Below are 127863 nucleotides of genomic sequence, written 5' to 3' on the forward strand. Positions count from 1 at the left end.
GACAGGGAGCTCTGGTGCGGGCTGGTCCATGAAGTCACGAAGAGTCAGAAGCGACTCAATGAATAAACAACAACCACTTACTACACCCTGTGAAGTATTAAGCTCTGGGTTGTAGAAGATATGCACTCTGATGAAATTTCATATCTTTTCTTATTTCAGATAAAACTGCAAAAGTTTTAAAGTTTACTTATAGTTTACTGATTCTGTAATATTATCTACCCTTTTGTAAAAACAAAACAAACACAAACCCACCACTTGGAATTGTTTTCCTGAAATGACTGTGATATGTCCAACAATGCATGCAGGAATGCTAGCTGACAGAATTAGTCTATGCCACTCCTTGTTAACTGCAAAGCCAAGACAGATCATGCAAAAATATGCTCTCATGTTCAAGCTACAGGTCTATGACTCTGCTAAACCTGCAAATGAAAGAAAAAAGTGTTTACGTTTCATCTTTGTCTATCAGCTCCCATTTAAAGTCCAGATGAATGCAATGTAAAGGGGGATATTTAAGTACCAATAGCATTTCTTATAAAATCATAGAATTGGAAGGGATCCTGAGGGCCATCCAGTCCAACCCCGACATGCAGGACCACACAATCAAAGATCTCCCACAAGATGGCCATCCTGCTTCTTACGCTTTGCACATTTGGGTTGGAACTGGAAAAAAATGCAAGTACAGTACAACCTCATAACCGCAAGGAATAATTTCGGAGACACACATGAATGTCAGAAATTGGATAAAAGTGAACCTTATATTTTAGCTATACAGTTCTTGGGCCAGAAGCACACAGGAGAATCTAGAGAGCCCCAAAAATACTTCTGTGAGGGTGGAGGAAAGGGTTTTTTGGATCATTAAATTCATGGATAAGGAAGGCATACTATAGTACCGGAACATTTCTCCAAAAAGAAAAGTAGCATCCTAGTTGATTATAGAAGCACAGAAGACCAGGCATTTTGATTCTTAGAACAAAACAGCAGAAAATAAACCACACCAGACAGTATTTCAGAATATATGCATCAAGACAGGGGCACACATCACATGGCAGAACAAAGGTGTTTCAGAAAGGAAATTGCATATGTATTATTCAGTCAAGTATAGAAATGTATCTAGAACAGTGACTCACTGTCATCATACTTGTGATTTTAAAAAGCCCATAATATGAAATTATCCCAGATTCCAATTATCCCATCAATTTTGCAGGGCACTGCCATGTACTCCCTAATTAAGATTTTTATTGCTAAGAATCTTAAAAAACAAAATCGATTATAAGATAAACATTGAATAGGAATTGGCACCAATCAAGGGGGAATTCCCCAGTGAAATTATAGCTCTGCTGATATCCCTGGAACTACATAAATTCTGCTGAGTTCCGCCACAAAATTCAAGCATGTCAATGCAATGTCCACAGGGGGACCGCAATAGGAGTTCACACTCTAAATATAAATACAATTGGAGCACAGTAATATTAATGCACACTTTTTATTATATTAAAATCAGGCAATGGTCTGATACAATAAAAAGGCTGCTTATGGAATACTGTTATGTTAAATTTTTAATTACAGAGGATGTTAAATCCTTACAACTAATATTCTCCTCAAAAGAGTTAATGGAAACATCAATTGTTCATTGACTTGATAGCTTCTGCTTTTAAATGTGACATTTCTCTTGTCTTTCTTTTTTTTTTTACACAAACACTGAATTTTTATTCATAAAACTGAAAAGGAGGACACTAGATTGTTTGCATTTAAGCTTGCATCCAAGGTTCAGCAGTCAGTGGTCCGAAACAAGAAGTCCGAAAAGGAAGTGATTTGCCAGGAAGCCTTGCCGATCAGTCCCTAAGCCAAAAAGCATGGCCTTGCCGTCCCATTCTTTAGGAAAGAGTCCTCCTCTCTGCAAAGCATCGGAACAACATCTCCTCCCTCGTCTCTACGTTGGCAGGCTCATATACATGGCGCTCAAACAGAGGTAGTGACCTTCAGCTCAGAGAGCTGGAGTGTTTGTTTCAAATGTCTATATAGGGAGTCTTTCCACAATGTTTGGCCATCCTGAATAGGGCTTAAGCGATCCTGGTAAATTACTGCTCTTTTCACCACATCAAAAGCCTATCTAATAACATCAGCCATGGCCAGCTTGGAGGTGTGGAAGCAATGCTAGCGAGCAAAGACAGACAGACACTCTTGTTTTCTCAGCCGGTGAAGACTAAATTTATAGTCCCCCCTTTTCCCCCCAACAAAAAGGTGACAAGCATGAAGCAAAAATAATAATAACAACAATAATAATAACAACAACATCAGGCAGTTTGCCAGCCACTTACCTTTTTTTTTTTTTTTTTTTTTTGGCCAGGAGGAAAGGAAAGGATCATAGGAGGGGCAATAAAGAAAGCAGCACCCCAACTATGACAAAGAGGAAACAGGAAAGATTGAAAGACTCCCCTCCCCAGATCTATTGTCCCAAAGCCTGCATTACTGGGGAAAGGGTGCCACAAAAATCCAATCTATGCCTTAGCCAAAGATTATTGGAAGAAAGAAGAGCCTGCCCCAAATTAATATTGTGTTCTTCAGAAATAAAATTAAAAAAAACAAACAAACCCCAGACACATTCAGCATTTTACTAGAGCTTGCACAAAGGGAGGGATGACTGAGGATATCAACACATCCCATTAGTAGTCCATATAGCCCAGCCGAGGACTAGGAATTGAATCCTTTGGGCACAAGACTTTTTGGGATGTTATCTTGAGAAAGCCCTGCTGGAATGAATGGGAACTATGCAAGAGCACAACAGAGCTTTCACACAGCTGAGTTCTTTTCACAGCAGCCTTCGCAAGAGAACCTCCTCATAGGTGAGTGCCTTTTGCATCTACTCTAATAAATAGCCCTGAGCATAAACTCTATTGCGATTAGGAGGGGAGGAGAGAGAATGGGGAGAAATATAAACCCAGGCCAAACACACAGCATTGTGATTGTGTGATGTATGCTTTTTTATGCATTTTCACAGTTGAGTTCAATGTGCCACACTGGTCTTGACAGTAATAAATTTAAATAGACTTTTCTTGATACCAGAAGTTCAACTATGTGGACAGTGGTTACACATGACAGCATTATTTGTTATAGCACAAACTTATTTTCAAATGAAAAAAATTAGTATCATTTACAGTATCTCAAGATAGACTTTCCTTTGCATGGGAACTTCCTTTCCAGTACTTGGGAGGTCTACAAGATGCATCTAGAAAATTTACTACTGTGGAAAATGAAGAGAGCTTAAGTTGAATGAAGGGGCATGATTTTTCTGTTTGTTTTTCATTAATTACTGTAACATTGTCCTTCGGGTGGTTGAGGGAGTTTCATATTTTCTTTAGACATCATTAAACGCCGAAGCTCTTGCAGAACGACTTTGATACTATAAGAATTCTGCCATTTTGCTAGGACTGATATGGCTCTTGGATCCACCTGGAAATAAATGAAAAAAACACAACTATCAAAAAGCTTATTTTGCACCTAATCCCATTCAGTACTGAAAAACACCAAGGCCAATAAAGTACCTAAAGTAATACCGTATTTCTTCCATTGTAAGACACCATCGATTGAAAGGCATGGCCTAATTTCAGTACCAACAACAATACCAAAATACATAAGATACACCTGTAATTCTAGGACCCACCCCATTTTTAGAGATGTTTATTTAGATGGGGAGTGAGTCTCTGAATAGAAAAATTACAGTAATAAATTACACAAGAGGGCTATTGAGATTTATTTCTTGAATCTCCAAATACTCTCAAATGCTACATATTCACCCATTTTGCAATTGAGAGAATACTGAAAACCAGTTTGTGATTTAGCATGAAATTGGGCAGATGAAAACATGAAAGCTGGTTTTTTTTTTATTGTCGCCTAAGGCTGAAGGTTTTACTCAGCAGATAAATTAATAAGATCAAAGATCAATCAGTAGAGTCAAATTTAAAATACCATAAAGGTATCTTTGTTAAGCTTTTAAGGACAGATCTAGTCATCAAAGGGTGAAGAAAAACAGGAGATATATTTTTCCTTTCCACTTTGTTTATGAAACTGTAAAGCCTAAATCCAATTATTAGTTCCACTGGATCAACGTAAGCTTGGCAAACCAATATTTATGCGACTTCTACTGATACAAAAGAAATAGGGTCTAACTCTAATAGGGTCTAACAATTGGATTAAGGCCTACATTTTCACAATGTCTGAAGCAAGACACTTCTATTTAGTTTTTTGTATAATGCAAAATCCCTTAAATTGGAACAGTTCAAAAGTGAATTATGAAAAGATGAGAACAAAAATGTATCAAGATATGGCTGCAAAACCATTATACTTTTGTGTTTACACTAAATGAGATATTGCAGACATATTTATACAGGTGCATTTAATTATTTACTGCTGAAAGCTGACAATGTCTGTTGTGATAGAAATAGTGAAGCACTTACCACTCCATTAGAACTATTTATTCCATTCATATTAATTTTTGTTACAAATCTTACAAATGGTGGTGCTTCTGGATATTTAGGCCCACATTCTATTTTAAGGCTGTATATTCTGTTTTCATAAATTGTCTGGAGGAAAAAAAATCAATTTTAGACAATCCATTTAAAGAAGAATGAAGAAAGGCTACATTTAAGAGAGTTTCAGGTTACCACAATTGTATTTTCTCTCCTCCCCATATCCATGATAATAAACGTAACTTTCCTTGTACTAACTTCATGCTATAAGTTAAAACAAGTCTGGCAATGCAACTGGACATCTTGTTTTTTAAATTGAAGATCACGTTTACTCCTTTTCTGGCCTATAATTAATTTCAGCATAAAAATTCTCATTTGCCTCTGAACAAACTTTGATCATTTTATGATAACCAGAGAGAGATAGGTTGCTGATAAGGTAGGAGGATATGTGAGTTGGTATTCTACTAAATGATTGTTTGGATCCAGTATTTGCTGCACCAGATGAAGGTATTTTTCCTATGAACATCTGCATGTCTATACCATGAATGCCCACCCCGTGAGCCTTAGTCTCTCTCAAAAATAAAACACTTCCCTGGACAATTTTCTTGCCATTTAAGTTCAGTTTTATGGAAATGATGTGAAGAATTGCTGAACCTCTCATAAACAAAAGTGTTAGCTGTTTGCTCAATTAGCCCTCACATCCAAGCCCAAGTGTGATGAATTAGACCATATTCAGAGTGTCTAAGGCCCCTTCCACAAAGCTGAATAAAATCCCACATTATCTGCAACTACCAATTATTATGAAACTTTAAGCACAATATAGCTAAAACACCATATGGCATTTTATGAAATTGTTATCTAGGAATTCACTTAGTCAAGTACAATGATGCCCAGTGGTTGTTTTCTTGAAATGGTATAAGGAACAAGGAATAGTGCATGGATGTTTCAAACAGCAGTTCTAGCAAAACAGCAATGAAGCATGTGGAAACTTTTGAGACCAACAGACATTATGACAATGTATTGTCAAAGGCTTTCATGGCTGGAATCACTAGGTTCTTGTAGGTTTTTTCGGGCTATAGAGCCATGTTCTAGAGGCATTTCTCCTGACGTTTCGCCTGCATCTATGGCAAGCATCCTCAGAGGTAGTGAGGTCAGACACGCATCAAGGAACATGAAAGGCACTGCAGACTACTTCAACCAGAGAAGTCAGCCATAGCAGAGCACCTGATGAGCCAGCCTGGACACAGCATATTATTTGAGAACACAGAAATGGTGGACCACACCAACAACCACCATGTCAGACTACACAGAGAAGCCATTGAAATCCACAAGCATGTGGACAATTTCAACAGAAAGGAAGAGACCATGAAAATGAACAAAATCTGGCTACCAGTATTAAAAAACTCTAAAATTACAACAGCAAAACAACAGAGGGGAAACAACCAGGCACAGATTAACACCTCCCAGCAAGAGATTTTCCCAGGCTCAGGCAGGCCTTCAAATGCTAATGAAGGTGATCAGCTGAAACATTCACACCTAACTGGAGCAGGGAAGAGCTCCTTGCCCCACCCCAGCCATTCCACAGATATATAAACACATTGTCCTAATTCCAACAGACCTCACTACCAAGCATCTGAGGATGCTTGCCATAGATGCAGGCAAAACGTCAGGAGAAATGCCTCTAGAACATGGCTCTATAGCCAGACATTATGACAGTTCTTTAGACAGAAATGGTTTGATTTCAGAAGGACAGTTGTGCTAGTTTGCAGTATGAGGAGGGGAAAAGAGTTTGACAAGTTTTACTTGGTATAGGCTTTTGTAAATTGCAGCCCACTCACATCTTAAGAGTGGGATGAAGTGGACCCTTATGCAAAATCCAATTTCTTAAACTTCGAAGTGCCATATGAGGCCCCTTCTACACTGTCATATAATCCAGATTATCAAAGCAGATGATCTACGTTATCTGCTTTGAACTGGATTATATGAGTCTACACTGCCATATAATCCAGTTCAAAGCAGATAATCTGGATTTTATTTGACAATGTAGAACTTTAGTTTACTGCAGCGGTTCCCAACCTCCAGGTGTTTTGGACTTCAATGCCCAGAAGTCCCAGCCAGTTTACCAATTGTTAGGAATTGTGGGAGCTGAAGTCCAATACACCTGGAGGATTAAAGGTTAGGATCCACTGGTTTACTGGAAACAAGCTTTCACTAAAGGATGGTCTGAATTTCTGAAGATTTTGGCACCAAAGCATAATTTAGTATTATTTGCACAAAAGGAAAGCAGTCCATTGTTTCCCGCTCCTCTCTCCTTCTCATCTTGAAACAGGAAGAGGAAGTTTTATTTTAGTCAATTCTTAGTTTATTGTTACCTATGAACAAGGGGCTGTGGTTTAAACTCTAGCTGGTTAATCAAACCAGGGTTTGTTGTTAGCTTGCATGTGAGATTGTCTTTTAAAAATGGTGTTAGGTTGCCTTTAAAAAATTAATCTCAGTTTATACATAACAAGAAGTCACAAATTTTATAAAGACAAATTGACATCTTATTCAATCTCCCAACTGCATAGAGGAGGAAAAGCGAGGGTACAGCATGTTAGCACAAGGCTATGCTTCAACTCTTTTCTGCTTGTTCATAGCAGTTTAACATTACATAGTTATACTCCCAGGTTATCAAAGAGGTATTAAAAATAGTTTTAATTTTTCTGGCTTAATCTGTTATATTGTTTAATATGCTTTTAAATTGTTTATTTTGGTTTTTTAAACTGTTTTAAATGGTTCAAGTTGATTTGATTGCACATTAATCTGAAATCTTTAGCTAGAGCAAAATAGAAATAGTTACATTTAAATACATACATATATAATGAACTACGTAGCAATGACAGAAAATTCTAATAGTGTCCCCACAAGTATTCCAACTGACAAGCTTCCTTTGATTTTATCAATAAATTAACACCTAGATTTTTTAAAAATATGATCTACTTATAAACTGATGCACTGTTTACCACAGTGAGAGTAAAAAAGAGACTGAACACATTCTGTAATTGATTTATTCCCAAGATCAAAAAGAAATTTTCCCCAGAGCATTCTTGCCCCACCCCAGCCATTCCACAGATATATAAACCCATTGTCCTATTTCCAACAGACCTCACTACCTCTGAGGATGCTTGCCATAGATGCAGGCGAAACGTCAGGAGAAATGCCTCTAGAACATGGCCCTATAGCCCGAAAAAACCCACAAGAACCTATTTACAGGGTAAGTGAATTTTCTTTAGACTTTATTTAAACCATTGCTTACTCTGGGAGGTCCAATAATCATTCCTGTCCATCTTGTAAGTGTCATATCTTCATCATCTTCAAGACCCCAACTAACTGTTCCATCTCCTACACCTTTCTGACCTTCTTCAAGTTCTTCCAGCAGTCGAAAATTGCGGGGAACCTTTACTCCTGAAAACAAAGCAGAATGAAGACAAAATAAGACTGGATATCTTGCAAGGTATTTCGAATTAGTATGCCAAACATTTTGTTAATTAATAATACAATAACAATGTGATTTTAATGTTTATATTAGGTGGTTTTAATTTTCATGTCCTCATGTGTAAATGTTGTTTAATCTTATTTGTAATTGTCTTATTGATTTTAATGCATAGTTATATCTTTTTTAGATTTATGATTTGGTTTTATATGTATGTGAGGCATTGAATTTTGCCATTGCTTACAACAAATAATGGCAAAATGTTTTAAACCGCTTAGAGTCCCCCTAGGGGTGAGTAAAGAGGTATATAAATGCAGTAAGTAAATTAATAAATACACATATTTACTTAGAAGTAAATCCCGTTGTGGTCAATCAATTTAAAAGTACAAACTAAAAATAGGAAATGACACATGTAAGTGAAAGGAAAGGTTTAAAAAATTATGTACACAGCAGGGCACATGCATTTTACTTAATAAAGAAAAGTAAGATACTAATTTTTTAAACAGATAACAATTTGAAACAAGGGTTAGTGTGTACAGAAAATGTCACTGTTGGAGCTCAGTCTGTGATTGTGTTTCAGGAACAGGGTGCTTTGGATGTGGGGAGTGATGTCAATGAGTTTCAAGATGGCAATGATAGGGTCAATGATACTGATGAAGAGAGTAGTTTCAAAGTGTAGTTTCCCATGAGAATGTCCCTGAAGGGTGTGGGGATGATGGTGTACTCCCTGAATTGCTACCAGAGAGTTCCCAAGATTTGGGGCTTGAAAACAACTCAGTACCTGGCCCAGCTGCAGAAGTTAATGAGCAAATAGATAGACGGCAGAGGATTAGTCAAAGCAGACAAGGTGAAGAGTGGCTTCGGCGTTCTGCCAGGCTCTGGCAGAAAAAGATAAGGGAATCTCAACTAAAGCAAAACCAATTTCTGAGTGCTTGGGATAGCTTAATGAGGGGATAAAAGTCCCAAGTATGGGAAATGTAGCCAGATGAAGCATCGTTTGGAATAAAGTTAAGTTCTCATCCTTGTTTCATGGAAGCCTTGCTTGGAATATTCATGCTTAAGTATTTCTTGTTTCATGGTTTTGATTCTTGGATTTTATGATTGCATACTCATGCCTTGGATTAATGTTTCCTCATTTTCTGGATTATATTAGAGAAGTGTGGACTTTGTTTTCATGGACTTTGCTGAACTTTACCCTGGACTATTTTGTTCCTGCTTATCTTCTTACCTAATTGGGTTTACCTATTTCTTTAAAGTTCTTTTTACTTTGCTGTTTTTTGATTATCTCCAATAAAAGGATTGTTTTCCTATTCAACATGTGGTGTTTAAAGTCAGAGGGCTTTTCCTGTCCTAGAGTGCAACCGTCACAAAATCTAGAAAAACCTGAAGAAGAAACTATGGTGATATGGCCCAGGAGTCATACAATGCAACCAGGTCTGTACAAGTCAAAGAGAAAAAATTGCACCCTGAGGATATTTTAAGTACTCATTATTTGTGTTCCTTTCCTATTTCATGAGGAAGAAAGTGAGGAGAAACAGCACATTTATCACTACATCTGGTTTCCTCTCCCTTCTCATGGAATCAAAGACTTATTGTGTATCTCAAACCACATTTCCATCTTTTGGCTTTCAGGTGCACGAACCATTTGCATCCCTACTGTGTCAATTACGAGAGTGAAAACCTAGCGTCTCAGAATTGTTGACCTCAACAATAGGTTCCATAGTGGGGAAAACAGATAAAACTGACCTCTTCCAAAAAGATAAATAAGGAAAAGCAAGGCAACAATAATGATGGAAGTGCATATCCAAGAATGGGTTAAACAAGCAGGAGAAAATCCCAGTTTTCATCTAGATAATATAGTAATGCAGTTTTTTTGCACGGTTGTTGTAAAATTGACTTTGGCCTATGGCAATCCTATGAAAGAGACACCTTCAAGTCTCCCTTATAGCCAACTCAGGTATTGCAAACTAAGAACCATGACTTCCTTGATTGAGTCTATCCATCTGGAATGTGGTGTTCTTCCTGCATTAAAAAAAATGTACAAATAGCCCCCAGAGTGATCTAGACTGTGCTGTAACATGCCTATATTGAAGAATCATGGTCTCTATGTCTGGAAAAGAAATAATAGAGAGAGAGGAGCGCAGATTGCCCATGTACCCTAGAAAGAATTTGTATTTGCACAAAACATTTATATATTTATGTATTAGCATATTTATATTTGTGTTTACACTCAGCATTTTCAGGTAACATAGTCCCAGATGCTATACTAAAACTTAACTGCAAAAATATTTGGATGTGTATATGCCTAACAGACATTTAACCCAAACTCAACAAAATAAATACCTGCAGATTACTCTAAATTAAATGTCTATATCAAGGCTTGTTCAGGCTTTTTGTTTTCATTTATCTACTCATTCATCAAATGAAAATTGTGCTCCTCAGTTACCCTTTTTCCATTATAATTTATTTACACATGTCAATAATAAACCTGCAAGCAGCATGACATTATTTGATTTGTGTTTATATCATTTAATAAGGGGGGGGGGGGAACCACAAATACACCGATCCATATACCTTACAGCCTCCTTTACCAGACAAACTTCTAGAACAAATTAAGGAAAAATCTTTCAAAGAAAATCTCTAGTTGAATGGGCCATCAGAATTTTACAAAAACACGATCTATAATTTGAACAATGACTTAAGAATGTGCTCAAAATAGTGTAAAGTTACTTTGAGCACACTCTTAACACCCCCAAACTCCAAATATAAGGAGATAATGATGCTAATGCCTTCCAAATTTATATAATTTGGTATAGTTCTATTGTCAGAATATCTGGCTTCTAATTTATTTCAAACAATGAGTACAACTGGAATTTCTTGGATTTAAAATGCATTTGGGTTATAGCCCAAGTGGGATGAGAGTAGTAATAAACAGAAGTTCAACTTATATTGGATTTGGAAAGCATTTGAATTACAGTCCAAGAGGGATGAGAGCTGTAAGAAACAGAAACTCAGTTTACATTGTTAAATCTGTCTGACTGAGAAAAATAAATCCCAGTAGAAATGCTATTACGAGCCAAGATAAAAGCACACATCAATTTAGCATATACCCAAGTCAATCAGACTTCAGATAAACTATGATAAATATTAACTCTTTTGATAAACAGGTTTGGGACTTTGACTAAAATGTATTTAACATTTCTAAACTGGCCTTCATCTAGATGACTTCCAAGTTACAAAGGCATATATAAAAATAAGCAAAATGATATGAATACAATGCTATACAGTTACATTTCACATGTTAGCTGATCCCCTTTCTAGATGGGGTAAGAACCTAACAAACATGATCCATGTCCTTTAGTAAGATCAACATGTTACATATTACCTATGGTGCCAGACTAGAGGCCTTTTGGGGGGAAAAAAGAACCAAATAATGAGGAATTTAAAAAAATAATTTGCTGTCATGCCTGGTATCAAATAATAAAAATACTGTTCTTTTTATTACGACATAATATTTAAATTTTAAAAATACATTTTGAACAAGTAAAATATACAAGGAGTATCGATATAATCCCTAGAACAACTAGACAATTTAAAAATCAAACAAAATTTATATATGGAATTGCTTATAAAAAGGGAAAGGTTTATATCTATATATATCCACAAAATACATAGTATTCATAAAATGCATAGGACAGCAGGCATTGGAGAACAAGTGGTCTTTTGTCTATCAACTATTAATTGGGCATACTCACTGTGTAACTGATATTTATTGCAAGTCATTCTGAGCAATGACTAAGCATTATAAGAAATAAACTAAAATACAAATGCCACAATTTATTTCCTGTGTACAAGTGGCTACTTAATCACTTCCAAGTTCTATTTAAAGGACAGCTCATTGTGGATCCCAGTAAAAAAAAGTCCTTTTGGATTAAAATGTGGTGTGAAGTTAAGGATAGTTTATTTATTGTGTTAGGATTTCTGGGAGTTGAAGGCCAAAACATCTGGGGACTCATAAGTTGAGAACCACTGTGACAAGAGGAAGAGGAATGTATCCCTTTACTGCAAAAATAGAGTAAACCATCATATCTTTATATTGCCAATTCTAAAACAATAAATGGAACAATTTTCTAAGGATCAATTTTTAGCACATATTTCCCAGTGTCTAATTATAATAGCAGGATGAAATTAATTTATTTTAGCACAGGACACACTTTACAGCAGAAGGAATGCCTTCATGACATGAGACCACAAAAATACAATTTCTCAAACTCTGCTCCTCCAGATGTTTTGGACCTCAGCTTCCTCAACTCCAAACAGATGGTAAGCTGGCTGAGATTTCTGGGAGCTGAAGTCCAAAACACCTGGAGGAACAGAGTTTGAGAAACTTTGCACTAAAATGATCAGGAAATGTTCTTCCCCTCATTTCTTGATGCAGCGAAACAAGAGTTATACATTGCTGGTAGTAGTAGAACAATTGCAGCAGTTGTGGAATATATACTAGAAGAATATATACTAGGTAACGGTGCTCCATTTAGAAAAAAAAATGAGATGCAAAGATACAGAATGGGGGACAATGTCTGGCTTGAGAGCAGTACGTGTAAAGAAGATCTTGTAGTCCACATGGACAACAAGTTAAACATAAGCCAACAATGTGATGCCCCCATCTCCTCTGGCAAAATTTTCCTTTCCTTTTAGAAGCTAAATCAGTTTTTCAGGCTAGAGTTTCTTTTATTTCTCACTACATTTCTTATCATACAATATATGATAAAAATATCAATTTCATTGGAATGTGAACTATTTTACTGGAAGTTGTTTGTTACCTTGTTTAAGGAAATTTAGGAAAACGTTTAGAAAACAATACTTCCAGCAAGAGACACCCACAACCCTGAGCCCTAGTGCAAGTATTTAAGACAGTTGTTCTAAGTCAAGGCTGTAATAAAGTAGCACTAGATACAGTGCCATGATTCCTGAATGTACCCGGCTGTTTCTCTACATTTTCCACTGAAATTGAATGATTTTAAATGGAAAACATTAATGGCAGCTTGCACTGACTTTCCGATCAAGTGCCAATCATTTTAGGGCTCACATGCTGTTGCTAAACTACTCACCTTCTTATTACTGCTTGGCCGAGAATCCTGTTCAAACTGTGCAACCAGGATACACACCCTCTTCAGAAATGTAGTGAGAAATAAAAAAAACCTCCAGCCAGAAAAAAATCATTTGCCTTCTAAAAGGAAATAACAACTTTGCCAAGTGCTCTTCTAGTATATATTCCACAACTGCTGCAATACTACTTTAAAATGCACCATATAAGGAGAACCCCTTTCCGAAACAGCCAATTTTGTGTTTTTGGACAGGCAAAGGATGAGAAGGGCCATTTCCAGCTAGTTTCCTCTAACTGAACATATTGCAAGACCATTAACTGTAGAGGCTTCCTCATGACCCTTGGACATTTCTGCAGGAAAACAGCTGGATGCATCCCCGCCCACCCATCTGCTCCCCAACATCATGGAAATGGCCACTTAGGATGGACGATCTCCTGCTTACAAGGGGAGCTTTAGAGGCTAGCATCCAGAGATCTAATTTCAAGATACAGTTATGTGATACACATACTTTTTCCAACAGGTATTGTTTTTAAAACTGTTTTTGGTTAAACCTCTATTTACTAAATTAATGGATAGAGTTCTAACTACAAAGAGTCTGCTTAAAGGAGGACTACCTCGACCAGTGGCTCTCAACCTGTGGGTCCCAAGGTGTTTTGGTCTACAACTCCCAGAAATCCAAGCCAGTTTGCCAGCTGTTAGGATTTCTGGGAGTTGAAGGCCAAAACATCTGGGGACTCACAGGTTAAGAACCACTGATCTAGACTATGTCTGGATCCAAACCATTATTTAAAAAAAAATGAGCAGTTAGAATAACTGAGTGACAATGGGTTTAAAGGCCAATGGCCTTTGGTATAAGGCCATTACTGAAACAATTATCAAATAGATTAATGTTTCTGTTGAACTCTTTAGTATCTCAGAATGTCGTAATGGCAGTTCTAAAAATAGCAGAACTATCACTGAAGCCTTAGCAGAATGTACTATATAAACCTTACACAGCATATATTCTCAAATATCACTATATCACATATCTTGGGGGTTTTTTTCTACACACTTTAACTAAAATGAATGTCGGAAACATTCACAATCTAATGAAAAGGGAACATTGTTGCTATTATTGCTTTTATTTAAAAAGACTGCATAGACAATTGTGTTTTTGGTTACACTTGGTCCCTGTCTATACTGGTTGTGGATTCTCAAGAGATGTAGTCCAAAAAATAACATTTATAACAAAATAACATCAAAAGGGTGGGTGGGGTAGTCTACAGCAGGTAAAGTTGCCCAGTAGCCTTTTAACAGCTATGAAACATGTAAAACTCTCATCTGAGACTTCCTGGTTCAGAGACTTGGCACAAATCAAGCCACAATTTCATTTCAAACTCCCTTTGAACAGGAAATTGGCTTGATGTAGTATATTACTGATTGTTTTAATTGCTCTTAGAATAATTTATGATAGTAGTCTGGCTATTTACTGTGTTCAGTACTGCCTGCTTATTTATTTATTTATTTAATTCATTATGTATACCCGTCTTTCTCTGATGCAAAGCCCAATATTAAATGTTGATGCTTTGTTCTACAATTTTTAAAATGTTTGCTTAGCATTAGTTGTTTTGGGTGTATTTTTCATTAGAAGAAACAGCATGTAAGTTAGTTCTTTAAAAATATCCCTCTTACTCAAGCAGCTTAAAGGTTTTTAGAGCCTATATATACACCTGAAGAACCAACATACAAGAGTTACTAGGACTTTTTAAAAATGTCATTTACTATTTGACAATTTCATTCGCCATATGACCATTTTTAATCCTATTTTATTTGCACATGGTGGGGTGCACAATTTTAGGTATTATGAAATAAAAAGAAAGGTATTAAATTCTGTTCTGACATAGGTTTGGAATGGGTTGAATAGATAGAGGTTGAATGGATGGACGCAGACCCAACTATGAAATCAACTGGTTCTGGGGAACTCTCCATCTAAGCTGCAAGATCAGTGGTTAAAGCCAAACTCTAAATGCTAAACTGGAAATCCAAATGTAGTTTTAAGAAAACAGCAATCAGCAATGTGACTCCTAAACCTTCAAATTCTTAAAAAAATACAGCTTGTCTTTCTCTTCCCGCAACAGCTCAGGACTGCAACAAATTTATTCATCTTGAGGAAGTAGGTTTCATAAAAAACAGGAACACAAAAAGTTTGGAGTGACTGAGATGGAGAAGACTTAGAGATATAGAAAACACAGTTGTTTTGGATATAGCCAATTAATGGACTTCCAAAAATCCTTCGCAAGTGATGCAATCCTGCTTCTTGGCAGGGGATCCGACTGGATGGCCCACAAGGTCTCTTCCAACTCTATAATTTCATGATTAGTTTAAACTCCTGGCAAAGCAATTTGTTTTACTTGAATGGTCTACTAGGAGAACATGAGTAAGAACATGATTCTTTGCACAACCTGCCTGTGAACTATTTAATAGGGATATAGCTGGCCACTCTAGAAAGAGTAGTTGACCTACAAATGCTTCTTGTCTAATCCAGCATGGGTTTTAATTATGCTTTTAATCTAAAAAAATTAAATATAACTTTATGTGATATAATTAATTGCCTATTCACAGGTAGGTTCTAATTCTCATCCTAATGTATGAAAAAACATTTCAAACACCTGTAATCAAAATAAAATTCAACAGAATGCCAATTTTATGATTCTGTACTAAAATCCATTGTTTGTAAAGTGATCAGATGAAATGTTTTTAAACAGGTTTCCATGGATACTGAACAGTTTTCTAAAAATAACATTCTAGTGAGCATGTTTTAACTGTTTTTAATAAGCCCACTTTGACTGTAATTCACTCATAGGAATCGTTTATAAAAAATGGGACAAACCAGAGTATAACATAACCACTTTTCCTCATGAGAAAGTTTAGATGATAACATAGGCGATGTTTACTGAACTATTGCCACCCCCTCTCCTAGTCAACCCCTCCCTCCTGGAACAATCATACATTTCCTTTATCATTCATTCCGTTTGTTGGATAGTAACGATAGTCTGGTTTAATTTCTTCTATTTTCTGTTGCTCTTAGCCTTGGCTATCAGTTTTCCCCATTTCCCTTCACATTTTCCCCTGGGGTATCCATTGGTGTATTTATTTTTCCTATCCATGATGTAATCTTGATGCAAATCGTCTGTTAAATATGCATACCAATGTTTTTTTTTTTATGTTCTTTCGATCCCAGCGCAACTGTAGCTTGGGCTGCAGCTAACATATATTTAAGCCCACTTTGACTGTAATTCACTCATAGGAATAGTTGAAGTATTTCTACACTTTGCCTCAGTCATTACTTAAAATGGGTAACTGTTGTCAAGCATTTAGAAATATACCGTATTTACACAAATACAAGGTGCCCCTTTATTGGCAAAACAGGCATGCCAGAAATGGGGTGTGTATTACATTTGCATAATATGATAAAGCTAGGAGAAGGCTTGGACTGCAGACGAGCAGTTGCGTGCACAGGAGAGGCAGCGGGAGCATGTGCCATCCTTTCTGCCTGTCCCAAGTTGTTCACGCCATCTTCGCCTCCTACTCCATTTCCGGGGCCTGCCGCCTTCACCTCCGCTCACCAGGGTCATCAGGGTCATCACCACCGGCTCCGTGCAGCCTCCATCCTCATTGGACAGCGTAGATTGGGAGGGGATGGTGACCCTGTGTGCAAGGAGGGGCGTCACCAGCAGCAAAAGGCAGCGACCCTGGCTCTGGAGAGGTGGTGCAAAGGGGACAGGCTCTGGGAACAGAGAAGGCAACAGCACCTTAAGGCAGGAAAGGAGGCCTGCGCACGATACTACTGCCTCTCTATTGATGATCTATTGTCATCTCATGGATTTCACAAGGTTTTCTTAAGGAAGAAACCCTCAGAGGTGGTTTTGGCAGTTCCTTCCTATGAACTATAGCCTACAGAACTTGGTAATAGTTGGTTGTCTCCCATAAAAGTATTAACCAGAACAGACTCTGCTTCACTTACAAGATCAATAAAAATCTGGTGTCTTTGGGGTTTTATGTCTGATTTTATTATACTATTTTTAATTCATTGAAAAGCTTGGCATATTTGTTGGGAAAACACTCTAGTGCATTACTGTCTAAAACTGATTTACATTTTAACAAAGGGACTGTCACCTACTGTACTAGAAAGTACTTTTAGTCTTTTTTTGACAGTCAATGGGAACATCTACCTTTTTAAAGGATTGCTGCACTTTTTATAATAATCTTTGTTGTTTTTGTATTTTTTCAACTTTCAGGATATTCCCTAATTAGCATTAAGAACCAAAGTCTTGCCTAAATAAAAATGCCAGCAGAAGGAGAGGGGGTGGGGGTGTCCAAATGAATTTCCTGTGGAAAGGAGTTTCACTATCTTGAAGCAGCCACTGAGATGTCACTGTGTTCTGATCAGCAAATCCCTCCCATGTATTTGTCAAATGCCCCTGTCATGATGTGGGTACCAAGAGAAATCCATCCTCTGTAGAATGTAAAGGTTGTGCAATTTCATATAAAGAGATGTGCTCTTTCCAAATATATCTAGAAAGCAGTGGGGTGAGGGAAAGCCTCACCAACCCTTCTTAAACCTTTCCAGACAGTACATCTGAGGCTAGGTTGTGCTCCAAGTTCTTAAGATTTTAAAAATAATTAAAATAAAATACCTGATGCCCAATGTACTAAAATCCGTTTTTAAATCATCAAAAAGTTGAAAAAGCCCAATCTACATTTTTTCCACCCTCACACCAGTTGTGGTAATGAAGACTTTCTCTTACACAAAGATGGAAGGCTATGCCACAAGACCAGTGTGTGACAATCCTATGGAAAATAATCAGGATCTAGGATGACATATAGTAAAAATGTCATTTGATATAAGAATGGGCTGATCAGGCTATTTGGGGATGTTATCTGTTTTCTAATTTTATTTCTAAGCCACTTGCCCAGAACTCTCACTTAAATAAAACAGCAGGAAAATTTATACTAAGTTTACACCATGCATATTTCATCATAACTTACTCATTCATTTTAGTATTGCAAATCTCAGATAAATCTGGAATTGGAAAATCACTGTGATCTGATTGGTAAAAAATTCAGGGGGTATAAATCAGGCCAGAGGCATGGTTTCCAAAGGTGGATCAGGTAAAGTACTCAAGATTTTCCCTTTCCCAATTTCATCATTAACAAACATGTGTCGGGGCAGAGTAAAAGATTACTATCTCCCACCACAAGTACCACAGTGCAAACGAATACTTAATAGAGCGAGCTCTATTAAGTATTCGTTTGCACTGTGGTACTTGTGGTGGGAGATAGTAATAGTAATCTTTTACTCTGCCCCTGACACATGGTTGTTAATGATGAAATTGGGAATGCATTTAAAGTTATTAAATGCATTTTGAATCAGTGCTCATACCTAGTGTTACAAGTGTTACAAGAATATGATTACTGTATTCCTTTACCACTTTGCCATGATAGAATATTCTATAAATCTAAATTTAAAAAACCCTCCCCCCAAAAAAACATTATCTTGGCATTATTATAGTGCAATCCTAGGCACATTTACTTTGAGTTCAGCATGGCTTATTCCCAGGTGAGCACATACTAATGCTGCAATCTTATATGTAATTATCTAGCAATAATCTTTACAATGGATGCCTGCCATAGATGCAGGTGAAATGTCAGGAGAGAATGCTTCTGGAACATGACCACACAGCCTGGAAAGCATACAGCAAGCCAGTGATTCCGGCCATGAAAGCCTTCGACAACACAATCCTTATAAAACTAATTAAGATTTACTCCTGATCGTGCCAGGAAATGCACTATTAGGTACCCAAGTCATGTTGACTCTTAAAAACAATTTAATTTTAGGTTTCCTGTTCAAAAAGTACCATATACGTTTCAGATTAGTTGGTCAAAATTAACATGAATTAGCACTGCATCATAGTAATCTTGTCATCACATCAATTACATAAGAAAATTTTGATGAACGTCTTGTAAACTGCACTTTATAAAATCATTCCCAACATGGAGACAATCCAGAAGACAATCTTTAAAGACATGTCTATTCTTTAATTTTCTGCTAAATTATTTGTCCAACATCATCCGAGCATCAGTTTCCAGGAAAACCTTGCAAAGGCACAAAGATGGAAGATATAATAGGTAATGTAACACACAGTTTACTAAAACTGAAAGTATGTCTTCACTCATTGTTTTTGCCAAGACATGTTCTAGGAGATAGCTGAAAACATCTAGAGCAGTCTGTACTTCAACCTGGGTGTTGTCCCAGGTTTCGGTTCTATTTGTGGGTTTTGTTACAGGAAACTCAGTACCCACATTAAACAGGCATTCACATAACATTATTCACAGTATTTTGGGGGGTGGGGTGGGGTGGGGTGGGGGCATTATAATGCATATTGCTCATTCAGCTTTGAGAAGGGCTTGGAGAGTTATATGAAGCAATTGAGTTGTTCAGACAGAAAGTGTAAGTATTACTTGTAAATACTGATTTCTTCAAACTGAAAATATGCAGCAATACTTGCCTATGTGGTTTTTCCAGAACAGGAATTCCAGAACAAGAATACAGTAAATATGTGGTCCCCGATATGCAGATGAATTGCACTTCCAACAATCCTCTCCACTGAGTAGAGCTGATGGGACTAGCAACTCAACATCTGAGAGCCAGACATTTTCCACCACTGGTCTAAAATATGATACCTTATGGTGATTTTGATTCCCCGACTAGGAATGATGAAAGAGTTGAAGGGGAAAGCAGAGAGATGGCAACAGTGACTGTCTTTAAATTACGGGTACTTCTGCTCTTATTGGAGCCACATTGGTTTGCATGAGGAAGATTCTCAGCCTTATTCTTGGCATTTCCAGCAAGATAGATCTGAAAAGAAAAATAGGGAGTGCCACTCCTCTGTTATAACCCTGGAGAGCTGTGGCCAGTACTGACAGATTCAGGTGAGGACTACCCATGGTTGGATGGGAATTCTGTGATCTGCAACCCAAAAGGTAACTTTCCCTAGCTCTTCATATTTATAATCTGCCATTTCTGCTAAAAGGACACTTATTTATTTATGGCATTTCTACCTCATATGCTGATAGCAACAAGCTGCAAAAATAGACTGCATCCTTGTTAAACCTTTTTCTCTGTAATGATCTTTGTACAATATAATAACAAAACAATGAGAAGTCATTGTTTCTATATTATACATTAAGAGAAGTCAATGCATATATGTCTTCATTAGCAAAACCTGAAAACATTTGTCATTACAGGTATACCTCAGTTAACAAAATCAATGTGTTTCTGTTACTCCTTTAACAGAAAATTTGGCTACAAGACGCAGGAATGACATGGGAAAACTGGAATAAAGTTACTATGGGGGGGAAAAAACAGTTCAACATGTTTCAGAGAATCTTTTATCCAAAACCAGCAATTCATTCACATGAGATGCAGTAATTCAGCGTTTCTCAAGCTGGGGGTTAGGACTCCTGGGGAGGGTAAACGGGTTTCAGAGGGGTCCAGTGAATAAAAATACATCCTGCATATCAGATACTTACATTACAATTCATAACAGTAGCAAAATTACAGTTATGAAATAGCAACTAAAATAATTTTATGGTTGGGGATCACCACAACATGAGGAACTGTATTAAGGGGTCATGGCGTTCAGAAGTTTGAGAAACATTGCAATAACTGGTAAGATTTGCACAAATAGACAAAAGCATTTTAAACATTTCAGAAATCACTTGAAACTTTCTTGCAAATGCACCCAGGAATATTTTTTTTTTACTTTCACCAGCTTCCACTCTTCTTACAATATCCATTTTGATGGTCATACTTATAGATCTACGATTTTTAACATGCTGGGGACAACTGGTGAGGCAGGTCTGTCCTATCTCCTTTCTCCATTTTCCTGTCTACCCATACTCAGTGAGGGATTCTGGTGGCATCTGTTATTTACCTGGCCATCTGCAGGCAAGCCCATATAGCTACAACAGGACCAACTGAACTAGAATCCTTGTGCAGCTCTTTATGTCATTAACTGAAGGTGTACTGCTGCAAAATATTGGTGTCTATAATCTTCTTTCACTGCTTGCTCAATGCCAATGCTGTTAAAAATGTCAAGCTAGATAGAGGAAAGTCGGTGCAGTGGTTTGATCATTGAATTACGACTCTGGAGACCAAGGTTGAATTCCTACTCAACTATGGAAACCCTGTAAATGACCTCAGACAAGTCATACTCACTCAACCTCAGAGGAAGGCAAATAAAACCCTTTCCCCCAACAAACCTTGTCAAGAAAACTCTGTGATATATTCACCATACGGTTACCATAATTCAGAATGGACTTGAAGACAAGGCACACAGTAACAAAAGAAAGAGTACAAGGAGAAAAGGTAAGTTGAATGGATATAAAAGACTGTGTAAATTGATGTTTCAGTGTCAGAAACTATGCTAACTGAGGTATGCCTGTACTTTTAACCTTGTCAGTTCAATCTTACACTTGGCATTGCAGTACTGTCTCATCATCTGCCAAAATCATCTGAATGTACAATGGCTGACACATTCTGGCTTACCACTCAGCTATCTTCTTGCCCCATGGAAAGCAACTTACCCAGATAGTAAATATGTTTCTGTGATAAATGGTTTCTATAGCATCTCTCAATCAATGCTCAAAAAGCTATTGAGGAAAAAAGGAGCAATTTGCCTTATTCTTCTTCCAGCCAACTTTAAACTGCTAAGTCAGCAGCTGCAAAGGATTAAGGGACTGTAGACTTGATAGGATAAAAGGACAAGAGGAGCCCATGTCAGCATTACATTTTATACAAACAGTCCGATCCTGGGGCTTCCTGTAACAGCAGATAAATATTTGAGAGAACGTACCCATCAAGACTACAAAGCAATGACACAAAACATGGTGTTAAATTGGTGTGACAAACATATTACATTAGGAGTACAGGCTGATATGCCACGAATGTTAAAAACTCCCATAGCAAATGTGTAGATGCAAAAGACATCTCTGTAAAAATCAAGCCTAAAGCAAGGTTGAGTAACTAGCTGATATTTCACAAAATATTTTTAACAACTCATCTACAAACAAAGATGGTACAACAGACATTGAAAGGGTAAGTTTCATTTCCTTTTCCAATTATTTCCTGAAATTTAACTTAGGTTAAAAATGTAATGGTGCTAATGTTTCAAATTTGAAAGTAAAATATGCTAGAGAGCACAAAGAAGCAAACTCCACTTGAAGATTTTGGCACACGTACATGCATCATGACTTATAGATATATAACTTTATAACTGAGAACAGGCATCTGCTCATTGAGTTTAGTAAGCATATTTTGCTCAGCAGAACTGTTTGCCCTAAAGAGGAAGTTATAAGAAATCATGTATTATACCTGTGTTACAGGATCAGCCTAGAAACATACCTGAAATTCCCTTGCGGATATTTAGCCAGTCACTGTCCTTGCCTAACAGCGTTGTTGTGAGTACAGAATTAGGTAATCCACATTTATACCAACTGTTAGGTAAAAATCTACCACTTTTAAATAAAATTAACATAATCTTGGTTATTAAAACAGAGTCTAAACATTGGATAAAGATACCAGATCCTGTGCTTCATTCTCTTGTTATGTAAAACTAATGCCTGACTCTATTTATTCCTGTGGAAAAGATCTATTAGCTCATGTCTGCTTTGCCTCCACAGAGATGAGAAAGTGCTTAAATCAGCATGATATGAAATGTTGTCATCCTCTTATTTCAATTTACAATCTATTGATCAACTACTAGAACCACCCTTACACTCCAAAGAGAAACCCCCTAAACCAAGATAAACTGTGAGCTATAGTTAATTTCTGGATGAGATATATACATGGGGGGAAAAACATGCAATGAAACCTAGAATAATGTTTTCTATTTACTGAGTGAAAGAATTGTTACTACAGCCAGCCCTCCACTTCATGAAAATCAGGGCCATAGGACCCCTGAAAAGTGGGAAACTGGGAATCTGGGAATACCTCTAGGCTCCCAAAATCATACTTTATGCACACACAAAAGCACTAGTACTGGTAGGGTGGCTGGGTGTACTCACTCGCTCAAGCTGATAGGAAATAGATGAGACAGTGTGGGTTGGGAGACATGGACAGACAATGGGTTATGCCCAGGCCTCCAGGGCACATGGAGGTAGTGCTGTTGTTGCAGGGACAATTGCTTCCATCCCATTGCCCTTGCCCTCCTCCCAATACCGCCACCATCTCACCTATCCCGGCCCTCTTCTCATGTGCCCCAGAGACCAGAAAACTACCCACCCTCCTTCTTGACTCTCCCTGTACCCCCAATACCACTTGACCTTGTGAGTGCATGGTGGAAAACATGTGCATTCTCACTCTTCACACTGCCCCCATCCCATCCCCTTAGCCTTCTGAGAAAGTGAGTGAGTGCATGAGGTGTAGACTTTCTCTCTTCACCCTTCCCATCACATTCCTTTCCCACCCACCCAGTGAGGACACACATATGCATACCACCCACCATCCCCATGCTTACCCATCCCAGTCCCTTTCATTCATTTGTCCACTTACCCATGTGAGGGAGGGAGGGAATTAACATGTGCTTAGCCAGCCCACCAGTTTGATTTCTTCTCAGTAATCAAAGATCTGATCTCTGATTAAGACTAACATAATTGAACACTGCTCAAGATTGCCACTGAAGTTACCAAAACCCCTATTAAAATAACAAATCAGCAAAGGTTAAACCTGCAGATGTGGAAAAACATCTGTAGCTCCATCAAAGTGAGTGTATTCAAAACTTTCACTGAACCAGATAGAAGACACTGGAAGAATCCAATCCCTCATGCTATGGGAACTGCTTCCATTAATGGGGAAAGAAGGAAGGTGATTCTCCATGCTCATGACAGTTGGAAGACCCTTGATTTGCATGATCAAGCTTCACGTACTATTCTTTTCCATCTTTATAAAAGAAAGATATTGCCAACCTGTCATATATCACCTCTCAATCATAAATTGTTACCTATACCATGAGGCCCTACAATTGATTTATTCCTTTAAAGTGGGCTAAGAATTATATTACCTTCCAGATGTTGTTGCATTATAATTCCCAGCAGTTCTTAGTTAGTAATAAATCACTATATTTTTGAAATCTAACAGCCCTTGGAAGAACATACGATTCCCATTCTCCCAGAGGTGCTATACCAGATGCTTATTCTAAGGTGTGCTTCTTTTCCTCCACCCACACATTCCAGGTAATTAGAGGAACCGCAATTTGGTGATATACATGCAAAATATAATAAAAGTTCCAGTTTCAATATCTGACATCTCCAGCAAACAGGATTGATAAAAGATACAGAACAGACTTCTGTTGGACTCTGAAAATTACAATCAAGTTAAAGTGGACAATACTGGGCAAATGGACAAATATTATCATCGGACATAAGGTAGTGTCCTATGGTAATACTGTTTATTAAAGGAGAGCCGTCTTGTATTGTGTCATGCACAAGATAACCATCCAGTTTATTCAGATATTGAGGCTGCAATAATATACACATTTATCTGTATATGTCAGTAGGGTTTACTTCTGACTAGACATTCATGGGATTACAGAGTTAATATCACCTATTAAAATATCCAGGCCTCAGGATAAAGATGCTGAGGTGTCACATACTTTTTATTTCTACTGAGAAGTTTATCCCAACATTAAACCCACAAAAATCTTGATATAAACACTAATTGTTACCCACACTAGACAAAGAAATCTATTTACTTCCAGTATAGATACTGTTCACCTACCAAGAAGCATATCTGCTTTTTCAACCACCAAACACTATCTATAACAAGTCTTTCAACATATCAAGTTACCCTGAGTTTCTTTTTGGAAAGCATAGTTTATCCAGGTCCACAATACTGCAGAATCACAGAGTTGGAAGTGTCCTAAAGGGTCATCCAGTGTTCAATGCAGGATCTCTAGGCAGTGGTTCTCAACCTGTGTGTCCCCAGATGTTTTGGCCTTCAACTCCCAGAAATCCTAACAGCTAGTATATTGGCTTGGATTTCTGGGAGTTGTAGGCCAAAACACCTAGGAATCCACAGGTTGAAAACCACGCAGCTAAACCATACTCAGTATGTATCTGTGTGTGACAACCTTTGAGGTATTTAAAGACCTTATGATCTTCTAGCTGCACATTCAGAGCAAGTATTTGTGTTGAGGAATCATGAATAGGATGTTTAAAGTAACAGCGTAATACATTGTTTCTTTACACATCTGAAAGTAAACTTGACATGTTTATCAAAATAAGTGATGAAAGCTATTCGCATTTCATGGGCCGGGAGGAAGGGTTGCTAAAACAATTTGCTTCAGCATTTTTACAGAGTTTACTTTTTACTCAAGTTTACTTTAACATTTCTACTCGGCCTATCACTGAACACAAGAGCATCCAGATCAAATACTCCCAGGAAGCACACAAGTAAGACATAAAGGCAATAACCCTCTCTTGTTGTTCCACTGAAGCATACCACCTTTTATTCTGGAGGCAATATATAGCCATTGGCAAACATCCTCCACAAATTTGATTATGATTTCCTTTCCAGCCAACTAAATTAGTGTTTCTGATATATCTCCCTGCAACACTGATCATGCACTATGTACATGTGAGTGAGGAGTGCTTTGGCCTTCTAGATAGTTTGGATATCAACTGTCTTAATTCCTTACCCCTGACCTGCTGTGTATGTGCTAATCGAGCTGAGGCCTAAAATAAATTAAAGATCGATTTCTTCTACTCAGACTTAAAGATTTATTTTAAGTTTTATTATATCTCATAGTTTTATACATAGAAAAAGCCATCTCCCTACTGAACCTTCTTCCATTCCACATCTGACAAAAAAATCATGGTATCTGGATCATTATTACTCTCATTTTACAGGGAGTACAACAAAGAGCCATAGACTTAGCCTGCCGCATACCAGGAACCTCATTTCATGCCTCCCAGATATAATTATCTAATACTATCCCACTTTTCCTATAACCTCATCCATTCCTTTATGAACCAAGACTATAGAAAACTTCTTATACTATACTAAAATTCCAGCCAAATGTTGTCATCTTCATTCACTCTTGCCTACCACACAAGCCTCAAGTGCCTCCTTAAAATCAACTTCAGAGAAGGATAATAATTGTTAAAACGTTAAGGTGAAATAAAGAAAAGCAAGATTCAGACCATCGCCCTATTCTGACCTGTGCTCAATGTTTGCTACCATCTCACTGATTAGCCTGATAAATATTTACAATTTATATACACAATAGCATATAAAACACTTCTTTCAAACTACGAGAATTCAGCCGTTATTTCCCAATATGCCAGGGGCTAATACTACACCTATAGCCACTGGCTACAACTTTTTCTTCTTTCCTAGAAACATTCCAGGGACTAGTACTGGATGGCTTGTGGACCAGCACCAGACCACCAGTCTGATTAGCACTGAAATAGGTCAAACAATAATATTACTAATCACAGCCAAGTGAAGATGGTTCAGTATTACTCCCATGTTGCCAAGGGTGGGCAACTTGCTTAATGTCTGTTAATGACCCAGTATCAGGAAGCTGGAGCTGAATCAGAGATATCTTGGCTCACATCTTTGTCTCTCAGCAACTGCTGTACTATGCTATTCATCATCACAGCAGCATTCTGGAGGAAGAACTGAGACACAACAGTAATGGGAAAGGAACCACACCTAATTTTCTCCTACTTAGATGTGTGTGCGGCTTCAAGTTACAGGTTGACTTATGGGCAACCCCATGAATTTAGCAGGGTTTTTTAGGCAAGGAAAGTTAGAAGTAGTTTTGTCAGTTCCTTTATCTGAAATATAGTCTGCAGCACCTTGTTTTGTTGGTGGTATCCCAAGAAAGTCCTAAACAGGGGAGGAACTATAGCAGGTACTTATTTATTTAAAATCCTTATATCTTCCCTTTTCCCTAACAAAGGCAATTAAGGCAGCTTCCAATGTAGAGATGTTTTTAAATACCCGAGGGAGATGTATCATTATTCCACCTTTATCTAGACCTGGAACTCAAAGCAGCTCACAAAAATTGAGGCAGATACTATGATCCAGAGTACCAAATATAAGTCATGGTTTAAGGGCATATGTTCATTGCTAAAGCTTAAGCTGGTAGAAACTGTCAAGTGTCAAGAAGGAAAGATCAATCAGTTTGAGAAAGTCAGACTGTAACTATATTAACCAGCAGGCTATTGCTGCCTACTATTTCAGCTCAACCTTCCTCAAAGTAGACTTTGCTCATTGATTCACAAGACCAGCTCTGCAGGATATAACTAAAGTGTCATTTAATCCAAGAATGGGGAATTCTATTTCTCTAAATGTTTTGATTTATAAATCAATACCCAAATTCTGGTCCTTGGGTTTTAGGACTTTAGCTCCCAGAAATCCTTGCCACAGAAAAGACTACAGTTTGGGAACCACTGAATAAACTAGAACTATGCTAGAGCTTCCCTCTCTCGAGGGAGTTTTAAACCGAGTCTGAAGGGCTATTTGTTGGATTCTTTAGGTCCAAAACATATGGAGAGTCAAACATCCCCCACCTCTGTATCCTGTTTCCCAAAGCGGCTTGCTAAGCAATTGCAGATAATTTAGAAATGGCCCTAAAAATCCAGTAACCTCCTCCACCACACAGGGTGCACCTACACTGCAGAATTAATGCAACTTGACACCACTTTGTCTTCTGCCATGGCTCAATGCTATGGAATCTCAGGAATTGTGGTTTTCTGAGGCACCAGCACTCTTTGGCACACAAGGCTACAGGTCTTGTAAAATGACAAATCCCATAATTCCATAGTATTGAGCCCAGGCAGTTCAAGTGGTGTCAAACTGCATTAATTTTACAGTGTTGATATCTCCCTCCCCCAGTTTCTTCGCCACTGACTTCTTGGTTGCACCTACCGTGTCGAATTAATGTGGTTCAACACCACTTTAATTGCCATAGCTCAATGTTTTTTGTCTATAAGGGTAGGCAATGCTGGTTTGATGGCCTGTGATATCTAGTTTGGTCCTAGAATCCATTGAGTTCTTTTGATGAAAGCTATGCAATCAGTTAAACCGGATGAAGAGTGGACTTAGGGTGCAGAATGAATGCAGCTTAACACCATTTAAATTGCCATAGTTTATTGTTATAGGAGTGGTATTTTTACAAGATCTTTAGCCTTCTCTGTCAAAGTGCTGGTGCCTTACCAATTTACAACTCCAAGGATGCCCTATCATGGCAGCTTAAGTGGTCTCAAACTGCATTAAATCTGCAGTGTAAATATACTCCTGGTCTTCAAAGACAAACCTATTTTTGAACATGAAGGTTCCACAGAGCTGCCTACCAACTCCATACACTAATAATAATAATAATAATAATAATAATAATAATAATAATTTACCCACCTCTCCTCATGGCTCGAGGAGGTTACAAACAATTAAAATACATAAACACAACAAATACACGCACTAAAACATACCTCCATAAAACCTACATACCAAAATGTATCACTATGAAATACATATTAAAATAGACAAAAGAGAGATTAAAGAAAGGGCATGCATTAAAATTTATGTTTATGTTTAAAGACTGTTTGGGTAGGCCTGCCAGAAGAGACAGGTCTTCACTTGTGTCTTAAATTGCAACAGCTGATTTAGCTATCAGATCTCTTCTGGCAGGTCATTCCACAGCCTCGGGGTGGCCGATGAAAAGGTCCTCTGGGTGGTTGTCGCCACTTGAGTTCTGGCTGTTTGGAGCAGCCACCCCTCGGGAGACAGTAGTGTGTGGGACAGATTGTATGGGAGAAGACGATCCTGAGTCCCCCTTCAGGCGGAGAAGGGCGGGGTAGAAATGCATGAAATAAAATCCTGTAGGTAACCTGGACCCAAACCATGTAGGGATTTAATGGTCAAAACCATGTATGGCTTTAATGGTCAAAACCATCACTTTGTACTTTGCCCAGAAACCAATTGGCAGCCAGTGGATTGACTTTATTTATGTGACCACATCTCTCCTTATGAACCTGTTCGGGTCCTAAGATCAGCCAGGGAGGCTCTTGATCCTGCCTCCCTCACAAGTGAGGTTGATGGGGACAAGGGAGAGGGCCTTCTCGGTAGTGGCCCCTCAAGTATGGAATGCCCTTCCAAGAAAATTAGACAAGCACCCACCCACATAACATTCAGGAAGGAGTCGAAAACCTGGCTATTTAACCAGGCTTTTGATAATGGCGAAGAGTAACAAACATTTTATTGGACATGACTTGAAATGGCTATTAGAAAGAGAATTTATACTGCTGGATACCCTGATCATAGCAATTGGCTTGGTTTAAATGGTGTGTGTGTGTAGAGAGAGAGAGAGAATGTTTTTAGAGTGCTAAATAGTCTTTTAAACCGTTTATTTATGTTTACATTGTTGTGCTCGCTCCTAGATCTTCCTGTAACCAATCTGAGTGCCATATTTTGAACCACTTGGGAGTTTTTGAACTTGGTAAAAGGGTACATCTAGGATACACTCTTGGAGCACTTTATGTAGGGTTGCCTTTGAAAACTGTTCGGAAATTTCAAATAGTCCAATGAGATGCAGCCAGGTTAATAACTGGGGCAGCATATAGGGAGCACACAACTCCCGTGTTGTGTCAGCTTCACTGGTTGCTAGTTCACTAGCAAGCACAATTCAAAATGCTGGCTTTGGCCTATAAAGCCCTAAATGGCCCCGACCCAGTTTACCTGCCTGAACGCATCTTCCTCTATGAACCACCAGAGAGATTAAGATCTTCTGGGGAGGTCCTGCTCTCAGTCCCACCACCATCACAGATGCCTTTGGCAGGAACAAGAGATAGTGCCTTCTCAGCGGTGGCCCCTCAGTTATGGAACTCCCTCTCTGGTGATCAGCCCCCTCCCTCCTGTCCTTCAGAATGATGGTAAAAACTTGGCTGTAGGACCAAGCCTTTGGGACAGTGCTACAAGGCAACAATAGGAAAGTTTACTCTGCCAACTGGATCCAGTCTGGTTGATCTGAGATGGTTTAAACAATTGATTTTAAAGTGAAGATAATTGATTTTAGTGTTTATGTATATTTATATTTTATTTTATGTTCCAGCATTGAACGTTTGCCATATATATGCTGTTCTCCGCCCTGAGTCCCCTTCATGGTGAGAAGGGCCGAATATAAATATTTTAAATACATAAATAACTACTACTTTATTTTCATATCCTGCCTCCATCTCCCCAAAAGGACTCGGGGCGGATTACATAGGGACAAGTTTGAACAATCATTAATTAAAAACACAGCGCAATAAAATTTATAAAGTGACATCACAAAACAACCAATAGCCTGAACAGTAATATATACTGAACTTGAAGGATGGAGCCTGTGCAATAGAGTTTCAAGACAAGGCTGGTGGAAAAGCGCAGGCACAGATAATAAATTAGAGCTAGAAGGGCAATGACATTTATAATGCCAGATCTAGAAGACAGGGGACAGTGATAAAGTACAGGAGCTGATAGTAAATTTTAGTTGGGGAGCCAATTATCTGGTGAACTGTTTAATCAAAGGCACAATGGAACATTCACACTTTTAGGTCTTTATGAAATTGGACAGGGTGGGTGCCAGCGTAATCTCCCTGAAGAGAGAGTTCCAGAGCCTGGGAGCCGCCGCCACCAAGAAGGCCCTCTCCCTCGTTCGCACCAACCACACTTGAGACAGAGGTAGGAGCGAGAGAAGGGCCTTCCCAGAAGGTCTTAGAGCTCGTGTGGGTTCGTAACGGAAGATGTGATCATGAAGATAGGCAGGTCCCGAACCGTTTAGGGCTTTGTAGGTGATAACCTGCACCCTGAATTGGGACCGGAAGCTTATCAGCACCCAGTGGAGCTGTTTAAACAAGGGGGTTAACTGCTCCCTGTAGTTCGCTCGTTAGTAGCCCAATGTAAAAGGTAGCCCAATGTAATGCACATGTAATGCACATATATATTTCAAACTAATTTCCATCAGTGATACATATACTCAAGAGACGACAAAGAAGGCGGGATGTGAAATTAAGAAACAGAATGCTCGGATTGCTCTTCAGCCTATTGCTCCAGAGAGGAGGAAGAGAAGGGCAACTATAATGATCAAAGGTTTGGCCTCTTAAGCCAGTTATGGGCAGACTTCGGCCCTCCAGGTGTTTTCTACTACCAATCCATTTCAGAGTACAATTCAAAGTGCTGGTCTTGAACTATAAAGCCCTATACAGTTCCGGCCCAGTTTACTTGTCCAAACGTATCTCCTTCTATGATCCACCTCGGAGTTTAAGCTCGTCAGGGGAGGCCCTGCTCTCGATCCTGCCACTCTCGCAAGTGTCACTGGCAGGGATGAGAGACAGGGCCTTCTCGGTGGTGGCCCCCCATCTATGGAACACACTTTCCAGTAAAATCAGGGTGACTCCCTCTCTCCTCTCCTTTAGAAAAAAAAGCTTTGGGATCAAGCATTCAGGCAGCTGACCGAGCAGCAACTGCAATGACTTATGAGAATTGTTCATGAATGGAACTCTGGATTATGATTTGAATTTTGGGACTTAGGCTTGGTTGTGTTTTAATACTTTAATGAGCATTTTAATAATCTTGTTGCTTTACTTAATGTTAATTGTACTGCGATTGTTTGTTCATTGGCATTGAATGGTTGCCTGTCGTAAGCCACCCTGAGTCCCCCCTCCCCCCGAGGGTTGAGAAGGACAGGATATAAATGTTCAAAAGAATAATCTATATAAATAAAAATGTAATGTTTGTTTGTGGGATTAACATAACTCAAAAACCACTGGACAAATTGACACCAAATTTGGACACAAGACACCTACCAGGCCAACAAGTGACTGTCACTCAGAAAAACACAGAAGGGACTTTTGCATGTGCAAAATAACTCCCCCTGGCAAACAAAACACACAAAAGCATATCCCCATTCTCTTCTGGACTACAGCTCCCAGCATTCCCTAGACCAGGCCCTTTAGGAGAGGAGGATGATCCAAATGCACTGCTTCCAAAATGCAAGCTTTCTTCTCCTTGGATTTCTTTGAGGGCATCCCAATCCCTGTATATTTCCAATTTCCTATACCTGGACTGAAACTCCCAGCAATCTTCCAGATAGATAGATTAGACATTACTTTGATGTTATGTATATTACTTGTTGCCTGTAAACCGCCTTGAGTCGCGGAAAGGCTGAGAAAGGCGGTATACAAATACAGTGCATAAATAAATAGAGATAGGTAGATCAATCAGGAGGACTCTTGGGAGTTGCAGTCCAAGAATAGCTAGAGAAGGAAGAATGGCGAGAAAGAGGAAGGGAAAGAAAAGGAGAGGAGGAAAGGAAGAGAAGGAAGGAAGGAGAGAAGGAAAGAAAAAGGGAAGAAAGAAAGGAAGGAAAGAGGGAAGGAAGGAGAGAAAGAAAGGAGGAGAGAAAGAGGGAGGAAGGATTTGCCACAGCAACGCGTGGTGGGTACAGCTAGTAATAATAATAACAACTCCCACAATTCCTAACAGCCTGTTAGGAATTGTGGGAGTTGAAGTTGAAAACACTTGAGAGGGGCAAAGTTGGCCCATGCCAGCTCCAAGCCTTATAAGAGTGTTGGTTATGTTTACCTTGGGGAAAGGAAGTCCCAGTTGGTTTTGTTTACCTTGGGAAAAGGAAGTTCCAGATATTTAAACATGATAGTCATCATCTACATAAATAAAAATGTAATGTTCGTTTGTGGGATTAACAGAACTCAAAAATCACTGGACGAACTGACACCAAATTTTGACACAAGACACCTAACAACCCAATGTATGTCCTTCACTCAAAAAATTGATTTTGTCATTTGGGAGTTATAGTTGCTGGGATTTATAGTTCACCTACAATCAAAGAGCATTCTGAACCCCACCAACGATGGAATTGAACCAAACTTGGCACACAGTTCTCCCATGACCAACAGAAAATACTGGAAGGGTTTGTTGGGCAGTGTCCTTTGGTTTTGGAGTTGTAGTTCACCTACATCCAGAGATCACTGTGGACTGGATCAAACTCTACACGAATACTCAATATGCCCAAATGTGAACACTGGTGGAGTTTGGGGGAAATAGAATAGAAATAGAATCTTGACATTTGGGTTGCTGGGATTTATAGTTCACGTACAATCACAGAGCATTCTGAACCCCACCAAAGATAGATTTGGGCCAAACCTCCCACACAGAACCCCCATGTGGGCCACAGCAACGCGTGGCAGGGGACGGCTAGTGTTTAAATATCTGAAAGGATGTCACTGAGGAGGGGGCAAGCTTGTTTTGTGCTGCTCTGAAGCAATGGATTCAAACTGCAGGGATCTAAGAGAGGAAAGGCCTCTCTCCGCTTCTCCGTCCTTCCTTCCACCCGGGCCAATGCCTCTCCGCTTTGCTCCCAGGAAGGCCTCTCTCCAGTCAGTCACCCCACAAGGCCACCGCCCCTCAGGCCCCAAACACCCCTGGAAGGCAAGGCCTCGCTCCCCGGCGCCCCTCCCGCCAGGAGAAGCAAGCCCCGGCCCCCGCGGCCCTCCAGCCCCTCTCCCAGGGGCCTCCCCTCTGCCCCGGCCGGGCTGGCCTCCTCTCACCCGGTCCCAGCTCACCCGAGCCCGTGGTGGCCGCCATCTTGCGCCGCTCTCGCTGCCAGCCCGGCCTCCTTGGCTCCGACGTCACTGCAACGCGGGAAGGAGCCCATACCGGAGCGGGCGGGCGCAGGAGGAGGAGAATTAACACGGCGCCGCGCGCATGCGCAGAACCTCCCCTGTGCCTTTCCCTTAGCCACAGAGGCGTCTCTCTTTTTGTTTTTGTTTTTTGCGGTGCACGTTTTTCGAAGGGGAAATACACACACTCTCGGGAGGGCGGGACAAAAGGTTTAATAGGCGAGCCCTTTTCAAGCAGCCTCTATTGTGGATTGAATGAAGTCCGCTTTAATTGGCTTGGCTAAAGGATCATGGGGGTTGTAGCACTTTTTGACAAGGAAGGCAAAAGAGCTTGCAAAACTACAGGTCCCATGATGCCATAGTATTTGAGCCAGGGAAGTTTAAGTGGTGTCAAACTGCTTTCATGCTACAGTGTAGATAAAGCATGGGCAAACTTGGGCCCTTAGGAATTGTGAGAGTTGAAGTCCAAAACACCTGTTTGCTACCTATCTTCTTCTATATAAATAAAAATGTAATGTTCATTTGTGGGATTAACATAACTCAAAAACCACTGGACGAATTCACATCAAATTTGGACACAATATACCTAACAGTCCAACGAGTGTCCATCACCTATAAACACGCACACACACAAAACCCCAGCAGAACAGACTTAAAAAATACACCATATATCCATATACACATACACTCATATACATATGCACATGCACACATTCATACACACGTATATATATGCACAAACACACACAAATATACACATATACACACATACATAATACATACACACATATACACATGCACATATACATGCACACATGCATATATACATAGACACATGCACACACATATACATATGCACACACATAAATATATACACACAAATATGAATATAGACAAGCACACATATATACATAATATGCATGTACACATATAAGCACGCAAATTCACATATATATACACACACACACATATATATATATATATATATATATATGCAAACAAACACATATACACACACACATACACATATATGCACACGCAAAACACATATACACAGACTGGGCCACAGCAACATGTGGCAGGGGACAGCTGGTCTATATAAATAAAAAGGTAATGTTCGTTTGTGGGATTAACATAACTCAAAAACCATTGGGCAAATTGACACCAAATTTGGCCACAATACACGTATCAGGCCAAGGAGTGACCATCACCCCTAAACACACACACAAAACCTGCACAAAGCCCCCCATAATAAACCATATATATACACATATGTTCATACACATATACACAAGCACATAGACACACATATATACGCAAGCACATATACACACCTACATATACTACACACATATACATATGTGTAAGCACACATATATGCATATACACAAGCACACACATATACACAATATACATATACACAGATAAACACAGAAATATACATATACACAGATAAACACAGAAATATACATATACACATGCACACGTACATAGACACACATATATACTCAAGCACACACAAATATACACATTTACACACACATACATATACACCTACACACACACAGACATATATACATATATACACACATATATGCATATACCCAAGTACACACATATACACAATATACACACATACACATATACACACAAATACACAAATATATACATACGTATACACACACACATATATATACACACAAACACACATATATACACATATACACAAATATATACACACATTACACACATTACAACGCATGTGCAAAACCACATATATATACGCAAGCACACACAAATATACACATATACAGAAATATATATACACACACAAAATAAATATACACAGACTGGGCCACAGCAACACGTGGCAGGGGACAGCTAGTAGATCTATAATTTCAGAGGAGTAAAGTAGGAAATTATGCTCTTGAAATCATCTTTTGGGGGGGGGGGTAGACAGTTAGGAATTGTGGGAGTTGGAAGTCAAAAAGACCTGGAGGGAGGACCGAAGTTTGCCCATGCCTGGTGTTGACGCACCCAAGTCTAGACATGAAATTCATTTATATTCCATGTATGCCTTATTTTATCCTTATTCTATCCTTATTGTGCACACTGAACCATTAGGAAGAAAAGGTAGCAATGGGTTGCTGATTTTTCCGGGCTATATGGCCATGTTCGAGTAGCACTCTCTCCTGACGTTTCGCCTGAACCTATTGGCAGGCATCCTCAGAGGTTGTGAGTCTCAGCCACCACGTGGACAGGGTTGAAATTCCGAGTAAGGGATGCTCAGCCTGCTATATAATTAAAGCCTCAAAAGGATCGCAGACGCCGCCAGCTTAGTGGGAGGAGTCCCTCCTTGCTCAGTTTTAATTTCGTTTCCTGCCTGCGAAAACGAGGCAGGAAACACGTGTTTTCCCTGAAAACTATCCTAAAGGGACAGAGATGCGTTTATTGCGCTGTGATATTTGCCCAAGAATGAGACTTGTCATGCTGCCAAGTTTTTAACAGTATTTTACTTATTTGTTTAATTGCCTCATCAGAACTTCATCACACTAGAGAATGAAGCCACTTTAAATCCGGTTTCTGCATCCTGTAGAATTCTGGGGTTTGTAGTTTAGTGAGGCTGTTAAAGGTTCCTCCCTAAACTACAAACACCAGAATTCTGAAGGAGGCAGAAACCAGATTTTAAGTGGATTCGTTGTCTAGTGTGATGAGGTTGCAAGTTGAATAAGTGTGTGTTCAATTCTGTTTTGACACTTACATTTTGTGGATTTTAAATTGCATTGTTTTTAAGGCTGTCATCTGCTCTGAATCTCAATCAAAAGAGAAAAGAAGGGTACAAATAAATAATAATAACACCATGTAACAAAATTTGTAATTTTTTCTGTTGCTGGTTCAAAAGTGTTATTTCATGTTTAATTGTTCAGTACTTACTTTGAAAAGTACTTACTTTATGGTGCAGCGGGCTGGGAGACAGCTGCATTAAAATCACTACTGACCAATAGGTCATGAGTTCGAAGCCAGCCTGGGTCGGAGTGAGCTTCCAACCAATTTGTGTAGCTTCCTGTCAACCTTTGCAGCCCGAAAGACAGTTGCATCTGTCAAGTAGGAAATTTAGGTACAGCATATGCGGGGAATCTAACTAATTTACAATGCCATAAAAATCTCCAGCAAGCATGCAAAGAATGAGGAAGTACTTCATCAGTGTCACAAATGGACGGTGAAGCGACAGCTCCTCTGGTGGCCTAAATACCCTCAACAAAAAGCTGGAATGTTAAGTAGCCTCTGTATGTCTATCTATATATGTTTTGTGTCTATGTCATTAAATGTTTGCCTTTCAATGCAATTTAAAATCCACAAATATGCAAACATTAAAACAGAATTAAACATCAATGTTATGAAAAAATTAACAGCCAGGACCCTTCCACACAGTCCTATAACCCAGAATATCGAATCAAATAATCCCCAGTATCTGTTTTGAACTGGATTATCTGAGTCCACACTGCCATATAATCTAGTTCAATGTGGATTTTATACAACTGTGTGGAAGGGTCCTGAGATTTACAAAAATGTTAATTGCCCATTCAGCCAAAGAGCCGGTGTTGTCCAGACGCCTCCTAGATCACATGGCTGGCATGATTGCATGGAGAGACGTTACCTTTCTGCAGAAGCGGAACCTATTGATCTCACATTTGCATGTTTTCGAATTGCTAGGTTGGCAGAAGCTGGGACTAACAACGGTACCTCACCCCACTCCCTGGATTCGAACCACCAACCTTTGGGTCAGCAAGTTCAACAGCTCAGTGGTTTAACCCGCTGTCCTACCAGAGCCCCCAGACTATTGGTACTGAACTCTATATCTCATCATCCCTCCTCATTGGCAACTATACATAGGTCTGAAGTAGTTCAACGTTATCTCCTGGGACCCGTTCACACCTCATAATTATAGCACTATGATCCCACTTTAACTGCCATGGTTGCATCCTATGCAATACCAGGATCTGTAGTTTAGGGAGAGTATATAGACTCCTTTGCCAGAGAGCGCAACCAAACTACAGTTTCCAGGATTCCATACAGTGAAGTCATAGCAGTTAAGGAACCGGTGATTATAATTATCCGGCCAGATGCTATTCAGGTTTATTGTAGGTCTTTTCAGATCACAACTGACCTTTTCAATAATACCCAGAATTGAACTGGTGCCCAGTTGTAATATCTGGGTCACATAATCCTTACAACTAGCCCTGGAATTACAGCTGAGTAAATGAAATGTACCCAAAGCTTGTGTCACAGTCACCAGATCTGATATCTCAAGGAAAGGATACAGTTGGCACCCAAGATTGGTCACAGCAAAAATCCAGTTGTCTTTTTAATTCATGGCTCAATTCAGGAATAAATTCACAAAAGTGTGAATCTGGGTTTTCAAGAAGAATTTCATGCTATCCAAATAGGGCTGGAGTCTTGTTTGCTGATCTGTTTCCATTTCGCCAGGAATATCTATATCCAGCTGTGAGGTTGTTTTGTTTTTTATGATATTTTGGAGAAAACTCAGCTAAGGCCCCTCTTACATGGCCCTATAAAATCCAGATTATTTTTGAACTGGATTACATAGCAGTGTGGACTCATATAATCCAGTTCAAAGCAGATAATTTAGATGATCTGCTTTGATATTTAAATTACATGGCAGTGTTGATCCATCCTAAGAGTCTCTCTTCTGTCCTAGTAGTAAAAGACAACATCAGCCAGGCCTTTGTGGGCTTTACTGGAATTGCACAGGGAAGTGCACACCCATAACATTGAATCAAGCAAGGCAAATCTGCAAATTGAACCATGTCTAAGAGTTCTTCTGCACTACACAATTATAGAAATTTGATCTCACTTTAATTGCCATGGTTCCGTCTTGTAGATTCCTGTGATGTGCAATCTGGTGAGAGCTTTAGAGTTTATGGAGAGCACTTGTCCACTCCTCTAAATTGCAGCACTAGAGCTGTCATGTCAGGAGTGACTTGAGAAACTGCAAGTCGCTTCAGGTGTGAGAGAAATGGTTGTCTGCAAGGACGTTGCCCAGGGGACGCCCGGATTTTTAAAAAATGTTTTATCGTCCTTGTGTGAGGCTTCTGTCATGTCCTCGCATGAGGAGCTGGAGCTGATAGAGGGAGCTCATCCATGCTCTCCCCAGATTTGAACCTGCAACCTGTTGATCTTCAGTCCTGCTGGCACAAGGGTTTAACCCACTGCGCCACCGGGGGCTCCTGAGTTAAGTGGTATCCAACTGCAATAATTATGTAGTGTAGACACACTCTGAATGTGTATATTGGAGACCTGGAGAATCTGCGGTCTTTTGCATGTAGAATCCCACAGTAGTCTGATCAATATTGATGCATCAAGGTCATTGTAGTTTATCACCTGAACATTGAGCCTGTGCATAGGTTCCCCTGTGAATGAAAAGGAATGGCCAAACAAGTGGGAAATGGGAATGCCATTGATATGTCATTATGTTGTGTGATAAGCAACGTAATCATGTACTGTCAAACAGCTGCAAATGAATACCCCAACTTTCATGCAATAATATCCACATAAACAGATTATCCACCGGGAAGTAGCTGACAGCAGTGAAAGGACCAAGGGATTCACATTTCCTGCCCATCCTGTGTTTGGATGTCAGCCAGCAAGCCAATGACTTAAATCGAGAAACAGTTTCCTAAGATCTACAGAGATACTCACAGGAACACCTCAGCAAGCAAGAGTCCAAAAGTGGCAGGTAAAAACCCAGAACCTCAATAAGTGGCTAATACTGGATGAGAGACCCCTCCCTTGGCACACAAAAGACTATGCGACTTGGAAGGTGCTGAATAGACTGCACTTTGGCTCCACGAGATGCAGAGCCAACCTTGAGAAATGGGGCCACAAAGTGGAGTCCACGACATGTGAGTGTGAAGAAAAGCAAACCACAGATCGCTTACTATAATGCAGTCTGAGCCTTGCCACATGCACAAAGGAGGACCTTCTTATAGTAATACCAGAGGTACTTGAAGTGTCCAGCTTCTGGTCAAAGGAAATTTAGCATAATGTCAAGTTTTAAACTTTGTTTGTGTGTGTGTGTTTTTTTTAAATACATTATAGCTGTATTCTCAATTTCTTTCTGACACGATAAATAAATCAACATAAACAGATGCAGTGACAAACACAACTGGCAGAATTTAAAAATGCGAGTCTTACATTCAGGAGCTATGGGTGCATTTATTTATTTACTTACCATATTTATATACCGCCTTTCTCAGCCTGAAGGTGACTCAAGGCGGTTTACAGTTGGCAATCAATGCCCCCAACAACATAAAATATAATTTAAAACATTAACATATAATATAAGCTATATAAAAACAGTAGAAACAATAAAAACAGTACAGTACATTCTAGAATGAATGCAGTTTGACACAACTTTAACTGCCTAGGCTGAATACTATGGAATCCTAGTAGTTGTAGTTTGCATGCTTCGGCAGAGAAGGTCTTGTAAAACTGCAGCTCCCATGACTCCATAGCACTGAACCATGACAGTTAAAGTAGAGTCGAACCACATTATTTCTACATTGTAGATGCACCTCAAAACTATAGGCCATCCCATTCAGTCCCTTTGGCATGCCTGTAGTACCTCAATCCATCTTACCTTTATTTTTGTGTTCCCGGTTGTGTCCAGCAGGAGTCCCCATTCACTTACTATATGGAGAAGGTTGCAGCATTTAATCCTCAGACCAAAGTAGGCGGTATGGTGTAATTCTCATTCAGCCATGGAAACCCACTGGGTGACCTTGAGCAAGTCACAATCTCTCAGCCTCAGAAGGAAGCCAAGCAGTCTCTGAAGAAATCTTGCCTAGGATAAGCTTGTGATACGTTCGCTCTAGGTTTACCCTAAGTTGGAAATGATAGGAAAGCACACAACCACCACCACCCAGTTACACCTGTGCAGGCTATCTTTTCATTTCTGAAATGTTTTCAAAATAGCCAATGCCAATTGCTGGATGGTAATTTAGCACTTATATTAATTGCATTGATACAGGGTGCCAACCTCTTTCTACACCCCCACAACACTTATTAACGAAAGGAGATTCCATCTGAACAAGAGGAAGAACTTCCTGACTGTGAGAGCTGTTCAGCAGTGGAACTCTCTGCCCTGGAGTGTGGTGGAGGCTCCTTCTTTGGAAGCTTCTACAGAGGCTGGATGGCCATCTGCCAGGGGTGCTTTGAATGCAATATTCCTGCTTCTTGGCAGGGGGTTGAACTGGATGGCCCATGAGGTCTCTTCCAACTCAATGATTCTATGATTCTATTACTTATAGAGGAAAAAAAGAGACCTCAGTGGAATAGAAGAGCCATCCTAGGTCAACCTGCCTATCCAGTCCAATGTTCTTTTCACAAAATGCCAACTAGATGCTTATGGGAAGTATACTAAGATAACAGAGAGCCAGTATGGAGGAATAATATAAATGTTGGATTAGGACACTGAAAGACCAGGGTTGAATCCCCGCTTGACTATGGAAACCCACTGAATGATCTTGGACAAGTCACCCTCAGCCTCAGAAGCAGGGAAGGGCAAACTCCCACTGGACAAATCCTGGCAAGAAAACCCCATGTCAGATTCGCTTTAGGGTTGGCATAAGCCAGAAATTACTTGAAAGTACACAACAACAATTCATAGAATCATAGAATCAAAGAGTTGGAAAAGACCTCATGGGCCATCCAGTCCAACCCCCTGCCAAGAAGCAGGAATATTGCATTCAAATCACCCCTGACAGATGGCCATCCAGCCTCTGTTTAAAAGCTTCCAAAGAAGGAGCCTCCACCACACTCCGGGGCAGAGAGTTCCACTGCTGAACGGCTCTCACAGTCAGGAAGTTCTTCCTTATGTTCAGATGGAATCTCCTTTCTTGTAGTTTGAAGCCATTGTTCCGCGTCCTAGTCTGCAAGGAAGCAGAAAACAAGCTTGCTCCCTCCTCCCTGTGGCTTCCTCTCACATATTTATACATGGCTATCATATCTCCGCTCAGATGCAGAATACCTCTTCTTCAGGCTAAACATGCCCAGCTCCTTAAGCCGCTCCTCATAGGGCTTGTTCTCTCAGCCTCAGAGAGCACAAGTAAAATTGCATTCTGTATTTCAGCTTCCCCAGCAAATTGAGAGGTATTCTGCATCTGATGTAGAGAGTGATAAATAGCCACCTTGAGTAGAAGACAATGATGGCTCTTTCCTCCGTGGATGTATCTGAGCTCTTTTTAAAGGCATCCAAGTTGGCAGCCACCATCCATCCTCACATCCAGCAAATTCCATTCTGAACAGGAAGAACAGAAATGGCTTGTTGTAACACTGTCACGTTTCTCCTGGTTCATTTCTGGCCCTGATCCAAAGTGGTGCTTATCACACCATATATGACTTGATTGCAGGCTATCTGAAATATTGGTATCTCTTTATATAGCTTGCACAAGGTTTAAATTATGGGCAAGCTTAGTGAGGATGTAAGAAAAGACCTTCTTAGTGGCTGCTCCCAAGATTATAGATACAGGATATAAATAACAGCAGAGATGTGTTCATTATTTTTACTTTTCCTGATCTTGCAGATTCTCATCACGAGTTACAGTCTTTTTCCAGCACTGGGGGGGGGGGGGGGGGGGGATCATATTAACTACCTCCAGAGTAGTGCCAAATAGAGTAGAGTCATTGAATCAGGTATGGATTTATCATATTCCATCCGATTTCATGGTGCAACTCTGAATTATTCAATAGTGGAATGGACTGCTGCCTTGGAGGATCTTGGGTTCTCCTTGTTGGAGCTTTTAAAATGAAGGTTAGATAGCATCAGTAGGGATGTAATCCTTGAACGGTGGTGCCCAGAACTAGACACAGTATTCCAGGTGAGGTAACGACAATAGTGTTATTGCTAATACATTTTGAGAAGCTTTTGGTATTCCAGACCTTGAAAGACCTGGTATTACTATACCACAGTTGACATGACACTGGTGATGTGGAACATTAATCATCTGGTTTTTACATATGTTGTTCATGTTGTTTTAAATGGTTGTTTAAGTGCTTTTAATTGTTGTTTGGGCATGGAATAATGCCAATTATTTAAGCAGCGCTGAATCCCCTTTGGGATGCGAAGAGCGGGATATAAATGTCGTAAATAAATAAATATTAGTGTTCTCAGTTCAGTGATTTTTCTAAGGATTGGTCATTTTGCCTTATTGAGCTTTATCTGCAAGTGTAACTTTGAGGTGACTTAGAAGATACCTCTTTGTGGTCTCAATGAAAGGTCTCAAGATTATAGGTAAAGGCAAAGGTTTTCCCCTGACATTAAGTCAAGTCGTGTCTGACTCTGGGGGTTGGTGCTCATTCCCATTTCTAAGCCAAAATGTTGTCTGTAGACACCTCCAAGGTCATGTGGCCAGCATGACTGCATGGAGCGCTGTTACCTTCCCACCAGAGTGGTACCTATTGATCTACTCACATTTGCATGTTTTCGAACTGCTAGGTTGGCAGAAGCTGGGGCTGGCGGCGGAAACTCACACACTCCCTAGATTCGAACCTGCGATCTTTCGGTCAACAAGTTTAGCAGCTCAGTGGTTTAACCCACTGCACCATCGGAGGCTCAAGATTATGTGGGTCTGCAAAACGGAGGGTCATAAAATCTTTTTTTAAAAAGGTATGCTGTAATTTTATAGGATTTTGGTATTCTAAATCCATAAATGACCTCAGATTTGTTCCATCACATGCATTTTTTTCACAATTTGCTATGACGGTTTTATTTTTTAATATGTAATATCTTTGTGGCATAAATAATAAGCAGTAAGAAATGTCCTCTAATAGATTTTCAAAACACTTTTAATTCCCTGATATGAAGCACAAAAATCTGTTCAAAAGCACTAAAGGAAATTGCACTGGAACATACGCGTCTGCACGTAATCAAAACTGAGTAGCACCAACTGACTGGATAAAAATTTCAAATTTGTGAAAGAACTGTGTGTAGTATGACATTTCAGCATTAAAAAACACTACAGTATTAAAAATGCAAGCCTGTGTTATATCAGTCCTTTATATTGGAGGTAGGAAGCTATAGTGATCTTGTGACTTTGCTATACAATTTGATATACAATGTCTCACTTGGACTTTGTGGTACAGGTCTTATCTGTACTGCTTTGAGCTGGGGAATTGGAGAGAGTTAAAGAACATGAAATAAAAATAGAACAAGTGTCCAAAGCCAGGAAGGAAGTAGGCAGGAATGCTAGTTTGTATGTGACAGCAGCCATTGCGTACAGAAGCCAGTTAAAAGTGAACAAGTTTGAAGATACTAAAATTACCAATGTCACCATAGCTAGGTAGCCATCGAAAACATGTTGGCATTGTTCACAGCAATTGCTGCAAATTACAAGATTATATTATTTATATGCTTTCTATGAGGAATCCCAGTTCCCTTCCCATCACAGGTCTGGTGAATCAACATAATGGTGGCGCATTAACAGGTTGAAGTAATTACATCATAGTTTTGAAATATTGAACAGTATCTTTGTTTTGAACCTGCCAGAATATTCAGACCACATAGTGCAGAGGATATAGGAGAGAGCCTCCTTCATAGTTGAAACCAGACTGAAATTTGTTCCCAAACATGGTTTGGCTGGCCAACTGCCTGCTCTCCTTTTACTAACAGGCAAAAACCTTCCCACTGAGACATGCTTGCCAGGAACCATTTTTCTGTGTAGAGGAATCTGAATTGAATTAAATGGTTTCACACTTTGAAAGATGAAATGTCAACTTAATATAGAATCATAGTTGGAAAATATCCCAAGAGTCATCCAGTCCTGTCCCTGCCATGCAGGAATACAAAGCAGTTCTGACAAATGGCTATCCAGCCTGTTTCAAAACCTCCAGAAAGGGAGACTCTATCACACTCAAAGGCAGCATATTCTACTAACAAACATCTCTTAATGTCAGAATATTCTTCATAAAGTTTAGGTAGAATATTCTTTCCTGAAGTTTGAATCTACTATTTCACATCCTAATCTTTGAAGCAAAACAAAACAAGCTTACTCCATTTTCCATATGACATCCTTTCAGATATTAAGCATGTCTATCTTGTCCCCTCTTAGCCTTGGGTTCTTGCTTGGTAATGTGTTTGTTTTTTACAATTTGTTATCAGGTTTTTAGCTTTCATTTGTTTTTGCAATTTTGTAAGCTAATTTCATAGAATCATAGAATCAAAGAGTTGGAAGAGACCTCATGGGCCATCCAGTCCAACCCCCTGCCAAGAAGCAGGAATATTGCATTCAAATCACCCCTGACAAATGGCCATCCAGCCTCTGCTTAAAAGCTTCCAAAGAAGGAGCCTCCACCACACTCCGGGGCAGAGTTCCACTGCTGAACGGCTCTCCCAGTCAGGAAGTTCTTCCTCATGTTCAGATGGAATCTCCTCTCTTGTAGTTTGAAGCCATTGTTCCGTGTCCTAGTCTCCAAGGAAGCAGAAAACAAGCTTGCTCCCTCCTCCCTGTGGCTTCCTCTCACATATTTATGTGATATTTATACATAATTTATACATAATTTATATTTATACATAATTTATATATAATTTATACATAATTATATTTATACATAATTTATGTAAGAAGAGTGGGAACGTATTGGGTTACCTTGGGAAAATCACACTTTCTCAGCCTCAGAAGAAGGCACTGGCGAATTGCAAGAAAATTTCATCACAGATTCACCTTAGGGTTGCCTTAAGTCAGCATACTGCAACACTGTACACTAGCAAAAGCCCTAGTAGATCAGTTCTCACAAGCTGGTCAGAACAGAAGTCCACTTGCTAATGGAAGATTAAAAGGCAGTTCTGGAGCATGGAAGCAACCACTTGTTTCCCCCAGGTGTGTTTGGGAGGCTGATGGCACCAAGCGGAGACCCTTTTCCTTAAGATTTCAAAGCTCAGGCAGGCTATTCCTTCAGAAAGTTCTGACCCAGACCCTATAGTGCTGTAACAATGGCTGGCATCCCTAATTTCCACCTCCACCTTTCAGGATGTTATATCAGTAATCCAACAGATCCTCCTACAATTGTTGTGGATTGTGGCGGTGCAAAAAAAAAAAAAGGTATATTAGTACTCAACTATTTCAGAACTTGAGTAAGTTGACTTTCTGGATTTTTCTTGTAATGCTTAAAAATAATATTTACAAATTATGATTATCACTTTAACTTGACATAAATGACAAAATGTTCAACAGCTTGGTCCACTCATGACAGCATGGCCCCAAAGAGGCTGAAATAACTTCAAGAGCCTCCCTGAAAGGAAGGCATACGAGGTTTCCTCACCCAAATCCCCACAGCCCTGCACTCCACACTGTTGTGTAGTGGAAGATAATAGTATAGTGTAGTGTTTTAGAGGCAATACAGAGACTGGAGTCAGTAGATTATTCTTGTTTAATAAGAAACATTTTAAAGTTCTTTTACGTTTTCAGTAATCCTCTTACAAAGCTTAACGTACACCACAGGATTCAGATCTTGTGCACCATAAAGCAAACTCAGTCCGCTACTGTCCGATTTGTAAGGTTTGCTCAGCTTGGCACATTTTGCACAACCATTTTAAACACAGACTTTCATTCACTTAGAATCACCGTTATCAAGGTTAATCTTATGAAAGATTATTTTCAAAACACCAAATCTCACTTATTGTGCTTCCATTGTTACCCACTCGATACCATCACCCAGTTTCTATCTACCAGGGCACTTCCACATTACACAATTATAGCACTATGATTCCACTTTAGCCACCATGGTTTTAGCCAATGGAATCTTTGGATTTCCAAGACAATAGAGGGATATTTAGAATCCTCTGCCAAAGAGATCTAATGTCACACCAAACTCCCCAGTTTGAATCCGGGGAGAGGCGGATGAGCTCCCTCTATCAGCTCCAGCTCCTCATGCGGAGACATGAGAGAAGCCTCCCACAAGGATGATAAAAACATCAAATCATCCGGGCATCCCCTGGGCAACGTCCTTGCAAGACGGCCAATTCTCTCACAACACGAGCAACTCCTGATACGACCAAAAAAACAAAACAAAAAAAACCACCAAACTACAAAGCCCATAATTCTACAAAATGTAGTCATGACAATTAAAAGTAGAATCATGCCAGGACTATGTAGTGTAAAAATGCCCTCTGCAATCTTGTGTCAGCCTCTATCTTCCTCCAAACTTAACACACCTTGCGTTTCCAGTAACAAGATGAAAGCTATGAGAAAGCAGGGGTTAGCATGTAACTAGTTGACAAATGCAGACACGTTGATACAAGCGTCAGGGTGGCTCCAAAAAAACAAAACTAGGGGAGGAAAACCAAGTGAAAGTGGTATCCCATGTATCCTATGTAATTGGTAAGCACAAAGTATATTTATTGTTTTCTTTTTAACATAACCTCAATGCTCAGGAAAACTACTTACCTGCCAATTCAAAGTTTGGGTGCCCAAGTGAAACTTGTACACAGCCTAACCCTGTTAAACAAAAAAACATTTTGCTCCTACATATATTTTCTGCTAATTGTAAGAGTTGCAGTTCAAACTGGAGTTATAATATTGCCTGGAACACATACAATTCTGTACTTCTCTTCCTATGCAAACACACACACACGTTCATCGTAACGTTTGCCTTCTGACCTCCCTTAGGAGGCTGAAGGCTACAATTACAGTTGTGGCAGAGTGTGGCTGGAGGAAGGCACACTAACTCCATGGTGACAAAAACATTATACAGTGTGGCCTAGTTTGAATCTGGGGAGCGGGGTGAACTCCCATCTGTCTGCTCCAACTTCTTATGTGGGGACATGAGAGAAGCTTTCCACAGGATGGTAAAACATCTGGGCGCCCCCTGGGCAATGTCTTTGCAGATGGCCAATTCTCTCACACCAGAAGCGACTTGCAGTTTCTCAAGTACCTCCTGACATAAGTCGCTTCTGACATGGGGAAAAACATCTGCTGGGATTTGGTATCCCATGGATACCAAAATCTGTGGATGCTCGTCTCCTATTATAAGCAGTAGCGTAGTAAAATGGCACCCCTTACGTAAAATGACAAAATCGTATTTTGCTTTGGGGAGGGGGGGGGGGAATTGCAAAAACATGGATGGTTGAATCTTTGGATACAGAGGGCTGACTGTAACTTTAAATGCAAAATCCTGGAATAAATTACATAAACATGGGAATGTTTCACTGAAACACACTAAGAGTCAAGAGAATGGTGTGATCTGAGATGGGTTGAAAATGTGAGAGACAGCCTGTGTTCCAATTGAAAGACCACTTGCATTGCTCTAAGATCAGCAGCTCCGTCCCTGCTTTTTGGTCCATCAGTGAGTGTAGTACAACCAGCAAGTGTTTGGAAACAAAGCCACTTCTGTGGTGGCTCCACATCTTTGGAACACTATACCCTAAACTGTCCATTTGGGTTCCTCTTTACTGGAAGACTGTTCTGAAGACTTATAATACCAGTCTGCCTTCAAAACAACTGCTGCTATTTGGTTATTTTGGTTTAGGCTCTCAACCAAAAACTGTCTAAATGTTCTGGACTAAGAGCCCTGACCACTGGCTATGGTTCATGGGAGTGACAGTCCAACCAGAGACTGCCGAACTGGGGAAATGATAATAACTTATGAATTAAGTACTGTGTTTGTGGTCTGAATTTTTCTTCTTCAATTTATCACATAATCCATCATAAGGGGAAAGGGGGATTTTATCTTGAAAACAGCCTTGACAACTATTGTTATAATGTCTTCATCAGGAACACTGAATGTGAAAATAGTCCTCTTTTTGAATTCCCACTCACACTTAAGACCATCAAGGCCAAAATCATCCATGCATATGGATCCCCAGTGGCACAATGGGTTAAACCCCTTGTGTCGGCAGGACTGCTGACTGACAGGTTGGTGGTTCAAATCCGGGGAGCAGGGTGAGCTCCCGTCTGCCAGCTCCAGCTTCTCATGCAGGGACATGAGAGAAGCCTCCCACAGGATGGTAAAACATCAAAACAGTTGGGCGTCCCCTGGGCAACGTTCTTGCAGATGGCCAATTCTCTCACACCAGAAGTGACCTGCAGTTTCTCAAGTTGCTCCTGACATGAAAAAAAAATCCATGCAAATTATAGTACAACCAAGGTATAAATGTAAGAATTTGCATTTGAAAATAAAATAATCTCATTCCTGAAAAAGACAAGTGGGAACAAGTGTTTTGAAAACAGACAGATGCATTGAAAGGCTGTTCATTGATGAGGCACAGAAGTGTGTCACAAAAAAGGGGGTTGTTTTTTAATACCATAGAATATTCCTCTAATGTTTTATATGGATCGAGAAATCCACCCATGGCCCTGTGAGTTAGCTCAACATCTACTAGAAGTGCTCTACAGTTTGTAATTGCTCCTTAGCAAAACTCTAGAGCTACACTTTAAACCCCAGACCACAAAAAATAAAGTGAATTGCAATAAGACTTAACAAACACGATTAGTATAATCGAACTGCTTTGTTATAAATTATGTACATTCAGACCACATTAAAATATTATTCCATGTTACACCAAAGAGATTAAGGCTTCATGATATTTACATGGATGAGCAAGCACCTTTAAAAGTACATACCATTAACCTAATCTTTCTAATATAAATTTCATGATGTGTCCAATTTTCTAGATCTACTTTAAACAATGATTATTGGAAGAGAGATCATACTGGAACAAATCCAATTACTGAATACTAAGTGACCTAATACAAGTGCTTTATACGTTTGACACTCGCACAGAACAGGATCTGCTTTTCCTCAGATTGCTACCATTAGTTACAGGCTTACATAGCAATGGGTCTGCTCAAATATCAAGGAAGTAGAAGACTTGTTTATTTTAAGAGACAGACAACAGCAAAGATCCTTCAATTTACTAGCTGAATGAGATTCCCCAGTGCTCTGCTGCACATACAACACAGACTAAGACTTGACATGATAGCAAGATGAAGCAACTGGAAAGTGTACGAAACACTAAATGCATTGAAGAGATGACAATTTCATGATCTTCCTTTCTTCGGACTGATTCTATGCGGTAAGTTTCAATCTGCTCCTTAACCTATAGTGCTCCTTTGCTATCTTGGGTGCTATTCCACATCATCTCGTACTACTTTCAAAGTGGTAAAATCATGTTGATACAACACATTTTTTTATGGTGCCAACGACCTATCTGACTAGAAATGATAGTGTATTATCTGACTAATGGCTTTTGGGACTCGAGGATGAAAACGTTCAACATCGGCAGGTGTGGCTAACAGAAGGTGCTCAGTACAAATGGAAACAAGCCATTTGCATTTTCAAGTATTATTTTGAAGAGTGAGTCCTTTAACTTGCAGTCTGTTAGCACTTCTTAAAAGCGTTGTGCTTTTAGTCCATTATTTCTTTGCAAGTCTTTAATTTGGCTGATGGCTTTTTTTTCTTTTAAAAATATTGGCAACAAGTATAAGGACAGCAGAAGCCTGGCAAGGGTTATTTTATTTTTTGAGCCCATTTCATATCGTCTGCTCTAGGTTTTTCCCCCGTCAGTCTTTGAATGATATTTTCCAGGAACCTCCAAAATCCGATTTTCTCCAGTGGGTAGTTCAGCCAGCCTGAAAGAGAAGAGAAGGAGGGATGGAGTGAATTAAGAAATGCAGTTGCAGATATTGGGAGTTCACTTGTTTTCAATGCTAGATGGGAGATACAACCCATCCCATGTAAGTTACATGAAAGTTACTGAAGTCAGACCTATTAGTTGGAATATAAATGTTGGAATATAAAATGGACTTCTATGGAATATGCATAATAATAATAATAACAACAACAACAACAACAACAACAACAACAACAACAACAACTACTACTACTACTACTACATTGTACCCTGCCTCCATCTCCCCAAGGGGACTCTGGGCAGCTCTCAGATAGCACAGGAAGTGACTAAACCAGAACATAAAATGAATCACAAAATACAAGTACAATGAAATAAAAACATATGGCATATAAAACAACAATTAAAAACAGCGCACAATAATCTATGACAACAAGCTATCAAAGAACATGGCCAGACTGTAAAGACAAAGACAAGGGAGTGGGATAGTGCAAAATTGTAGCCATGGAACAAGGACGGGAAGAAGGGAACAAGGATGGGAACATTACTGAATAAACCACAAGAGACTAGATGTTCTCAAAAGCTTGTGTAAACATCCAAGTCTTCAGATCCCAACAGAAGGAGGACAGTGTGGGGGCCTGCCTAATCTTCCTTGGGTGTTCCAGAGCCAGGGGGCCACCACCGAGAAGGCCCTCCCCAACAGATCTTAACGCTCATGCCGATTCAGGGGGGAATGCAATCATGAAGATGGGCAGGGCCCGAACTGTTTAGGGCTTTATAGGGATGCCCTGCACCTTGAATTGAGACTGGACACTTATTGGCACCCAAATGATAGGGGCATGTGTGCTCCCTATAGCCAGCTCCAGTTAGTAGCCTGGCTGCCCATCTTTGTACCAATTGCAGTTTCCGAGCCAGCATAGAAGTGCTTTGTTGCCGCAAGACTAATAATAGCCAAAACTTGGAAAGGGAAAAAGAGTTATATATTAAAGATTGGAGAGATAAATTAGTAGATTATATCCAAATGACCAAGCTGACAAATAGCAGCAGAGGAGGAAATAATGAAGCATTTGCAAACAAATGGAGGCTGGCACTTGGATATTTGGAAAAGAAGACAAAGGTAAACTTGAAGATTGCCCTAAAGGGGATTCAGTGAAAGAAGATATATGGGTAGCTGCAGATTAGTTGTGTGATCCTTTTGTGAGGGGCTTTGGAAGTCATGGGGTGGGGTTCAAGGGTGGGGGGATAGAGGGTTGAGAAATGTTAAGGTATAATTAACTGTACAGCCAAGTCTGATTGTTTATATGTTTAACGAGCATTGAATGTACATCCTTTTGTAAATCTTTTGCATATTTTTTTCTTTTTTCATTTTTTCTTAGGTTTATTTGTTTTGTTTCCTATATACTCTACAAAACAATAAAATTATTAATAAAGAGAAAAAAAGAAGTGCAACCTAAACATGTCTTCATAACTGAAAATTTTCAGTTTTAAACTATACGTGGCCCATGGTCCCTACCAATCCAATTTTTAAATAGTGGCTCCAATCGATCTTTCACAGCCTTCTTTCAAACCAGCAGATGGACAGTTCAGTTTGCCCTAATGCAACTCTGTGGTTTCTTGGCAAAGATATTAAACTGCTTACATAAACTTCTTATAAGTATACAGCAAACATGCTTATGTAGTTTTCATGTGCTGTTGCAAACAGGACTGACGAGTCAGTTTTAAAGAGGTCACACAAGTGAGTTACTGGTGCCTACAAGAACTCAGAGGAGTGAATCCAGATTTTAAATGCATACAGCTGAGCTAGAAAAACTAGATTTCCCTTTTCCTAACTCCCAAATAATGCTGCACAGAGGGCCAAGAGACCTTGTCACAGGGGGTGGCAATGGGGGATGGCAGAAATGAAGTTAGATTAGATCTTCCATGATACAAAAGACACCCTGGATCCAATCTAATATATAATGTACTAGCTATGTTAATTAATTAATTAATTAACTATATTTATACCCTACTTTTCTCACCCCAAAGGGGACTGAGAGCAGCTTATGTTAAAGAGACTCGCTGCAAAGCTAAGAAATATAGTCAAAGCTAAGAAAAATAAATGAGAGGTAGAAGTGAATTCCAAAATATGTGTGGTGTAGTTTTCTGAGGATGGACTAAGACTTTGGAGGGCAGGGTTCAAATTCCCCTTCGGCCTTGGATCTTGGGCAAGTCACACTCTCAGTTTCAGAAAAAAAGGTATTCTGAACAAATAGTGGCAAAAAACCTCCATGATAGGTTCATCTTAGGGTCATCATAATTTGGAAATGACTGGGAGGCACACAACAAAAACAGTATAATGAGCATCTCCTATCTAAATATCAAGTGTCGTAAGCCATCAACGAATACTGAACTGTGTGGCATGTCAGCTATTGAGTATCACTGCTTTGTTATCTACCTAATTCTACCATAAATCCGACATTAGTAACAAGATCAGGTCTCAGAGACAGGGAAAAATGACATTCAACACCTTTTAATTTCAGTTCAGTTTTGCAAAGGAAGACTTGGCAGAAAGTTGGCTCTAGCAGTAAGCTAGATTTGCAAGTTAAGCATTACTAGTAGATTTGATACATTCACATTACAGGAAAAGTTGTTTCCTGAATATGCATATTATAATGTATCTTTATGACTGAGACCCTGAATGTTGGTGTTTTGTTCTCTTATCTGCTTTCTTCAGCTCCTCTTTCTGTAAGGCTTTCAAGGTGACCCAGACTGAACCAAAGTTCCCTCAAAACATATTCTGGAATTAGTCTTCAGAAGGAACGGAATAACTGAAAACACAAATGTCCAATCCCTGCACCAATCTCTAAATGATAGTTTATCTAGAAGAGTGCTTTTTCCATTGATATGAAAGACTGCTAATGAAAACCAAAACCTGATTTTGTACCCTCTCTTAGGGGCAAAATGAGGAAAGAGCCTTACCAAAAAAGAAACATCCTCTTTGGCCTAATTTCTAGTAGTGCAGAGAGTGAAACTTTGAAAAATCATTCATACCTAGAACTTTTATATTTGCTATGCTTGCACTGCTTAGGAAGTTTGTTTTCCTTTTTTGTTGGATGTCTTGACCATATTTCTAAATGCTGCAATGCTAAGACACTTGGGGTCTAAAAGTTCATCTGAGAGGGCAGAATTCTTCTCTGAAGATGGCAATGACCTCATTTTGTCTCCTTTCCCCATAAGTCAGTTGTTCTCATCCTGTGGGTCCCCAGATGTTTTGGCCTTCAACTCCCAGAAATTGTAACAGCTGGTAAACTAGCTGGGATTTCTGGGAGTTTTAGGCCAAAACACCTGGGGACCCACAGGTTGAGAACTACTGCCATAAGTACATGACATTTCTATTATTATTTTTTGTTAAGACCAAAAAGGGTAGTCTATGCCAAAACCAGGTTTGAAATCATAAGCCTGGAATTAGAATGGATGAAAATGAGAAGGAGCATCAACTTGCTCAAGCATCTTGCCAAAAAACTCACCTCAACCCAACCTATAACCAGAAATTAGCTGATAGTACTTAGTATGTCGTGTATTAAAGAAGGGCTCAAAACCACTCCCTTTCCTCAAAAGACATTCACTATTTTCTCGACCAAAGAAGTCAATCCCTATCAGCTTAATATTCAAAGCTGAGAGTGTCTGCCATGTGTAAGAGTGGAGAGTTTTGCTTTGGTCTACCTGTAGTAATACAGAAGTAAGTTTCATGAGGAGACACATGGTGGATCCTGTGATGTTTCCGTGGCAAGATAATGTGCCAGTCCTGTAGGAAGATGACCCAGTGAGGAAGACCAAAGTAGGTGTGAGACCACTTGTGAATCTGGTTTGTCAAGGTTGCAAATACAGCCAGGGCAAAAACATAACACTCCCAAGGGCACGTTTGGTATAATGCTTCTGGAAAAGACAAAAAAACAAGGAAGAAGTAGCATCTCTTTTACTCTCATTGAAGTAGACCAAGAAAAATATCACAGCTGTGTCTTACCATTTTGCCTCAGTACCAGAATGATTCCTATGAATTGATGAAATTTAAGCAGTGTATTCTGTGGTAAGGAGCCAGCATAGTGTTGTGGCTTGAGTGTCAGTCTATGACTTTGGAGACCATGGTTCGAATCCCTTCTTAACCATGAAACCTATCTCAAGCAAGTCACACTTTCTCAGCTTTAGATGAAAGCAATGGCAAGACTCTTCTGAACATATCTTGCCAAGAAAACTCCATATAAGGTTTGCCTTTGGGCCACTATAGGCCAGAAATTATTTGAAAGTCCATGACACTAACTTCTTTGAGACACTGTAGCAACTAAATGATCAATCCTTGGATGTTCAGAAATGTGATCTGACGATTGCTCCAGCAGCTGTACCAGATACTCAAATGTCCAAAGTTTGGCAAAGTATTTTTTATTATACTGCGTGGAATCTCCAGCCAGCATGGCCAGAAGTTGTGGTCCACAAAAAGTATCTTGTTGCTGGACTGCCTCTTATTAGTTTCCATCACTTCTGACCAGTGACCATGCAGGTTAGGGATTATGGGAATTACAATTCTAAAAAGTAACTTTTCCAAGTTCTGCCATATGATTGACCCCTCTCTGCCATGAGGATAAAGGGAAGCAAGTGAATACTAGCCCAGAGCCTGTTCCTGCCACAATTGTCTCTTTTACATGTTAGGGCCATTATGACCTACTACCCAATGGGAAGGACTCTTAAAGAGAAGGGGATCACCAGGTAGCCATAGCAATATCACTACCTCCTGCTCCAGGCAATTTGTCCTGCTCTCTGTAGAGCACTTACCTCCTTATTTCCTGTGGGAAGATTCTGATCATCAGTTTGATGTTAAATACATTTGAGTGTGGGTTCCTTAATGATTGTTGGTTATGCTTATAAAGCTGCTTTGGAAGGATTTGTATCTCAGGATAAACACCCTTTGCAAATACCATGTTAGCTCCTTGGGATAGCTGTTTAACTAATGCTGGTAGCATGTCCCACCAGAGTTAGAAACTCTTATTCGTTAAAGATATCCAAACTCTAGTCCTCTATCTATTTTAGACCAACTCCCAGCCTTGGTTGCCTTGCTCAATGATTAGAAATTATGGGAGATGTAGTCCAAAACACCTAAAAGGTCAGAGTTAGGGAAACACTGCATTAAAACAATTATAGTCTGATAACCATGGTCAGCTTCTTAGTATTTACAGATAGCCTTCTGCATCCACAGATTCTGCACCCATGGATTCAACCAAATGGGGTCCAAAATATTTTTAAAAAATATTCCAAAAAGCAAACTTTGATTTTGCCATTTATATAAGGAATGATAGTAAGTAAAATTTATTACGGTCGATGACCAGATCATAACAGGGGGACCCAGTCTTTCACATCCACGTCAAACCCAAGGGGTTATATGCTTCAAACTTCAACAAATTTTAAAATCTAGGCTAAAAACCACATACAAGTAGTTATTAATACCTAACTCAACCCACAAGATCATCCGAAGGCAGTCTAAAGGGAGGTAGTGGGGATGGCACTGGGAGGTGGGGGTATCCAACACTATAAATATCAGTCTATATTTGATTTTCCCATCTATATTACAGAGGTGAAGCTTAGGTCTTTTGACTCTCAATTATCGCCCGCTGGATTTTAATCACAGCCATGCAGAACTTAGCGACGTTGTACGTCACAGCCGAGTTTGTGTCTGAGAGCAGCAGGGCTACATAGAATTGTCCAGAGTATTTAATTGTCCATGGCGAGTATAAGGAATGATATTTTACTACACCACTGTATGTATTTGAGGATCCATGGATTTCTGTATCTACAGGGGGTCTAGATCAAATCCCAGCATATACTGAGGGTCTACTGTACTCAAAATGGCACAAAAATGTGTCAATTTTTGGACTACAGTTCTCACCAACTCCATCTAACGTTGCCACTGGTAAGGGATCATAGATATTGAAGTCCCAAACAACAACACCCAAAGCGCTATACCATGCTGGCTCCTGTGTGTCTGTGTCTAGATAGAGAGATAGTCTAAATGCCATACACCTTTGGCAGGTCTGTCTTTTTGTCGTTTTATTCTGTGAAGTGTCATGTACATTGATCACATTATATTTATTTATTTATTTACCACACTTGTACCCTGAAGGGGACCCAGGGCGGCCTTACAAAGGCAACAATTTGTTGCTGCATATACATATACATCGATAAATAAACAAATGCATTAAAATCCAAACCAATTAAAACATAAACATTAAAACCATTTAGGGCTTTATAGGCTAAAGCCAGTGCTTTGAATTGAGCTTGGTAGCAAACTGGCAGCCAGTGGAGCTGACGCAAATAAATGGATGATGATGGCAGTGTGATAATTTTGTTGACAATAATGCTTATGATTCATGGATGGTGAAGATCCAGTTCATGGACAAATTCTAAGTCACTCACCTGGTGGTAAAGACACCAATTTGTAGGCCATGTTTGCCAATGGAAGTACCGCCAACATGCAGTTATCACCATTGGTCTCTATAAAGTCATGTCTGGTAATTGCTGTTGGGTCAATGTGATGCTCTCTGAAAGGTCTAATAAAAGCCTGGAAATACGAACAACGCAGAAGTACAATTAGGTCAACCTTAATAGGCAAGTCCATGGAGCCTCCCAGTCCACTCACAAACAGGAAAAAAATGTAATATGACAATAAATAAATAAATACAAGACCAAGTGAGATAACTAGCTGGCTACAAACAGTTTATCATCACTAATAAATTGGAGAATATAGGTTATATGTTGAGTTTGTACCTGAACTCGTGGAATTTTCCAATGTTAAAATGCCTTTCTCTAATACTGGGGTGAGGGTGGGGGGGGGGGAGTGCTTGTTGTGTGTATATGTGTGTGTGCGCGCGCGTGCACGCATAATGAAATATATTGCATTCATGTTTTATAATCATCTCCTACACGTAGTCTGAAGGTAAGTTTATGCAGTATATTAAATAATTTCTGCACGAAATAAAGTTTGTGTACACTGAACCAGCAGAAAGCAAAGAAGTCACTAACTCATGCACATGGACAATTTTTAATTGTTTTGGATTTTAGGATTTATGACACAAGATGTTCAACCTGTATATGCAAAATGTAGAACATTTTTTTTGATTAAAACTCCCAGAATCTCCCTGATAGAATGCTCACCTTGAATCCCAGGACTGCCTCTGGCTATATCAATTGAAGGATTCTGGGAGGTTTAGTTAAACAAAAACAAAAAAAAAGAACTTCTGCAAGATTTGGAGATATGGTGGTTCAAAGTTACTCATTGTGTTCATTGTAAAAGTGAGTTCTGAATATATGAACACAGAGGTTAGATATGAAGTATCACACCACTGTTTGAAGTAGGAGTTCACCTAGTACCACCCCACATGCTATAATCTCAAAAGTCAGAAACAGGCCATGCCCCAAGGGACAGCCATTCAATATTTCCTGGCTTGTTCAATCTAGAACAAGATTAGCCTGGCACTACACGTCAGTTTTGCGCTAAGTACATCAAGCTTATTATAAGGAGATCATGGGAGGGGGCAGGGAAGGAGAGATCAAACACAGTCTGTAATCTGATCAGCACTCACACTAGCCAGCATTAAGACGCTGAACTGTGATGGTGCGGTTAAGTTTTTTAGCACCAATCAGTAGCTCCTGGGAAAAGGCAAAAGGTGTACATTGTGGACGTCAGTGGCAACAATTGCTTCTTTTTATGGATACACAGAAAAGGTCCAAAATAGTTCTCATATTCTCTTGTGGTCTTTTATTAAAAGAATAAACATACAAATAAGAAATTTTAAAAAAAAACCAATAAAGTGCAACAAGCTGGTTTTTTTTTTCACTTTTTTAAAAGCAGAAGCTCTACTACAATTTAAGCATCCCCTATCTGGAATTCCCAAATCTGAAAAAGTGGCAAGTTTGCTTTCCGGTGGTTTAGTATACACAATTCTGGTCCATGCACAAAATTATTAGGATTGTTTAAAAGTACCTTCAGACTATGTGTATGTGAAAAATGCATTTCAGGGCGTTAGATATGATCGCACCCGAACGCCCCATCTCGTTGCGTCGTGACAGGCCATCTCCTTGGTTCACCGAGGAGCTGGCTGTGATGAAGCATACGAGAAGGGGGCTAGAGCGCAAATGGAGGAAATCTCGAGATGTGTCTGATCGAACACGGGCTAGAGCCTCTCTTAAGGCATACTCCGTGGCCATACGGGTGGCCAGGAAGTCATTCACGACCGCTCGTATAGCATCGGCAGCAAATAGATCATCGGAGCTGTTTCGGGTCGTGGGAGAACTCCTCCACCCACCTGCGGTGGAGGAGGTCCCTGACGACCCCGCAGCTCGGTGTCGCGATTTCGCACACCATTTTGCAGATAAAGTCGCCCAGATACGTCTCGAGCTCGACTCCAATTCCATCGCAGTGCCAGGAGAGGTGACGGAGGCACCTGCTTGTCCAATTTTGTGGGATTCTTTTAGGCTTGTTCTTCCTGAAACCGTGGAGGAGATTATTGGGGCTGTGAGAGCGACCACCTCATCTCTGGACCCATGCCCATCTTGGCTCATTAAATCAGCCAGAGGGGGGTTGCTTGACTGGTTTGTACCGATTGTCAATGCATCGTTGGAGCAAGGAATTTTTCCATCTAATTTGAAGCAGGCCGTGGTTCGCCCACTTATCAAAAAAGCTTCCCTTGACTCCACGGTGCTGAATAATTACAGGCCGATCTCCAACCTCCCCTTTTTGGGTAAGGTGCTGGAGAGGGTGGTCGCCTCTCAGCTCCAGGGTTTCCTAGACGATACCAACTACCTAGATCAGTCACAGTCTGGTTTCAGGCCTGGTCATGGCACCGAGACAGCCTTGGTCGCCTTGGTGGATGACCTCCGCAGAGAGCTGGACAGGGGGAGTGTGACCCTGCTGGTTCTCTTGGACATCTCAGCGGCTTTCGATACCATCGATCATGGTATCCTTCTGGGTCGTCTCTCCGGGATGGGCCTTGGGGGCACGGTTTTGTCGTGGCTCCGGTCCTTCCTGGAGGGACGAACTCAGATGGTGAAGCTGGGAGACGCCTGCTCGGACCCCTGGCCTTTGACCTGTGGGGTCCCGCAAGGCTCTATTCTGTCTCCCATGCTTTTTAACATCTACATGAAACCGCTGGGAGAGGTCATCCGGAGTTTTGGAGTTGGGTGCCATCTCTACGCGGATGACACACAACTCTACTACTCTTTTCCACCTAATTCCAAGGAGGCTTCTCAGGTGCTAGACGAGTGCCTGGCCGCTGTGTCGATCTGGATGAGGAAGAACAAGCTGAAGATCAATCCCGACAAGACAGAGGTCCTCCTGGTCGATCGTAAACCGGATCGGGGTATAGGGTGGTCACCTGTGTTGGACGGGGTTACACTCCCCCTAAAGCCACAGGTCCGCAGTTTGGGCGTCCTCTTGGATTCTTCGCTTACACTTGAGGCTCAGGTGTCGGCGGTATCCGGGAGGGCCTTTGCGCAACTGAGACTTGCGCGCCAACTGCGACCATACCTCGTGAAGGCTGATCTGGCCGGGGTGGTCCATGCCTTGGTCACCTCTAGAATGGATTACTGCAATGCGCTCTACGTGGGGCTGCCCTTGAAGACGGCTCGGAAACTTCAATTGGTCCAGCGGGCAGCAGCCAGGATGCTAACCGGGGCTCATTATCAAGAGAGGTCTACCCCTCTGTTCAAGGAGCTCCACTGGCTGCCATTTATTTTCCGAGCCCAATTCAAGGTGCAGGTGCTTACCTACAAAGCCCTAAACGGTTTGGGACCACCCTACCTGCGTGACCGCATCACCATCTACGAACCCACACGCTCGCTTCGGTCATCTGGAGAGGCCCTGCTCGTGATCCCACCCACGTCGCAAGCGCGCTTGGTGGGGACACGGGACAGGGCCTTTTCTGTGGCGGCCCCCCGACTTTGGAACGCCCTCCCAAAAGATCTCAGACAGGCCCCCACTCTAGCCGTCTTCAGAAGGAATTTAAAAACTTGGCTGTTCCGTTGTGCCTTCTCAGACTAGGAATCCCCACCCCAAGTCCTAGTAGCACCTTAGCATAACTAATTGTCGCTGCACACTGCACTTTTAATCCCACGTGCCTCCTGCCATTTCAGCACTTTTAACCCTTGTACCCCAGTGCGCCGGCCGAACCAGTTTTAATAATGTCTTGATGTACTGCTATTGTTGTTATTTTGCTTATTGTTTGATTTGCTTAGTTATTGTGGTGTTATGCTATTTTGTTTATTGCTGATTTGCTTGCTATTGTGATGTTATGCTCTCTATTGTATTGTTGTTTTGAGGCTTCGGCCTGTGTAAACCGCATCGAGTCCTTCGGGAGATGCTAGCGGGGTACAAATAAAGTTAATAATAATAATAATAATAATAATGTTTAGACTTGGGTCCCATCTCCAAATTATCTCATTATGTACATATATGCAAAGGCAGGAGTTCAAAAATCTGGGGGAAAAAATCCAAAATCCAAGACACTTTTGGTTCCAAGCATTTCAGATAAAGGATACTCAACCTGTAACATCAATCTGGTCTGGATGACACATCCAGATGATAGCCAAAGATCAAGAACATGTCCAAAACTTGTGTCAATACTCTCTAAAAACATATATAAATCAGCTTCAAATATTTATAGAGGAAATGTTAAAAGCCTCTTTGATGAATTCAACTTTTAAAAATCTGTCTTATAATAGCAGTAAAATGTTTTTAAAAGGTCAAACCTTTCCAACAATTGGCAGGTCTACAGATCCCCATGTGTCCGCTCCCCAGTGCACGAGGCCGGAGAAGAAGTCCGCTGTAATGACTCCTGCAACTTTGAGACAAAGAAGAGAAAAATAATTGTTACTTTCAAAATCTCTGCAATACATAAGTGCTCTTTTGAGTAAATTTCCTATATGTTTATGTTTAGAAATTTGAGTCAAAAATAAAATAAAATAAAATGGATAGGAAGGAAATAGAGAAGAACTTTGTTAAGGAATGGGAACTATCTCTGAATTTTGTGGAGATAATAATAGTAAGTTTATTTGTACCCCGCCACAATCTCTCCAAAGGAACTTAGGATGGTTCACTGAAGTACTACGAAGTGCCGCACATAAAAAATACATAAGCATATAAAACAACAATATACGTCTACAAACAATGAACACACATAAAACTCTATCTGATAAATTGTAAAAATGTTAAATGCAGTAGAACCTGAATAAAAATGAGAACTCAGTGAAACAATCACTGAGTTCTCAGTCTGACTATAATTTACACAATGTCAAAGGCCAGTGTAAAAAGCCATGTTTTTAAACTAGCCCAAAAGGCTAGGAGAGTGAGGGCTAACCTAATCTTTCTAGGGAGGGTATTCCAGAGTGGGGGGGGGGGGGCATCACTGAGAAGACAGTACTTGAGACAGTGGTGGGACCGAGAGAAGAGCCTCCCTGGAAGATCTCAAAGCCTGCAACAGTTCATAGAAGGAGATACGATCTAGAAGATAGGGCCTGAAGCGTATAGGTCTTTATAGGTGATAACCTGCACTTTGAATTGGATCCGGAGACTTATTGGAAGCCAGTGGAGCTGTTTAAAAGGGGTGTGGTGTACTCCCTATAGCTAGCCCCAGTTAGTAATCTAGAAGAAGGAAAAGGGGTAAAGTTCTCCATAATTTGGCCTTTGTTTGTCAGAATTTTTGCCTGGAATTTTTAGATTATTATTCTTATGCTAGAGGAAATAATGGGATAATAATGTTTCACTGGGAAGGAGGGACAAGTTGTATATGATCGTCTTCAACCCAAAGGACAGGAGGTCAGTGCAATGGGATGGGTGGGAGGAGGGAATAGTATAATGGTAAATAATTGTTGTAAGCACTGTTCAGAAGAGTGTGTGTTTATGTATACAGATATGTGCAGATTTTGGGGGAGGGGGAGAGAGGGGAAGTAACCATACCAATGTACTGCATTTGATCTTGATCTAAAATGTAATCTCTGCAATACGATTGTGAAAATAAAACTTTTGAATCCCCCAAAAAACTGAGTGGATCTAGCCAATGGTCAATGTGACTACTTTAAATCTTATGAAAAAGGGAACAAACTAGTAGTGAAGCTTAGTCTGCCCCAGGAAAATCTAAGAGGAGCATCAACCTTCTCTATTCTCTTGGCAAGGCTGCTGGTTCTGGCCTTTTTGAATGAATGCCTGGGTGGGGAAATGGTGATAGAAGCCCATGAGCTAGCATTGGAATGACTTATCCGCAGGTCACATCTTTGAGCTTGGGAAGAACACTTTTTGGACTACAAATCCCAGAAGTCATGCTGATGGGTTCTGTGACTTGAAAATGTATAACGTTCCCAAACTCTGGGATAATATGCAAAACCCGATATTCAACATCTAGGAAAACAGTATAAATGTTATTGAGCAAACTTATACACATATTTGTTCTTTCATAGGTATTTCAAAACCATACGTCTCCTCTTATTTTTTAACATAGGCCCCATCGACACTGCCATATAATGCCATTTCATATTGCAGTTTAACTGCATTGAATAGCATTATATGGCAGTGTAGATGGGGCCTTAGAGCCGATAAGCACTCATATGGTCATCCAAAGGTTCAGAGTACATCCCCCTACATCTTCTCATAGAATACTGTTTTCCTCCCATATTACACAAAAAGGGCTGAAGAGTGAAGGGGATGGACTAAGGCCACCAAGTAACCTAAAGCAGAAAGCAGGCTTGAAGTGGAAATGTGGAACCAACACAGTTCAGAAGTCTTAGCAACCAAGGGATATAAGCTTTTGCTCCCTTGCAACACCATAATAAATTCAGGAATGTGCCTATTCCAACCAAGGCAACCTGGTAGTAACTGTAAACATGTACTGTTTGTTTTGGGTACACTCGAGAACCAGAAAACCACTCAAACGCTGAAAAATCTTCTTTCCCTAATTATGTCGGTCTGGTTTTAGCGTTGCTGGGTGTGACAGACTGCAACCAAGGGGACAAGAAATAACAAGAGTTCCATTCAATCAGATAATGAATATGGGGATTTAGATTTGACTAATAGGTGCGGTCAGCTATACAACTCACTTTGCTGTCCAGGAAACAGTACTGTGTCGTTCTCCTTGAAGATACCTAAGAGTAATTGGATCTAAACATTTCTTGCCTCATCCTGAAAGCTAACCAGGTTAAGGCCTGGTTAGTACTGGAAAGAAACACAGCTAAGGATTATGAGATGATAGAGGCCATATTCACAGAAAAACAATGGCAAGCCCCTCTGTATCAATATTCATAGGAAAACCCTATGCTAGGGTTGCCATAATCAAAACTGGCTTGAAGGAACATAACAACAGCAACAACAATTACGAAATCATAGTTAAAACAGATCATAAGGGCTATCCAGTCTAACCCCATGCCATGCAAAACACACACACACACTCAAAGCACAAACACAGATCAAATAAAAGGCCTAACAACTCTATAAAAGGTGAATTTGGGCACCTGGAACCCTCAACATACCACTATAATAATAAAAATAACTTTTCCAAGCTCCTTTTACTTATATACAGAGATTTCTGAAGCAAACTCACAAGAAAAGTTAAGCACATAGCAACACAGAGTCCATCTTTGAATTCTTTGAGAAATCACTGTTGTTGTGCATGCCTTCAAGTCACTTCCAATTCATAACAGTTCTTAGGCCAAAAACCTATCATGGGACTTTCTTGGCAAGGTTTGCCTTCTTCTGAGACTGCAAACGTATGACTTGCCCAAGGTCACCCAGTGAGTTTCCGAGGCTGACAAAGGATTCAAACCTTGATCCCTAGAATTATAGTCCAACCCTATAAACATTGCACCACATTGTTCATTTCTAAACTCTTGGAGGATTCACTGTACAGGTTGTTAAAAGCTATCATGCATTTTTTTAAAAAACCCTCTCAGGCCTATATTTAACTGAATTCTACTGTATCCCATATTTTTACTGTTGTTGTTGTAAAGACAAGCGGAGAAATACAAATCTTGATAGTCATTCTGTGCTATCCCATATTGCTGTGTTTGCGTTCCACCCATGAATCTCTCCAGTCTGTTGCAACACAGATGCTTTGCTTTCAATACACCTTGCTGAGTATTCATTCATTTAGAGCATTTATACTCTGCCCTTGAGCCAAGAAGGCTCCCACAAGGGCTTACAAATTGTCAATGTGACAGCTCCCTGCCTCAGGCTTACAATTTAAGAGTCATGAAAACACAAGGAAAAGGGGACAACTGAGGGAAAGGGAATTCAGTCCAGCAAGTGCTGGCTGATTTTCTCTCCCTGGGAGGCCAGGGAGGTGGTACTTGGTATGGAGGGAGTGCCTTTCTGCAGCTGCTGGACAAGTTTTGCTGGGAGAATAATGGCCAGAGGAATCAATGGGTCAAAGGAAACGTCTGATCTCAAGATAGGAAGGTCTCAGGATCCCTCCAAAAAGGTGTTGCAATACAAAGGTTAAACAAACACATTGGAAAGGTAGATATGCCAAGACTGTGAAGTTGTAGTTGTAGTCAGAAGCAATTTTGAGTCGAGCCCAAGTTGGTTGAAATCAGCTGACTCTGACTCTAGCTCCAAAATAAAAAGTATAATATTACAGTAGGCTTGTTTAATATATGAAGTCACTGTACACAGCTTCATTTATATGCAAATAGTTTGTAAATACCATAGAATCGCCCTGGATTGTGTGTGTGTGTGTGTGTGTGTGTGTGTGTATTTTATATGGCACCATGTATATATATATGTGTGTGTGTGTGTGTGTGTGTGTGGTTTTGCGCATGCGTTGTAATATATTTCGGGGGGGGGGGGGTTGAGTGATGGTCACTTGTTGGCCTGATAGGTGTATTGTGTCCAAATTTGGTGTCAATTCATACAGTACTTTTTGAGTTATGCTAATCCCACAAACGAACATTACATTTTTATGTATATAGATTGTTGGCACTGAATGCTTGCCACTGTGTATTTTGTTGTTAGCCACCCTGAGTCGCCTTGGGGAAATAGGGTGGGCTATAAATATCACTTCATTCATTCATTCATTCATTCATTCATAACAATGCCCAGAAAACCGTTCTTTCTAGGATCCCAGCATGATTCTGAGGTGAACTTCCACGAGAGCTTCCAATTGAAATTGACCATAGAATTGCATGGGAGGCTCAGGGAGAACACTTCTCTAGGCATTTTCTAGGTACTCCAAAATGATTCTATACTATGCTTTGGTCAGAAACCAAAGCCTTCATTCATTCCAGGTAAGAAAATCAGGGTTCCAGATTATAATCATAGGGCCCCAGAATGATTATCTCATGTACTCAAGCCTACTGTATAATATATGCACTACATACCATTGGTATTAATTTAATATGTATTTAGATTTAAGGTATACATTATGTTTCATAAAATCTTTTAAACATTCATTGAATGCATATTTTGTTACATCCATTTAATATGCATGCTTTGTTGCATGTTTACTTGCATAGGTTTCTTGTTAATAGACTGTCATCAAATAACTATATTTCCTAAAGTCTGATGTTTTATGTAGTGATGATGGAATTTCTAGTACCAAAGTAAATGTGTTATTCCAGTGAACTAGCATTTGTCATTTTTTATTATTATTCTCCTCCTGTTGTGTCAGGAGCGACTTGAAAAACTGCAAGTCGCTTCTGGTGTGAGAGAATTGGCCGTCTGCAAGGACGTTGCCCAGGGGACGCCCGGATGATTTGATGTTTTTATCATCCTTGTGGGAGGCTTCTCTCATGTCCCCTCATGAGGAGCTGGAGTTGATAGAGGGAGCTCATCCGTCTCTCCCCGGATTTGAACCTGCAACCTGTCGATCTTCACTCCTGCCGGCACAGGGGTTTAACCCACTGCGCCACCGGGGGCTCCATATATTATTATTATTATTATTAGTAGTAGTAGTAGTAGTAAAGGAGTTAAAAGTATGAGAGCCAAAAAAGAAATCAAAGCCAGACATTTGGCATACTGACACCATAGCCCTGATTACAATAGTTCCATGAAACAATGCACACATTACAAATAGACACTAAAGAGCACCCCTCAATAAGAAGCAGCTGACCTGTGCCATATGTGTGAAAGGCTAACCTGCAGATTGAAACTGTCTAGGGTGAGGAAAAAAAGCAGGGTTTCATTTAGGACAACTGTTTCCCATTAAGGAATCTGAGGAAGCAGAAGGAAAGTCATGGAGCATGCTAAAATGTTGCTGGATCTCCATCACTGATTTTTATTGTTAAGAGAGGAGTGCTCTTTCCTTCTCACTTGCAGACACACTTCCTCCTCCACATCCTGTCTGAGGCAACCTGCAGAAACTATGTGCCTTTCTGAAAATCATGTATGTTGGTGGCCTTCATGGGATTAGCACCACTTTCAGTTCAATCCATTATCATTGGAAAAGGAAGCAGACCTTGCAAATCAGGGTTTGCTCTCAACCACAAGCAAATCCAGACATTGGCTCGCATAGATCTGGACTGACACGTCAACTTCGCCTTCTGAACAAGCCACTTAGATCAGCTCTCTTAGATCCTGGTTAACAGGATTTTAGTCAGAATTAGCAAGATTGCAAACAGCAGAGAACCGCAGCAGTGGACTACTTTTAGCACTGTGCTGCATTTCCTTTGCCTATTTACAGAAAGGCATTAGAGAGATCAGGCTATTTTTTTCACAACACAGAGGCATAAGCTCACATGTCCCTAGTGTAACTGGAATATGACATCTAAAGGTGCCTTTAACTCATCAAAAGCTATTGCATCCAAAGATAAACATACACATGAGATTTCAATGAAGCAAAAAGAAAACACCTAGAAGTTGGAAACCCTACCGTACTTTTGGGGCTATGCTTTGTATGAATCCAAAGAAGTAACTTTCCTATATGCCCATTCACTTGCTGCAGTTACAGTACTAAATTCCATTTTAACTGCAATGCCCACATTCCATGGAATCCGGAGATTTGCAGTCCAGGGAGGGGCATTGAGAGTTCTCAGTCAGAGACCAACAGCTCCTCATCAAACGACAACCTCCAGGATTCCATAGGATGTGGTCATGGCAGCTAAAGTGGAATAATAGCACAACAATAGTGTGAGTGGGCCCCACATTCAGTAATATGCACTGACATACATTCTAGTCTACATTCCACACAAGTCAATATTATCTGTGAGGAAGCTCAGTGCTTAACTATACCCAAAGACACACATTCTCAATTTTAGTGTTACTACTGTTTGTATACACAGTATTTCAAATATCAAACATGATTTTATGACAATTAAAATGCCATGTAATAAATTTTGTTTTTTTTAAAACATTTTTATTATTTTATCATAGTTCAATGCATTTGTCATAAATTGTTTATTTTACAGCAGATACATGTTATTGAATACAAGCTACCATACTTTAACTTTTGGCATCTAGTGTTATTTTTCTGCTTATACATATTATCTATCCCTCACCACTGTGCTCCCCCCTCCCCAAGCCACAGCTTTTACATATCATCTGTCCAAAATTTCAATTCTTCTTGTGGAGGTAATTTTCCTTTCTTTTCAAATCCGTTGTCCATAAATTTTCTCCATACATCAAAATTTTTGTTTCCATATACCTCTTTTAACTTTTAATATACATGTCATCTTATAATTTATTGCCAATTTCCAAACTTCCTTGTATCACTCCTCTATTTGTATATTTATTTCTCTTTTCCAATTCCTTGCTATAAGCAATATTGCTATTGTTAATAAGTTTGTTATTGCATATTTATCCTCTTTTTTCAATAGTTTATTATTATATAATGATAATAAAGCTATATTAGGACTTCTTTCTATTTTAATGTTCATTATATCTTCTATTTCTCTAAATACTTTCCCCCAAAACTTATTTATATATTTACATTGTCACCAAATATGTATATATGTTCATGATTCTTGGCATCCTCTCCAGCAATTTTTTGAGTAGTTTTTATTTGTATTTACTCTTCTTATTGGTGTTAGGTGCCATTTCCATATTATAGTAATTTTCTTTAATCCGTATTGATTTTTTTTTAGATGCCTTTGTCTATGTAATACATTTTGTAAAGAAGTTTTGTCAATTTTTCCTAGGAAAGATATGCCCCCCACCCTTCAAAAGAGAAAAAAGGCAGACCACCACCACTACCACCGGAGACCTCAACTTTTCCAGAAACTTTACATCTCTATCTGTGATCTCGGAGAGCTACATGAAAATGGAGTTTTATGTTAAACAAGGAAGAGACAGATTTAAATAGAAACCATAAACAAAGGAAGAAATGCTATAAGGATACCTGCCTAACACAAAGTCCTTTTCGAACATCTAATTATAGCAGGCGTTTCCCCAATTTGGAGTGTGCCATTTTAACTACCGCTTTTATTGCAGCTAGGCTGTTTTTATTGGTTCAGTTTTGAGAAACACCCCACTTTGGCTTGTTTCAGCAGTGGAAAGAAACAGCCTTGAGAACACCATACAGCTGAAGGGATACCAACAACAGATATTACAGCCACTAAGGTTTAAGCATAAACAAGTGTGGTCATGGCTTGGATTAAGACACTGGGAAATTAGGCTTTGAATTCCTGCTTGGCCATGGAAATGTACTAAATATCCTCAGGAAAGTTTCCTCAGAGGGAGGCAAGGGCAACCCCCTCTGAACAAACAGTGTCAAGAAAACTCCATGATAAGATCACAAGCCCCTGGGGGCACAGTGGGTTAAAGCCTTGTGCTGGCAGCACTGAAGACCAACAGGTTGAAGGTTTGAATCCAGGGAGAGTGCAGATGAGCCTCCCTGTCAGCTCCAGCTCCTCACGTGGGGACATGAGAGAAGCATCCCAAAAGGATGGTAAAACATCTGGGCACCTCCTAGACAACATCCTTGCAGACAGCCAATTCTCTCAAACCAGAAGCTACTTGCAATTTCTCAAGTTGTTCCTGAGACACACACACACAAACCCCATAGGATTTACAAAGGAACCCTATTACAAAAATTGCATTAAGTACTTAAAGACAACAGAGAACATGCATAAACACTCCAGAGTGACTGTCTTTGCACTCTTTGCAATGAGCTATTTTACTCATTGTAAAATACAGCAGTATGGGTTTACCCAGGATACATGGTTTCAAAAGTCCCATTAATTTCAGTTGAAATAACGCTTATCTCTAAGATTTACTCCATCAAAACGATACTTGCTAGTACACTCACCAGTGTTTGCTATTAGGAAGGAGTATGCTCCTCTCCAAACTTAGAAATGGATCATGTGCTACTTTATGGAGGGTGAAGTGTTCTTAAAGGGACAAGAGTAGGCAGGTTGTTATTTTCTAAAAGTAGCAGACTAAATCTTTTATCTATTGCTAAGGGTGTGTGTGGGATCAGGGACCTTCACAGCTGGAGGGCCACAGCTTCTCATCCTATAATCAACATTTCTGGAAGGTCACGAAATGTGTAGCGCGTACAAGCCAGAATAATGCAGCTTGTAACACCTATAAAAAAGATTGCTGGATGCTGGATGGGAGAAACAAAAGGCACTCATAACTGAATTGGGTACTTATTCTTCAGTACAGCAGTGAGTGCCGAGAATACTTGGTGGTGATTCATGTGTCAGGTATGAGGTAACCTGATGCATTTGAGTACCTATTCTTTGTGTATAAGACTGGCTCAGAACGGAATGCGTGTGCGGTGCGCTGAAAGTATTACAGAAAGTGATTCAACAGGTTTCCTCCTATTCTCAGTTGGTTCCATGGAGGTGGCTTCCACACTGCTGTTCATTTGAGTTCAGTGTGAAAAACTCTAAAGAATAAGAATGCTAAACACTCATCACACATAGAAATTTGCTAAGTGTCCTGCTCAAAAGGAAAAATATGCATGGATCATCTACTACAAGGTTACTTTAAGAAGTTGGAAACACTGTGCAGAGAAAGCTGAAGTAGTCCTTTAAAGGAGGACTGGGGCTCTGAGTCATCAACTATGCAAATACGTAATACAGTCAAGAACATCTCCATGTTAAGTACTTTTTAAAAGACTGAACAAGGGATGGCATGAAACCAGCTTGCCATATTCCATCCTTCACTTACTCCATCAACAATCTGAATTAACCTATAGAACTGTGGCAGAGTTTGGAAAAGTTGTTGCTGGACTGAAACTTCCAAACATGCCAGCAACATGGCCTTTTTGACAAGTGTGAACTTGTTGAAATACTACACAATGAGGAAATCCTATTAGCATATGCAGGTAGATATGCAAATGTACACAAAGGTTTCTGTTTAGATCAGTGGTTTTCAACCTGTTTTGGCCTTCAACTCCCAGAAATCCTAACAACTGGTAAACCGGCTGGGATTTCTGGTAGTTGTAGGCTAAAACACCTAGGGACCCACAGGTTGAGAACCACTGGTTTAGATACTCTGTTAAGCATTCAAGAGTAGCCCTACCCAGAATGCTCCAAGCATACTGCATTACAAATGCCATTATGCCAAGCCATCAAGCCAAACAGACCTGTCAGTTAGGATTATGAGTTAGATCCAACCATCACTTTTTCCAGCTCCTCTACATGATGTAACCTGCAGTCCAGGGTGACACCAAGCTGACACATACTGTCTGATGATCCCTGCTTGCAGCAGGGATGGTTAATAGTTTATTTATTGTGGTCAGCAAACCACACAAAAGTCTCCCTTGACGAGTCAGAAAAATAATCCAGAGTTTGTTTTAGGGTTAACTTTCTAGCTTGTCAGAAGGAAATCAAGCAGAAGAACTTGTTTCCTGTTAGATCACATGCCAAAATGAACAAGCTGCTTAATTTTTTTGTTTGCTAGATGCTTCAGTTGCAAACAGGAGTAACCTAAAAGTATGCACTGATCATATGCCAAGGCTCTCTAGTTTACCACAAAACGGTTCTCTTCTAAGCCCCTGCGTTCACAGGAAGTCTGAAGGAATAGCTATTAAATCAGTCTGATAATTTCAGAGATATACAACCCACACTAAGAATGAAATGTTCCCACAAAAGTTCCCACTGAACTCATGCTGTACCCTTTGTGAATGGAGAAGTCTTTGTAAGCAGACAAAATATTCTTTGTCCGGACACTCATACCCAGCCTCCACACACAGCAATAGGACCACTGTTGCTTACAAACAATTGCACATTCTCTATTGGACTTCCCAATGTCACCTCACAAGGAAAAAATCAACAAGAATGGCACAATCCTAAGTAGAAAGCATTTCCACTTGTGCTCTAAATTACCAGTATGCACTGTACTTCTGATTTCCCAAATCCACCAATCCAAGTCCCTAGACTCATGTAATTATCCTCTTATGATGGTTCTATACTCTCTCACCAAAATCTTTGTTTCATTCTGAGACACATTCTTCCACTTCTCTTTTGGTTTTGTTTCTTTACACTTTGTTGTTGCGTGTCTTCACACCATTTCAAAGTATAGCAACCCTCAGATGAACCTATCTCAGAGCACCGTGGCAAGATTTGTTCAGAGAGGGCTGTTCTCTCCTTTCAAGCTGAGACAGTGTGATTTGCCTAGTCTCCAGAACACAGTAACCCAACACTAAAGCCACTGCACCATGATGACTATAGTTGGCTTCAACATAAAGTAACAAGTAACATAACTAATTTATTTATTTATTTATTTATTTACAGTATTTCTATACCACTTTTCTCACCCTGAGGGGGACTCAAAGCGGTTTACACATAAGTAATGGCAAAAATTCAATGCCAGTACAAACAATTACAATTATACACTACAATTAGACAGAAATCAAATTAAAAAATACATCCATGAGCATGAACTAAGGACAGGATAACCTGGCATCCTTTCTAAATTTTGGATTACAAGTACTTCCTTCAGCAGTCCTGTTTCAGAGTTCTATTGGCCAAAGTATATATAAGCAGCTCTCAAAGTTATGAACAAAAACTTTCTGTCCCTATGATCATTGGATTTTGAAAAAAAATGGTCCCTTGTGAAAACAAGGATTGGTGATAAAGCTTCAGTGGAGACACCTCTTCTCCATGATAACTCATCAAGGGGTGAATTTCACTTCCAAGGAGTAATTTTTTCTCTCTTCCTATTGTCTCACCATTGTTCTTAACTGTGATTCATTTATAAGTTGGATGTTTGAAACTCAGGGACTGCCTGTACAATAGCTAAGTGCATTATAAACAGTGGTGAGAAACCTATGGCCTTCTAGACCCATGTTGCACAACCTGACACTCTCCAAATGTTGTTGGAATGCAGCTTTCATAACCTTTCACCACTATGTTGGCTAGATCTGAAGAGAACTGCAGTCCAACAACATCTTAAGGGTCACAAGTTGCTCACTGTTGCTCTGATAGTTGGAACTCCCAGTTTCTATCAGTCTTGGCCAGCACAAACAATGGTCAGAGGTGAAACTGAAATATTCAACAATTTCAGGCATTTCCCAACTGGAAACATAAAAAATAAACTATGATAGGAATCCAGGAACCCTTCACCTAATCCACATTACTTTGAGCAGGTGGAAGAAATCTTCTCATTCTTGTCCAACATATGTTAGGCAGCGATCATGTGGTAAATGTATCAGATAATCCTGTTCTCAAATGTTTGTTAAATAATACACAAGAGAAACACTTGTAAATATCTACCATATTATTTCTGGTTTTGGAAGTTAAATAGTTTAGTATCTGGATGAAAGGGGCTTGACGAAAATCCTGAGTGAACTTGGAGGGTGGGAGGAGGCTTTCCTGAAGCTCTGAAGACATGTAATGAATACGAAGATAAATGGAATTGAGGTCTGATTCAAATACAAAGACAAGATATTGCTGTTCCTATTAAGGTACTGTTAGGAAAAGAGATACATTCAAGGGCCAGGTGCTTTAAAGTAGTACAATTCAAAATTCCTGAAACTCATCACTTGCATTCAGGCCTTGCAATTTCCTTGTAAATGTACAAGCGTTGACTGATTCAGTCCCCATATTGCTTGGATAGACTCTTAGGAAATTGGGAAGCGCAGAAAATCACTTCAAATAGAACCCCCTAATGTTACAGTGGGTGCCATTGTTTTAATGATTTACTATGACTTAAATAAAGTTATCAGCATTTTATTACTCTCCTTAATTACCTTATCCCAAAATGCCTGCATAGTCTCACAGGTCCACCACATATGAAAGAATGTCCCTTTCTGTTTCTTACACCTCCAGCAAATTCCTTGTTGTGATTTATCTATTTTTCCAGCGTTGCTAGGATGAGATACGATCTATAAAACATTTTATAGAGATTCTCCCTAATTGACCCAGATAGTGCAAATCTGAATCCTTTGTTCTATAGGTATTCCCAGTTGCATAATTCTGTTGGTCTTTCTAGGTCCTTGGTCCAGAAATATCATTACTGTCTTGACTCTTCTATATCCCTCACCAGATAGACCTCACTTCCCCACTCTTCTATGTTATAGCTCAATATGTATTTATTTAATCTGAAGATTAACCTTGAGTTTTCCTTTTCCTATATTCTTTCCAATTGTTTTTTAGTTGTAAATCCCACCTTCACATCTTTTAAAAATCTTTCATACAGTTGATGATAGCAAAACCGATAATTTATTCCTAATTCTTCCTGCCATTTTAATTTCCATTTTTCTTTTTCTCTGATGAAGTATTCATTGTACGTTCTGGTTTCTACCCTTAAGAGTTCTAGGTCTTGTAACCGCTTCTACTGTCGTTAGCCAAAGGGGAAGGGTGGTTTCATGCCTTTTCTGTATTTTTTTTCCAAATATCTAGCAGGCTGCCTCTAATTATATGTTTGTTAAAATCTTTGTTTAGTTTCTTTGTTTAGTTTAGCTTGCTTAGTTTAGTTCATAACAAGATAAAAACGCCCAAGACTGTGCCTATTAGGTCTATATAGAGAAAACAATAATCAAAAGGACAAAGAAATATACCAATATAGCTTTGCCACTGAAAGATTAACTATAGCCAAAGACTAGAAAGGGGAAAAAAGTTAACTAAAAAGGATTGGAGGGAGAGAATGCAGGAATATATGCAAATGGCCAAACTAACCAAGAACAGGAGGAACAAAAGTAATGAGGACTTTTTGGAAAAGTGGAAGCTGGCCATTGCATATCTGAGTGGAGAGTTAGCAACATAGAGGGGATCATTAGCATATGAAGAAGGATAGCTAAATTGGCTTAAAGGCCTCACAGTGCATTAGTGACAGAAGTCATGGTGAAGGGTACAGAGGTGTGGGGAAGTGAGGGCTATCTGGTGAGGGATATAGGTTTCAGGGGTGTGTAAAGGTTTTCCCCTGACATTAAGTCCAGTCGTGTCTGACTCTGGGGGTGGTGCTCATCTCCATTTCTAAGCCAAAGAGCTGACATTGTCCATAGACACCTCCAAGGTCATGTGGGCAGCATGACTGCATGGAGTGCTGTTACCTTCCCGCTGAAGCGGTACCTATTGATCTACTCACATTTGCATGTTTTCGAATTGCTAGGTTGGCAGAAGCTGGGGCTGACAGCGGAAACTCACACCACTCTCTGGATTCAAACCTGTGACCTTTCGGTCAACAAGTTTAGCAGCTTAGTGGTTTAATCCACTGCACCACCGGGGGCGTGCATGATTTTTAATATGTTGTGTGCCGTTGTTTGGTTGCTATAGTGAACACTTATATTAATTAAAAATAAAAAGTTATCAGCTGTTATCCACTATGCGTGGCCCTGATAAAAACTGAGAATTTCACAGTGGAAGACATAATGCACATAACTTAAGAGTGGATGGAGCTTCCACTAATATTTCTGCAAGTAAGACTAAACCAAGACAAAAAACTACACACTTCCTCTCAAAGCAGCACTAGTTTAGCAGTGCAGTGCAATATCCTCCAACATCACCATCACTACCACCCCCTTTGAAATTCAAATACCAGTTGATGCCAGCAACTTTTTTTATTCATGTATTTAACATGATACCTAGTTTGGCCCTGTGACAGTTCAGTAAAGCTATGTTTTAGGAGATAATTCTGATAAATCATCATTGGGTAAGTTCTAAGGGTAAAACATTGAACCTGGACTATGTTCTGTCTTGAACTGGAGTGGCTGCTGGTAGGAAAATCTGAAGTCAAACAGAACAAGCTGCCATCTGCTGTCCTATGAGAGTTGCTTAAAACTAAAAAGTTTGCACTTATAATAGCTCACTGTGTACAGATTCCTAATACAGCATTTGCATCACAGCTTCCAAGGCAACAATTACACTGATATTGAAATGGAAGAACTGACTTTCAGAGAAAAGGACAATGTTAAGGCACACCTCTTTTTATATGTAGAAGAGGACGTGGCCTGTGTATCCTTCAAACTCAGGCTCAGGGACAAAATGTCCAAGCCTAGCATTTCTACAGGGAACAAGATCCTTCTACACTGAAGTTGTTACAAAAAAGCTCCCCTGAACTGTCTTCCACAACTGAGAAGGTGGCATTTTATTCTAATCTATTGAGAAGTTACTCACAAAATTAAAAACTATGCCAGATTGCAAGATGCCTTTTACTGAGTTTATTTTGTAGGACACATCAAGCCAAGAATTTATAGTAATAATGACTGGTAATGAAAAACAATATAAAAAATCCACACCTGAGAAGCTTCCATCCCTGAATATCTTGTACATAACAGGATGTTCTTCTGCAAGATTCATCTTCTAAAAATACTTTATAGGCCAAGACCTCATGTAATTAAATTTATTATACACAAAGCACCATAGTAACCTAGGCTGAATGGCATGAAGTCAGTCCCCATCCTCCGGAAGAGAATGCAATATAATTATACAGTCAAATAAAATATTAAAGGTTGTGCAATGTTTATAAAGCAAATAAAATTATAAGATAAGCTTATAATTAACATAGTAGAGATTACAACCAAAGCTATAAGATCAGCTCTTATTTTCTGATGGCTGTGGTCTAGATCCTACTCAAATTATATTCTGTATTTTTCACCCCATTTGGTACCAGCTCTGGTTTATGTATTAGGGCCAACCCAGTGATAAAGGGATGAGGTTTTGGAATTAAGTCAATGGTTGATGGTTTCATATCCCAATCCAAAGGCTAAGTAAAGGCAAAGGTTTCCCTTGACATTAAATCTAGTTGTGTCCAACTCTGGGGGGGTGGTCTCATCTCCATTTCTTAAGTGAAGAACTGGCATTGTCCATAGACACCTCCAAAGTCATGTGGCCGGCATGACTGCATGGAGCACCATTACCTTCCCACTGAAGAGGTACCTACTGATCTACTCACATTTGCATCTTTTCAAACTGTGAGGTTGGCAGAAGCTGGGCCTAATAGTGGGAGCTCACCCCGCTCCCCGGATTCAAACCACTGATCTTTTTATCAGCAAGTTCAGCAGCTCAGCAGTTTAACCCACTGTGCCATCAGAATTGTATTTTGGATATATATACATCTCTGGGAAAGGTAATTGGCCAAAGGCCATTGTTTCTATCTGTTTCAGTGCTGAGGTAAGACAATTCCATGAGATGTCAGAGCATACAATTCAAGGACTAGGAGCTAGAATAACAAAGAGCCAGCCAGAAAAGGGAATGGCAGATGTGTGCATTTCAAGAGCTCTGGCAATCACAGCAAACAACAGAAATCAAAATGTGGGGTTTCCACTAAAATAAAGCTCATGATCTTCATAGTCTTTATGATCAAGTACAATCCCAGAAACAAGAGTCCCAGAAAGCATCAGATTCCTTTATCCACGTGGGATATGTTCCCAGAATCCAGGTGGATATCTAAAACTGTGGATAATAGTGAACTCTTTTGAAATGAAGGATTGCAGGTGCAAAAATAAACAGAGTCATGCTAGAGGACCTGGAAAATGCTTAAAGACGACATATTTTATTGGACATGGCTAAACAGAACGTGGATACTTGTTCTGTGGGGTCATAATGTACATGGCTTGTTTTTCAAAGGAAAAACAATGGGTGTGGTAGGATTTCTGTCACAATGAGAGCAAATTTGGTAAACCCCCCAGGTCAGCTGGAGAGACATCACAATGCCTATTATTGCCTGCCCTGAGATATGGGTGAAATGGGAGACATTAATTCAACAAACAAATAGGAAAATATGTTGCTGAAGGCTTTCATGGCTGGAAACACTGGGTTGCTGTGAGTTTTCCGAGCTGTATGGCCATGTTCCAGAAGCATTCTCTCCTGATGTTTCGCCCACTTCTATGGTAGACATCCTCAAAGGTTGAAGAGTCTGTTAGAATATAAATGAGTGAGGTTCATATATCTGTGCAATGTCCAGGGTGGGGAAAAGAACTCTTGTCTTCTTGAGGTACATGTGAATGTTGCATTTAATGGTATGTAATTTCAAGGCCTGGCTGGCTGATGCCTGAAGAATCCTTTGTTGGGAGGTGTTAGCTGGCCCTGTTTGATTCTTGTCTGGAATTCTGCTGCTTTTTTAGTCTTGCTCTTTATTTACTGTTCTGATTTTAGAGGGGTTTTTTTATATACTGGTAGCCAGACAAGAATCAATCAGGGCCAGCTAACATCTCTCAACAAAGGATTCCCCAGGCAGCAACCAGCCAGGCCTTGAAACTGCAGGCCATTAAATGCTAATCAAGGTGGCAAATTGCAATATTCATATGTTCCTCAAGAAGACAAGAGTTCTTTCTCCCACCCTGGAGACTCCACAGATATATAAACCTCACTCACTTAGTTTCCAACAGACCCCTCAACCTCTGAGGATGCCTGCCATAGATGTGGGTGAAAGGAGAGAATGCTTCTGGAACATGGCCATACAGTCCAGAAAACTCACAGCAACCCAAATAGGAAATAAATAAATGGATCCACACACAGAAAAGGAGGGGATTAAAAGCAAATAAGACACAAAACCTTTAGTGATATTCTTGGCTTATGGTTATGGGTCAGTGGCATCACTTACTGGAACTTTGATCTAGTTTACAACTGAAAATTGATACTCCTTCTCATCTCTACACTGGCACCTGAAAACTGAAAAAAACATTGACTCCATTCTCCAACATCAGTATCAAAAGGAAGACATAGTTGCTACCCACCACTAAAGGTAAATGAAACACATGATTTGAAAAATGGTGTCATAGATCACAGGCTCTATCCAAAGACCAATTTGTAATGATGGCTAGGGTGCTTATGTGCTGTATAAAGCATCCCCAGGAATGCTATTCAGAGAAGAGGATAAAACATTTCCCAAACTAATTTTTCAAATCAAGTTTTCATTTTCAGAGTACACTTGATCATCATTATTTAAATTCTATACCACTGCCCCATGATTTCTCATTAGGTTAATATATCATTCCACTTGCATACAATGGGGCAATTGAGAGACAAAGGTCAAGCGAATGGACCTTGTGTTGTCTCCAAATTCTACCTGTAGACATTTTTTTAATTAGTGCAAAGGCATTCTGCACACAGCCATGATGCCATTCTGCTTCCAACATATACTTCAATAGTTAAGGAAAATATTACTTTACAGGACTGAAACCAGGGTATACTTACGTATTGCGACAATAATTGAGAAGGCATGTTCCAATCTCAAGCAGAAGAGGAGCTTGTAAAAGTTGAAAGACATCAGAGAGAAGCACAAGATGACACTAATCCATTCTTGAAGTCTTTTCCCTGTTTGACAAAATAGAATAATTTTTTTACTTTTAGACCCTTTAGTAAGTTTATATAATAAGATAATAATAAGTTTATTATCTAAATAGCACTTTGAATGACATGACTCAATGCTATGGAATCCTGGGATTTGCAGTTAGGTGAGGCATTAGCATTCTTTGGCAGAGAAGGCAAAATGTCTTGTAAAGCCACAACTCCTATGATTCCAAAGCAGTGAGCCATGGCAGTTAAAGTGGTTTGAAGCTGCATTAATTCTGCACCGTAGCTACACTATGGATCACTCAAACCTCACATCTGAATTCTTAAATTGAATTGTGGCAGTATTGCCTTTGCATGAACAGTTGGACAATAGTTACAATGGATGTACAGTAGATTCCCATTTATCCAACATAAACAATTAGATAAGTGAAAATGTTGGATAATAAGAAGGGATTAAGGAAAAACCTATTAAACATCACATCGCATTATGATTTAACAAATTAAGCACCAAAACATCATGTTTTACAACAACTCAACAGAAAAAGCAATTCAATACATGGTAACATTATATAGTAATTGCTGTATTTACAAATTTAGCAACAAAGCATCACAATGTATTGAAACAGCTATTCATCCAGGCAGGAGGCAGACTATGTTGGATAATACAGAACATTGGATGAATGCTGGATAAGCGAGACTCTACTGTATTTCTAATTTACAAAATTTAAATTGCATTGTCTGTTATGCCTAAGAAATGGGTTTACCTGTTTTCCTTTTTTTTCTGTGTACAATGAACTAAACCCAGATATACAACTTTAACTAAAAAGAGGATACACTCACACACTCACACACACCACACACACCCTGTAAATCAAAACTATAGGTTTATCAGAAACACAGCAAGGCAGATGAGGAAATACAACAACAGTATGCTTTCAGGAAAGTATATAGCAACAATTTTGACATGGTTCCAAATCTGTATCTCTGGCATTCAAGTAAGTTAAGACTCACATTTTCTACGGTAGCAAATAGATTCTGAACTACAGAGCTAAAAGGCCAGATCAGTAAGGAACAATTAAAACGTGGGAAACATCAGGGCACTTTGCCTCTCCCAGAGACAAGTGCTTTCAATTTGTTTGGGAACACAACTCTAATCTTTCAAGAAAAGAGCTAAAGATTTTTCTAGAATTAATGGACTGAGCACTCATCCCTTATCCACACAGCCAAACAAAAATCCAATAAGGTCCAGAAGGACAAGAATCAACTTAACCTCAGTATTAGATTAAGACGGACAACAGGTAACTGAGAACTATTGATCCTTCAAGGCAACAATGGGAAACATCTGTCTTTGCAAAAGCAGAATCTTTTTTAAAAAGAGAGATTTGCCACCTGCAGCAACTTTGCACTTATGAAGCTATAAACCTGGGGTAGGAAAATGGCCTATGAGTTTCATGCACCCCTCCAAAGCCACCTAAGGCTAAACTTAAAAACTGTGGCATAGACACCAAGAACTGGGAAGCCCTGACCCTTGGGTGCTCTAACTGGAGGTCAGCTGTGACTAGCACTGCTGCAGAACTCGAAGCGGCACAAATGGATGGTGAAAAGGAGAAACATGCCAAAAGGAAGATGCGTCAAGCCAACCCTAACCAGGACCACCTTCCACCTGTGGAAGAACATGAGGATCAAGAATAGGACTCGACAGTCACCTACATATCAATCGCAAAGAAACTACACTTGGACAGCCATCATACTCAGATAACGAGGGATCACCTAAGGAAGTAAGGAAGGAAGGCCAGGAGTACCACAATTTCTTTTAATTGTTTATTTAAAATTTCCTCCATTTAGGAAAAGTGGAAAACAATATTGGCTTGTTCTTTGCCTGCCCTGGTAAGGTCATATATAGCTGAAAGCCCATTAAACAATATCCACATACAGTAACAACCAAAGCAGCAAAGCTCCCAATTCAAGGACAATGCTTTCCATAAATAGCAAATGTCTTCCAAAAGAGGACAAATTTAAAAGGACATTAAACTATCTTTTGAATAAACAGATCCTGAGATAACCAAGTGTGACACGTTGACAGCTGCTCACTACTTTAGTAGCGTCATAAACACAGAGCATAAGAAGTTGAGGGACTGAAACTCTCTAATCCATACATCTTGTACATCCTTTTTGTTGAAGGCAGCAGTAACCCTTACAGCCACAAAAAGCTCCAACGTATTTCCTTTCCTTGAACAAGTATTTTATTGAAATGTGGGGAATGTCTGCTGGCCATATATCAAACATATTCATAACTAATCCATGATGAAGGACAGGAAATTGTTTAATACATGAAATTAAAAGATATTGTACCTGCTGTTTCTATACTATGAAATGTCCAGTAGACATAGATTGAAGTCTGAAATATTTACGACATTTTCAACATCCAAGTTAATAATTTAATATCAAGCATGTAAATCAAGGCTCCAATGGGAGACAAACAGCCAGATTTAGTTACACTGTGACAAGATATCAAGGAAGGTTTCCCCTGACATTAAGTCTAGTCGTGTCCATCTCTGGCGGGTGGTGCTCATCTCTATTTCTAAGCTGAAGAGCTAGCATTGTCCGTAGACATCTCCAAGGCCAAGAGGCCAGCATGACTGCATGGAGCGCCGCTACCTTCCCGCAGAAGTGGTACTTATTGATCTACTCACATTTGCATGTTTTCGAACTGCTAGGTTAGCAGAAGCTTGGGCTAACAGCAGGAGCTCACCCCGTTCCCTGGATTTGAACCGTCAACCTTTCAGTCAGTAAGTTCAGTAGCCCAGTGGTTTAACATGCTGTGCCACTAGGGGAGTGTGACAAGACCCAATGGATTTAACAGAATTTTGAGCTAGCTGCTTTGAGTCTCCTTTGGAAGAGAAGAAGTGGGACATAAACACTACTGCTACTACAACTACAACTACAGCTAATAATAATAATAATAATAATAATAATAATAATAATAATACATTCCACTGATTTCAGAAAGATGAATAAATAAATAACCAGTCCCTAGTTGCTAAACTCAACATATCTATTCATTACAAATTAAATATGGAGACTCAACAAATGAATTGATTTTTCCCCATTCTATAATTTAAAATGGACATAGTTACAACTGGGAAAATGACAGTGAGTTTACTATGCTTAGGACTAACATGCCCACTGTTAACCTATATTTAGCTAAATATATTTAATGTCACACCATCTGGCATTTTTATACCAAAGCAGCTGCCATTAAGTAGAGAAGGTAAAATACTGAGTGCAACAGTATGACCACGACCCAGATATATTATTCAACTTCTGTAAGGGACTAATGGGAGCTGTAGTAGCCCCTAATATGTAGTTTAAAGTCCCAGCACAGATCAGTGAACACGTCAGTCCAATGTGCATCCACTGTGAAAAACACAAAATCTATACTGGGACCATTAGGAAGAGAGAGAAAAAACACCTGCCAATATAATAATGTGTTTATATAAATCCATGGGAGACCAAACTTGAAATAAAGCATAGGGTCCAAGGCACATTAAGAAAATATAATGTACAGCTAGAGAAGGAGGACAGAAGAAGCAACCCTTTGACTGAAGACACCAACATCTGGGGGTCTTCAACTAAAATAAGAATGTGAGAAAAGATAGAAATGCATAAAGTCATGTAATACAGTGTGGAGAAATAATATTGACTAAGGCTTCTCTCTCATTAGACTGGAGCTCAAGGTCATCCAAAAAAGCTCAAAAGACGACACTTAGGCACAGAGTTCATTGTCAGGAATTTGCTAAAACAAAATGTAAATGAGCTTGTAAAGCTGATTAGACGAAACCATGCAGTACAAGGCGACCAAGGAGAGACAGAACGAAATAGTGGTCTGAACACTGGGCTACAACCCTGGAGACCATGATCTGCATCTCTGCTCAATCACGGAAACCCATTTGGGCATGTTACTTTCTCTCAGCCTCAGGAGGCAAATGCCTCTGAACAAATCTTGCCAATGAGCACTCATGATGGTTTGGACTTAAGAGTCACAAGTCAGAAACTACCTTAAGGCATATAACAACAACAAAAGGATATAGTTATCAAGGCCACCAATCTTGGTGACTCTTCTCAACAGGATCAGCTCCCACCATTTTGCCACAGGCTACATTCTGCTAGAACCAACCAGGAACAGAAGATGCCTCATTCACATATTCTCTACACATCACATTTCCACACCAACATTCCTGATGCATCTAGCTTTAGTGTATAAATGCAGGTTCTTTTGTTGTTACAATTCACTTTGCTTTATTTATATGTTGTTTCTACCAAAACCAGGACATAATAATAATAATAATAATAATAATAATACATTTTATTTATTACCCAGCACTCCTGATGGCTTGAGGCAGGGAACAACAAATTAAAAAACAAATGAACATAAAAACACAATAAATTACATAGATAAACACACACACATATATGAAAAAGAAGCTTTTGAAGTAGAGGCTGGCTCTCATCTTCAATCATGAAAGTAGTTAGAAGTAGAAATCACATCCACCGCTGTGACTTTAAGCTCATTTGTATATATGTCCCATCCTATCCTATAAACGCTTGCACTACTGCATCACATGCAGTAATTTAGCCTGGTAGTTCAGCTACAAGACAGCCTTGAGAAACCTTGAGAAAAACTTTTCCAGTTTCTTCTGTTCTGAATTACACTTTAAAAAAGCTTGGTCTAATGTAGCGGTTTTCAAACTTTTGAATGTTTATCACATTCTTAAACATATCATCCCTACCAGCACCAATCCTGAATTACTGTTCAGTGATTAGTAATTTATTTGATTAATAGTCCAACTATTTCCCCAAAAAGGGCCTCAAGGAGACTCAGTGTAAACCTGAAGTTTCAAGACCTTAATTTCAAAAACCATCTGAGGTTCAACACACGGTCCCCCAAAGGAAGGCGGGGGGGGGGGGGGGAGATCCATGCTAGGAGTAATAGTACAGCCAGGCACACTCTCATTGGAAAGCCAGGGTTCATTACTACTGCAATAATGTGACACAATCAATGAAATGGAAAATGTATCTCCAGAATTAGAAATATATTGCCAATTTTTATTTATACATAATGAGCAATGTAGCATTTAATATGCAAATACCTTAAGAACTTTTTGGTAATCGAGTATTGTGCCCCTGGTGGCACAGCGGGTTAAACCATTGAGCTGCTGAACTTGCTGACCGAAAGGTTGGCAGTTCGAATTTGGAGAGAGGAGTGAGTTCTTACTGTAAGCCCCAGCTTCTGCCAACCTACCAGTTTAAAAACATGCTCTTCAACTTAGAAATGGAAATGAGCACCACCCCCCAGAGTCAAACAGGACTAGACTTAACGTCAAGCGGAAACCTTTACCTTTATCTTTGCCTATTACGTAATAATCTATGTTGAAGTGATGTGAGTGTTGGACTAGGACATAGGAAGACCAGGGTTCAAAAGATTGCTCAGCTAAGAAAATACACTGTGTGACCTTGGGCAAGTCACAATGTCTCAATTTCAAAAGAAGGTAAAGATCAATCTCATCTAAACAAATCTTTCTAAGAAACCCCATGGCATGTTTGCCTTTTAGTTGCCATAAGTTGCAAATGACTCAAAGGCACAAAACAATAACATGATGCGCATACATTGCTCCAATTACAATTTCTTAAATGTACTGCCCAATGTTAAGCTCATCAAACCAATGTTCTTGTTATTTGGCAGTTTTGAGAGACAAGTTTCATTCCTATTTTGGGGTGAGGTCCTAGGTCAAGGGTCCCCAAACTAAGGCCACATGAGGCCCTCCAAGGTAATTTACCCTGGCTCTAAACTTTGTGGGTCACCACAAGTCTGAAACGACTTGAAGGCACACAACAACAATCCTAATTAACTGGACTAACTTATCAGCCAAAAGCAGGCCCATACTTCCCATCGAAATACTGGTAAGTTTATGTTGCTTAAAATAGTTTTTCATTGTAAATATTGTATTGTTCTTTCACAATCTTTTGCACTACAAATAAGATATGTGCAATGTGCATAGGAATTCATTCAGCTCCCCATTTGAGGACAAAAGAGAAGCCTCCCACAAAGATGGTAAAAACATAAAAACATCCCAGCGTCCCCTGGGTAACATCCAATTCTCTCACACCAGAAGTGACTTGCAGTTTCTCAAGTTGCTACTGACTTGGAAAAAAAAGAGAGAAGTTCTCCAGGTGTTTTGGACTTCAACTCCCAGAAATCCCAGGAAGCTTACTGGCTGTTAGGAATTGTGGGAGTTGAAGTCCAAAACACTTGGAGAACCAAAGTTTGCCCATGCCTGAGCCACACCCTCTCAAGATGACGTGATCTGGTCTGGGAACCTCCAGTTATCGGCTGCTACTTTAAGCTTTTCATGTAATTTCCATGCTCCGATTAAAGAAACAAACATCTCCAGCATGCAAAGCATGGTCTCCAAACAGGGGCGGCTCAACCCATTACGCAAAGTAAGCATTCGCAGTACAGTTGATTTTGCCCAGGGGCGCTCTTGAGGCGCTCTTGGGGGAAAATAGACCTTGACATATGCAAGTTGTAGTTACTAGGATGTATAGTTCACCTACAATCAAAGAGCATTCTGAACTCAACCAATGATGGAATTGAACCAAATATGGCACACAGAACTCCCACGACAAACAGAATATATATATCTATCAGTGATTGGTTGGGGGGGGGGGGCACCAAAATACTGTTTGCTTACCATTGAAAATTATCTAGGGCCGCCTCTGTCTCCAAACCATACTTCTGACCTTGAACAAAGCTTCTTGCCCTATCTTCGACCAATTGAAACATGAAGAACAGGATCACTTCATTTCTACATGCTCAGTTTGGAATAGGTTCAAAGCAAACAGAAGCAAGCCTGCATTATTGCTTAAAATCCCAATTGTGCATGAAAGCCATTACTGCCTTTTTAGAATTCTTCTGAAGCTGGCTAAATGCTGGAGTGACACTTGAATTAAAAGCAATTTGCTCTAAAGCTGACTTACCAAAAGCCATTCACCTATTGCAAGTGTACTCATCGTCTGGTGACCAGCTAAGAAAGCTCTCACAAATTTCACAAGCTGGCTCTTGTGGCAAACTGAAGGCTTAAGGGATTGTAAATTACTTGCCCAGTGGTCCCAAGGATGCCCAACACACTGCATTAGCAATTTAAGAATATAATTATATTTGAGCAGATTTTATATATCTTAAATATGGAAACTTCAATAAAATCTCTGTTTCTTGTTTCCTGAAGAGCTGCCAGCATTGACTGCCAGCAGCAAGATGACAACATGGCAAACAGAATCAAAGAACGCAGATCAGCTTGCACTGTAACTGCACTCTGGGACATTTGGCATCTGCAGGCCCGATTCTCTGGAGCCTTGCATGGGTGGGGATTTGTCTTTCAGCGAGTCAGAAAGTGACCTAAAAAGTTCATTTACAAGCCTTCATAACATGGGACCAGAGGAAAGTTACTGAAGGAAGTTCGTGCTATTTCCTGAATCAAGGAGGGACTTGGATTCTTAAAGTGGCAAAACTGAAGGTGAAACAAAAGCTCTCTTTAAGTTTCGAAATGCCCATATTGCTTTTTAAAAAGTATGAAATTTTAAGACATCAGTCCAACACAGTCCTAACAATTCCCAGACACCAATAGCATCCACGTGGCAATTCAAAATCCATAAAGTTTGGGCATTTCCCCCATTAATTCCTTCACTGTTGCTCCTTGTTTAAAGAGTTTGTGAGACAAAGCCCAACTAAGTCCTCTAAAGTTTTTCAAGAAATCCATTCTATGTATGTGTCTATACTGCAGAACTAATGCAGTTTTATACCACTGTAACTGCCATGGCTGAATCCTATGGCATCCTAGATATTGTAGTTTTATAAGGTGCTAGTCCCTCACCAAATTGTAACTTTCAGGATAATATAGCACTGAACCATGGTAATGAAAGTGGAATCAAAACACATCATTTCAACAGTGTAGATGTATCTTAAGCGACAGCCCACACCTATCTTTTATTCCGTTTCATATACACACGTACTCAAACAGGAAACAAGCAATTCTGAATGGGCCAGAGAACCAGGATTTTATGCAAAAGTTTGTCACAAAGTACTTTTGATAATACTTATGATCATTGTGAGAGTCAATGTGGCTTGGACTAGGACTTTAGAAAGCTAGGGTTCGAATCTCTGCCCAGCAACAGAAACCCACAGGAATCCCCATGAACAATAAAAGCAGGATATCATACTTATCAACAACAACAACCACTTATACTCTCAGCCTAAGAGGAAGTCAAGGGCAAGCCTCCTCTGAAGAAACCTTGCCAAGACAACCCCGTGACAGTGTCATTGTAAATCAGAATTGACCTGAAAGCACATGACAGCAAAAAATAACCCTAGTTGCTCATAAGGCTGGACAAACAGAATAGACTTTTTGCAGGAATGTCTAAGTATCAAACCTGGTTTCCAAACTCAGCTCATACTTATCTTCAGATTTTTGGGGTGCCGTTTTCAGCTAAACAAGCCCCTCAAAATCACTCCTACAAACTGGCTTACTTTGGCATTTCTAAGGATTTTAAAAAAAATCTTTCTGAACTCATTTTCATGTAGCGATAAAGGGACACATGGACGCCTGGTGGTGCAGTGGGTTAAACCGCTGAGCTACTGAGCTTGCTGACTGAAAGGTCAGCACTTTGAATCCAGGGACAGAGGTGAGCTCCTGCTGTTAGCCCCAGCTTCTGTCAACCTAGCAGTCCGGAAACATTCAAATGTGAGTAGATGAATAGGTACTGCTTTGGTGGGAAGGTAACGGCGCTCCATGCAATCATGCCAGCCACATGACCTTGGAGGTGTCTATGGACAACACCAGCTCTTTGGCTTAGAAACAGAGATGAGCACCAACCCCCAGAGTCGGACATGACTAGACTGAATGTCAGGGGAACCCTTTACCTTTAACTTAAAGGTACACACAAACTAAAAACAAACATACTTTGAACTGATAAGATGTGAGAAGTCCAGACTCTCCATCATAAATACTTAAAGTATTTGTATACCCGAACACAAAACACCTTTTTTATGAATCACAAGACTGAACTTCTAATCTGACAAATGATGTATCACTCAAATTTGCTCACATGATACAATGAAATGCTTTCAACACTAGAGCTACAAAGTTTTATCACAGCTCTTAGACCCACACACATTGCCAAGGATGCCAAAAGCAAATGACTGATATCCTGGTTTTGGAGAAATTGTGCCTTTTGATGTTTAATAGTGCATTGCAGGCTACAACTCATTTAAAAGGTGAATTGCCTTGCTTGTAGAATTAATAAAGGCAAAGGAATCAGAAGAAACTAATGCCTAGGAAAACAGTCTTGGAGGCCACATATTTACCTCTAGTTGTATCAATATGAGAGTTCACTGAGACTTGCAAGCCCAACCTAACCAGAGGGCTCGGGTGGATAACAATACATATATACTTCTACCCTAAGGTGTATCTACACTGTAGAATGAATGCATTTTGACACTACTTTAGCTGCCATGGACCAATGTTATAGGATAATGTGGGTTGTGGTTTAACGAAGTCTTTAGCCTTCTACACCAAAGAGTGCTGGTGTCTCACCAAACTACAAACTCCCAAGATTCCATAGTACTGAGCCATTGTTGGAAATGACAACCTTCATCAAGCCTTCCCTTGCTATCTGTTTGTCTATGATCTTGTTACTTACTGTTTCCTGTATGTATGTTCTGGTATACAGCTTCCTTTATTCTATGATTTCTGAGAAGTTATAAAGGGGGCTGCAGACAACATGCGCGTGCGCGCTCTCTCTCTCTCCTTTGTCTATGTGACCTGTTGATGGACATTGAGAGATGCCCTGGCTGGATGGCACTGAAAATTATCTCAAACATATCTGAAACTGGACTTACAAGTTTTCCTGTGTATGCTGGACACATGAAGGTTGTGAATAAACCAAATATGTTATTTTATCAAAGTCTACTTCATTTATGTCTCTTGAGTTCATGATATAAAATAAGTCATTTTATGGGAGATATCTATATAAATAAAAATGTAATGTTCGTTTGTGGGATTGACATAACTCAAAAACCACTGGGCAAATTGACACCAAATTTGGACACAATACACCTATCAGGCAACCGAGTGACTATCATTCATTAAAGCACTGAAAAATACAGCGGAAGGGACTTAAAAAGCCAAAAAAAATTACATTACAACGCATGCACAAAGCCACATATGTACACAAACACACACACACATATACACACATATACACAAATATATACACAGATATATGCACACACAAAACACATACACAGAAAGGGGGGAGGAAGGAAGGAGAGAAGGAGGGAGAGAAAGAGGGAAAGAAGGAGGGAAGGAGAGAAGGAAATAAAAAAGTGAAAGAGGGAAAGAAGGAGAGAAGGAATGAAAAAGAGAAAGAGGGAGGGAAGGAAAGAAAGAGACAAGGAAGGTGGAACCAAAGAGCAAAGGAAGTGAGAAAAGAAACAGGTAGAGTAGGAAGAAAGAAGAAGGGAAAGAAAAAGAGGGAGGGAGGGAGGGAGGGAGGGAGGGAGGGAGGGAGGGAAGGAAGGAAGGAAGGAAGGAAGGAAGGAAGGAAGGAAGGGGGAGAAAGAGGGAGGGAAAGTTGGCCACAGCAATGCGTGGCAGATACAGCAAGTGTGTGTGTGTGTGTGTGAACACACGGGAACTGAAAAATATGTCTGAAGCACTGCTGTTTTTTATGCACTGGCAAAATCTCTTTTCCTAACAGATCTGAGACAACAGGTTATTCAGTCTAACAACTGAAACCATTGCCAGGCATAACACATCTGGTTGTATACCACAACAGAAGATTCTACTCTAAAGGGTTTTTGGCTCTTCTCTGAAACGTCATGCTTTTCTTTAAAAAGTTATGATCTCCTAAAGGTGTTTTCCAAAAGTTTATAAATGCCATTTGCCAAAAGCCATGGCAGTTAAAAGTGGTATCATCCTGTATCTATGCTACTGTGTAGATGCAGCCCCAGCCACCAATAGCCAGTTGGAATAAATATGCCAAACACCACCTCTATAAAACACATGAGGAAATTCTGGCAAACCTCCAGGGCAAAAGATTTGCCAAGTTGAAGCAGATAAGAAGGCTCTTCAACAAGATAACGAAGTCACAATAAACAGTCTTGAATGGCAGGACGTGGTTACTTCTGTTTGACTACTGGAAAATTGTTGTGTTTGGCGGCAAGAACAGCCATGACAAGCTTAAGAATGGCCACAACATGTCTTAAGAAAACAATTTGGTATTACATATTATAATTCCCTGTAATGAGCACCCTAGTTATCATAACGCCTTCTGCTGCCTTCTTAAGCCATACAGCCACACCTCGCATACTGACTGCGAAATTACAGTTATTGCCATCCAGTTACAGTCAACTTACTACAGGAAACATATCAATTAGATTAGCATGTTAAGGTCAAAAAAGCACATGATTTCTAGATTATGCGCATGCATATCACCATAAACCTCACCTTCTTTAAACGGAAGTCATATGCATATAAGTGATTACAGAGGTCAACCTAACCTTTGGAGGATATATGGGTTGCTTACCTGTAAACATAGTTTCCCTAGTGGTCACCTGCAAATTTACACATATATGGTAATATCCGGCGCTCGCGCCGGCAGCAACGGAAAGTTCACGAGATTAAAGATCCGTTGGAGCAGCCCCTCCCGCCCCCCTCTCCTCTATAAATAGCCCTCCTGAGAGGCTGCGGTCAGTTCTTCCGCCGCTAAAATCGCAAGCAGAAGAGCTGGGGCATGACAAACTACAGGAGGGGAGGAAGGGCGGGTTGTGTAAATTTGCAGGTGACCACTAGGGAAACTATGTTTACAGGTAAGCAACCCATATTTTCCCTGCGTGGTCACTGCAATTTACACATATATGGTAGACTAGCGAGCTGCTAACCTGCAACCCGGACGGAGGGCGTCATGCCACAGCCGAGAAAAGCACCGCTCTACCAAATGCCGCATCCGCTTTCGACTGTACATCCAACTTGTAATGTTTCACAAAAGTCGTTGGTCTGGACCAAGTGGCTGCTCTACAGATAGTGTCAAGTGGAACTCCCTTCAGAAACGCCGTCGAAGCGGCCATCGCCCTTGTAGAATGCGCCTTAACCTGTAAAGGTAAGTCTTTCCTACACAACTGATAAGCAAGTTTAATGGTCGAGACAATCCAGGATGAAAACCTCTGTGAGGAAACAGGAAGTCCCACAGAATCTTCCCTGTATTTCAGAAATAACCTAGTTGTCTTTCTGCAACCTTTGGTTCTATCTATATAATATACTAGAGCCCTACGTACATCCAACATATGCAAATTCTTCTCTAAAGAAGAGGTTGGATCTTGAAAGAAGGCTGGTAATATAATTTCCTGTGACATATGGAACCTGCTCGTTGCCTTCGGTAGAAAGGATATATCAGGTCTTAAAACCACCTTATCTCTATGTATTCTCGTATAGGGCTCATCGCACCTAAGGGCACACAGTTCTCCCGCCCTACGTGCTGACGTTACAGCAACTAAAAATGCTGTTTTCCATGTCAAATATGCCATATCCACTGTCGCCAACGGTTCAAAAGGGGCTTTGATCAAGGCCGAAAGTACTATCTCCAAACTCCATGAAGGAGCGATTGGTGCTACAGGAGGCCTCAGATTCTTTAAGCCTTTCATGAATTGAGACACCATCGGGTCACTAAAACATGAAGGCAAGCCTGCCTTCCTCCTAAACCAGGATAATGCTGCTAAATAGCATTTTAAAGACGACCATGATAAACCCAAATCAACCAAGTGGGCCAAAAAATCTAATATCAAAGAAGTTGGAGCCTTAATGGGATCTTCCCCTTTATCTTGAACAAACTTCGAAAATCTTGACCACTTATAGATGTATGACCTTCTCGTGGATTGTCTTTGGGCTGCTTCCATAATTAACTTTACTGGGCTGGAAAAATGCGCCAAGCTGTTAGTTTCAATTTCTGGACATCCGGGTATAACACCTGGCCGTCCTTCTCTGTTAGCAAGTCTTCCCTCTGAGGAAGCGGTTTGAATATTCTCTGGGACATTTCCAGTACCAGGGAGAACCAAGGTTGTCTGGGCCACCACGGGGTAACTAGGATCCCCCGAGCCCGGTCCTGGGCTAATTTCGACACCACCCGATGTATGAGGGGAAACGGAGGGAACGCATAAACCTTCCACCCTCCCCAGTGCAGTAGAAACGCATCGCCCAGACAATTGGGCATCAGCTTTCGGCAGTTCCTGGCACAAAACAGATGACACTGTGTGTTCTGGGCCGAAGCGAATAGATCTAACTCTGGTCTGCCCCATGCTCGAAATAGTAGAGCTACAACCTGCCTGTTCAGAGTCCACTCGTGGCAGGTGAGGGGATTTCTGCTTAAAAAGTCCGCTAACACATTCTGCTCCCCTGGCAGATGTATTGCCAAGAGATGAATGTTCCTGTCTATACACCAATTCCACACCCTGAGTGTTATCTCTAATAAGCCCCGTGAATGGGTTCCTCCCTGTTTGTTTACATAATACATTACTGTAGTATTGTCTGTTACCAGTTGGACTACTTGATGCCTTAGAATTGGTTCGAAAGCCTTCAGTGCCTTCTCTACCGCTAACAACTCTAAAAGATTTATGTGGTAAGAGGTCTCTACAGAAGTCCATGTCCCTTGGGTTGTTAACCCATCTACATGTGCTCCCCATCCCGTGAGTGAGGAGTCTGTTGTTAGGATTTTGGAAGGCTTGGGTTGATGAAAGGGAAGGCCAACACAAACATTGTGGCGTTCCGTCCACCATAAAAGGTGCTCGCGTTGTTGCACAGGCAAAGATAGGTGCATACTGGAACTGTGTAACAATGGGTTGAAAACCGACAGGAACCAGGACTGTAGGGGTCTGAAATGCAGTCTTGCATGTGGAGTCACCGCAGTCGTCGACGCCATATGCCCTAAAATTACTTGAATCTGTTTGGCCCTTACGACGTTTCTTTTTACAATTTGAAGTATAAGACCCTGCAGTTTTTTGAATCGGTCGTCGGGTAAGTACGCCCTCTGAGTCTCCGAATCCAAGAGTGCTCCGATGAACTGCATTCGCCTTGATGGGACGAGGTTGGACTTCTCCCAGTTCACTATTAGACCTAAGGACTGGAGGAGAAACAACGTTTTGTCGATATGCGATAGGAGTCTCTCTCTCGAATTCGATACAATCAGCCAATCATCAATGTATGGAAAAATCGTTATTCCAGATGTGCGGAGGTACGCTGCCACTGCGGCCATACATTTTGTAAACACCCTCGGTGCAGTAGCCAATCCGAAAGGCAAAACGTTAAAATGGAAGGCCTGATTACCGACTCTAAAGGCTAAGTATCTACGGTGTTGCTGATTAATGGAAATATGAAAGTAAGCATCTTTTAAGTCGACCGATGCAAACCAAACATCTTTATTTAACAATGGAAGGATCATCTTCAATGAAACCATACGAAACTTTCTAGAATTAATAAAATTATTCACCCCTCGTAAATCCAATATTGGGCGTAAGCCACCTCCCTTTTTAGATATCAAAAAATAACGGGAGAAAAAACATTGTCCATATGCTGATGGAGATACTGGACTTATTGCTCCTTTAGACAGTAAAGTTTCAATCTCCTCTAAAAGAGCAGGAGAAGGAGACGTGGTCTTAACTAGACCCACAGGCGGCAAATCTTCAAACTCAATTAAATAGCCAGACCTAACAATTTGAAGCACCCAGGAGTCAGTAGTTATACCTGACCATGCATCATAGAAAGGGGCTAAACGTGCCCCAAAATAAGGTAAATCTGAATTAACAGTTTTTAGATTCTTACAAACAGTAAAGTTACAACTTTGTAAAGAAACAGAAGGTATTAAAGTAGGTAAACTAAATTCCTCATCGACTATAGTGGGAATGTCAAAAACGCTGCTTGTTTCCCCCTTGGCGGTTGGGCTTATTCTGGTAAGGCTGGAACTTGTTTCTTTGCCCATAGGTTTGTTTCCGTGGAACATAAGGCTTAGAGTTCGGAAGCACACGTTGTCGTTGCTGGCCTCCATAAAAATTACCAGAATTTCTTCTGAAGTAAGATGGGGATGACTGCCATCTAGGTTTTTGTTGGAAGTATCCTTGTTTTGGGAAGCCATATATCTGCATAGTCTTTTTCATTTCTTGATTATGTTTCAGTCTTTCATCAGTTGTAGGATGAAAGAGGCCGTCTTCATGGAGAGGTAAGTGTTCCGCTAAAGTGCGCCCTTCCTCGGACAGAGCTGATGCACGTAGCCAAGCATGTCTTCTTATTGAAGTAGCATTACTAAAAAGTTTTCCTGCAGTTTCAGCCATATGCTTGGCGAAGTCCTTTTGGAACTTCGCCAAAAGCAGAGCTTCTGAGTGGAATGCCCGTGGAAATCGTTGTTCGTTTTCTGGAATGAGGTCTATATATGGAATCACCTTATTCCATAAATGAGTCTGATAAGCGCTCATATAAGTTGCAAAATGAGCCATCCTAGTAAAGAGTCCAGCAGTCATGTGGGCCTTCTTACCCATAGCATCTACTTTCCTTCCTTCTTTATCAGAAGGCGTGGGATTTAACTTCTTGCCTTTTTGACCATTCACTACTTCTGCTATGACCGTATTAGGAACGGGTGGTCTTGCGATCCAACTTGCTGAGGATACATCAATCCTATAAAGGTTGTCCACCTTCCTTGGGATTGCTGGGGCCAATGAAGGGGAGCCTTCAGCTGACTTAGTAAGTTTTAAAAGGTAAGGTAGCGCTGGAAGTGCCGTTGAAGTTACAGATGCCTGCTGGTCCGCAGGGAACATTGGGTCCTCCACTGACTCTGGTTGTTTTGGAGTTGGAAGGTCAAGTGCGCGAACCATTCTATTTATAAGTGATGCAAACTTAGAGTATTCTTCATTGAGAGCATCTTGCTCTGTTTCCTCATAATTATCCTGAATAATTACATCCTCTTCAGAGGATGGGCATTCTTCCATTTGCTGCACCTCAGACTGAATAAGAGGTGTCAGCTGGTCTTGCAAAACTACTGGCTCAGAAGCAAGGGTATGACCCTTCTTAGATTTAGTCGAATGTTTCTTTCCTTTCTGAGTTTGACCAGAAGAGGATGCAGTGTGCATATTATTGCTAGATGGGGGCCACTGCGCAAGCATTGGTGCTCCACAATAAAGCATCTGTCCATTCGGGGCCATCTGCCAGAAACCCCCTTGGCACATAAACGGATGTGGGGGCTGAAACTGTGCACCTTGCAACATACCCGTCTGGTTTGCAAACACTTGGGAAGGCTGGAATTGGTTTCCTTGAACCATTCCTCCTTGACCCATAAATGGATGGATAGACTGGGGTTGACCTCCTTGGATCATTCCCCCATATGACATTAGTGGAGGCATTGGCTGGCTAAGGCCACTCTGACTCCCAGTCCTCCAATCCTGGCTTCCTTGATTAGCGCCATTAGGCAAAGGCTGACAAGGCATACACATCCCTTTGGTATGTGGATTTTTCCCTGGGCTATCCTGGGTCCTCCTTTTTCTGCTTCGCTTCCTCAAAGGGGAGGAGCTAGAGCTAGAGGTGGAGTCAGAGGAGGAGCTTGTAGGTCTCGACGCCGAGCGGCTCCGACGCCGGCGTCCGCCATCTTTGGACGCAGTGCGGGAAGGAGCACGGCCTCGAGCGCGTCGAGGAGTCATCTGCAAGGTCCCAGATGGAGAGGAGAGGGACCTTGACACCGAAGCCACGGCATCGTTGGGCCCTTGAGCCAGGATTGGCGTCACTGCCGAGGCCGTCGCTTGCGCCGCGGCCTTGGGACCCGGCTCAGCAGGTATTTGAAGGATCGCTCCTTCAGTCTTCTCCCCTTCATGAGCCTGTAACGCCATTTTACTGGGCGGTTGGCTCTGCAACGCCATTTCTCCCTCCTTAGAGGGGTTCTGAGGCTTTTTTGTCTGAGAACTTAGAGCCACTTCACCTCTCTCGGAGGGCTTATTGGCTTTTATCTTATTTAACTTTATAACTTTTTTCTTCTTAAGAGCCGGATCGGCCTTATCTGAGGTACCTTCTATTGGAGGAAGCAAAGCCTGTTCATATAACGCCGCTTTTAATCGTAATTCTCTATTTTTCCTAGTTTGCGGCGTAAAGGCTCTGCAAATCTCACATGGTTGGGAAAGATGCCCCTCTCCCAAACAAACAAGGCAATGTGGATGAGCATCGTTGTCCGGATATTTATTCGGACACAAAGCACATTTCTTGAAAGAAGTTGTACTCATTTCAAATCCCTTTACTTTCCTTGATGCTGCCGTTTTTAGCGCGGATTGAAAGAACTGACCGCAGCCTCTCAGGAGGGCTATTTATAGAGGAGAGGGGGGCGGGAGGGGCTGCTCCAACGGATCTTTAATCTCGTGAACTTTCCGTTGCTGCCGGCGCGAGCGCCGGATATTACCATATATGTGTAAATTGCAGTGACCACGCAGGGAAACCAGACTTAAGCAACCAATAGGGATGCATCAATACTATATTTACTTATTATTTATTTATTTATTTACAGCTTTTATATTCTGCCCTTCTCACCCCTCAGGGGACTCAGGGCAGATTACAGTATGCACATATATGGCAAACATTCAATGCCATTTTTGACATACAAACATATACTGACGTACACAGAGGCTATTTAACTTTTTTCTGCCCGCCGGGGGAGCTGTTGCTTTCATCGTCCATCTGTGACGCTGATGAAGCACTTCCACATTCCCCACATGCTTCCCCGCTGGAATGCTTTGCTGGAGTCTTCTTTATGGCCTCATAAATCAGTTACTTTAGCCTCCTCACACTTTAAGGTGGTACCTTATTTTCCTATTTGACAGATGCAACTGTCTTTCGGGTTGCAAAGGTCGACAACAGGCTACACACAATTGGTTGGAAACCCACTCCAACCCGGGCTGGCTTTGAACTCATGACCTTTTGGTCAGAGTGATCTTAATGCAGCTGACACTCAGCCAGCTGTGCCACAATCCCGGTCCTATAGAATTGATGCAGTTTGATACCACTTTACGACACAATGTTATGGAATCCTGGGTGTTGTAGTTTATTTAACAAGGCATTTAGACTTCTCTGCCCAAAAGTGCTGGTCCCTCACCAAACTACAGCTCCCAAGATTCCATAGCATTGAGCCATGGTAGTTAAAGTGGTGTCATGAAACTCACCAGGGTAGCCTTTAAACAACTATTTTTGCAGTTGGCCTACTTTACAGGGTTGTTGTGAGAATGAAGAGGGCAGGAAGAGCACTAACTGTGACACCATGAAATCATGGGACATCATCATCATAATGCAATAAGAACTATCGGCTTTCAACGTTCGTGGACTCAGCATCTGTGGCCTCAGCTATCCACGGCTTGAAAATATATATTTTTAAAATTATCAAATAGTAAAGTTTAGAATCATAGAGTTGGAAGAAACAACAAGGGTCATCAAATTCAGTCCCCTGCCATGCACAATCAAACCACCCCTGGTAGATGGCCATCCAGCCTCTGCTTAAAAACCTCCAGAAAAAGGAGACTATACCACACACCAAGGCCGCACATTCCACTGATTTGCCCTTTTACATAAGGGACATGAACTTTCCCAAAGAGCGCTAGAGCCTCACCAAACCACCAAAACCAGTAATTCCATAACATTGTTGAGCCATGGCAGTTAAACTGATGTCAAACTGCATTCATTCTATAGTGACCAAAGGAGAAAAACGAGAATGTTCTGTGTGTGAAGGAGTCCCGAGTGTGAATCCCTTCCCAGACCTTTTACAAGGCCTGTAGACTTCTCTTGGATAGCACAGGGAAGAGTTAACACCCCTGTGGCTTTTGTTTTGTTGTCTGTGCCCCTGTTCAGAAGATTTCCCCTCACTTTCAAGGATTGGTGAGAAAGCTTCAGTGGAGGCTCCTTTTCCCCACGATGATAACTCTTTCAGGAGTGAATTTCCCTTCAGAAGGGTAGACTTTTCTCACTTCCTATTGTTTTACCCCTGATCTTAACTGTGAGTCATTTATAACTCAGGGACTGTCTGGATACATACACACATGCACACCCATGTGCAAAGGACTAATAGATGTGAATCCCATCTGAGGCAAGAAATGATCAAGGAGGCAAAAAATGATAATGTCCCCAGTGCTTAAGAGAACTGGGTGCCAACCCACCCCAGCTATACAGTATGTATGTGTGTATATTCATATATATTTCTTTGTGTTAAGGAGTTCTGGTGTGAATCCACCCCTGTGGTACAGTGAATTAAATGGCTGAGCTGCTGAACTTGAACTTGCTGACCAAAAGGCCGGCGGTTCGAATCTGAGGAGTGGGGTGAGCTCCTGCTGTTAGCTCCAGCTTCTGCCAACCTAATAGTTTGAAACATGCAAATATGAGTAGATCAATAGGAACCACTTCTGCAGGAAGGTAATGGCATTCCATGCAGTCATGCCAGCCACATGACCTTGGAGGTGTTTATGGACAACGCCAACTCTTCTGCTTAGAAATGGAGATGAGAATCACTCCCTAGAGTCTGGCATGATTAGACTTAACATCAGGGGAAAACTTTATCTTATCTATTGATCTAGAGAGCCCTGAGTTTGAATCCAGAGCTGGTTCCTACATGAGGGAAGAACAAGAATTGTTCTCTCTATATATTTATTTATTTACTATATTTATATCCCACCCTTCTCGACCACGAAGGGGACTCAAGGCGGCTACACACACACACACACACACACACACACACACCAGGTATGGGAAAACTTCAGCCCTCCTGGTGTTATGGACTTCAACTTTTTTGGAGTTGGATTGTTGGAGTGGAGGTCCAAAATACATGGAAGGCTGGGCAAAAGTATGACAGCTGGGACCCAATGCTGGTTGCATGGTGCGGGTCAGAATTAGAGAAGCGAAGATGCAACATATTTGAACGTGATGTAACATATTTGAACGTGTTTGCATACAATATCCGGATAGCCTTAAGCATTATGCTTGGCTTTTGCCCCCCCCCCCCTTTTTTTTTCTGGTGAGCTATCTTGCCACAACTCCATCGCACCTGCGTCTCTCACTCGCTGAGCTGTCTCGGCATTGGGTCACAGCTATCATACTTTTGCCGAGGGCTGAAGCTTACCCATGCCTGTTATACAATACTGTGGGCTGGGAGCTGGCACTCTGCACATGCCCAGAGGCGCTTTTTATGCCTTGGCTTTGTGGCTCATACATGAGGGAAAAACAAGAAATGTACTCTCTCTCTCTCTCTCTCTGTATAGACACACACACACAACCCAGGCATGGGCAAACTTCAGGCCTTCCGATGTTTTGGAATTCAACTCCCACAATTCCCAACAGCCAGGAAGAATTGTGGGAGTTGGTCCAAACCATCTGGTGGGCTGACGTTTGCCCATACCTATTCTACAATACTGTGGGCTCGGAGCTGGCACTCTCCACATGCCAGAGGCCCTCTTTATGCCTTGGCTTTGTGGCTCATACTTGGGGGAAGAACAAGAAATGTACTCTCTCTCCTTCTGTGTGTGTGTGTGTATATATATACACACACACACATAACCCAAGCACGGGCAAACTTCAGCCGTCCAGGTGTTTTGGACTTCAACTTCATCAATTCTCAACAGCCGGTAGGAATTCTGGAAGTTGAAGTCCAAACCACCTGGGGGGCTGAAGCTTGCCCATGCCTGTTCTATAATACTGTGGGTTGGGAGCCAGTACTCTGCACATGCCCAGAGGCCCTCTTTACGCCTTGGCTTTGTGGCTCATACATGAGGGAAGAACAAGAAATATACTTTCTCTGTATATAGACACACACACACAACCCAGGCATGGGCAAACTTCAGCCCTTTGGGTGTTCTGGACTTCCAACTCCCACAATCCCTAATAGCCTGTCCTTCCATAATGTGGGCTGGGAGCCGGCACTCTGCACATGCTCAGAGGCCCTCTTGACGCCTTGGCTTTGCAGCTGCCTACTGCCCATGCCTGGTATATCCACACACAGACATTTTTCCACACATGAGGGATGAACAAGAAATGTCCTATATATACATAGATATGTGTGTGTGTGTGTATAGGAAATACTGATCATGCCCCACGTGCGAAGGGGCAAATGCTGACCATCCAGAGGCAACCGCCCACCAAGAGCCCTCTTTCCTTCCTTGTCTTCTTACCGGGGGAGTAGAGCTCGGCTAGCTCCCGGGCTCCTGCGTGCTGGGCGCCCCAACGAGGACCGGCGCTCTCGGCTGACGCAGCCTCGGGGCTCTCGCTGCCCGCTCCAGCTGCTACTGCCGCGCCTCTCCGGGCGGCCCCTCCGGCCATGTCCCCGCCGCGGCCTCGTTGCTGCTGCCGCCGCCGCCGCCGCTCCTCGCCCCCCTCCTCCTCCTCCTCTTCCTCGGTCTCCTGCTCGACGCCTTCTCGCCCGCGCTGCTCGCGGGGCTGGGCCTGTCCCTGTCCCAGGAGGATCTCGGGCCCCGCCGCTCGGGCTTCGGGGGCGCCGCGGGGCTCCAACAGCGGCAGCGGCGGGAGCAGCATCGCGGGCCACTCGCGGCTCCGGCGGCGTCCGGCCAAAAGGAGCGTCAGGCGGAGGAGGCCACGCCCACCCGGGAGGAGGAGCTCGCCAATGGCAGGCCGCCCCGCCTCGGCCAATGGCGAGAGAGGGAGAGAGGCAGAGCGGAGAGCGTCGGGGACGCGCCTCAAAGCCCCGCCCACCGCTTGGGCGAGGCTGTGGGCTTCCTTCCTTCCTTTCCTCCTTGCCTCCTTCCCTCCTTCCTTCCCTCCCTCCCTCCCTCCCTCCTTCCTTCCTTCCTTTCCTCCCTCCTTCCCTCCTTCCTTCCCTCCCTCCCTCCCTCCCTCCCTCCCTCCTTCCTTCCTTCCCTCTTTCCCTCCTTCCTTCCTTCCCTCCTTCCTTCCCTCCCTCCCTCCTTCCTTCCTTCCTTCCCTCTTTCCCTCCTTCCTTCCTTCCCTCCTTCCTTCCTTCCTTCCTTCCTTTCCTCCCTCCTTCCCTCCTTCCTTCCTTCCCTCCCTCCCTCCTTCCTTCCTTCCCTCCTTCCTTCCCTCCCTCCCTCCTTCCTTCCTTCCCTCCTTCCTTCCTTCCTTCCCTCCCTCCCTCCCTTCATTGTGTTTTTCACAACACCTATAGTATTGACAAAAGGTTTCATCCTAGGAATCGCCAGGTCCTCCAGATGGTCTGTTGGGATCAGACATCAGGCAATTTAATGGCATTCAGTTGAATGTGTGGTTTCAGATACTTGCAGTTTGGCCAAGTTGGGTGCCAAATTATTCTGTTGGGTCATATCCTTGCTATTTTTCTTTCTTCAAATTAAGGGTTAAACAACTCAGTCATTGAAAATGTATTAAAATACCACTACATTAAATGAGTAGGGTTTCATTATTTTATGCTTTATCCATCATTTTGGTCCCAGTCAATCCTACTGGGAATCTTAAACTAGAATAGTTTCCTACAGTAAAAACAAACAATCTTTTATGGCACCTTATTTATTTATTTTGTATGCAAATGACCTATCATCTGAGCATTAATAAACTACTCCTATATGGTATCCCAAGGAGTAATTTACATGGCATTGTATAGACTTGAGCCCAGTTCTGTTACAGATTTTTCTCTCGATTCAAATAAACATTCCAGGATGTCATGTTGATCTTTTTTCTCTGCTCATTTGTTAAATGACATTAAGATTGGCTCAACTGATATTGACATAGCGAAGTTCTCTGGCATAATACGAGTCTAGATTTTTGTAGGGAAGTTGACAAAGGGAGGAATGCTTAGCCCCAAGGTGCTTTGAATCACAATTCATGAAGCCTGCAACAAAACCGAGACCTTGTATCTCTTGGCACTTCACAGTCCGCCCAGTTTACAGTACTCAAGTAACATAACATGTTACAAAACACTGTTGTTTCTATAATTAAGCAATCCTTTGTGATTTGGAAAGGAAATTGTGATGTGTGTGTGTGTAGAATCATAGAATCATAGAATCATAGAGTTGGAAGAGACCTCATGGGCCATCCAGTCCAACCCCCTGCCAAGAAGCAGGAATATTGCATTCAAATCACCCCTGACAAATGGCCATCCAGCCTCTGCTTAAAAGCTTCCAAAGAAGGAGCCTCCACCACACTCCGGGGCAGAGAGTTCCACTGCTGAACGGCTCTCACAGTCAGGAAGTTCTTCCTAATGTTCAGATGGAATCTCCTCTCTTGTAGTTTGAAGCCATTGTTCCGTGTCCTAGTCTCCAAGGAAGCAGAAAACAAGCTTGCTCCCTCCTCCCTGTGGCTTCCTCTCACATATTTATACATGGCTATCATATCTCCTCTCAGCCTTCTCTTCTTCAGGCTAAACATGCCCAGTTCCCTAAGCCGCTCCTCATAGGGCTTGTTCTCCAGACCCTTGATCATTTTAGTCGCCCTCCTCTGGACACTTTCCAGCTTGTCAACATCTCTCTTGAATTGTGGTGCCCAGAATTGGACACAATATTCCAGATGTGGTCTAACCAAAGCAGAATAGAGGGGTAGCATTACTTCCTTAGATCTAGACACTATGCTTCTATTGATGCAGGCCAAAATCCCATTGGCTTTTTTTGCCGCCACATCACATTGTTGGCTCATGTTTAACTTGTTGTCCACGAGGACTCCAAGATCTTTTTCACACGTACTGCTCTCGAGCCAGGCGTCCCCCATTCTGTATCTTTGCATTTCATTTTTTCTGCCAAAGTGGAGTATCTTGCATTTGTCACTGTTGAACTTCATTTTGTTAGTTTTGGCCCATCTCTCTAATCTGTCAAGATCGTTTTGAATTCTGCTCCTGTCCTCTGGACTATTGGCTATCCCTCCCAATTTGGTGTCGTCTGCAAACTTGATGATCATGCCTTCTAGCCCTTCATCTAAGTCATTAATAAAGATGTTGAACAGGACCGGGCCCAGGACGGAACCCTGCGGCACTCCGCTCGTCACTTCTTTCCAAGATGAAGAGGAAGCATTAGTGAGCACTCTCTGTGTTCGTCCACTTAACCAATTACAGATCCACCTCACCGTAGTTTTGCCTAGCCCACATTGGACTAGTTTCCTTGCCAGAAGGTCATGGGGGACCTTGTCGAAGGCCTTACTGAAATCCAGGTACGCTACATCCACGGCATTCCCCGCATCTACCCAGCTTGTAGCTCTATCGAAGAAAGAGATCAGATTAGTCTGGCATGACTTGTTTTTGATAAATCCATGTTGACTATTAGCGATGACTGCATTTGTTTCTAAGTGTTTGCAGACCACTTCCTTAACAATCTTTTCCAGAATCTTGCCCGGTATCGACGTGAGGCTGACCGGACGGTAGTTGTTTGGGTCATCCTTTTTTCCCTTCTTGAAGATTGGGACCACATTGGCCCTCCTCCAATCTGCTGGAACTTCTCCCGTTCTCCAAGAACTCTCAAAGATGGTTGCCAATGGTTCCGAAATGACTTCCGCTAGTTCCTTCAATACTCTGGGGTGTAGTTGATCTGGCCCTGGGGACTTGAACTCATTAAGAGCGGCCAGGTATTCCTGGACGGCTTCTTTCCCAATTTGGGGTTGGATGTCCTCCAATCCCTCATCCACTCCATCTTGCTGAGGTTGAAGACTCTCTTTTTGTGAGAAGACCGAGGCAAAGAAGGCATTAAGTAGTTCTGCCTTTTCCCTATCCCCTGTCAGCATTGCCCCATCTTCTCCTCGAAGAGGTCCTATCGCCTCCTTGTTTTTCCTTTTTCTACTGACATAAGAATAGAAGCCCTTTTTATTGTTTTTAATGTCCCTGGCAAGTCTGAGCTCGTTTTTTGCTTTAGCCTTGCGGACCTTTTCCCTACAGGTGTTTGCTATTTGTTTGAATTCTTCTTTGGTGATTTCTCCCTTTTTCCACTTCTTGTGCATGTCTCTTTTGTGTCTTAGCACAGTTAGAAGTTCTTTGGACATCCATTCTGGCTTCTTTGCACTTGTCCTATTTTTTCTCTTTGTTGGCACGGTTTGCAATTGCGCCTTGAGTATTTCACTCTTGAGAAGTTCCCATCCATCCGTAGCTCCCTTGTCTTTTAGTATCTGTGTCCACGGAATGCTGCTCAGCGTTTCCTTCATTTTTTGGAAATCAGCTCTCCTAAAGTCCAAAATGCGGGTTTGACTTGTCTTAGTTTCGGCCTTCCTTTGTACCTCAAATTGCAGGAGCACATGGTCACTTGCCCCTAAGGATCCTACCACTTCGACCGCATCGATCAGGTCCTCCGCATTTGTTAGGATGAGATCAAGAGTAGCCAATCCCCTTGTTGCCTCTTCTACCTTCTGGACCATGAAATTGTCTGCAAGGCAAGCGAGGAATTTGTTGGACCTTGTACTCTTGGCCGAGTTTGTTTTCCAGCAAATATCGGGATAGTTGAAATCGCCCATGACTACTACATCTCTTTTCTGTGCCTGTTTGGTCAACTGTTGGCAGAAGACTTCATCAAGATCTTCCTCCTGGCTTGGGGGTCTGTAGTAGACGCCTACAACGACATCTTTTTGAGTCCCAGTTCCCTTGATTCTTATCCAGATGATTTCAAGCTGGTTTCCCAGATTGCTGTCTTGAATTTCTTGTGCAGCATAAGAGTTTTTGACATATAAGGCTACTCCGCCTCCTCTCCCCTTTGTTCGGTTTCTGTGAAAGAGGTTATACCCCTCGATATCTACATTCCAGCGATAGGAGTCATCCCACCAGGTTTCAGTGATGGCTATGATATCATATTTGTGGTGTTGTGCTAGAAGTTGGAGTTCGTCTTGTTTATTTCCCATGCTCTGTGCATTAGTGTAAAGACATGTGAGCCCCTGGGATCTTCCCTTGAGCTGTTTAATTGGTATTATTGTGCTTTTGGTACGTGGTCCTTGTTGTGTTTGTGCAGCCCTCCGTTTAGCCTTCTGGCGATTCCCAGACATTATGGGTAAAGTAGTGTTCGCAAGGCTGTTGTCCCCCTCCCCCGGTGGACCTAGTTTAAAGTGCGTCTAATGAGGTTTGCGAGTCTGTGAGCAAAAAAGTGTTTTCCTACTTGTGTGAGATGCACCCCATCCCTTGCCAGTAGGCCATCCTCCTGGAATAGCAGGCCATGGTCGAGGAAGCCAAAGCGTTCCTCCTGACACCATTTTCTAAGCCAGTCATTGACCTGTACTATTTTTCGGGCTCTTGTGGGTCCGTGTCTTACAACAGGGAGGAGGGATGAAAAGACCACCTGTACATTACATTCTTTTAGCATTGCTCCTAGAGCTCGAAAATCATTTGTGATCTTTTGAAACGTATGCCTTGCAGTATCATTGGTTCCTACATGAATCAACATGAGGGGAGGACGGTGATAGGGCTTGAGGAGCCTGGTGAGCCTCTGAGTGATATGGTGTATTTTTGCCCCCGGTAGGCAGCATATTTCTCGAGCCATCCCATCTGGTCTGGAAATGACAGCTTCCGTTCCTCTAAGGAGGGAGTCGCCTACTACCAAGACCTGTTTACTTTCAGGAATGACAGCGCCCCTTTTGTGCAATGTAGTGTGTAGGTCTCCAGAAAAGTGATCCTGTTGGTGTGAATTGTGTAGGTGAAAAGTGTTGTCCTCCTCCTCGACATCCCCGGTGCATTCGTCAAGGACAATCCATTGAGATTCGTCCGAGAGCCTATGGTTCTCCTGTATGTGTTCCTGTTGCTCCTGGTCTATGGTTGGGGATGGTACACCTGCAGGATTGTGCAAGTGTGAATGTTGTGAAGTGTTGTCCCAGTCAGGGCTGTCCCCCGCACACTGATCAAGGATGAGCCACTGATCAGTATCTAAGCCATTCTGGTCTTCCCCAATATGTTGTGTGTATTTACATATATGTGTATCAAGGCAGGTATCAAAACCAAAGCATGTTGCTGCATATATAAGCAGAATTCCTATGCTTGAAGTTAAGAGCATGAGATCTATTTAAATTATTTCTCCCAAGGAAGTATACAATTAATTGTCTCCTAGTAAATACCAAACATCTTGCTCACTAACCTACGAAGGTTGAATGAAAAGTAATGCCTTTACCTTTGTTACTTGGGTTTAGATGGGAATATTTTAATAAATCAAATGCAGAAATAATCCTTAGAATGTGCTCTTTAACTATCACAATTCACTTTCCCAAGGAGCCCCCGGTGGCGCAGTGGGTTAAAGCACTGAGCTACTGAGCTTGTTGACCGAAAGGTTGCAGGTTCAGTTCTGGGGAGCAGCGTGAGCTTCCGCTGTCGGCCCTAGCTTTTGCCAACCTAGCAGTTCGAAAACATACAAATGTGAGTAGATCAATAGGTACCACTTTGGTGGGAAGGTAACTGCGCTCCATGCAGTCATGCCGGTCACATGACCTTGGAGGTGTCTATGGACAACGTCGGCTCTTTGGCTTAGAAATGAAGATGAGCACCACACCCCAGAGTCAGACATGACTGGACTTAATGTTAGGGGACAACCTTTACCTTTACCTATTCACTTTTCCACATAATCAATCACCAGACATTTCAATACATTTCTGCCAACAATGAACACGTTTTCTGAAGCTGTCACAGAAGAAGTCTGTGTGCTTTCATTTCAGGCGTCAGCATCCTGGGTACCCACCATGCACAGATCTTCAGATAGCCAAGCAAAGCAATAATGTGAACCACGCGATCTTGTGAAATGCCAATTATGCTTGAAATTTCTCTCCGAGTGATACAACGATCATCCTGAATTAATCTGTCAACCTTTTGCTTGTGAAACTTGGTGGTTGCTGTCACAGGACATCCAATTCTTTGTTTGTAATGCAAGTCAGATACTCCCACCTCAACATCTTTAAACTTACTCACCCAACAATGCACAGTACTCACATCAACTCAATCACCATAAACAGTTTGCATTCTCTGATGAATCTTCTTTGGGGTGACACCTTCTGCTGTCAAGAATTCAATGACTGCATGTTGCTTAAGTTGCATTGACTGACCGTGTGCACAGGGTTCCATACTTCACACTTTAACAACACAGCCATTGAATGCTATGTCTTCCTGCCAAAATGGAACTGTAGAGGAGAGTCTACTGAACAAGCCAGTACCTGCCACATACCAGTACTGCCATCTGTTGAGGAGTTTCGAAGGTGGAGGCATTACTTTTCATTCAACCCTCGTATATTACTCCATTGATTTTATCTGGCTTTCTCAGGGTGCACCTACATTGTAGAATTAATGCCATTCAACACCACTTAATGTGCCATGATTCTAGACTAAAAAATCAAAGAAAAACATGCAAGTCAGGAGTGACTTGCAGTTTCTCAAGTCGCTCCTGACATGAAAAAAATTGGAGATTGTAGTTTTAAAAGGTCTTTCCCTTTTAAAAGGTCTTTCCTCTTTGTCAACTACCCCAGGAAACCATGCCCTAGTAAAATCTTTTGGAAAAATTCTAGTGTAGATCCTAAAATTGGTACAAACAGCTCCCAACAAGAAGAGTGCGTGGCTGCAGAAGTGACAACTGGCAAAACCCAAGGAACTATATCAGGCATGGGCAAGCTTCGGCCCTTCAGGTGTTTTGGACTGCAATGCCCACAATTCCTAATGGCCTGTAAGAGTCCAAAACACCTGGAGGGATGAAGTTTGCCCATGCCAGAGCTATATTGTGAGAAGTCATACTTCATTAGACCAGTATAGAAGAGATCTTTGGGCTGATCTACTGTGTCATGTAATGCACCTGGAAACTGCATTATATGGTCAATGTAGAGACTCATATAATGCAGTTTAAATCAGGGGTCCTCAAACTTTTTAAACAGAGGGCCAGGTCACAATCCCTCAAACTGTTGGAGGGCCAGATTATAATTTGAAAAAAAAGAAGAATGAATTCCTATCCACACTGTACACACCTTATTTGTAGTCCAAAAACACTTAAAAGCAATACAATAATTTAAAAATAATTAAAATGAACAATTTTAACATTTTTTAACAAATATAGTATTTCAATGGGAAGTGTGGGCCTGCATTTGGCTGATGAGATAGGATTGTTGTTGTTGTTGTTGTTGTTGTGTGCGAGGGTCGAGTAAATGATCTTGGAGGGCTGTATTTGGCCCCCGGGCCTTAGTTTGAGGACCCTTGGTTTAAATGCATTGAGCAACCTTTGTTTCCTATTCTATCATGGCAACTATTCTGTCTAAAACAAATGTTTTACAGCAGGGGTCCACAAACTTTTCAAACAGAGGGCCAGGTCACAGTCCCTCAAACTGTTGGCGGGCCGGATTATAATTCGAAAAAAACCATGAATGAGTTCCTATGTACACTGCAAATATCTTATTTGTAGTGCAAAAAACATTTTAAAACAATTCAATAATTAAAATCAAGAACAATTTTAATAAATATAAACTTATTAGTATTTCAATGGAAAGTGTGGGCCTGCTTTTGGCTGATGAGATAGGATTGTTGTTGTTATTGTGTGTTTTCAAATAGTTTCATACTTAGGTCGACCCAGAGAGAGGGCCAGGTAAATGACCTTGGAGGGCAACATCTGGGCCCCGGGCCTTAGTTTGAGGACCCCTGTTTTACAGGAATGAACAGGACAAACTCCCAAATTGTTGCCTTAGGTGAATACAAAGATGGTAGCCCTTGCCATAGTCTGCATGCTAAACCTACAATAACTACTGGACCTTATTTTAGCTCTGGCAATGAAATAGCATCCATCAACCACAGCCAAGGTAGATTGTGTGGCATATTTAGGGTTCATCAGCACTGTAAAATTAACGCAGTTTGGCACTATGTTAACTGCAATGGCTCAATGCTATAGAATTCTGGGAGTTGGTTTGATGAGGCACCAGCACTCTTTGGCAGAGAAGACTTCACAAAACTTCAAAGATTCCATAGCACTGAGTCATGGCATTAAAGTTGTGTCAAATTTTAACTGCCATGGCATTAACTTTAAAGTGTAGCTGCAACAGAGTTCATGTGGAACAGCTTGTTAGTTTAATATTGTTGCCCAGAGTCTGCAGTTGCTTCACTCTTCCTAAAGAAAGGGCAGGGCCTGAAAATCTCGTCAAACCAGCCCAAATATTGTTTGACTGGCATTCTTCCAGTGTTCAAACAACCAGATTCATTGCACCAGGCACTAGAATTTATACAGCCTCCAATCTTTCCCATGCTTATTCAGAAAGCAAATCCCCTGATATTCTGCTGGATGTTTTCCAGGTAAATGCACTCAAGATTCTAAATTAGGTCAGAGAGGAAAAGTTACTAGCCATGAAAGTAAAATGGTTATTTAGGCCTTCCAGAGTTAGTGTCCATACCAGCTGGGAAATATAGTCCGTCTGAAAATATAGCCCCATCTACACTGACATATAGAATCCAAATTATTTGCTTTGTAAACCACTGAGCTGCTGAATTTGCTGACCAAAAGGTCAGTGGTTCAAACTGGAGGAGTGGGGGGAGGTCCCACTGTTAGGCCCAGCTTTTGCCAACTTAGCAGTTTGAAAACATGCAAATGTGAGTAGATCAATAGGTACCGCCTCGGTGGTAAGATCATGGCACTTCATGCAGTCATACCAGCCACATTACCTTGGAGGCGTCTATGGACAACGGCTTAGAAATAGAGATGAGCACCACCCACCAGAGTCTGACATGAGTGGACTTAATGTCAAGGGGAAACCTTTACCTTACTAAATTATATAGAAGTGTAGACTCATATAATCCAGTTCAAAGCAGATAATATGGATTATCTCCTTTTATAGTCTGGATTATATGGTAGTGTAGAAAGGGCCTACCTTTCCCATGCTTTGAATCAGATACAAGAAACTTTTGGATACAAATACTGGAAATAGAAACTACAAGAGTGGTTTGTGGTTTCCATGCCCACTTGAAGTCCATTTAGAAACAGTTTATTTTCTACTCTAGGAAACAACACACTGGATTAATCCTCATCTGATTTCTAGTGATCTTTCTATTCTTTTATGTACTCTTTAAATCTCAGGCTTTGTGCTCAGAAAGACTGGGTTGGTTGAAGCTTAATCTAAGCACGCATAAGACTAAAACTTTGATGCCTTTGCCTGTCATCATTATACCACATCTTGTGATGCAACTCACATGGCATAATAGCATCAGCTCACAATGTTGTGCCTTTGGTATATCATGAATCAGTTTGGTTAGCAACGCTGGCACAGTATTACTACCTGACCCTATGCCCAGTTCTGTCTGTGCTTTTTTATTGATTCAAAGATCCACAATTCATTCATACTTTTACAAAATGCTTGGAAGAAATGCTGTGCAATTCAATGGGATGAGTTAGAGCTTAGAACTCAAAAGTTTTGTAAGGATATGTCTGTGGGCCCTTCCACACAGCCCTATATCCCAGAATATCAAGGCAGAAAATCCCACATTATCTGAGTGTGGATTCAGACAACCCAGTTCAAAGCAGATATGATGGGATTTTCTGCCTGGGTTATCTGAGTCCACACTGTCATATATTCTAGTTCAAAGCAGAAAATGTGGGATTTTATTCAGCTGTGTAGAAGGTCCTAAATCGAAGGTTTTTGCGATAATTCGAGAAATGATTGCTTGGGCTGAGATCTAACGGGGCTCTTCCACACAGCTCTATATTCCATAATATCAAGGCAGAAAAGCCCACATTTTCTGCTTTGAACTGAGATATAAGGCAGTGTGGACTCGGATAACTCAGTTCAAAGCAGATAATGTGGTATTTTCTGCCTTGATATTCAGGGATATAGGGCTGTATGGAAGGGCCCAGAGTGATTTTATTGGTGGAACTTCTTCCACTAGTAAAACTTGGAGCAGGGGAGAGCAAAAATATCATGTTGTACCAGTGGCCAGACAGTAGCACAAAGTTCAATTTGAACAACAGGTGGGAGATTTCTTGCAGCGAAGTCCAAAATCAAAGTGGTGGAGATAATAATGCCAATACAGTTTAGCGTAAAGCCATTATTGACAGCAACTAAGCCTTATGAGAGGAAGTTCAAGCTTTTAGAATATGACCAAAACATAGAAAGCTCAGGGAAACAGTAAATAGTGCAGTTCTATAGGATGGAATGTGGACATTTACAGAACCCCAAACATCAGGACAGGCACCCCAGTTGATTTGGATTCAGTTCTGGCATTTCAGATTCAGCTCTGGCACCCACCATTTTAGGCCTTGGATGGTAAACATGTTCTTGCCTAGGATGAAAAGGCAGCAGAGAACAAAAGAACATTTCAAGCTATTTCTTTGACAGGCCATCTATCTTGGAGCCTAGTAGGCTTATTGCTTTGTTTTCTTCCAGGCACGGAACAGTGCATCTGAAGCAGCTGCTCAGCCTGGATGCATTATTAAAGAGAGAAGGTAAAAGACATTTGGAGTAATTTCTATGCCTTTGTATATTAAGAAAATGAGCATGAATGAAAGGGCATAACTCCAGCAGTTCCTCAATACAATATCAGGCCCCAGCAAGAGAAAAGTCTTGAAAAGGTGGTGGCTTTTCTGGACTTTTTTCTTGCTGGAGTTACCCAGGGAGGCAACTGCTTCAAGTGGCAAATGTTGGGCAGCAGCAGTAGTTCCCCTGACCATGGGCCCTTCCACGCAGCCCTATATCCCAAAAATCAAGGCAGAAAATCTCATATTTGCTTTGAACTGAGTTATCCGAGTCCACACTGCCATATATCTCAGTTCAAAGCAGAAAATGTGGGATTTTATTCAGTTGTGTGGAAGGGTCCCATGTGTGTTATATAACCTGTCATGTATTCCAAAATTCTCCTGTGTCCCCTGTTGTCCCCTGTTGTGGTAAAGCACCCAGTCCCATTGCCAGTGTTGACAGAGTTCAGGAGGCAGACCAGCTTGCGCAGTGGTGGTCTGCCACCTGCCCCAACTATGGATGGGCAAAATCAGTAAATGTATGTAGTGTACACCAGATCGTACTCAGGATGATTTATGCTACCACCCTCCTGGCTGCTGCAGAGACAGAAGGCAATCCTGACCATCCAGATGGCCACCCTTACCTTACCTTCCCCTCCCATTCTCTTCATTGTCGCCACCATGGATTATGCCAGGCACTCATCACCATATGTTTGAATAGATAATCTTTGATCTAGCTCCACAACTAGGCTGTGAAACCTGTAGCTAACATGCTTAAGATGGATGCTATCGGAAATATTTGCAGGAGATCCATTTGTTGACCCATGTTGGGTTTATTAGAACGTCCTTGATTGGGTGTCCATCCTGGGTGCTCCAACAGGTGGTTTATGGCATTGGATTGGGAAGGAGTAACAGAACAATAAGGTCAGCCTCTTTTGAGTATCTGGGGCTCCTTTTATGGTCTCTTCCACAGAGCCAAATAACCAGGATCTGTGGAAGAGACCATAAAAGGAGCCCCAGATACTCAAAAGAGGCTGACCTTATTGTTCTGTTATTCCTTCCCAATCCAAGGCCATAAACCACCTGTTGGAGCACCCAGGATGGACACCCAATCAAGGACGTTCTAATAAACCCAATCCGGATCAACAAATAGATCTCCTGTAAATATTTCCGATAGCATCCATCTTAAGCATGTTAGCGACAGTACCTTTATTGTGGTATCTACCACAATAAAGGAGGGGCTGTCCAGGCAACATTCTGGACAGTCCCAAATTAATTAGCTACAAATCAGGAAAACCCTGGTTTGTAGTGAATTGATTAGATAGTGGGTTTATTCCGTGCCTTCTTGGAAGGTGCAGGATAAACCCACTACTTCCAGTGTCTGGACTACAGTCTAGATGCCATTCCCACAATTTACTGGGCTAAATAAGCCCGGTAAACTGTGGGAATGCCCACCCCCTCCCCCAAAGCCCCCAGACCCCTTTGAAAAGTAATGAAAACTTACCTGTCCTCCATTACAGGCTTCGAGGAGCTCTCCCACCGCATAGAAATGATGCACCAGGAGAAGGGGGGGGGGGAGGATAAAGGCCTGTCTGGATCTGCCCCCCAGGATAGCAAGGCAGATAATCCACAGGAAAGGGCCTTGGAAGGGTTTCCTGGTATTCCCAACAACAAAAGGAATACTTATATACATTTTTATTTACCCTTATACAGGTCCCTGCTACACTGCCCTATATCCCAGGATCTGATCCCAGATTATCTGCTTTGCACTGGATTATATTAGTCTCCACTGCCAGATAATCTGGGATAATTAGATAATCTGGGGTCAGATCCTGGTATATGGGGCACTGTAGAAGGGGCCTTAAGGCCCTTCTGCACAGGCCTGAAACCCAGTGATGGGTCACGGTTTACCAGGGGCATCCAAAAACACCTCAGGTAGACACGGATTAATCCAGTGATACCTTGAGTTAAGAGTTTAATTCATTTAGTGACTGAGCTCTTAACTCGAATCACTCTTATCTCAAAGTGAATTCTTCCTTTGAAATGCACTGAAATCTACTTCCGACCTCCCAATTATTTTTGTTATGTGTTTTTAAATAAGAAAATGTACTTTATAAGTAACGAATAAAGTATAACTGCACATTTACATGGAACAATAAAAAGAAAGATCAACTTTAAAATGGTAGAAGCAGAAAGTTGTGGCAAGGAAGCACAACATGAAGAGGTAGAAGCATCATTTTCTTCATACTGTACTCATTCTAGCTTCCCCACCCTCCCTTGTTCCCCCTCCCTCCCTCTCTTCATGAAGCCAAACATACCAGGAATAAAAACCACATAAAATCAACCAACCCAAAGTTCCTCAAATTGTACAAGATCAAAGTGGTCTCCCAAAGTGAACAAAAGCATAAGGTACGAGGGACAGAGGTTTCTCCTCTGAAGCCCTAAAGCCCTGTCCTCTTGTGCTAGTGCTCCCTCTGCACTAGCTCTTAACTGAAAATGCTGCTTGTATGCAGGGGCGGCTCAACCATTACGCAAAGCAAGCATTCGCAGTATAGTTGATTTTGCCCAGGCTCTTGAGGCACTCTTGGGGGAAAATAGACCTTGACATATGTGAGTTGTAGTTACTGGGATGTATAGTTCACCTAAAATCAAAGAGCATTCTGCATTCCACCAATGATGGAATTGAACCAAATACGGCACACAGAACTCCCACGACGAACAGAAAATATATATCAATGATTGGTTGGGGGGGGGGGGGGATACTGTTTGCTTACCGTTGAAAATTACCTAGGGCCGCCTCTGCTTGTATGCCAAAGTAAAAGCTGGGCCGAGTGATGGCTCTTAAATTGGGGTGCTCTTAAATTGAGGTTCCACTGTAAACTGGGATTACTCTGGATTAATAAAACACCTCAACAGTTCCAGACCTTACAGAAGGGTCTGGATCTGTTAAGGTGCTGGGACTGTGGGGATTGACTCCAGGAAGCACTTTCTGCAATCCCGGGGATCAATTCCCACAGCAGTCCTGGTTTTTCAGGCTCCTGGAGCCCAAAGGAGTGGGATGATCTGGTATATGCTCATGGCCCTTCATCAAAAGCTTCTGGCATGCCAAAATGATGCATCAGGAGGTTTTTTTGGGGGGGGCGGGGGGATCATAAGAAGAAGAGAGGATCGGAGGGAATCTTCCACCACTCTGGCAGTTCAGGTGAACACAACCTGCTGCAGGCTTCCCTAACTTGTTTTCTTTCTTATTCAAAGCTTTTTTTTTCATACCTTTGGCATGAAAATAAATTCAAGCATGGTCTGCAAACTTCATAAATAAATAGTTAAAAATAAATATAGTGGTCTTCTCTCATGCACAGCGAGAGTAGCCAGGTATTCAAAGCTTTTGCCACATTGACTACACTAATGTTACTTAACCACATGTGTTCCAGTTTTCAAATGTGAAATTTTGCAGGATGTGTCAACATAGCCAACCTGTCTCCTGTTTTCTATATTCTTGGCCAGATTATCTAAGGTGCAACTGGAACAAATCGTGCCCCAACTCCTTCACTAGCTTCCTTCCACACAGCTGTTTAAAATCCCATATTATCTGCTTTGAACTGGGTTATATAGCAGTGTGGACTCAGATAATCCAGTTCAAAGCAAATATTGTGGATTATTTGCCTTGATATTCTGGGTTATATGGCTGTGTGGAAGAGCCCTTAGTGCTGAATGCTGCCATTTGTGTCTGTTCTCCATCTCTTCCAAAGTCTCTTAATGTTTCTTATGCCACCAACATCTAGGCACTAGGTATATAAGTAATCAAGAAGTTGTAGTACAGCTCCCTCTAGTGGCCAGCATGATGTACTTGGGTTTGCAGTTCCAAACTGCATATCCTTTGACAGAATGTCCAAGGGTGAGTCTACGCTATAAAATTAATGCAGTCTGATACCACCTTAACTGCCATAGTCCAATGTTATGTAGGCTCGTGGGAGTTGTAGTTTCATGAGGCACCAGAACACTTTGGCAGGGAATGCTAAAGACATACAACTCCCATGATCCCATAGCATTCAGCCATGACAGTTAATGTGGTGCAAAACTGTTTTTGGAGAGAAGTCATTGGCAGGACTCAGGACTTCATCATATGTAAAAAAATTCTTGTTTCTACACATTTTAAAAACCAAGTTCTGCGGTGGCAATCACACAATGCAAAGTTACTTTCAGAGGTCACCCATTGGACCCCGTTTTTATAGTTCATAATTCATATAATTATGAACTATATAGTTCATATAAGGTTTTTATACTTCATAATAAGGCAGTGTAGGAGATCAGCATCAGACTCCTGTGGCAGATGGGTTCACTGATGATTTAGAGAGGATTGTGGGATTGCCTGTGGGTTTTCCTGGGGTTCAAAGTGATGAAGATTCAAGTCAGGGGGGTGATACTTCTCTCTGTAAGAACTCTGACTCAGAAATTACAGTGCTTCAAGGTTAGTCAGAGAAGCCAGAAACTGCAACATTAGATAAGGAGTTGGCTGAAGAGATAAGTGATACAGAAGGCTCTCAGAAGAAAACACCTGGAGTTATGGAGATCAAAAAAGGTCTTCATTTACAGAGCAGAGCAGAAAATAGGCATCTCTCCTCAACTTACATGGAAAAGTTGAGGAGAGATTTTGTGGGGAAAAACATGACTTCATGGGTATCTATTAATTATCAAGATGTTTACCTAAGAGTTAGTTCAGGCAACATAGCGTTCAAGTCAGAAGCTAGGCCTGAGTTCTCTGGTTCTTGTTTCAAGTCAAGCCTTTGATATTGGATTTTAGTTTCCTGGAAGTATTCTATGTTTTTTGTTTTTATATACCTGCTCAGGTTTTACTGAGTATACCTTTTGCTTGTGGACTTATGCTGTTCTTTTCACTTTTTGGCTATTCCTGGACTGTGTTATCTTGTGATCTGCATTAAACATTTGGATTACTGTTTGGATTATCATCTATTGCTAAATCTTTTTGGATTATACATTTACTTTCTTTAGTCCTGTGTTTTTGCCTATACTTTTAATGTGTTTCTACAATAAATGGTTTGCTTAGATTCTGGGCTCATGTGGTGCTGGGGTTGTAGTGGTTCCTAGGCTTGGAGTGCAACACACGGAGTTTTTGGAGTCGGGTATCTATCAGCTCCATTTGTCTCTATGTGTGTGGAAGTGGCAAAGCATGTGAACTTTCATGTGTGATGGAAACTGTTGGGAGTTATCTGAGTAATATCATTTTATGATGTATTTTGCGGGCAGTCTTTACATTTTCTCTCAATTTCTCTTTTGCCACCATTACTCCATGAGGATTAACCCTTCAAATTTAAGGTTTTTATGCAATCTCCATTACTTGATGCATTGAAATTATACTCTTCTTTTGAAGAAATTTTTGAGGTAATTTTTGAAGTATTTTTAGAGGCAAACAATGTGTGTACACAATTCAATAAAGAAACAACTGTTTCATTAGGGAAACAGCTGTTTCAGGGGAATGTTTCAGTAGGGAAATGTCTGGAGTGGCAGATTCAATTTTTCTTATTATTTTTCTGCCTCCTGCTGTAAACCACATTTTTTCTTTGCTGAGAAAAACTGCGAGGTTTCATACATCTGATTATTCTCAGTGAGTCTTTCTTTTAAAAAAGGGAAAAAAATGGGTGGGGACTCCTCTGTGTGATAGCAAATGAAGTGGGGTGAGAAGCCCAAAACCCATTCTTTATATGTTTGTTGCAGGATTTTATTTTTAAATGTATGTATATGTCTCTTTAATGTTTAACCCAATACTGTATTCAATATGTAGCTTCCAACTTCTCACAGGTTACATCAATATAATCTCCAGCCAACTTCCAGAAAATGTAACTTCAGTCCTGCTGGAGTTCAGTTTGTGATTGTGTTTCAAGATATGGGGAATTATGTCACTGAGGGTCAAGATGGCAATGATCTGGTCAATGATATTAATGCAGAGAATGACATAGGGACACCGGTTCAAAGTGTAGTTTCCCATGAGAATGTTCCTACAGGGTATAGGGCTGATAGTGTACTCCCTGACCCAGAGAGTTCCCAGGATTTGGGGTTTCAAAACAACTTGGCACCTGGAGAAACTAATAAGCAGATAAATAATGAGCAAATAGATGGCTGGAAATTAGCCAAAACAGACAGCTCAGCCAAGGCCTTCGCCGCTCTGCAAGGCTTCAAGAGATAAGGCGGAGAGGCAGTCAAGGCAAACAAAACCAGTTTCTGGGTGCTGGGAATAGCCTATTTATTTATTTATTTATTTATTTGATACACTTGTATACCGCTAATATCTCAGCCTGTGAGGCGACTCATTGCGGTTTACAACTTGTTAAAATACAATAGTCAATTTAAAAATATAAAATACGATATCAAAATACAAAACATAAAACATACATAATATGAACATACTTAGTATCGGGCCACCAATACAAATCGAAAACATCTCATAGTTAAAATCGTAATTCAGTTCGTTATCCTTGGTTGCAAGTCCATGGTCAAAATAACCTTACAACGGAAATTAGTTAAAAACGGAGGGATATAAAGTTCCCACCAGGGAAAATATAGCCAGATGAAGCATTGTTTCAAAATCCTGCTAAGTCCTTGTTCCTGTCCTATAGAAGCCTTGCTTGGAAGATTCATGTTAATGATTTCGTGTTCATGGTTTGATTCTTTGTCTCATGTGCTTATATACTCATGCTGTGTATTAATGTTTTCCTGGTTCTTTGGATTTTACTACAAAAGTCTGGATCTTGTTTTTGAACTATGCTAAACCCTACCTGTTTATTTTTCTACCTTTTTGGACTCATCTATTTTCTGAAAGCATGTTTTTACCTTGCTGTTTTTACTTATCTTCAATAAAAAAGGATTGTTTTCCTACGCAATGTGTGGTGTTTTAAAGTCAGAAGGTTATTCCTGTTCTGGAGTGCAACAAGTCCTGTAACTTGACACAAGACTTTAATATACTAGTTGAAACAAAGAAATGTTTATTTATGAATTCTTGTGCACATAAAGTGTGTTTGTTACACAGTACTTTACTTCTGTTCCACTTGGATATTGTTGCACCTGTCTTTTACTCTTGAGAATACATCAAACTGCTATTATATAATTTTCAGAATAGTTTAACTTATGTCAGCTTGGTTAGGCAACTTCCTTCTCTGTCAAATATAATTTCTCCTCAGCCTTCCAACCGGATAACTTAAATCTTATAGTAACTTATTTATTTATCAATAGTCTGACTGTAAAGTTTGTCTCAAAGGACTCTCAGTCCCACATGACTCAAATTAGTATCTTTTTACTTCAGTACATCTGAAGGCACAATTTTATACAAGGATCTTCTTCTCTCTAGCTCCTAGACTAGAGATTGACTCAAAGTGGTCCTTTTTCATTTCAGTATCACAACTGTAGACTCAAACTTAAACTAGGAGCCTTTTCACTCTAGCTCCCTTGGCTAGAGACTGAATAATTTTCAAAATGCTCCCTCTTTTTTCCAGCTAGCTCTTCCCCTTTTCTTGCTAGTCACTCTAAAATGGATACATTTCTTCTGGAGAGGCTAAGCAACCATGGTGATGCATTGACCAATCAGATGTAGCAAACTCCTGCCTGCCCTTGCCATAATATCCACATTAATAAACATAGACAAAACCTCAATTATTCTGTTTTTCTGTTACATGGGAGATTGAGGATGAGATGAACACATGTAATGGGGAGAATGAATTCTCCGTTTTATTAAAACACAGGCCACCACTGAACACTACAATAAGGTCTAGTTCATCCTGCATTTTTTTTTTGTCTAATGTGATGAAGTCCTTAGAAGAGAGCACAGCAGGAACAGAATCCTGGGACGGGAGAGGTATTGATTTCGTGGATAGCACAGCGGTTAAAGCCGCTAGCTGCAGGAAACAGCTGCTGACCGGAGGGTTAATAGTTCAAAACCACGACTCAGGATGAGCTCTCGACTGTCAGTACTAGCTTCTGCCAACCTAGCAGTTTGAAAACATGCAATGTGAGTAGATCAATAGGTACAGCCTCAGCAGGAAGGTAAAAGGATGGCCCATGCAGAGATGCCGGCAAAAAGATCAGAGGACAGCAGGCTCAGTCATGGATAATGGAACAAAAGAACCTCCCCATGGCCAGATCTGAGCATCACCTCCAGACGCCGGAGATGGAAAAAAGAGGAAGACCGTTACCTTATCTGTATCTAGTATGTCATTTGTTGTGTAAAGGCATTGAATATTTGCCTTATATGTGTACTGTAATCCACTCCGAGTCCCTCCAGCAAGATCAAACAGAATATAAATAAAGATTTATTATTATTATTATTATTATTATTATTATTATTACAAACAAAAACAACCTTGAAGGATGTATTTGAAGGAGTGGATTGATATCTGTCTGTTGATGCCCTTTTAATCAAAGAAGAAAGAGTTTCATTTAGATAATAAAACATAATTTATTATCTAAATTTGGCAGAAGGTTGGAGCAGATAGACAAGGTTGGATTTTAGGGGTTTACTAGGAACCCTGGCCCCAGGCCCATAGCCAGGATTTTGATTCGGGGGAGGGGGGGGTTGAGTTTGATTCGGGGGGGGGGGCTGAGTCTGAGTGAAAGAGGGTCTACCCTAGCAAACCTTTTGTGTCGTTACCCCAATACCCCCATGCATATGGGATATATTGAGTATGGTGATCAGATCATGATATGAATAAACATAGAAGTTTAAATAATGCATCAGTAAGGACTTCTCGCGGACCACCCTGAGAATTTCGGGGGGGGGGGTGAAGCCCCCCAAGCCCCACCCCCTGGCTACATGCCTGCCTGGCCCCTTCTACACTGTCATATAATCCAGATTATCAAAGCAGATAATCCACATTATTTGCCTAGAATAGGATTATATGAGTTTTACCATGCCTTATAATCCAGTTCAGATTAGATAATTTGGATTTTATATGGTAGTGTAGAAGGGGGCCTCTGTTTTGAGATACATTTTGCTTGGTTTGGGAGGCATTCCAAGACATGCTGTGAATTTGCTTGTTTCTTTGTTTTTTGTGCAAACAATTGCAAAACTTTGGCATAGATTTAAAGGGGATTCCAACTTTCAGGAGTTCTAGGCCCCTTCTACACTGCCATATATAATGCAGATTATCTACTTTGATAATCTGGATTATATGGTAGTGTAGACCCACACAATCCAGTTTAAAGCAGATAATGTGGATTGTCTACTTTGATAATAAAAAGATGTGGATGTTAACAAACAGGCCACTAGATGGCAGCACAAGCCCACTTTCATTTCAAAATCTGTTAAACCTGTTTTTCCCCTTGTCTCATAGCAAGAAAAATAAATAAAAGGCCTTTTATGGGCCCTTCCACACAACCATATAAACTAGAATATCAAGGCAGATAATCCACAATATCTGTTTTAAACTGGATTAAAAGTAGTGCGAAACTGCAGACAGCATGAATTGCAAAAAAGCAAATAAATGGGTCCAAGATCAAATTGAGACTGAACTCCCCCTCAGAAGACAAGATGACTAAATTCAGACTGTCATACTTTAAACATATCATGAAAGACCCAAGCAGGGTTATTGATAAGGTCCCATGAGGGTCTCTCATTAATGGGTTGCCATAAGTCAAAGTCGATTTGATGCTGCTGCTGAAATAATGGTTAATACGAAATTTTAAAAGACAATGAAACAATCATATTAAAAGTAAGAATTTAAAACTGTTGTAAAAAATTGTTGAAGTGATCAAAATCCAATATACCTCAATGAAAAAAGCAAAACAAACTTCTGCATGAGACAGACTCGTAACTTCTCCAAGTCTTCCATATAGGCTGGATTTTCATCATATACTGCTTTATAGGTCATAACAAGCACTGTGAATTGTGCCAGGAAATGAACTGATAGCCTGTATCAAAAGCAGAGTTGTGTGTTTCTTGTTACTAGCCCTACATCATTTTGGATTTGATGAAGTTTCTGAATAGTGTGCAAAAGCATCCCAGGATGAAACCAGGATGAAATCAAGGCATGTAGATGTTAGAAATCACACAAGAGAAGAAACATGACTGTCTCGATCTCTGATTGAAAGGCACACAACAACACCAGCAACAATATGGTGGCTTTTTAAAAAAATTGAAAAATTACAAGGTTTTAATTAATTTACATTATTCTAATACATATTGTGAGATTAATTAGGTTCTATTGGAGAAAAAGTCAGAATATAAGATTCACAAAAACATAGATTTGGCCTGTCCAGTGAATATTTAATTTTGCATTCTGTCCCATACTACACATGCTGGGTTAGGACATGTCCCTTGGGACTGGGAGCTGTACCTTATTGTGACACATGTCCCCTATTTGAGGGTTGAACTGAGGGTTGGAGCCCCCGGTGGCACAGCGGGTTAAACCACTGAGCTGCTGAACTTCCTGACCAAAAGGTTAGTGGTTTGAAGAGGTGGTTTGTGGGAGCAGGGTGAGTTACCACTGCTAGCCCCAACTTCTGACAACCTAGCAGTTCAAAAACATGCAAATGTGAGTAGATCAATAGGTACCGCTCTGGCGGGAAGGTAACAGAGCTCTATGCAGTCATGCTGGCAACATGACCTTGGAGGTGTCTACTGACAACACTGGCTCATTAGCTTAGAAATTGAGATGAGTACCAACTTCCAGAGTTGGATACGACTAGACTTAATGTCAGGGGAAAACCTTTACCTTTACCTATATATAGGTTAAAGGTTTACCACTGATATTAAGTCCAGTCATGTCCGACTCTAGAGGTTGGTGCTCATCATTTCTAAGCCGAAGAGCCAGCGTTGTCCGTAGACACCTCCAAGGTCATGTAGCCAGCATGACTGCATGGAGCGCCGTTACTTTCCTACCTTAGAGGTACCTATTGATCTACTCACATTTGCATGTTTTTGAACTGCTAGGTTGTCAGAAGCTGGGGCTAACAGTGGGAGCTCACTTCGCTCCTTGGATTCAAACCTGTGACCTTTCAGTCAGCAAGTTCAGCAGTTTTGCACTTTAACCCACTGTGCTATCAGGGGTTCCCTACCTATATATAGATATATATATATATAGAGAGAGAGAGAGAGAGAGAGACAGAGAGAGGGATCTTCCCTGCCCTGCAAATCATGTATATTTTGAATGTGGATCCTTCACAAAGACAGAAATGTAATTAATGAATGTGGATGATGGGTTCATTTTACAGAGAAACACATGACTAAATTAATTGAAATAAAGACTTTTACTTATTTAGGTAGAACACAAAATTGTTAATACCTGTTTTCTAATTGTCATCCCTGTCTGTCATTAATTTTGATGGTCCCTTATTGCAAATTTGAAAACCTGGAATGGATTCACAGAGGTCTGCCATTGAAGAATTCACACATTCTTCCAGTACCTCTGTCCTACTGAAATGAAGTCTTTGTATAAGTAACTGCAATCATCCCTCCATCTTTCGTTTCATCCCCACCTTTATTCCAGTTCCCTTCTGTTGTGTTGCCTTCTATTGTCAACCCCCCCTCCATTGTTTACTTCAACAAAAATCATGATACACAACATACACAATCAATTGGTTTTTTTTAAAAAAAGATTACACCTCAAACTCCCCACAGTTTGGCCCCCATACTGACTGGACCAGTACTTCTGGTTTTGCCTACCCGCATCCAACAAAATATATCTTCTCTAGGAACTTTCTGGATCCTTCAGAAATAGGATATTATAGTATGCTTCTGCAGGACGTTATTGTACAGTCACGCTGGAGAAGCTACCTCTCTACAATTCTTTTAGGTCCTCTATAGTAACTGATGGCATACATTGCTAACTTCAATAGGATTTCCTTTTTCCACAGAACATTCAGGAACATGGCCCCATGTATACTGCAGTTGAATTTCCAGCCAGCTAGAATATATTTTCTTTCTTTCTTTATCACTGAATAATTCTGAATCTTCAGTATCCAAAATGTAAGGCATCAATCGAGAGCCAGCATGCTGTAGTAGTTTGAGTGTGAGACTATTCTTTATTCTAGTGCGGATTTTACTTCTGAATAATTATGTCTAGGATTGGAATAGCAGATAGGCATTTCATAATGCTTCTGTAATGGGTGAATATCTTTTCAGGTATGTTATATTTATTTTCACTCCCCTATAATAAATCCAGAAATGCTCTATTGTTTTTTCAGTAGATGAAATGGACAGTGAATGAATGAAATATGTTCAGCATTTGTAGACACGAGTAAGAGTGCACTACGAATTAGATCCAGACTTATCCATACTTAAAATATATCAATGGGAATGAATAGGATTTAAATCACAATTGACAAGTCCCATTGACAAGAGGTTGCGTCTCAAGTACAATTAAATCTGGATCCAACAAGATAACTTTACCATATCTAGAGAAAGGATACAGATAATTTGGAAAAGATATTGCTCTCCAGATGTGGTTGAACCGCAGCTGCCATCACTTTTAGCCACCATACTCCCATCATGAGGGATGATGGGACATGAAGTACACCAAACTCTCCAGACTAGAGTTAAGATCATATAAGGCTGTTGATCTATACTTAGTTGGGAATAAGCTCTATTGAACTCTCAGGGCATGGGTGGGTTTGGGATGCTGCATTGCCCAGAGAAAAGGAAATCTTAGATATAGTATGTGGCATGATTTACAACTCTGTGCACATGCATTGTGCTCTTTGTGTGTTTGCTTCATATGTGTCCAGTTCAGATTTGACTCGGGGGCCCAAATCTGGGGCCCCGTGATGCTTCCTGATTTGTGTGTGTGTGTGTGTCAGGAGTGACTTGAGAAACTGTAAGTCACTTCTGGTGTGAGAGAATGGCAGTCTGCAAGGATGTTGCTCAGGGGATGCCTTGATGTTTTACCATTGTGGGAGGCTTCTCACATGTCTCCACACGGGGAGCTGGAGCTGACAGAGGGAGCTCATTCGTGCTCTCCCCGGATTCGAACCTCCAACTTGTCGGTCTTCAGTTCTGCCAGCTCAAGGCTTTAGCCCATTGTGCCACCGGAGGCTCCGGTGCTTTTTGATCAGTAAATGTTATGCATTAAGTAGTACTAATCATAGTTGCTCACAGCTTGTCATTCAAACACACAGAGAGAACAAATTGCACCCAATACTTTACACAGGAGGTGAATGTAGACCTTGATCTCTTTCCTGGAGGTGATTCATGAAAACTGGTGACTCTGGCCTTGAGATCTGGCAACCCTAGTCTATGCATATTTTTGCATCAATGATATGATCCTATGTTAAATTGCTTGATCAAGATTCTGGGAGCTGTATTCCACAGAAGTAATATCTCCAAGCTCTGAGTGAATGATCTAAAAATTCCATTCCGTGCCTATAGAGAAAACACGCAGGAAGCATGACTTAGACTGGCCGACAGTTCCTCCTCCTCCACCACCACCACCAAAGCTGACATGCAACTCCTTCTTTGACCTTTCTGCTGCACAGGATTTCTTTTTCTTTTTGTACAGGCGGAAGGCATTTTGGTCATGTTGTCCCCCGAGGCAATAGACTGGAGCTGCCTATTGGCTAGATGACGTCTCTCCTGCACTTTTGGAGGGCAAAGAGCATCCTCTGGCCAGATAAGGCCCAGCTTGCGCAACCTGACCAAGGGGGAGAGGGACAGATCAGAGGGGAGCCTAATGCAGGATGGATTTAAATGACAGACGAGCACCATCCAGGCTGGGGAAAGAAAGGGGAGAGGAATACTAACATCTCTTTTGAAGAAATCCCATTATTTTTTTTCTCTTACAGTGTGCTGTCAATATTTTAGGACTGTAGAAAATGCAAGCAGAAAAGGAGAGCATTGCCACCCCATTAGAGTTCTGCCTCCTTCATAAAGCTTTAATTCAATCCTCAAATGTCTAGTATTGAAGTTCCAAATTCAGAAATAGAGATTAGGTATCCAAAGAAAAGGACAACAAAACCTCAACATTACCAACTTCACAGAAAGTGCATCCACACCATAGAATGAATGCAGTTTGACATCACTTTAAGTGCCATGGCTCAATGCTATGGACTTCTAGGATTTGCAATTTTATAGTCTTTAGCCTTCTTTGCTTCAGCAAACTAGAGCATCTATGTTTCTATAGCATTGAGACTTGATAGTTAAAGCAGTGCCAAACTAATTTAATTCTACAGTGTACAATGATGCACTTTGTTATGAATCTGTTAACTGCAATTAAGGATATCTACAAAATCTCTTTCTTACTATTTATATATGTATCTGCCATATATATATGAGCATCTACTTATCTACCTACCTATCATCTAATCTATAAAGAGCCACGGTGGTGCAATGGGTTAAACCCTTGTGCTGGCTGAACTGCTGGTCTGAAGGTCAGTGGTTCAAATCTGTGAGATGGGGGAGCTCCCACCTGTCAGCTCCAGTTTTCCATGCAGGGACACGAGAGAAGCATCCCACAGGATGGTAACACATCCAGGACTGCAAGGTCAAGTTGCCCACCAGTGAAATCCATGAGATTAACTTTCTTTCAGGTACTCTGAATGTTCTTTTAATGTTTTGGTCCAGTGAACAGAAAGAAGGCAGCAGTTAGGAATCAGAGAAAGTTGACGGTCCTTTTCTCATTGATTTTCCCCATTTCCCCCTTGTTATTCTCATTCTGTCTATGCTTCACATTGGAAAGAGCAGGCCTGGGCAAAATTTGTCCCTTCAGGTGTTTTGCCACTTAAGCGGCTGAGGAAGAAAAGGAAAGGGCCTGAGGTTGTTAAGAATTTTGGGAGTTGAAGTCCAAAACACCTGGAGGGACAAAGTTTGCCCAGGCATGGGATAGAGAGACTCTTTTCCTCTCTGGATAAAGGGATGTGCATTTTATTTGTTTATGCTTTTTTAAAACATATGTGCATTTTACAAGTGTATGCATGTTTCAATTCGTTTTATTTTCCTCCCAAACTCTCACAGCTTTGGAAATGTATAGCTTCTGTTGGTAGCTTTGGGACATGCAAAAAAAATTCTCAATCAAAGTATGAACCATATGAAATCAATAAAGGTCAGGTCATGAGAGTAGACTTGAATAATAACATTTTGAACCACCCTGGGTGAAGAAGCTTTATTTCCAATTAAACATGTTGCTGTTAATTATTGTATTTAAGAATTTTTCCTCTCAAAATGCTAAACAGTGATCTCACTTGACAAGTAGACATCAAACCTCCAAAATGACTTGTGTGAATTTTACTGCTGTATTTACAAATGAAGCTTTTCTATCTGCAGCCAGTTTTCCCCAGCACACGTTTATTTTTCATGATTATTCCAATGACAAAAAATAGAAAACCACCATTACTACACCATTGCCTTGAAATCAGGCAGCAACGAGACTGATTAGTTTCACAAAGCCCTCTTACAGTGTCGAGGCAACAGGGATGTCGGAAGGGGAGAGGATGGCTGCCTACAAAGGATTATCACTACTACATCAATTCTAGATTATTAAATATGGTTTTCTCTGGGTGAGCAGATGGCGACTACTGGATGGCATATATTCTGTATCAGAAACTAGAGCTGTTGTGTTCTATCCAATGCAATTTTCTGAATCAGCACCTCAAATAACCAAACTGAATCTAAAGTTGACCAAAATTGATTTGTAACCCTTTTGTTACTCATGTTGGAGAGTGGTCCCTGGTCAAAGTGGTCTCTGTTCAAGTGGACCCTGGTCAAGAGGTTTATTGTCCAATAAAAGGTTGGGAACCACTGGACTGTGGGGAGCAAAATGAGGGAACTGAGGGCAATAAGAATACTGCTGTCCAATGAGCAATAATTTTCCTTCCTTCCCCATTTCCAATCTTCGCAAGACGGACACTCTGAAAATTATTCACACTTAGAATTCTTTTATTTTCAATCTTACCACCAAAAGGGAAAAAAATATCAAAGTTTGTACCTGAACTACTGCGTAAGCTGTGTAGCAATGTAAATCCCATGAATAAATACAATTAATAATATGAATGTTCCTTAGAAGAGAAGTGGATGAAACTGAAATGATCCTAATATGGACACTGGAAAATGTTTGCCAGATTTACAGCTTGCACACTTTGCAAGCTTTTTTTTAACCTTTTACAAATGGAGCATTAAGTACTTCCAAGTGCTTTCTCTCTCTGTGAAAGTATGTCATAAGGACTAGAACCATATTTTTTTAAAAGAGAATGTGTGTGAATGTTTGTGTGGAAGAGTCTATGCCACAAAGTCAAATCCTATGCTAACAACCCCAGGTAGATTTCTAGTCCTGGTACATAATTATCCTTCCAACAACGAAAATGGGTCTGACAAGTGAAGGACTGCAAGGCTGAACTGCCCAATTTTTGAATTCTTCCTCTTTTTAAAGCTCTGAGGTTTGAGCCTTCCTAACAGT

General features: G+C 40.8%; 1 protein-coding gene across 4 annotated transcripts; it reads right to left on the reverse strand.

Annotated features, from left to right (window-relative positions):
* Nucleotides 1-1467: 1467 nt before the first annotated feature.
* LOC132773140 (ubiquitin-conjugating enzyme E2 variant 1) lies at nt 1468-100792 on the reverse strand. 4 transcript variants are annotated; one of them, XM_060772126.2, is made up of 8 exons: nt 100316-100792; nt 78940-79059; nt 61183-61274; nt 56854-56998; nt 54115-54327; nt 7762-7910; nt 4455-4580; nt 1468-3450 (listed from the first exon to the last, which is right to left on the reverse strand). In XM_060772126.2, the coding sequence occupies exons 1-8, from the start codon at nt 100674-100676 to the stop codon at nt 3304-3306; spliced, it is 1353 nt and encodes a 450-aa protein (XP_060628109.2). In that variant the 5' UTR covers nt 100677-100792; the 3' UTR covers nt 1468-3303. The 4 variants fall into 4 exon arrangements, with proteins under 4 accessions (XP_060628109.2, XP_060628108.1, XP_060628107.1 ...); XM_060772123.2 differs by lacking the exons at nt 1468-3450; nt 4455-4580; nt 7762-7910 and adding an exon at nt 46197-50413 and having other exon boundaries at nt 100316-100726; XM_060772125.2 differs by lacking the exons at nt 54115-54327; nt 56854-56998; nt 61183-61274; nt 78940-79059; nt 100316-100792 and adding an exon at nt 33711-33818.
* Between the last annotated feature and the right edge of the window lie 27071 nt (nt 100793-127863).

Source organism: Anolis sagrei, chromosome 4 (assembly GCF_037176765.1).
Source record: "Anolis sagrei isolate rAnoSag1 chromosome 4, rAnoSag1.mat, whole genome shotgun sequence".
In the NCBI taxonomy this organism is placed as follows: domain Eukaryota; kingdom Metazoa; phylum Chordata; class Lepidosauria; order Squamata; family Dactyloidae; genus Anolis; species Anolis sagrei.

Excerpts from the sequence above, each read along its gene's own strand:
- LOC132773140 (XM_060772126.2), bottom strand. The coding sequence starts at position 100,676 with ATGCTGCTCCCGCCGCTGCCGCTGTTGGAGCCCCGCGGCGCCCCCGAA. Across the intron at positions 61,275-78,939 it reads CTCAATTATTGTCGCAATAC|TTGCAGGAGTCATTACAGCG; the intron begins GTAAGTATACCC and ends TTTGTCTCAAAG. Across the intron at positions 56,999-61,182 it reads ACCTGCCAATTGTTGGAAAG|GCTTTTATTAGACCTTTCAG; the intron begins GTTTGACCTTTT and ends TCGTATTTCCAG.